At 45.9% G+C, this 136,841-nt stretch overlaps 3 protein-coding genes, 1 long non-coding RNA gene, 1 other non-coding gene and 1 pseudogene across 7 annotated transcripts in view; 1 reads left to right on the top strand and 5 right to left on the bottom strand.

The window, feature by feature from the left end:
* The first annotated feature begins 15,623 nt into the window (after positions 1–15,623).
* Ddit4 (DNA damage inducible transcript 4) lies at positions 15,624–17,717 on the top strand. Its single transcript, XM_055614439.1, has 3 exons — positions 15,624–15,754; positions 15,880–16,132; positions 16,396–17,717. Exons 2-3 carry the CDS (start codon positions 15,940–15,942, stop codon positions 16,887–16,889), a joined length of 687 nt encoding a protein of 228 aa, XP_055470414.1. The 5' UTR covers positions 15,624–15,754; positions 15,880–15,939; the 3' UTR covers positions 16,890–17,717.
* A 20,115-nt stretch (positions 17,718–37,832) lies between these two features.
* Positions 37,833–37,939, bottom strand: LOC129682887 (U6 spliceosomal RNA). The gene has a single exon (XR_008721066.1). It is a non-coding gene; the product is annotated as a U6 spliceosomal RNA (small nuclear RNA).
* A 9,266-nt stretch (positions 37,940–47,205) lies between these two features.
* Positions 47,206–48,072, bottom strand: LOC129682258 (uncharacterized). Its single transcript, XR_008720961.1, has 3 exons — positions 47,984–48,072; positions 47,528–47,617; positions 47,206–47,244 (listed from the first exon to the last, which is right to left on the bottom strand). It is a non-coding gene; the product is annotated as an uncharacterized LOC129682258 (long non-coding RNA).
* An 8,639-nt stretch (positions 48,073–56,711) lies between these two features.
* Positions 56,712–77,018, bottom strand: Dnajb12 (DnaJ heat shock protein family (Hsp40) member B12). Of its 3 annotated transcripts, none has more exons than XM_055614424.1 (9): positions 76,806–77,018; positions 66,427–66,607; positions 65,270–65,415; positions 63,512–63,697; positions 63,350–63,429; positions 61,832–61,941; positions 60,365–60,537; positions 59,559–59,704; positions 56,712–58,506 (listed from the first exon to the last, which is right to left on the bottom strand). In XM_055614424.1, exons 1-8 carry the CDS (start codon positions 76,936–76,938, stop codon positions 59,583–59,585), a joined length of 1,131 nt encoding a protein of 376 aa, XP_055470399.1. In that variant the 5' UTR covers positions 76,939–77,018; the 3' UTR covers positions 56,712–58,506; positions 59,559–59,582. The 3 variants fall into 3 exon arrangements, with proteins under 3 accessions (XP_055470399.1, XP_055470394.1, XP_055470387.1); XM_055614419.1 differs by having other exon boundaries at positions 59,607–59,704; XM_055614412.1 differs by having other exon boundaries at positions 59,553–59,704; positions 76,806–77,011.
* A 7,218-nt stretch (positions 77,019–84,236) lies between these two features.
* The window catches only part of Micu1 (mitochondrial calcium uptake 1), a 176,674-nt gene continuing 124,069 nt past the window's right edge, over positions 84,237–136,841 (bottom strand). The window contains exons 9-12 of the mRNA XM_055614402.1: positions 129,764–129,901; positions 118,198–118,306; positions 91,374–91,463; positions 84,237–89,775 (exon numbers count right to left, since the gene is read on the bottom strand). Coding sequence (XP_055470377.1) covers positions 89,618–89,775; positions 91,374–91,463; positions 118,198–118,306; positions 129,764–129,901 — 495 coding nt within the window. The 3' untranslated portion in view covers positions 84,237–89,617. The remainder of the gene's footprint in view (positions 89,776–91,373; positions 91,464–118,197; positions 118,307–129,763; positions 129,902–136,841) is intronic.
* Positions 123,683–125,349, bottom strand: LOC129682277 (phosphatidylethanolamine-binding protein 1-like; annotated as a pseudogene).

Below are 136,841 nucleotides of genomic sequence, written 5' to 3'. Positions count from 1 at the left end.
AGGAAGGAAGGAAGGAAGGAAGGAAGGAAGGAAGGAAGGAAGGAAGGGAATTAAAAAAATAAAAAGGACCTGAAGCACAAAAAGGACAGGTGGGGGGAACTGGAGAGATGGCTCAGAGGTTAAGAGCCCTGTCTGCTCTTCCAAAGGACCTGGGTTCAACACGTAGCACCCACATGGCAGCTCACAACTGTCCGTAACTTCAGTTCCAGATGGTCTGATACCCTCACACCAACACAAATAAAATAAAAATTAAATAAATTATATAAAGAGAAGGAGAGAAAGAGAAAGAAACAGAAAATAAATTGTGAAATCTAATATAGTTTGGTAGTCCATGGCTGTGAATCTAAGGTGCAGCCTGGGCTATACAGAGAGATTCCCACCTCAAAGAAGCTAAAGAGATGTGTCACTGGGTAGAAAATATGGGTCAGTGGGTAGGAAATGGGTCAGTGGTTAAGAGCATGCTCTTCTAGAACACCTGAGTCCAATTCCCAGCCTGAATATTGGTGGCTCCCAATTGCCTATAACTCCAGCTTCAGGAGATCCAGCACCCACTTCTGGTCCTTAAGGTACACTATAGACATAGTCTACACTCACATATACACACACATGAACATAAGTAAAAATATACATCTTTTTTAAAAAGTAGGTCTCCCTTCTCTAAGGGGAGAAGTAAGTGGAAGGAGGGGAGTGGAGGAGACTGTGGGGGTGGGACTGGGAGGAGAGTAGGAAGAGGGTGGGGATCAGGCTGTGAAGTGGTTAAATAAATAAATAAATGGAGTAAAAAGAAGCAGGGGGGAGAAGAAAAGGGGAAGGGAGAAAAGGAAAATAAGAAAAAAGTAGTATGTGTTCATGGTGAAAATCCAACATTGAAAAGGATGAAGAATAAGCCGCCATAGCCCCTCCCTTAGGGAGAACTCTGAACACTCTCCTACCTTCTACATGTTTGTTCAATGTGTGTAAGCATGTATGCGTGTGAGTTTCAGGCCAATCTAAATCTACATATAGTATGCCAGGCTAGCCTGGACTAGGACCTATTTTTTTAAGAGTGTGTGTGTGTATGTATGTACTTGTGCCTACATGTGTGTATAAGTGTGTGCATGCCTGCCTGCATAGTTCTTTTCCTTTAATAGTGTGCTGTGAACATCTTTCCCAAATAGACCTCCCCTTCTTGTTGTAATAGGGGTCTGAGGATGCACCCAGAGCCTTGCTCATGCTAGGTCAGCCCTCTGACAGTGAGCTACATCGCTCGATATCTCCCCTTTCTTAACATCCTCAAGGTTTCCAATCATTTGGACACACTGTACTTTATTGAACAGCTCCTCTACAACTAACATTGAGGTGAGTTTCCATTACCATACTCACAATCTAATTAGACCCACCTTAGGGGTCTCAAACACTCAATCTGCTATTCACACCAAAAAGTCCATCTCTCATCTGGTGTGTCTTTTCAAGCTGAAACATCTTCCTTGCCTCAATGTTTTATCTCCTCTTTTACCTTATACTCCTTTAGTCAGGATGTAGCCTTGGAGCTCCTGGAAAGGTACTCTACAGGCCTATCAACTCAACAGTTTTTGAGCCAGCCTTGGGGCTGCCTATACCTTAGGACATTGGTACGCCTGTGTTTGTTCTTTTCCTGCTTGTTGCTTGGGAACACTGGGCACTGGAAGATCCAGAATAAAACAGATGCAGACCCTAGCCTCCTAGAGATTGCAGTTAGATTACATACAGAAAAGTATGCAGTGGGCACTGACAGATAAATGCATTTGTGATTTTGAATGGAGTGAGCGCTTTGAGATTGGGGGCAACCAGGGAAGCAGTCTCTGAAGAGGTGGCAGCTGCAATAGAATGACTATGGGATCTGGTTCCCTGTTCTCTGTTCTTGGGACATTTCCCCTTGGTGTCTTCAAGTTTAGAAGGGAAATCCCTCTTCCAGTTTGAACTTTCTGTAACTGTTATAAATGCTATCCAAATTCAAAGGAAGCAGAATTCCCAACTGCTAGAGAGAGGTCACAGAAGAATTCTTGCTAGTGGGCTCTAGCTATATTCAGTTCTGGTTCAAATACTGACTGCACGAATATATACTGCACATATCTAACATGGACATAGGGTACTGAAGAGAATTGGGGAGCTGTTGAGGTGTTAAACATTTCAAATCTTTAAGTTCAGGCTGGAGACAGCCCCAGAAAGTGTTTGCCTAGCATCTCATCTCCAATACCACAAATATAAATAAATAAAAACCACTTTGTGGTTAAGAGCACTTGTTGCTCTTCCAGAGGACCCCAAGTTTGGTTCCCAGCATTCATGTCAAGCAGCTTACAACCACGTGGAACTTCAGGAAACCTAACACACTTTTCTGCCCTTCACAGGCACCTCACAAGTACACACACATAAAATTTTTTAATTAAATATATAAGCTCTGAAGAAGTTAACACTGGCTCTGACCTAGGGCAGGGTCATCTCAGTATAAGCTGCAGACTAAGCTCTGGCCTCCAAGGCAAACAAGCCTGCCCCACCTTCTGCATTTCACTCCCCAGTATAGGGATATGAAGGAGTATGAATCTGTCTGAGAAAGGCATCCTGCAAGTACCCCTGGTTCAAGACAAGCTGAGTGGAAGCTATTCCATAGAAAGGACCTCTGGAAAAAAACACAATAACTCCTTGGTACCCATGGGGGAAATGTAGATTTCTCATTTCGCCCCTACCAAAATCCACTGACACTCAACTCTCTGGTGATTATAAAATTGTACTTGCACGTATATCTCATGCCTAGTCTCTGACACGTTTCATCTCTTTGATTACTCCCTCAAACACTTGGTTATAGCGGGTTGACTTTAGCTGATGGGAAAGGAAGAGCAGGTTGGAAAAGAATTGAGAACACAGAATGGATGCCATTTCACCAGGCACAGGAGATCCTGACAAAGTCACTTATAACACCATTGAACTAAAAATCCAACTGAAGGTCCAGCAGGATGGCTCAATGGGTAAAGATGCACGCTGTACAAACCTCAAGACCTGAGTTTGATGTTCAGAATTCACATAAAGGTGAAGGGGAGAGAATCAACTCCACAATGTTGTCATCTGACCTCCAAAGGTACACTGTGACATGCAACACACGCACTGAAAGAGGAGAGGAGAAAACGGAGTAAAAAAAAGGACAATGGTTACATATAATCCCCCACTCTCTACACTCTTCTCAGGGACCAAAGATTTCATGGGGCTTGGGGAGGAAACAGATGAGAGAAGACAAAAGCCTGCTGTTACTTGGTGTTTGCTTTATGATCCACCTTAGTGGCTGTATATATTTTTTGAGCATCCACATTACTGTGCAAAGCTGTGTGCACCAAGCCATGCATACTGTACTTTATGGAAAATTTAAGAGCATTTCAGAGGTAATTGGAACCATATGTGCTTTTTTCCCCTCCTGGGCTCTGGGAGGGAGATGAATCTGAAATAGACAAGGGTTTGCCCTGGAGGTTTGCTAGGCTAAGGTAAGGAGCCAGACTTATTCTCAAGACAAGCTATTAAAAGGTTTGGAGAAGGAGGCCTTAGTGAGCCCAAACAAAGATAAAACAGAGTTGCAGGGGAATGAGGGTGCACAGCCACACTTAAAGCAATAAATCCTAAACCAGTTTTACTCACAACTCATCTCTGGGCCTCACGTCCTCTTCTATAAAGAAAAGCCACAGTTCAGGGCTGCAGGAATCATAGGGTCACCCTGCCAAGGAACCAGACCCAGGGCTTTAGGTTGGCAGAGGTAATAAATACCCAGTGACACTGCTTGTCCGGTCTGAGCCTGGTTCTCTGCCTGCAGGGCTGGTATACCAAGGCTGGGAAAGAGCTTGGGGAAGCTTCTTCAGACATGTAGATGCCCTTCTTTCCTGACACTCTTAAAACTTCCTGGGCCAGTGAGACTGTGCCTCGTGCCTCATTGTGCAGCCTTCAGCCAACACCACAGCCCCATGGAGTCCTACAGAAAAGCTCCCATAATAACCAGGCAATAATAAAAAGATAAAGAGGCAAATAGGTATGTAGGTCAGCTCAAAAATAGCCACCCACCCACTTAGCCTGGGTAACCATTGGAGACAGGTGGGTCAAAGAGCTGACTTACTGTCTCTGCTCTGCTTTTCTCAAGGTCACCTGAAAAATTTAAAGTCCCTGTCTGCATTACTGGGGTTGGTAAGGTGGTGGCAGACTGGAGGCCCCAGCTCCCTCTCTGCACCCTATCTCTCTCCCATCACCCCATCACCAATTAAATCCTAAGTCAGAAAGCACAGAGATTGGCCTCTCTGAGCTAAATTATTGGGGCTAAGTGAGGGTTTAGGGTGATGACTCACACAAATCTCCACCCCACCCCCACCACCCTTTAAGTTGTGCATGCCTGCAAGGCTGCCCAAACATCACCCTCCACCTTTACAGAGCCCACTTTGTTAGCACGACCCCACCCTAACAGCCTCAGTGTTTTGCAGGCCTCTTTGGCCTTTCCCTCGACCCTCTTCAGAAAAGTGCAGGCCGTAGTGGTCCGCCCCAAACCCTAGCGAAGGCAAAGTGCTGAGTTCACCTTAGCAGGGGCCGCCTATGCGGTGGGCGGAGCCTGAGAGGCCCCACCCTTCTCCTCCTCTTGGCTCACAACTTTAACCCCACCCCCAGGCACGTTCCCTGAGTCACGTCCTTGCTTTTCCCTTTGCACGGGGTCGGTGGGGAAAGAGCCCCCAACTCCAAGTCAGCTGCTCTGCATCTGTCACCTTGGTATCCTGGCTCCCTGGGAGCAAGCACCTCATCTGTAGAAAGAGGGAGAGTGAACAGGTAGTAACCCGCCTCCCCCTGCCCCGACGTCTGGCCTCTGACCCCCCACCGCACACTTTTGGGAAGGTGTGTGTCTGTGTGTGTGTGCTCGCCAATTTGCAGAGCAGAACTTGTAAGTCTTCCTGTTTCTCTGCATTTCTTACTTTTTTTTTTTTTTTTAACTTTTTTTGAGACAGTAGCTCACGCTGACCTGGAACTCTGTAGCACTCACTGCAGCTGAAGATGATTTTAAACTTCTTTCTGCCTCTTCTGTCACCTGCCAGTTGCCGAGATTATAGGCATGTGCCTGCCATCTTGCCTGGTTCATGCAGTGCTGAGTTTTGAACTCAGGGCTTCCTGCACGTTGTGCAAGCTCTCTACTAAGTGAGCTATAGCCCCAGCCCTGAGACTGCTTTTTAAATGAAAATTCAGCTGTGGTTCTTGGGGGTCTGTGTCAAAGTCTGTCCCTTTGTGGGTTACAGATAAGACAAGAGCCAGGAAGACCCCCTGAAATGATGATGTGCACAGATATTATATGAAAGAGGTTTATTGGATGGAGATGGAGACAGAGAGGGAAGGAGAGAGAGACATGGTAGGGGGAGGGGGGATGCCCAGACAGAGAAAGGGGAGAGAGCAAGAGAGGGGAAGAGAGCACAAGAGCAAGAGAGGAAGAACACAAAAGAGAGTCAAAGTGGCAGGTTGGTCCTTTTATAGCTTCTATGCAACTGAACCATGCCTGGTCTACCTGGCAGGGGACACATGATGACATCATAGATTACTAGGCAACCAGAAGCAGGCTGCCTTAATACTAACACCCACCTTCTCACACACCATTTCTAGGGGAACAGCAGAACCTTGGGTGGGATGGAAGGTGGAAGTGTACCCCAAAGAGGGGCCGTGGGGACAGAGTCACCTATCACTTCTGACACTCAGGATGTCATGAGAAGGGAAACCCCATGGGGGAACATCCTGCTTTTCTCACCATTTTTGTCAAGACACCAGTGTGATGGTCCTGCTGAAGTCTGAAGGAGGAAGAACCTGATCAGCTAGCACAGAGAAGGTGTCTTATGTCAGCAACTCCATAGTTTGCAGTTGGTCACTCCAGCTGTTCTGCCGCCCCACCCCCGGTCCCTGTGGTGCCCTGTCCCTCCAGTCTTTATATGCCCCTTAGGCTCATAAGGGCATTTGGGGCCTAGCATCTAGGACTTGTCTAAAATCATGGTCCCAGTCTGCTGACTATACAACCTTAGGCTAGTCACTCCACCTAGCTGAACTCCCATTTTCTAAGCCCAAACCCTACTTAAATATGATACCCAAATAATGATGTGTGCACATGCTTGTGTATGTAAGGATCAAAGGTCAACCTCTATTATAATTTCTCAGAATCTTGTTCACCTTGTCTTTTTGGGAAGGGGGTGTCCCTTGATAACCTGGAACTTGCCAATTAGTCTGGACTTGCTTGTTAGAACCCTGGGGATACTCCTGCCTCTACCTTCTCAGTGCTGGGATTACAAGCTCATGCCACCATGCCTGGCTTTTTATGTAGATGCTGGAGGTTGAACTCAGGTCACACAGCTTGTGAACCAAGTATTCTTTTGACCAAGCCATCTTCCCAGCCCTGTATTGATGACTTTATTTGACAGATATATAAACACCCACTGTTGGCTATCAAGGCCATTGGAGATAAAGATAGATGTTTTTGAGCTGGGCCTGGTGGTGCACCCTGTAACTCAATACTTAAAGCAGAGGCAGGAGGATTATTATAGTTTGAGGCCAGCCTGATCTATATAACAAATTGCAGACCAGCCAAGGATACAATAGTAAATTCTATCTCAAAAATAAAAAAATAAAGATGCTATAGAGATGGCCCAGCAGTTAGGAGTACTTGATGTTTCTCCAGGGTCTTGAGTTCAGCTTCTGACATCCATGAGCCTCCTGCCCCCAACCCCTTGTGTACTCTCACATTTGGGAATCCAAAACAGCCAGTGCTGGCTTCCTGCCTTTTCAGGCAGTTGGGTTTTTGTTTTTATTTTTTAAGACAGGGTTTCTTTCTCTGTGTAACCCTGGCTATCCTGGAACTCATTCTGTAAACCAAGTTGGCCTTGAACCCAGAGACATACCTGCCACTGTCTCCTGAGCTTTGGTATTAAGGACATACACCACCACCACTACCCAGCAACACACATTATTGTTAAAATAAATAAAATCAACCTTTTTAAAAAGAAAAGGGGGTTGAAGAGATGGCTTAGTGGCTAAGAGCACTAGCTGCTCTGCCAGAGAACCCAGGTTCAATTCCCGGCACCCACATGGCAGGTCACGACTGTCTGTAACTCCAATTCCAGGGGATCCAAAACACAATACACATAAGATAAAAAATAAATAAAAATAAATCATTTTTTTAAAAAGGAAGGAGGGAGCTAGAGAGATGGCTCAGAGGTTAAGAGCACTGGCTCTTCTTCCAAAGGTCCTAAATTGAATTCCCAGCAACTTCATGGTGGCTCACAACCATCTATAATGAGATCTTGTGACCTCTTCTGGCATACAGTTATACATGCAGACAGAATAATGTATAAATAATAAATAAATAAATTTTTTTAAAAAGGAAGGAAGAAAAAAAAATGAACTTGCTCAGATGTCCAGGCAGGTGATCTTTAATTCTTTAATTCTGATCTCCAGCATGATCAGCCTTGTTATTTCCTGTTCACGGTCTCTAGTGTGAGGAACACAACCTACCCTGTCCCCGATCCTCTCTTTGATAGCTGATAAGTGGCACTACTCAAAAGGAAGAAAACAAAAACAAAAATAGATGGGATGTGACTGGTGTCTGTGGCTGCTATGGCTGTGGCTGGTAGGTCCCCTCTACAAGCCAGGCCTGGGACTGTCTTCTTTTTTAGGCCTGGGAGTTTAAGGAAAGCAGCTCCTAGGAAACTGTCATTCCACCCCACCCCAACTCCCACAATCCTTGTGAGATTGAAAACGCTACTGAGAGCCTCTACTTCTGAGTTTTTAGAACAGGCCTATGAAAATGTCACTCACATAAAGCAACAGAAAAACACAGGGTGTCTTTGTTTTATATCTTTCATTCTTTACTTTTATTTATTTGTGTGTTGGGGGGGTGTGTGGGGGTGATTTGCCTTTGTGCACATATGTACCTGTCTACACACCATGTACCTGCTTTAGATCTCCTGGAACTGGAGCTGTAGACAATTATGAGCTGCCATATAAGTGCTGGGAATTAGATCTGGGTCCTCTGGAAGAGCACCAATGCTGAGACCTTGTGCTTTTTGTTGTTATTTGTTTGTTTGTTTTGATTTGTTTTTCAAGACAGGGTTTCTCTGTGTAGCCATGGCTGTCTTGGACTTTGTAGACCAGGCTGGCCTCAAACTCATAGAGATCCACCTGCCTCTGCCTCACCAAGTACTGGGATTACAGGCGTGTGCCACTTCACCCAGCCATCAGGCCTCTTTTTAGCCATAGGTGTCTCTATTTTAATTAAAGGATTTTTTTTTTTTTTAAGTTGAGCATGGTGGCACACACCAGTAATCCTTTAACTTGGGTGGGAGAAGCAAAAAGGTCATGAGTTCAAAATCATCCTTATCTACACGGAGAGTTCAAGGCAAGCCTGAGCTATGTAAGAAAAAATAAAAATTAAAAAAAAATGGACTAATAAAATAGCTTAGTGGGTAAAGATGCTTACTATCAAGCCTGCTGACCTGAGTTTGATTCTAGGGGTCCACATGATGGAAGGAAAAAACCAACCTCAGAAAGTTGTCCTTTGGCTTCTACAAACTAACACACATACACACAAGATTTAAGCAGAGCTTAAATAATGTAGTTAGTAAATTTTATTACTTGTATTAACATAGGTCAATTATATAACAGAATTCAATGTTGTATCATTTATAATAAACTCATATGCCTCCTGGGATCTGTACCAGGAGGATAGTCAAGAATAACACCCATCATCTTTAGCAGCCAAATAGCCTTGAAACCAGGGTAGCTGGACTCCTGGTCCATTACTCCACAGGCCCTCCACTGCAAGAAATAGAGAGCTATTTAGCCTGTCTTTAGGGACTAACTAGGGAAGGGGCTGCCTGGCACTCCCCAACTCATTTTCTTTCTGCATCAGTGTTCAGACCCAAGATGGGAAAGAAGTTCTATAAAACTGGAAGAAGGTTGGGTGATGAGAGCCATCCGGATGGGCAGGTGAGGGAGAAAAGAGACAGAGTCCTGAAGTTCCAAGTCTAGCAGGATTCCTAAAGTGAACCCTAGGAACACTCCAGCTTGGTGGGAAATGAAAAGATACTCATCAAGGCCACACCCAGGCTAGCAGGCTGTCTGGGGCTTTGCTTCTGTTAGAATAGTTTGGCAGAACCCTGACCCTGCCCTCTGAGTACTCAAGATCTCTTTGGCCCTCAACAGGAGCAGTTTATCAAACCAGCCCTTTGTGGGGTTCCCATCGCCGCTGCCCTGTCCCCAGAGGAAATGACATCTTGTGACACTCAGGACCCTGATAGAACTGGCCATTTGTGAGCTCACTGTTTTCACATGTAGGCCTTGTCTTTGCAGCTGTATGCCCTCACTCACAGCACCCTGCCCCCACAGGGAGGCTTGGATTGGCTGAGAAGCCAGCCTAGCTTCCATCCTTGGCCCTGTCCTTCTTCCTGAGAAGTCAGCAGATCTGTAGAGATGAGCACAAAATTTTGTGAACTCACTCATACAAAAGTACCCCAAGTGGACCCACCCCCATCTAAACAGGATTTGGGGAGAGGAGCACCTATATGTTACAAGTTCCCTCCCTGGAAAATAATCTCTTCTGTTGTTTTTGTGTATGGTGCTGGGATTGAGCCCAGAACTTCATGCATGCTGAACACTTGCTATATCTCTGAGTACACCTGGAAGCCCCCAATACCAATATTTAATCAGATTCAAAAGCCCCATGGGGATGGAAGGATTGATGGGCTCTCTGGGCTTGGGGCTTTTTCTTCAGGTGTCCTTTTCAGATAAGATTTTTAAAACCTGCTCTGAAAGCTGAACTACGTTGTGTTGTCAGTATTTCCATTTCAAAAAGCAGCTTCATTTGCAAAAAGCCTCCCACTGGGTTTTTAACTCTGCTTTAGAACAATCAAAACCCCACTTGAAGTCTTGTGTTGTGAGCTGTCAACAGCTTTTCACAACCTTTCAGCGGGCCAGGTGCGTCTACAATCTTGCTATTCTGACCAAGCTGTTGTTGTTTTAAGTAAAGGAGGCAGAGAAATCCTAGGAACACATTTGCCCTCCTCCTGTTCCTGCTCCACCCTTTCTCCCATCACTGGGGTGAAATGTATTCTCTAGTGACCTCCAAGTTGGCATCACCCTGAAGTTTCCAGTGGGCTGAGAAAGCCATGGCTAGCACAGAAGTATACACAACCTCGCTGGTCTTCAGGGATTTTCGTCTTGAATTCTGGGGTTCCCAGATTCATACCCCCACCCCCAAGACCTGGTTTAACTTCCCAAACCTGACTGGGGTGACTTGCCAGGCTGAGAGAGGCCCTGGCTACTGGTGCTCAGGACAGGCACTGCCTGCAGTGGGAGGGGCAGGTGGCCAGGAGTCAGTGCTCAGGGACTTTAAATTGCAGGTTCTGGTGGGTCCCACAGGAGTGGAGCACAACCAAGGGTGAGGCATCTATTCTGCATGGTCAGGGCTCTGGCCACAGAGACTGGGGTATGAGGCCCGATTGCCTAGAGGTACGAGTCACCCAAGATGTGACATTAACCCAATACCAATTGGAAGTCAGCCAGCTGTCCAGTAACTAGGGTCCTCTCTATGTAGGGTGCATGTTGCACAATGAATGCATGTGAGAACTGTCCCCTGGAGCAGGACCCCTCCATGACACATGCAAAAGGAATACTGATGGGAATGACACTTGCATGGCTGAACAAAGAGGCCACCCTGCTTGCTCTCACCTGACAAGGATCATAGCCCTGAAGGTGTTTTGAAGGGAGTGATGGATCCTACCTTTTTTCCTTTTGGGACCATAGAGATGTTTTGAAAGAAGTGGAGGAGGTAGTTGCAGCATTTTGAACATACTATTTGTTTACCTTGAAATGACTAATTTTCAATTAAAATCTCACCTCCACTTTAAAAACATTTTACTTTGGAGGTGTATGTTAATGGGAAGAGCGCTTGCCTAGCATATGTGAGGCCGTGGGATCCATTTCCAACATAAAGAAACAAAATACTGTCAGTATTTTGAGGTAATTAAAGGAAAAAACACTGTTTTTCAAGATTCCCTAGATGGGCCGAGTGCAGTGGCACACACCTGTGATCCCAGCACTCAGGGAGGCAGAGGCAGACAGACCTTCTGTGAGTTCAAGGCCAGCATGGTCTACAAATCGAGTCCAGGACAGTCAAGGCTACCCAGAGAAACCCTGTCTCAGATAGATAGATAGATAGATAGATAGATAGATAGATAGATAGATAGATAGATAGATAGATAGATAAAAGATTCCCTAAATGGTCTCTGTGCACAGGGGTGATTGCTTGCCTGTTGCCTATAGATGTTACACTCCAGATGAAAGAACTGGGCTGTCCTTGAGTGGTGCTCCCAGCCCCCACGTGAGGAAGGAGAATATTCAGATTTGTGCCTAGTACAAAGGGGCTAGAAGGGTGGCATGGAAGTCCTCTGAGGAGCCAGTTTGCACTCCTAGCCAGTTATTCATCTGTGTAGTTCTGGGAATGCTGTCTTTTTGTTTCATGTAGCTGTCTACTGTTCCATCCAAACATTTAGGCAAGGGGAACTTTCTGAGACTCTCCTGTGGAGCTAGCACAGTGCTGGCTAAGGATAGTAAGATGGGCAGAACACTGTCCTTAAGCTTTGGGGAGGAAAAATGAAGGGGGAGGAAGGGACATAAGGGTTGGGCTGGGGCCTCAGGGAAAGCATGTCCAGGCAAGCCCACCTTGCTAAGGGTACTAGGGGGTGAATAATAAATGCAAAGTTATGGCCTCTGAGGGGTCCTATTTCAAAGGCCAGCAGACAGAGCAGTCCCTTCACACAGGGGAGAGGTCACTCCAGTTGCTCAAAGATGCCAATGGTCAGCAACACACACACATATACCCATTTCTAGGTCCAAATGTTCTCTTAGCAAGTAAAGATAGGTCTTGGTTCCTGTCATATCAAGTAGGTATCACACAATAAGCCAAGGCCTTCACTCCAGGCCTCTGTCAGGACTCCTTGTAGGACACTCTTTTATCCACCCTCTCCTACTCCGAAAAAACATCACCAGGGCTAGGTTCCTAATCCTTGTTTCATCACTTAAAAGAGAGAGAGAGAGAGAGAGAGAGAGAGACTTATGGTTTAATGCAAGAGCCCTTGCCTAGCATGTGTGAGGCCCTGGGTTCAGTGCCTAGTGCAAAACAAAAACAAATGCTGAACAAAACCCCCAACAAAAACCCAGATGGATATTTTGGGGCTGTTGAGATGACTCTGTGGGCAAAAATGCTAGCTGCCAAGCCCAAGAACCCTAGTTCTATATCTGGAACACACATAGTGGAGGAAGATGACTGACTCTCAGATGTTGTCCTTTGACATCCACACAGGCCCCCTCACACATACAGACACACATGCACCATGAATATAAACATGTAAAAGGACAGTTGGAAAACAATTAAAATGTACTTTTATTATTTTAAATATATGCACAATGATCAGATTGTTCTTGAGCTGCCCAGATGGGTACTGGGACAAAGCTTGGGTCCCCAGGAAACCAGGTAGTACTCTTCACAGCTAAGTCATTTCTTTTCTTTTTTTTTTTTTTTTTTTTTTTTTTTAAGGACAAGGTTTTTTTTTTTTTTTTTTTTTTTTTTTTTTTTTTTTTTAAGGACAAGGTCTTGCCTTCTTTGTGTACTGCTGGGAATACATGTATGCCATACATCTGATCTGTGTGGGAATGGAACCCAGGGCTTCATGGTGCTGGGGTGGCACTCTCTCAACCCATATTCTAGCCCCTGGATAGATTTCAAAGAAACCTCCCTTTCCCGTCCTCCCTCTCCTTTTACCTTTTTGATAGAAAAAAAAAAAAATGAATTACTTTAGAAAAATATGACATACTGCCCCCCCCAAACAAAAGAGTTTTTCTTTAAGTGAATGTTAATAAGCAAAAGAATCCCTGACCAGTTTGAAAAGGCATTTATTAGAATTCACCCATTCATCTGACAGACATCATTATAGGCTATTTTAGCACTTTTTTTGGGGGGAGTATCTCTTTATTTTTTTGAGACAGGGTCCCGTGTGTTTGCAAATGCTGGGATTACAGGCATGCATTGTGAAGCCTGGCTTGTGCTGTACTGAGTCAGGTTGACCCCAGTATTTTGTGCATACCCTAGCTGAGCAGCATCCTCACTCAATCAGTGAGCCTTTCGGTTAATAAAACAGCTTCCCTCGAGGATCTCTTAGTTCAAGACCAGCCTTCTCTGCAGAGCAATTCCAGAACAGTCAATGCTACACAAAGAAACCCTGTCTCAAAAAAACAAAAAATAAAATAATAACAAAGCCCCCAGCTTCCCTCAAATGGGAAAGGGTTGTGTTCATAGGCACTGGATAATTTTGAAATTTTGAGGGGTTTTCTTCCCTCCACCCGGAAAGAAATCTATCCAGGGGCTAAAATATGGGTTGAGAGAGTACCACCCCAGCACCATGAAGCCCTGGGGTCCATCCCCACACAGATCGGATGTGTGGCATGCTTGTACTCCCAGCAGTACACAAAGAATGCAAGACCTTGTCCGGAAGGAAGGAAGGAAGGAAGGAAGGAAGGAAGGAAGGAAGGAAGGAAGGGACAAAAAGAAAGAAAGAAAGAAAGAAAGAAAGAAAGAAAGAAAGAAAGAAAGAAAGAAAGAAAGAAAGAAAGAAAGAAAGAAAAAGAAAAGAAAACTGGGCTCCAGAAATGACTTACTGGGAGAGCTGTGTCTAGCATTCCCAGCGAGGAAAAATAAATGATAACAGAAAAGCAGCCATGGTCTATGTCCATGTGGTCAGCCTAGTAGGAACTGGTGCCCTACTGGTCAGTTTATTTCTTTCTCCTGTCTCCCTGGCAGCGGCGAGATTCACTCACAGGAGCCCCCAACACTCTCCACCTCTTTGAAAGGCATTACAAGATGATGTCACCCTCTTGTGCGGAAGCATTTCACCTGACCACCCTATCGGATGTCTTCTAGCAAGTGGCAAGTCAGGAAAGAAGGTTAAGAAAGGGTATCCATAAATGTGTTTTAAGGAATGGTTCTCCCACCTGTAAAATGAGAGCGAGTGTGGGAGACTTTGGATTCTGGTCCTTTTGCAGTTCTAAGACCCAGCTGTTCTAAAAGTCAGGCTTTTAATTTTAATTTTTAAAATATCGGTGATAGGAGCTACGTTGCATGGCTTATATCTTTAATCCTAATAGTAGAAAGGCAAAGGCAGGCTGTGAGTTCAAGACCAACCTATTCTATACAATGAGGTCCAGGAGGGCCAGCCACAGACTGTCGAAAAGATGAAATTGGGGAGTGCAGAGGGGTGGGGCAAGAAAGGACCGTGGCCTGACTTCTCCGGCAAGTATCAGGTGTCACAAGCAAACCTGCCGTGTAGTGATGCTGTGCTTGCCTGTCTGAACTGGTTTTGGATCCTGCCCGCCGGGCCAGAGTGTCTGATGCAAGTTTGGTTTTTTCTTCCATCAGGGTCCAGGACCAGTGTCTTACACTGATAAAGCCTAAAAATAAATAATAAAAAAAGAAAAGAAAGGAAGAAAGAAAGTTCGTCTGACTCTGCGCCTACCCGAGGCAATCGCTATCAGCCCTCGAACATCGCTTTCACGCTCTATTTCCTGTTGCCTCCCCTGAATGATGAAACCCCTGATGATTATTGCATTCTGGCTTTTCCAAAGACCTCGGTGGTGGGTTCCACTGAATTACCCTGGTCTTTTTTTAACCCAAAGCCTGAGAGGAGTTCTAGGACCCGGTGGACGCCAGGGCCTCTGCCGCAGCGGCTGGGGTAGAAACTAGCCCTGCAATATTCTGTCAGGGTCAGTGTGTTTCATTGTGGGTCCTTGTTCCCTGGACCAGACTCTATGACTCGGGGGCCCGTGAATTCTAGCCCCTACCTAAACCCTCTGCTTGGGGACAACCTCGCATGGGAGATCACTGATGTCCTCATGAACCCACCCACTCGGGGCTGTAGATTAACAGGAAGACTGATTGTGGGACGTGGGAGCCATCCGGCTCTGGGTTCTCTTGTCTTTGGACCTATAACCAAATGTGCACCGCCTGTCGCCAGCAGAGAAAGCGTGGGATTGATGCTCGCGGGACAGCGAGGTAACGTCTGTCGCCGCGCCACAGTCCCACGGGCTTCCACTTGTGCGTCCAGTAAGTGCCCTTGGCCCTCCCTCCTAGACGCTGGGGGTACTTGTCTTCCTCTGCTTGCTGATCGCCACTCCTGGTCCCTCAACTCTTCGTCTCAGTACAATCAGGGGCTATCCCCTCCCCCAGCAACATGACCCTATAATAAACAAGTCTTTCCTTGAACCTCCCCAGCCGCGAGCGCCCTCAGGGACCTTGGCAGCTGCTGAAAGCCGCCTAGGAACCCTGCCAGAAAGGGGGTGTGGCCGCGGCTAAGGGGCGGCGGGGGGAGGAGGACGGGGGTTTGGCCTGGAGCGTTCTGGGGCCTCGTGGGGGCGGGGCCAGGCCGCTGTCACCAGGCAGGAGAGAACGTTGCGAACGTGCGCCCAGAGCCCATTGGCTGAGGTGGGCCACACTCCCGGGTCTCAATTGGGCCGCTACTTGGAGGGGGCGTGGCCTCCCCGAAAGAGCCCTTATAGGCTGCTGCTGCTGGTGCTAGGGATCCCAGCAGGCAGGGGGAGGTGCGAGAGGGTTCGGAGGACAGGCCCGGGCAGCGATCGGGGATTTGGCTCAACCTTCGAGAGGCAGGGCGCGGTTGTCCACAGTCCTCGCTGACCACACAAGTTGGTGAGTGTCCCTCCTGGGTGTGCACATCTTGAAGGGGAGTGATCTCGGCTGTTGGGGCCCCAGTGCCCTCAGTCCTGTGCAACGCCGACACTGAAGCCGGATCCTTGTCCCTTCTTGTCTTTCAGCGTCTTCTGTGCTCCATCACCCGAAGCTCAGTAGCCAAAGCCCTGGCGTCTGACCTCGCCATGCCTAGCCTTTGGGATCGTTTCTCGTCCTCCTCCTCGTCGTCCTCGTCCCGAACTCCAGCCGCTGAGCGGCCGCCGCGCTCCGCCTGGGGGTCTGCGGCCAGAGAAGAGGGCCTTGACCGCTGCGCGAGCCTGGAGAGCTCGGACTGCGAGTCTCTGGACAGCAGCAATAGTGGCTTCGGGCCGGAAGAAGGTGAGCAGTAAGCCGGTGCCCAATAGGATTTGAGAGGATTGGGAGGTGGGGACAAACCGAGCTGAACAAGATCAAAACCACCTTGGCTTCTCACCCCAGCATGAAAACCAGATTACTCCGGGGTTGGAAGGCACGAGTGTGGGGCGGAAACTGAGGCACAGAGTGGGAAGGAATGCTCTGTTCTTAGCAAAACTGCACTTCCCCCGCCCGTACTGCTCCTGTGGGAGCCGCTCTAATACCCTTCCCTGTGTTCTCTCTTCCAGACTCCTCATACCTGGATGGGGTGTCCCTGCCCGACTTTGAGCTGCTCAGTGACCCCGAGGATGAGCACCTGTGTGCCAGCCTGATGCAGCTGCTGCAGGAGAGCCTGTCTCAGGCGCGATTGGGCTCCCGGCGCCCTGCGCGTTTACTGATGCCGAGCCAGCTGGTCAGCCAGGTGGGCAAGGAACTCCTGCGCCTGGCTTACAGTGAGCCGTGCGGCCTGCGGGGGGCGCTGCTGGACGTCTGTGTGGAGCAAGGCAAGAACTGCCACAGTGTGGCTCAGCTGGCCCTCGACCCCAGCCTAGTGCCCACCTTTCAGTTGACCCTAGTGCTGCGTCTGGACTCTCGCCTCTGGCCCAAGATTCAGAGCCTGTTGAGTTCTGCCAACTCTTCCTTGGTCCCGGGCTACAGCCAGTCCCTGACGCTGAGCACCGGCTTCAGGGTCATCAAGAAGAAACTCTACAGCTCCGAACAGCTGCTCATTGAAGAGTGTTGAACTTGGTCCTGTGAGCCACACTGCCCCCAAAGTGGAGACAAGGAACTTTTGTGGTGGAGACCAGCAGGCAAGGGCTGAAGGACTGACTGATGCTTGTGTTAGAAAACTGACAATAGCCACCTGCAGGGTGCAGGGCCAGGTGGGAGAAGGAAGTGTTGTCAAGAAAGGTCTCTAGATTGTGTGCAGGTGGCTTACTGTTGGGGCACATGTGCCTCAGTACTGTAGCATGAAACAAAGGCTTAGGGGCCTCACAGGCTTCTGGCTGGATGTGTATGTAGCATGTACTTTATTATTTTTTGTATACTGACAGTTACAACAGTAGTGTGACAGAGCCAAAAGGGGCAGCTGGTCTGCACTAGCCTCTGTCAGGGGTGTGTGCTAAGGAAGGGTTGGGGGATGTCTCCAAGATAGTTTGTGTATCTCATGGTCTGCAAGGACCAAATGTGTTTGTTTTGTATCTTTTGTTTTCGGGGATCGGAGCTTCACTACTGATCTGTTCCAGGCAGCTATCTTACAGACGCATGAATGTAAGAGTAGGAAGGGGTTGGGTGTTAGGATCATTTGAGATCTTTGACACTTGAAAAAAATAACACCTGGGAGCTGCTGTGTCCAGCCCATCCCCTGCTGTGTACTGGAGGATTGAACTGTGAGGGGATGGGGCTGAGGGGGGTGAGGGGCTGGAACCCCTTCCCCAGAGGAGTGCCACCTGGGTCTTCCATCTAGAACTGTTTACATGAAGATATTCACGGTTCATGAATACACTTGATGTTCAAGTATTAAGACCTATGCAATATTTTTACTTTTCTAATAAACATGTTTGTTAAAACATTTGAATCTCCGGGAATAAAAAGGAGAGGACTGGTGATGCTGGTGAAGACAAGTTTCATCAGATTCTAGGGGCCACTTGTGTGTTCCTTGACCCCTTTCTGGACTACCTGGCAGCCTGGTGACAATGTGGCAGACTGTGCCATCAGGGCCAAGAACCCAGGTTCCTTTAGCTCTGCTGGCTGGGCTTCTAGGGGAATGTGCTGGAAAACACACCAAGGTGAAGGACGAGTCAGACCTCCCTGGAAGGCAGAGTTTCCATAAAGAGGGTTACCTTCACCAGGTAAGGAGGCCCAGACACATCCTCCTTAGCCTAAGGCCTGAACTCTGAGGAAAGTCTAAGCTGATCTGGTGTACACTTGAGTATGATTTTATCTCTGGGTATAAAAAGGTTAAGAGAAGCTTGAAAAGGACAACTCAGCTCAAACCTCACTAAACAAGGAACCTAGGCTCCGGAGATGTGGCCCAGGCAGGCACAATGGTAGAGGGCTCAGCCAGACAATGGACTGGATTTGAGTTCTTTATCAGAAGTGTTGGAGTTGAGACAAGAAAACTAAGGCCTTTCTCACTTTCTAAATGACTCCAGGGTCCACCCACCCAAACGACCTTTGGAGAGTTACTGCCTCCTTTGTTTCTCTTTGTGATCATTGATGAGCCTTGTATACCCTGGACTGTAAAGTGGTTCTTTACTTTGCATCCTTTTGGGGGTCTTAGTTAAAACTGATACCTCAGGCTGGGGATATAAAACCTAGCATGTAAAAGGCCCTGGACTTGATCTCCACATATCCCACAAACCACAAAATAAATCCCTTCAGTGAGTTTAAGGCAGGGATGGGGGTGCGAGGGTAGAATCTGTGTTTTCCTCAGGGATTCTATCCAGGGCCTGAGACACACATCCCTTTTGTAGAACCCTCAGAACTTATTCCCCTGAAATGAATGAACCTGAATTGGAAGCCAGATGTAACAGTCAGTGTACAACTGGAATCTCAGTATTTGGGAGGCAAAGGCAGGGGGATGAATTAAAGGCCAGTCTGTGCTGCAGAGTGAATTCTAGACTTTCCTGGGCCACATAATGACTCTGAGACCAGCTTTAGCAATACAGGTTTTACTTTTCTTTCAAAAAATACAGTAAAATAAAATAAAGCAAGGAAAGAGATTAGACATAGCCTCAGGAAAGTCGTCAATTATCTTAGTGCACCTCTTAGTAGCTATCCTGAGCAGGGTGGATAGGGCACTGGTGTTCTGGAATGTCTTACGTACAGAGAATGGCCATCTCCTTGGACAAAGACTGACCCATGCTCACTCAGCCTGAGGAAACAGCCCAGCCCTCCCTCTTAGCTGACAGGCACTGGTCAAGAAACTGAGACTATGCCATTGCTTGTTCCTCTCTGTTCCTGGTCAGGAGCAGAAGCAAAGAAAGCCATGGCCAGGCCCTCCCCAGCCTTGTTATCGCCAGGGCTGAGTGAGATAGTTCAGTAGGCCCTTCCTTTTTAAAGCTGGTCAGGTGGAGGCAGGAGGAAGGGCTGGTTCTGTAGAACCAGTGTGACCAAAATGGCTTTTTCTAAAAGCCTGCTCAGTCCCAGGCTTTGGTCTTTCTTGTTGCCTCTGCAAGGGACATGGCTGCCTTTCCCTTAAAGCCCAGAAAAAAGTACAGTCCTTTCAAGGCTGTCCTCTGTCTCCCCCACCCCCATCTTTCACAATGACCATGATGAAATCTTGGCAGTCCTAGATGTCATTGTATCTGCTTGTTCTGTACCCCACTGGCCCTGTGGGGTGCTCTTAGATTCTTCCGGTGTGTAGTGTCAGAGTCTTTAGCTACCCACTCCCTCTAGACTCAGAGAACACTAATTTCTTCCAACATCAGCCTTGTGAAGAGATGTTGTAGAGTCATTTAATTGTTCAGTATGCCTACTAGCTAGCTTAGAAAATTATTACAAGTTAAAGTCTTTTGTGCTGAGAATTGAAATACAGAGCCATATACACGCTAGACAACTGCTTTAGCTGAGCCGAATTCCCAGACACTTAAAGGCTTGAGGTCTTGGAGAAGGTATGTCTTTTGTGGCTAGGGCCATGTGATTTAGGACTGATGAGATTTTGGTTCAGACCCTGACTCAGACATTTTGTAGCAGATAAACTAGAACAAGTCACTTTATCTTTGTGATCTGTAAAGAGGTGATAATATTGGGAAATTAAAGAGGATATCACTGGGGTCCACCATGGGCAGAGGCAAAGCCAGCTCTGGGTTTGAGCAGTACTGGCTTGATGATCCAGGGAAAGGCAAAGCCAACAACAGTACAGACACCAGAATTGTACAATAGATCATTATAGGATGTGGTAATAATCCCCAAGTGAGGGATTTTTTTATGAAGGATTCACAGATTAGACAGCAGGACCACTCTATATTGGGGACTGGATAAGAAGTCTTCATCTTCACGCCAATCAGGGCAGCTCATGAAGATTTCTGGGGCAGCCTTGTGGCCACATGATGGTGGCTATAAAGATAAAAGCTGCTGGGAATGTTGTTTCATTACAGACCTCACCTATTCAACCTGTGTAGAAATATTGAATGGATCTGTGGGAACTTCAAGAGAAAGACAAATGGAGTAAGACTCCTTAATAGATTACACCATAGACTTAAACCCTGTTCTCCAACCCCTCTTCTTTCATGCATATGCAATTATAGGCAAAATGAGACGTAGGACACAAGAAGATAAAATGGTACACCCTGAACTCTCTATGCCTAAGTGCCTAAGCAAAAACATTCCAAAAGTATGTTTATAAGTGATCAAAAGTTTATAAACCTGGACTGGAGAGAAGGCTCAGAGGTTAGTAATCTGCACTGCTCTTGCAGAAGACCCAATTCAGTTCCCAGCACCCACATAGGCCAGCTCATGACTGACTATAACTCCAGCTACAGGGGGGTCCCAAGACTTTGACTTCTTCAAGCACCTGCACTTACGCACATGTCCATACTGAGACACACATATATAATTTTTAAAAAAATAAAAATTAAATTCTTTTTATTTCTTAAGTATATAAACTTTATTTGAGCACTCGGAACAGAAAGGTAGGAGAATCAGGAGTTCAAGGAAGCCATCATGGGTGACAAAACCAAGGATACCTGAGAACTTGTTTTAAACAAAACAAACAGCAACAACAAACAAACAAAAAAAAAGCCAAGCAAAAAAAAAAAAAAAAAAAAAAAAAAAAACAGGACATCCAGGGATACACACACACACAGAGAAACCAAAAAACCAAAAAACAAAACCAAGCCTGGCGCAGTGGCACCTGCCTGTAGTGAGGCAGAGGCAGAGGCAGAGGCAGAGGCAGAAGAAGAGGCACATTTCTGTGATTTCAAGGCCAGCCTGGTCTATAAAAACCAAAATCAACATTTTAATTCAAAGTATTCTATAGGCCTAAAGAGAAGAGCTAACTGTATAAAACTCTTAGGAGAAAAGAGAGACAGATTGTCCTCTCTTGTGTGGACAGATATTGCATGGATGGTATTTTTGCCTTTTAAAAAAGTGAGGGAGTGGTCACTTACCTATATGTGTGTGCACCAAAATCGAAAGACAAATCAGACTTTGCCACAGGCTAAATGGCAGCTACTTGAATTTAGCATGATGACACATGCCTCTATCCCTATACTTGGAAAGCAGAGGCAGAAGGATTTCAAATTCAAAGCCACCCTGAATTACATAGCCCTAGGCCCAGCCTTCAAAAAACCAAGAGCTGGGGGTCTAACTAAATGGTAAAGCATTTACCTGGCACATGTGCACAAGCCCAAGGCTCTTATTCCCAGCACCACAAAATAAAAATAGACATTTAAAAAATGCAGCTACAGGTGGGTGTGGTAGTGCACACCTCTATTCCCAGGAGGCAGGAGGCAGAGGAAAGCAGATAGAGCTCTGTGAATTTGATTCTATCCTTGTCTACGTAGTGAGTTCCAGGCCTGCCAGAGATACACAGTGAGACCCTGTCTAAAACAACATCAACAACAAAATGCCAGCTACTTAGAAGGCTGAGGCAGGAGGATAGCTTGAGCCCAGGGGAATCAAGGTCAGCCTAGGCAGCACACATTTCAAAACAATTACAAGAGATGTACTAGAGACACAGTCTACAGTGAGCTGGGGGACAGGCTCCATGGAGGCCTAGATTGAGAACTGGGCATTCTGCCAGCCCTGGAGTGACAAAGCAAGCTCAGCTTGCAGAGGCTAGGTCACTCATATTTGCCAGCCACTTTATAGTCAAATTACATCATCAGCCCTACAAGGCTGTTGCTGCAACTGTTATCTCGATTTTACAGGTGAACAAAACCAAGAAACATGGCAACAAAAGGAGCCTGGGCCAGCAGAGGAGTGACCTGCGGCTTGTGTGATTTCATCACTGTCCCCTGTTTCATCATTTCTGAATGTAGAGGATGGATGACATCTCAAAGTAATTTTTTCTTTTCTCTACCTCCCCTCCGGTCACCCGCCCTGCCTCTTTTGGACCCCAGTCTGGGGTGGAGGGAGAGAGGAAGAGCCACCTCACAGGTCACGGGGTAAATGCTTGACTGCTTTCTGGGGTGAGTCCAAGTCTAAAATGAGTTCCCAAAGAAGAAATTTCCATGGCCCTTCCCCCAAGGAGGGATTTTCCACTCTGCCTAGGCAGACATGCCTCTCAGGGTCCCCAGAGTTTGGGGGAGGCAAACTCTTGTTGAATAGCTTAGTCCAGAGCTGGAGGTGGTGGAGGAGAAGGGTGAGATTGTTAGAGAAAGAGGAAAAGGGGTGGGGGAAGGTTACCCTGATGCTGTAGAGCAAAATAGTCTTTTAGAAGAATCCCAGCCAGAGACCAACATGGATAGCAAGCATCAGGCTGAACTTCCTAGAAGAGGGTGGGAAGCAAGGGAGCAAGAGAGATCAGGTGGGCAGCTGGAAGTGAAGAATAGATGAGAAGGGGGACATCATGGAGCTGTTTGACAGTTTTCATGAAGGGGGGGGGGGGGACGGACCATGCAGTGGCCAGTATTACTGGATGCAAAGAAAGAAAACTATGATGAAGCTGGATGCAAGATTCAAGGGCATACAAGATCTGAGCCTAAATGCTCACCTTCTAGGCAAGTTTCATCCAATCGAAATATAATGCAAGCCATATATGTAATTAAATTTGTTTTCCACTGCCCACATTAAAGTGTACAATCAAGTGAAATTAATTTGTTTGCTTGATATAGGGTCTCACTCTGTTGCCCAAATTTATGGCAAACCTCCTACCTTTGCCTCCAATGTACTGCAATTATAGGTAGGAGCCACTATATCTGGCTCAGGTAAAATTAACTTTAATGATATGGTTTACTTAATCTGACATATAAACTAGTATCATGTCACCAGAGGTCAATAAAACTATTAATGGGGCCAGGCAGTGGTGGTACACGCCTTTAATTCCAGCACTCAGGAGGCATAGCCAGGAGGATCTCTGTGAGTTCAAGGCCCGCCTGGTCTACCAGCAAGTCCAGGACAGCCAGGGCTACACAGAGAAATCCTGTGAAAAACAAAAAACAAAACACAAAATATTAATGAGATCATTTAAATTTTCTTAGATTAATTAAGCCTTTTTAGTCTGGTGCCTATTTCATACTTAACAACACTTGATAACGTTTCATAAAAAGATAATCTGAAATTAGGCCCACTTATAATCCCAGTGCCCAGGAAGCCAAGGCAGGAGGATATTGAATTTCAGGCCAGGCCTAGCTACATAACAAAAACACTATCTAGAAATATAAACAAGCAAAATAAATAAATAAATAAATCAGAGTTTATATTTAGAGTTTTTTATATTATAGTTTAAAAAAATAGATTCAGTGGTGATAGAACATGCATTTAATCCCAACACTCAGGAACCGGAGGCAGGCAGATCTCCAAGTTTGAGACCAGCCTGGTCTACAGAGTGAGTTTCAGGACAGCCAGGACTACACAGAAAAAAAACTAGGAATGGTGGCATGCACCTGTCATCTCAGCAAGAGGTAGAGACAAGAGGATCATGAGTTTGAGGCTAGCCTGGACTACTTGAGACCTTGTCTCAAACAAAAATCATAAAAATGAGGGATCTGGAGACACTGCTCAGTGGTTAAGAACATTTCTTGCCTTTTGGAGTTCAGTTCCCAGCACCCACGTTGGGGGCTTCATAACCATAACTACTAGTAGCTAGCTCCAAGGGATCCAGTGCACTTTTCTGGCCTCTGAGTTTACTACATTCACATGGTAGACACACAAACATACATGTACACATAAATAAAAACAAGTATTTAAAAAAAGGAAAAAGAAAAAAGTTATATGCCTAGGTTTGTCTAAATACAATAAAAGTTTTCCAACAACTGAATTACATATCACTTTTTTAATTTGTTCACTTTTTTGAGAAGGAGTCTCATGATGTAGCTCTGGCTGGTTTGGAACTCACTATACAGACTAAGAAATTGCAGCAATCCTCCCTCCTGAGACTGAAAGCATGTGCCACCATGCCTAGCTGCATAGCATTTTTACAACTTACATGCAAATTAATTTAAACTAAATTAAATGTAGAATTCAGAGTCTCTGCCAATTCTCATTTCAAGTGCTCTGCGATTGTGGGTGTGTGGGTGGCACAGAACTACAGTTTTACCTGGCAGAAAGGCTGCTTAGTAGAAGATGGAGACTGGCATGCAGGAAGAAGAAAGGATGGGTGTGTGTGGGCGCGTGTGTGCATGGGGGGGGGGCGGGGTCCTGACAGAGCAAGGACCAGTTGTGGAAGTAAGGATGTGAAAAGAGAAAGACAGAATCCCAGTGGACAGCACAGGTATGGTCCTTATCAGGGAAGCCTTCTGGCTTTCCCCATACCTTAAGGTCCTGTCTACTAAGGAAATGACAACCCTGAGCCTCTTGTGTAGAACAAATAGTAGCTGTTCCTAAATGTGAGCCCTGTCCAAGGCACACAAAGCATAGGAGCAGGGGTACAGGCTAGATCTGAATAAGCATGGGTGGGCAGGAAGTCCTTCCTCTCCTCTTCCTGACCTAAGATTTAGGTGTATAGTACTCATTAAATAATTCTGGAGTTAGGTCTCCCTGGATCCAGTCCCTCTTCTGTCAACTTCTCGCCATGTGTCCTTGAAGAAGACAAGTTTGAGTGGTGGGTATAATTCAGGAGGGCTTGCTTTTTGCACATTTTCAGTACTTAAAAAATGTTTTTTTTTTTTTTAAATCCTTTCTTTAAAAGGTTAGTTTTCTCTTGTGAAAAGTGAAAAAAAGAAAGGAGTGTTGTGAGGTCTGTGAAATGATGGGTAAGGACCTGCTGTCCTCTCCAGGTCAGGCCCTTTTTCTATTAGAAATGGGGCGTGTCAGGATTGCTACTGAGCTGTCAGGGTGAATTCATCTAAGCAGTTAGAGTCTCCTGCATGACATCGAGCTGGTTGGACAGAGGAAGTCATTATGGGGACATGACATCCCCAGATGCCAGTGCAGGAAGCAAGGTGACTCAAGTGAATCAAGATCAGGCGAGGTCACCGTGGTCCCTGAGGTTACTCAGAGTGACACTGGGACACACCTGGCAGGAGTAATGGGTGGACTGGGCTCCAGGAAAGTGGGTGGGGCTGAAAAGCACCTAGGACAAGGAAACTGCAGACAGGCAGGATACTGAGAGCATCACCCAGAGCCAGAAAGTCACCTGGATTGATGAAGCAGTTTGGAGGGTCAGCAGTTCTGACTTCTTTGAGTCAGCATTGTGCTTAGAGCCAGGCACAGTGCACCAAGGTCAGGGACCCAGGCTTCCTCATTTCCATTCCCTACTCAGTCCTTCACTATGCTGGATCCTCCACTGTGGGAGCCAAGGCAGCCTCCTGCTCTGCACCACCAATTCTGCTGACTCTAGTCGCTTTGCCCATCTACACCACTGGTTCTCAACCTGTGGGTGGTAACCCCTTTCACAGAGCTCACCTAGGAGCATCAGAAACCACAGATATTTACATCACGACTCATAGCAGTAGCAAAATTACAGTTATGAAGTGGCAATGAAAATAATTTTATGGCTGAAGATTACCAGAGCATAAGGAAGTGTATGTATCAGAGGGGCACAGCATTGGGAAGGTTGAGAACCACTGCTCTAAACTTTCCTCCCTATGTGTCTCTTCCTCACTGCTAGCACACTAGTCCTAGAGGGAGGACAGACCTCTCTTGGTCACTGCTCTAACTCTGAGGTTCATTTTAGCTTATGGCATACAGTGAGAGCTTAGTAGATTCTGTGTGGGGTGATGGATGAGTCCCAGCTATTCAAGCAGGATGATTATTTGAGTCTAGGGGTTTGAGACTAGCAAGAGCAACATAGCAGGGTTCTATCTCAAAAATAAAATAAAATAAAATCAGACAAGGCATAGTGGCAGAAGGCTCGTGGGTTGAGGTTAGCTTGGATTGCACAGATCTGATCTCAAAGAGGGCGAGTAATGGTTTAATATTAACATCTCAGTGGATAATACCTGGGTTTGGTGCCTGGAACCAGCTTCCCAAAAGTTGTCCTCAGTCATAGCATGTGTGTGACATCTTCCCACCAAAAAATTAATGTAATTTAATAAAAAAATTAAAATTGAATTTGTTGGGTGTTGGCTCATAACTGTAAATATAGCATTTGGGAGGTGAAAGCAGGAGGGTCAAGGATTCAAGGTCATCCTTAGCTTTATAGTGAGTTAAACACTAGCTTGGGATACATGAGACCTTGCCACAGAAAGAAGAAAATATAATAAAAACACCTGGATGTGTGTCCTCTCCTCCTCAAATGTGTGGTATGAATGCAAGCATATGTATGTGATTGCACATGTGTATGCCTGTGTGTGCAGGTCCAAAGTAGATGCCAGGTATCTCTATGGGTCACTTTTCTACTTTATCAATAAAGACAGCATCTCTCAATGAACCCAAAGCTCACCAGCTCCAGCTACTCTAGACAGCTAGATGGCCTCAGAGATCCCCTGTTCTATCTGCTAAGTTGTGGGTGGCCACCACACCTGCCCAGATTTTATATGGGTTCTGGGGATCTGAAACCCTCATCCTCTTGCTTTCATGGGATGGAGCCATCCCACCAGCCGCTGAGTGAGTCCTTGATGTATTTCTAATGCTTGGCTGTAGGCAAGCTCTTGAGCCTTGTCTCTGCCTCTGCAAACTGGGAAACACACTTGAGGTGAAGGTCCAGGAAGTACCCTGTGAGAAATATGGGAGGGTGGGCATTTAACTGACCCTAAGACATTTTCCACAGATAAGCTTCAGGTACAGCTTGGTGACAGGTCAATTCCCAGAGAAGGAGACTGGGACTCAGGAAAGCCTTTTGAGATATCCTGGGAGACTTTTCAAGCACTTAACTTCCTCCTTAGTCTGCACTGTTATCAAATGCTTAGGGGGTTTCCAGGCACAGATCCTAAAGTTGGCTGGCTTGTCCCTTTCCTGCTGGGGTGGCTTGGTTTTTGGTGGAGGAAAAGAGCCAGGAGACTGCAAGTGTGGCTGCTTCTTGTGCTTCAGGCTGGAGTCAAAGAAGTAGAGGCTCTGTGTGTGTTTGTGAGTGGCACTTGTGTCTGAGTGTACACACACCAACTCAGAAGGACCTACCAGGCTCTCTATGCATCTCCAGTTAGGGGTCTCCAGCCTCATGGTGAGAGGCTCACCTCTGAAGCCTGGATTGGAATTGGCCTTAGTTGACCTTGAGTCAGTCTTTCCCACCCTCCTATGGGAAAAATGAAAGGCTTTAAACAGCTGTAGACTCAGCACTCTGCACAGGTACCACCCTCAGACACTCAAAAACAGAAACAGGGGCTGGGGTGGTGATCCCAGAGCCTTACATAGTCCAGACAATTGCTCTGCCATGGAACTACACTCCCAGTTTGTTTGTTTAGGTACTGTCGGCTTTCTGGAGGGGGAGGGGGGAATATTTGTTTTGGTCTCCCTAGGTTTTACCCTCAGTGGGTTCTCAGTGGCTAAATTAGTAAATGGAAGGAAGGTGAAAGAAGAGAAGATTGGAAGCAGAGACAAGAGGAAGGAAGGTGAAAGTCTGTTCCAGGAACTCCCAGCTTCGACTCCATCATGCTGGCCCTGTCCCCAGGATCCACTGAGCTGACTCTAGTGTCTGGTCAGACTGAGTTGATCAGAGCTGGGAATGCTGGGGTGAAATCCTGAAGCTGTCACTCACCAGCCATCCTCCTCTGTAGAGTGGGGTGGTCCTAGCAGCCACCTGCATGAGCGGAAGGAGGTACAGATGTCCTTGCTTATGGGGGTGCACTAAAGAGTAATCAGTGCTGTGTATAGTCAATATATGAAACAGTGACAGACTGGGTAGGAACTGGAACCGTACTGCCTGCCCTCTTGTCACTGCTCTGTGCTTGCAGACCTTTGGCAAGCTCCCTAACCTCCCCAGCCTCAGTTTCCTGCTCTGTAAGACAGGAAAAATAAAAGTATCTGTCTCAAAGCTGTGAGAATTAAATGAAGTGATAATGAGGAGCTTTTGAGGGCTAGTGACAGTGTGTGCACTTGCACACACACTCACACTCATGGGGGGCTGGAATAAATGTAGGATGCATAGTGAAACAGTAAACAGCGTTCATAACAAAGCTTGCACTCAAGAAGTCTGTAATGTGTTTGACACTGAAGTGTCAAAGAATAAAATTCACTATTCTAGCTAGGCACGTAGGGGACTAAGTCAAGGGGACACTTCAGGTTCAAGACTAGCCAGACCTACATAATTTGTTTAGAGGCCAGCCTAGACTATATAGAAAGAATAAATCTGCTATATTATCTTAGGGACACTTGAATCTGACCTGTCTAATGACAGAATTTTCAGAAATAAAGGCATATAAGGGACTTCCTAAGCATCCTGGAGAATCACAGTAGCTGGCTACTGTAGAATTTCTGTTTGCTGCCGAGAGACTACAGAGAGAAAAAGGAAAGCAGATTGAGTTGCAGAATATTTGGCTTTATGCTTGGAAGCTAGGAAGTGGCTGTCTGCCAGGGGAGTTCTGGCTAACTGTGGGAGGGCCTCTCAAGGCCTCTAGGCAATAGCTAAAATCAGATCCTGACAGCCCGGATATCTTCCAGGCAACAAGAGGAGCTGCAGGGAGGTGGGGACTGTTGTGGGAACAGAAAGAAGCAGCTGAGCTTTGCCCTCAGGGGCTTGGTGCCAGGCCAGCTTCCATTAAGGACAAGGTGAGCCAGGGTATGGTGCTGGCCATACCCCGATTAAATCAGCAGCCGGGCTCCAGCCTGACAAACCGAGTCTGTTTAGAATTTAAGGAAGTTCTGTTACATTTTTCTGTTTCTCCCAGCTGAGAAAGTGCTAGAGTTCTCTTCTTCCTTGAGCCTGTTGAGTCAGGCTTTCTGACTTTCGCATCACATTTTGCTGCAGCTGATAAACTGACTTAACTTCTCTGAACCGAAGCCTCTTAGTCTGCAAAATGGGCGTGTCCAGGGCTTTCTTTTTTTCCCCCTGGAGAAATGAATGGCTATTTGGGACAGTCAAAAGGTTATTCAGAACCCAGCGGTAAGCCTTCTAGCCTGAGGAATGGTGAGGCCTCCTTATTCAGTAAGTACTGGCCCCCAGAAGTGAGGCCCAAAGACTTTTGGGTAGAAGCTTCTTTGGCTTTGCTGGGGTCCAGGTAAGTGTCCTGTCTGACCCTTAATCATCACAAGCCACACCAAGAATTCTGTGTGTGTGTGTGTGTGTGTGTGTGTGTGTGTGTGTGTGTGTGGTCATGATGATGGTAATGATTGAGACAGGGTATTTTTGTTTTTGTTTTTTTGAAATAAGGTTTCTTTGTGTAGCTCTGGCTGTCCTGGAATTCATCTTCATAATCCTACCTTTTTCCTGTTTTGTGAGACAGACTTACTCTATATTTCTAACTGTCCTGGAACTTGCTGTGTAGACCAGGCTGGACTTAAACTTGTGGCACTCCTTCTTCTGCCTCCCAAGTGTTGGGATTACAAACATGAGCTACACATGTCCCACAAATAATCAACCTTATTTTACAGCTAAGGAAAGCAAGGCTCACAGATAGGTCCTGTCCAAAGTCAAGTCCAGGGCTCACCACAAGCAGAGGTGTATGGGCCAACCTCTCCCATGGAGCATATGTGTGGGCTCAAGGATATGGGGAAGTTATACTCTCCTTTCTTCTCAGGAATGGCTTTAACTTTACCCAGAAAGCTGAGTATCCAGAAAGTACGCTTTTTGATCTTTCTCATAGCCAAGGCTGAGCAACAGTTCCTGTCGGTTAACCCCCCAGGGAGAGTCTGACGCAGTTTGACTAAAGGAAACCACCAGTCTTGGCACTAATCACCTGCCTGGGCAGGCTGCCTGAAGTCGGGGAGAGGGGACTGGGAATGGCATTGTTTGCTTCCCCCAGATACCCACCAACTACTGCCTGGGCACAGGGTTTGCCATGAGCCTCAGTGTCTTTGTCAATACAAAGGGGTGAAGGTAGCACCCCTCTACTGCTGGGTCATGTTGAGGAAGTGAAAAACATTCTTAGAGTGAGGAGGTGGTGGCTCATGCCTTTAATCCCAGCACTCTGGGGGCAGAGGCAGGATTTGTGCATTTGAGGCCTGGTCTACAGAGTGAGTTGCAGGACAGACAGGGCTACACAAAGAAACCATGTCTTGAAAACAAACAAACAAACAAACAAACAAAAAACCCACAACAACAAAGAAACATTCTTAGGATGTTCAACTCAAAGGTTAAAATAAGGTAACAGGTGTTGACTCCTCCTTCACCTCTGGGAACCACAGAGAGGCAAGGTGCTGTTAAAGTCACACAGCAGCAAGGGCATAAAGATTTGAACCAGTCATCTGAGCTAGTGAGACTCTCACCACCTTCCTGTATGTCTCCCTCCTCTTCTGGCCCAGAGCTATCTAACCTTGCAGCTGCAACCTCATTCATCCACATGGGTTGCTGAGAAGAAATTCAGCCTTCTACCAGCTCCCCTGAACCCAGCTTTCTGCATCCTGCTCAGTGAGGGAATGTCCTCCAAGATGCCACCCCTGAGCTCCAGGACCCCACTCACAGACACATTATAGCTAGTTTGTGGGTGCAGACCCAGCTGGGTATTACGTGTAGTCTGTTTTTGGTTGGTTCCTTCTGATGGCAGAGATGGGGTGTCAACTTTAGTAGTCAATGAGAAAGCTCTCAGGAAGATGTGGTTACTATAGCAACAAAGAGCTAATTGGTTTCTCTCACTGGGCACAGAGCCTTCTCTTCCAGGACCAGCCACACAGTGGTCACATTCTCTAAGGTAGAATGGATTGGGAGGCAGAAGCTAGGGGATTACTAAAAACCAAGCCCTTGACAATTGCCAACTGTGGATGAGCCAGTACTGCCAGGAGGAGGCACTCAGCTTTCCAGGCCTTTCTCATGGATCAGGTGAGGAAATTGTGTACTACTGGCTCCCAGGACCTGAATGGGAAGGGTTCTCTGCCTGCTGATCTTGGGGCTCCGTGGTTCTGGCATCCTCAGCTGAGCCTTCTGAAAACAAGGTAAAGATGCTTGCTACCAAACCTAACAAACTGAGTTCTATTTCAGGAAGAACAAACTTCCACAAGTTGTCCTCTGACTTTTATAAGCATGCTTGGCAGCCTGCTCCCCCCCCCCCCATCAGTAGAAAATTTTTCTATTTTATTTATTTATTTAGGAATGAACCAGGGCTGGAGAGATAGCTTCATAGTTAAGAACACTTGTTCTTGCTGAGTGTGGTGGCACACACCTTCAATTCTAGCATCTGAGAGGCAGAGAGGTGGATCTCTGTGAGTTCAAGGCCAGCCTGGTCTACATGTTGAGCTTGAGGACAGCCAGGACTACATAGAGAGACCTTGTCTCAATGTTCTTTGGGAGGAACCCTGGTTTGGTTTCCAGCACCCACATGTGTAGTTCAGTCACCTATAACTCCAGTTCTAGGATATCCAACTTTCTCTTTTGATCTCTGAGCCCTGGGCACACATGTGGTACACATGTGTTCAGGCAAAACACCGTCACACATAAAAATAAATAAAATAAAAATATATTTAAAATGGACCAAGAAGCCTGTTGCGGAGCAATAGAGTGGACAGACCCACACAGGCCAACACAAGCAGCCATCTCACTAAAGCAGCTGCTTAGCAGGCAGATCAGGAAGTGTCAGCCAAAACCCACCCAATGCAGGGTGGGGACAAGATGAGCACCAAGGCCTTACACTACTCTCAGTCTTGTGCCAGGAAGAGAGGACCAGGTGTCAGTAAGGCCCTTGCCTCAGGCATCTTGCACTAGCCTTACATAGAGACATGTCCGGTGCTGGGCATTCATTAACCTCCCCCTCTTCCTAGGACAAAGGAAGGTTACCAGGTTCATTGTTCTCATCTCACAGATGAGGAACGTTGACTGGAGAAGTGGCTCATCCTTGAGCCCTGGGGCTTGGCATTTGGCCTGGCAGGGTTGTGCATCCCTGTAATTCCTTCTTGTAAAGGGAAGCTCTGAACCTGGTCCTTGCTGAGGATGCTGGAACTTCTAAGTCCTGTGGTCAGGGAGGTAGAGACCCCTGCCTCTGCTGGCCTGGGGCCCCAGGAGTTCTTCATTTTCTACTATTCCGGTGGAAGGGCCTGGTTGGTCCTAAGAGACTAAGGACTCCCAGGCAGAGTAAGTTATTTTCCCCAAGCCCTCTCTGGGTTTTGGAGTAGCTCTGTTAAAGCAGGAATGGAGCAGGACAGTGGTGGAACACACCTTTGATCCCAGCACTCAGGAGACAGAGGCAGGGGGATCTCTCTAAGTCTGAAGTCATCTTGGTCTACAGAGTGAGTTCCAGGTCAGCCAGAACTACACAGAGACACACTGTCTTGAAAAAAATAAATAAATAAATAAATAAAATAAATCAGGGCAGGCTGTGACACACAGAATGTGTGTGTCCCTGAAGGGCTTGGCTTCTTTCACTCTCATTGTGTCCCTGCCTCCCATCTAGGACCTGGCACACAAGGGCGCAGGTACCTTTGTCTCTGCAGGGCCTCTTTGTCTACTCCCAAACTGAGAGTAGCAGAGGAAATCTGTTTAAGAAGCTGTGAGTGTCTGTCACTGGCTATCAAGTTACCCCTGAGTAACACTGCAGATGGATCCAAGGCAGGGGTGGAGTTATCTACTTGCCTCTAGCATAAGAAAGGAGGCTTCAGCCTCCTAGGCCACGAATAGGAACAGGATGCTTGGCCCTGCTAAGCTGGAAATCTTACAACTGCCAAGCTCTGGAGGGAACAGGAGGAGAAGACAGATTGTTCTAGAAATCAGAGAGGATCACATTTGTGGGTTGGATACCCTCTACTCTGTTCTTTACATTTTCCTGATGCTACCCTCCTCAAAGATGTCATCTCTCATTCTCCAACTGGGTTGTTCTCCTCTAGTGAGCATTTTCTCAAACACCTCTCTGATTTCTGCCAGAGACAAATGCTGCTCTGGGATTGATCTATTTCAACTTGGTCTTATGCAGTTCAGGCTGGTCTCAAACTAGATACATAGCCAAGCATGACCTTGAGCTCCTGCCCCCCCCCCCCCCCCCCCCCCGCCCAGTGCTATGATTACTATGCCTACTTTATACAGTGCTGGAAGGGTTTCATGCATGCTGGGCAAGAACTATTAACTGAGCTACGTCACCAGCCCTCTACTTATGTTTTCTTAAAAACAATGCTAAGTTTTGTTGTAAGTTGACCTGGTTATAAGAAATATATAGAAGTATATATATATATATATATATATATATATATATATATATATATATACACATATATATGGAAATATACATTTACAGAAATGTATATACATACATACATACATATATATATATGTATATATTTGTTTTTGAGGTAGGGTTTCTGTGTGTAGCCCTATCTCTCCTGGAACTCACTCTGTAGACAAGGCTGGCCTTAAATTCACAGAGATACACCTGCCTCTGCTCCCTGAGTGCTAGGACTAAAGGCATGCACTGCCATTGCCCTGTAAGCAATGATAATTTTGAAACCTGGAATTGATGCTTGGTTTTATTTTTTTTTCCTAAATGCATTACATTTTAATTTAAGGGCTGGAGAGATGGTTCAGAGGAGCTTGATTTGACTCCCAGTACCCACATGACAGCTTACAACCATCAGGGAATTCAATGCCCTCTCTAATCTCTAAGAAACCAGGCAGACACATGGTACATATATACATGCCAGCAAAACACTCTTACATACAAAATTTTTTAATTGATTTGTAGTGTGTGTGTAGTACACACATGCACACGCACACACACTCATTCAAACACCACTGCATGTTGTTCATGCAGAGGTCAGAGGACAACCTTTGGGAGCTGGTTCTTTCCTTCTACCATGTAGGTCCTCAGGATGGAACTCAGGTCATTATTGAGTGGCACCCATTCTCATTCCCTAAACTGTCTCATCAACCCTGTTTTTTATTGTTTAAAATTATTTCAGCTAACCATGGTGGTACATGCCTTTGATGTCAGTACTCCAGAGGCAGAGGCAGGCAGATCTCTGAGTTTGAGGCTAGCCTGGTCTACAGAACTAGTTTCAGGACAGCCAGGGCTACAAAGAGAAACCTTGCCTTGAAGAAAACAAAAATCAATAAAATAAAAATTTTTATGTTCTGTTGCATTGGAAATGGTCATAAAGAATAGCATAGCCAGGAGATCTGGTTAACATTTATTAATAATAACAGGAGGGATATCAAGATAGTTTAGGGGTTAAGAGCACTGGCTGCTCTTGCAGAGGACCTGAGTTTGGTTCCCAACACCCACATGGTGGCTCCCAACCATCTGTAACCCCAGTTCCAGGGAATTAGATTTCTCTTCCAACTTCTGTGGGCTCCTGCATGAATATGTTACATATTCGTACACTCAGACTCACACCTACACATAAAATTAAATATTTAAAAAACAATGACAAGGGGCAGCTGGAGTATTGCTCAGTGGCAGAGGGCTTGCCTATTGTGTGCACCTCGAGTTTCATCTCCAGCATTGCAAGCTGATAATAATGAGAACCTTCCCATGGTGCCATGCTTTATGTCTCTCTACACATAGGATCCTGTTTCTTACCTTCTGAGCATTGCTGGCCTCATTTTACAGAGATGAAAACTGAGGGTGAAAACTGAAGCGTGACTGCAACTTATACCATAGTAAGGACTTTGACTGTGTCACTGGTGGTTCCTGACCCATAAAAAGAAGGAAAACAGCCTTCAAACAGATCAACAAGACTACAGTGTAGAAGCTCATCCCATGAGGAGTTTGGATTAGACATGAGGAAGGACTTCCTGACAAGAAATGTTTAGACATCAGAATGAGTGTTCAAAGAAGGGTGTGGAGTGGCTTGCCCAGCTGGGCTCATTCCAGTACTGCCTGAAGGCAGGGGAATGGACTAAATGACCTCTGAGGCCCCTTCAGCTCCAAAGATTAGTATAACCTGCTATCACGATAACTACCCTTGCCACTTACCCCAAAGCAGCTATTAAGCAAGGAAGGCATGTGAAGACTCCAACTTAAGGGGACTAAGAAAACCTTGTCTTGGCCTTTGGCCACAGGAGGGAGTGGCTAAAGACAGCCTCTTAAGAAGATGGCTGCTGGGGAAAGCAAGGTGTGTGTGTGTGTGTGTGTGTGTGTGTGCGCGCGCGCGCGCGCCTGCCTCCTCCTCTGCTCAGTCATCTGTCCCACATCCAACAGGGGTGGGGGAGGGGGGATTGTCCAGGACCTGGCTTCTTGATACAGCACATCACTTAGGGCTGCCCAGCCCATGGGACTGTGGTATCTGTACTTCTTACACATTCTCCAGGGAAGGTCTCATACATAATTGCTGAGTCACAAAGGTAAAAACAGGCTGACTTCAATTGTCTCTCTGGGTCCAAAATATTGTTTTTTGTTTGTTTTGTTTTTTGTTGCTGTTTTGTTTTGTTTTTCAAGGCAGGGTTTCTCTGTGTCACCCTTCTTGTACTGGAACTCACTACATCCACCTGCCTCTGCCTCTCTCTCTCTCTCTCTCTTTTCTTTTTGTTGTTGTTTTTGGTTTTTGAGGGTTTCTCTGTGTAGCCTTGGGTATCCTGGGATCGCTTTGTGTGTGTGTGTGTGTGTGTGTGTATACTTAAAATTTTTTGTTTTACTTTATGTGCACTGGTTAGCCTACATGTATATCTGTATGAGGGTGTCAGCTCTTGGAGTTACTGACAGGTGTGGGTGCTGGGAATTGAACCCAGGTCCTCTGGAAGAGCCATCAGTACTCTTAACTGCTAAGCCATGTCTCCCGCCCATGTTTTTTCAAGACCAAGTTTCTCTGTATAGCAGAGTTTCTCTGTATAGCTGTCCTGGAACTCTGTAGACTAGGCTGGCCTCAAACTGAAAACGACCCATCTGCCTCTGCCTCCCACGTGCTGGGATTAAAGGGATGGGCCACCACTGCATCCCTACCACCCTGCTTTTTTTTTTTTTAAGTCAAAGCAGGGTGTGATGGTGTATGCCTATAATCCCAGCATTCAAGAGGAGAGGCCGAAGGACTGGCATGTGTTCAAGGCCACCTTGAGCTGCAGAGTGAGACATCTCAAAAAATGAACCAAAATAAAGGAGCCACAAAAGTCATTCTTCTGAGCTGAGACTGTGAGTCTGAGGTAGAGTACTTGCCTAACTTGTGTGAGGCAGAGTTCTTGTGCACCACAATAATAAATAAGCATGTGCTGAAGGCCCAGCTCTTGGAAGGCTGAGGCAGGAGGATTTAGATTTAGATTTTGACTCCAGCCTAAGCTATAAGCCAAGATCATGCCTTAAACAAACAGCCAGGCAGGCAGTGGTGGCACATGCCTTTAATCCCAGCACTTGGGATGGAGAAGTAAGAGGATCGCTGTGAGTTTGAGGCTAGTCTAGTCTACAGAGTGAATCCAGGACAGCCAAGGATGCACAAAGAAACCCTGTCTCAAAAAACAGAAAACAAAACAACAACAACAAAACCCAACCCCCACAAACAGACTGGGTATTAGGGTGATGCTTGTAATGTAGTTGGATGAAGAGGATGAGGTGTTTGAGGACAAGGTGCTTAAAGAGTACAGCTATATGCTTGAGTTAGGGACCAGCCTGGGAAACTTAAGACCTTGTCTCAAAAACAACCTCAAGTCCCTCAAACAAATAAGCAGGCCCCCCAAACAAACAAACAATCCAACCAACTAGTAAACAAAGGTCACAGAGGTAGCAAGTACTGTGTAGGGTGGGGCAAGTGGGCTGTTGAAGTACAAAGGCTGATGGTGGCTCTTTTGAGGTGTATGAGGGAACAGGGCCTGGCCCATGACAGGATCTCAGTGAGAGAGGCAAGGGTTGTGTCTTCATCACACTGCCAGTGATCAGTCAGTAAGGTAAAGATAGTGAGACTCATCCTCCTGTCATACCTGTGAAGGGGGGTGGAAGCTTCAGGGTCCTCACTTTCTGTCTCAGCCCACAGGTGCCAAACAAGGATCGCCTTTGGGGTTTTGTTCTCTTGTGCTATTTATTGCTGGGGATGGAACCTAAGGTCTCAAGCACAAAGGGCAGGCAGCCGCACTGCTATGTTAGCCCTCGGTCACCAAACTAGAGTGTCCGCTGGCACCAGACTTCAGCCATGCACCCACAGCCTCCTCTTGGGGGACACAGGCACTGGTTTCAAAAGGACCCTGAATTAATGGGCATACGGTGACTTGTCTGCTTCTGTATGTTAATGTCTCTTCCTTTCCAAATGAGGCCTGACAACTCATTGATATGACCTTATCACATGCTAATTCAGGCCTCTGTGCACCAGAATGGGAAGATATTTTATTTATTGTAATGGTGTGTGTGTGTGCATGTGTCTGTGGGCTGGTATTACCCATGCCCGCCACCATACCCAGCATTTTTCATGGGGTTTGAACTTGTGTCCTTACATTTGCATGCCCAGCATTTGACTTACACAGCTATCCCCCCAGCACTGAGCTGGAGGACAGATGAGAACACTCCCTGGGACTTTTCCTGCAGTCTTCCTCCCCACTGTGTCCAGTGCCCTGCAGAAGTTCTTTTTTTTATTAATTTATTTTTATTAATTACAGTTTATTCACTTTATATCCCCCCATAAGGCCCTTCCTCCTCCCCTCCCGGTCCCATCCAAAAATATGGAACACTTCATGAATTTGCGTGTCATCCTTGCGCAGGGGCCATGCTAATCTTCTCTGTATCATTCCAATTTTAGTATATGTGCTGTCGAAGCGAGCACCATGCAGAAGTTCTTTAGGCATCTGCAAGGTGAGGTTTGTGCATGGAGTCTAACAGTAGAAGCTCTGGGGGCTCATTCTGAGGTCCTTCTAGGACAGCCTGGAGGGCTTCCAGGAGGAGATAAGAAACAAAGGAGACTTGGAGATGGAGCAGAGTTCAACTACCTAAGGGCAAACTACTGAAGGAGTTTCTGGGACAATAATGAGATGAGGTAGAACCCCAGATGTCTCTCCGGGTACAGATGTCCTTTCAGGCTATCCCTGTGCCAAATGCGGGGTTCGGTTTACAATCACGAGTCTCTCTGGGCTTGGGGCTTCAGCATCTTCCAAGAAAATGACTTTTGAGGAATCCTCAAACCTGGTAGGCATGACGTATTTGCCCTGGTTCCAGCTGCTTATGGAACGTGCAGCTAACACCCCTGGAAGAACACTGTCTTCCTGACATAGTGTCCCCACTCCTGTTTTCATGTTTACAGGAGTCAGGTGCTTGGCACAGGGAGCCACACCCAGCTGAGAAAACAACCTGCCAGAACTTCCAGTCCCTCTGTCACTCCTCCTGGCTGTCACCACCACCCTGACACGCCCCCACTGGCCAGAGCACTGCTGGCTTCTCTTTTGTCTCTGCTCCTGCCACTTGCTTGCTCAAACTGTTGTTTATCAACACCAAGCAGAACACTCTGCCAGCAGAAACACAAATGGCAATAGTGGCACCGCCCCTACTCTGCCATCAACACTCTCCCACGCGCTGTTTGCCACTGTCTAAGCTGGGTGCGCACACAACTTGCACTTGCCAGCCAACACAGCTGGGCCTCCAGCTCATGCAAGCACAAGCTCCCTAGTTTTGCCAGAGTACTCCTGAGTTCATGGGTACAAGAACACCACATGATCTTCCCTCGGACCTGGGCAGGCCATCCATCTTTTGCTGCTGCGAGATCTCAGACAATCAGTTTAACCTTTCTGAGCGCCAGATGCTTCATTGTAGACTAGGAATAATAATTACTTCCAGAAGGTGAACATATGTGGCTTTCATGAGGGCATTATGGCCTCTGTGAGGGCTTTTCCCATAGGCTCCAAGGCTTAGGAGGGAACAAACCCTCAGCCGGGGCTGTGGGGACTGACACATCCACTCTGGAATCTGGTCATGGGGTTTCCTGTCCCACCCTCCTGCTGTTAGCCTAACAGACCTTATCTGCTGAGGTTTAAGCCAGGCACCATCACCTTCCCATAATCCTTCTCAGGAAAAAGGGCATAAAGACTGTGGACTGCTGTGACATGAGGACCCAGGACTTGGGAATTCTGTCCGCAGATGCAAGGGGTTGTGGGGGGAAAAGCAGAAGCAGAATTTAAGCATTGGCCATTTCCTGTCCCCTTTTCTTGGACCCTGTGAGCCCAAGTCCATGTTTCCATTCCATCTGCTGGAGACCTGCATTTTGACTCAGGGGCCACATCTGGGGGCCTCACTCCAGCTGGTCATCTGCCTTGGGATCATCTCTTGCTCCAGACTTCCCCTCTCTCTGTCTCAGCCCTCAGGACCCTTCCTGGCCATAGCTGCTTTTGTTGTTGTTTGCTTGCTTGTTTTGTTGTTACTGTTTTTGCTAAAGGCAGAGTCTTAGCTGAGAGCTGGTGGCACATGCCTTTAATTCCAGCACTCAGGAAGCAGAGGCTGGCAAATCTGTGAGTTCAAGGCCAGCCTGGTCTGCAGAGAGTAAATTCCAGGAGACCCAGGACCACACAGAGAAATCCTGACCTGAAAAACAAACAAATAAAGAAACAAAGAAACAAACCAAAAGGCCCTCTAAGTCTTATGTATCCCAGACTGGTCATAGTGGAACAAAGGATGCCCTGGAGTAGCTGAGCCCAGGAGGCTGCTTTTATTGTCCTAGTGCTGTGACAATAGGTGTGTGCTACCACACCCAGTTTATGAGGTGCCAAAGATTGAAGCCAGGGCAAGATATACACAAGGAACCACACTCCTAACTTGGTTAGCTGCTTTTTTTTTTTTTTTTCCTACTGTGGTCTTCCCTTTTCTTTGGTGAGCTAATAGCTGCAGCCTTTCTATTCAAGGAAAGGGAGGTAGCTGCAGGAGGGAGGGGAACCAAATGTGATGTGAGGGCTGGAAAAGCCTGGAAAGTCTGGGCAGAGCAAGCTGGAGAACTGTGGTTGCAGAGGCAAACTTGGAGACTGGCACAGGCTCAGGTCCTTCTAGCAAACAGGATGTCAGCTCCCCCAGACTGTACTGACGCACATTAATTCCTGCATGCTGGATGGAATGTTGGGAAAGTGGTGGTGGGCAGATACAGACCTGACCTTTGCTGAGGTAGTTTTTCCCAGTTCCTACATGGAGGGATTCTCAAGCTCTGACCACCATAGAAACACCATCAGAGAGGAGTGTTGGCTCGGCAGAACCAAGGCAAAGTGACCATCCTTAATCTTCAGAAACCCAGCAAGAGTACAAATGGGGAGACTCACATGCCACCTGTCTAAATAATTGAGATTCATCTGGGTATGGTGGCACAGGCCTGTCATCACAGAGTTTAGGATATTGAGGCCATAGAACCCTAAGTTCAAGGCCAGCCTGAGAAACTTAATGAAACTGTCTCTAAAAATAAAAAGTAAAAGTAAAAGCCATGAGATGGCTCAGCTGGTGAGGAGCTTGCTATGTGTTGCATGCTTTATGACTTGGATTCCATGCCAGAGACCCACAGTGGAAGGAGAGAATGAACCCCTGACAGCTGATTTCTGATATTCACATGTATACTGTGACATGTGTGCCTTTCCTCCCACAAGAATTTAAACATATAAATTCAACTAACATTTTTACAAGGTTAAAATAGTGTATTTAATATTGTTTTCCTTTGGATTGTTTTTTCTAGTTTTTCAAATTTTTTTTTTCCGAGATAGGGTTTCTCTATGTAGCCCTGGTGGTTATATGCAATGAGTGAGTGTGTGTGTGTGTGTGTGTGTGTGTGTGTGTGTGTGTGTGTATACTGGTTTTTCAAGAGAGTTTCTCTGTGTAGCTCAAACTCACAGAGATTCACATGCCTCTCCCTCCCAGAGTGAGCACCCCCACCTCCAGCTTCCTTGGGATTTCTTTTGTCAGAGTTGTCATAAATTATTCTGAAGCTGGTGCCTCAGACAATAGACATGGGCTGGGGTTGGTAGAGTGCTTGCTTAACATACATGACGTCCCATGTTTGATCTCTAATATCATGTAAACCTGGCCTGGTGGTAATTCCAGCCCTCAGGAAGTAGATGCAGGAGGATCCAAAGTTCAGGGTCATCTTTGGCTACAATAGAGGTTTGTGGTTAGCTTGGACTACATAAGTCTCTGTCTGAAACAAAAGTAAAAACAAAACCCAGCAAGAGATGAATAAGGACTGGTTCTTCAAAAGAGCTGTGAGAGAATCCATGTCTTTAGCCTCAATCTGATAGTTTGCTGGCAATCTGTCTCATCACTTGGCATCATAGAAGCATCACCCAGAATTCTGCCTATCTCTTCACACTTGTGCTTCCCTTATGTTTCTCTGGTAGTGCACATGCATATATATGAATTTTCATATGAGATTTGGAAATTCAGCTCACAATGACCAGAGTCCACAGTGGCTACCCTGACAGCGAAAGTGAAACATAACTTGTGACTTTCAGGGTTTTTCTCTAAGTCTTCAAAAATGTGTTGTGCTCTTCCTCTTTCTTTTGTGCCAAAGGTGGAGCTCAGAACTTTGCTAGTTCCAAGCAAACACTCTGCTATTTAGTTACATCCTCAATCCTTGTTTTTTGGAGGAAGGATCTCACAAGGTAAGCCAGGCTGACCTTGAACTCATCATCCTCATCTCAGCTTCCCAAGTGCTGGCATTGCAAGTGTATGCCACCATGATGCATCCTACAGATCAGGCTGATTGATTGATTGATTGATTGATTGATTGATTTTGTTTTTTTTTTTTTGAGGACAGAGTTTCTCTGTGTAGCCCTGGCTGTCCTTAAACTTGTTCTGTAGACCAGGCTGGTCTCAAACTCATAAAGATCCCTGTGCCACTTCCTTCCCAGTGCTGGGATTAAAGGTGTGCAAATAGCGTCCCAGCTACTTACTTATTTATTTTAATTCTAAACCAATGAATTCTAAGTATTTCAATCTTTCAGTCTTCTGTCAAGCATTGGAGCTCTTGAGAATGTAGCCTAGCTAGCAGTGGAGGGAACATGCCTGTAATATCATGGTTGAGGCTGAGGCAGATACTGCTGAGTTTTCGAGGCCTAATGAGCATATAACTGAATGTTATACACTGTTTCCCTTCTTCCACAAGGTCTTTCTTGTTTAACTCATTTATCTGTTTTATTATTATTATTGCAGCATTGGGGACCCCCCCCCACACACACACAAGCTAGGCAGGTGCTGTTCCATACAGCCCAATTCCCATAGCTGTTGTTTTTCTGAACTAAAACTTAGGACACAGCTTTTTTTTTTTTTTTTTTTCCTGTTTTGGGTGGGGTGCTCCTGGGCCTTCTCTTCTGTGACAGTGTCTTTTTTCTAGAAGTACTGGGCAGGAAGCCTTGTTAAGACTGGCCTAGGACCTCCTAGACTTACCTACCTCTCTGTAGCAGTTGCTAGAGGCAGCAACAGGACGGGGAAGGCAGGATTGCTCTTTACTGAGAAGCTCTTTACTTTGAAGCTGGTCCTATCTACCTTGGTATAGCTTGTCTGCTGTCATGGTCATGAGCCCTTTCTGCAGCGTTCCAGACTACTGCACCACTGCCCCAAGACTGTCCCAGCCTGCAGAAACCAGCGAGTCCACAAAAACAGGAGGAGTGTGTGGGTGCATTAACCTGGGTAAAGGGGAGGTGCTCTTTCCCTCCCTTCTCTCCAGGCCCTAGGCTCAGCCTGAAGCCTTAGGTTTTAAAAACCGAAACAAGAAACAAGAGCATTAACTAGTAAAAAGGGGGAAGTATATGCAGCCAGTGACCCAAACTGTTTTCCTTCTCCAGCCCCAGGCTTGCTCCCGCTTGCCAATAAGTTCCAGCCAATGTATTTCTGGCTGGGATGGAAGCCAGGGGTCAGATAAAGTCCCAACGTATTTTGCAGCACTGTTGACATTTTGCCCAGTGCCTTTGCTGGTGACAGTTGCCAGAAGAGTTGTTGGGAAAGACTACCTAGAAGTTGCTCTAGATGAGTTAGAGGCAGCTAGAGAACTCAGCACCATGAACTCCCATAAAGTCAGAGCTGTGGGGACCCAGGATATCTATGCATCATTATGCTAGTACCTCAGAACCTTTAGGGTCAAGGTCCAGATGTACCCCTACCTTATTTTCTGCAAGACAACTAACCATAACATACAGCCAACTATGTTAGGGCATTGAACCCCATCAGATCTGCAGGAGGGGGTTTGTTATTCTGGCCACAGGGTTAGTAGCCAGAACATACAGAATACAGACACCATGTATCAATGGGCTCTAATCTCTTCCAATGCACTGTCTCATTTACTGAGGAAACTGAGGCACAGAGGGGCAGGGTCACATGACACCACTGGCAACGAGGTGACTTCAGAACTGAGTATCACTCTTCACTTCCCAGATGGGCTAAACAGATTCTGAGATGGGTTGGAGAGAGACTGGGATGAGGTGAGTGACTGCTCTAGCAGGCCATGCGATGAGAATGCACCGTGAAGCTTGCTGCCCTGTGTGCTAACTTTGAGCCTGTTTGTTTGAAACAGGGGTCTCATGTCACCCAAGCTGGCTTTTGAATTCACTGTGCAGCCAGGGATGCCCTTGAACTTCTGATCCTCCTGCATCTACCTCCCAAGAGCTAGGATCAGGCATGTTCCACCATGCCCAGTTCATTCAGTGCCAGGGATCAAACCCAGCGCTCTGTGGATGCGAACTAGTAACTGATTTACTTCCCTAGCCCTCAAATGCTAACTAAACAGCAGCAGGCTCGAGGCTTTCACTCCTCTGCCTCTGAACCAACAGCAAGCACTGCACCCAAGGGAAGAGAAGCCCAGATAGCTGACCTCGAGCCCTGACAGCCTTTATTTCGTGGCCCACTTGGTCTAAACCAGTTGTTCCATGTCTCCTGGGAGCCATGTGGGACAGACAGCTGGTGAGCATGCAAGCCCAGGCTTTGTCCACAGCCCAGGTGTGAGCCGGCTGGATCCACCCTTGTGCTAGGCCAGCTTCTGTCCCCTGGGGGCTCAGGTGATAGTTCATAGTGGCAGCCATCACTTCACTGTTGGCTGTGTGCTTTCATCCACACTGGGTGAAGACTCTGGTGACACAGTCACTTTGCTGGGAAGCAGCTCCTGGGCCAGAAGAAACTCACTAAGGGACAGTCCTTAAGGGAGGTTTCCTGCACACAACAGGCTTCGACAACATCTGTAACTGTCCTCTTAGGGTTACCATGCTTGCTGTTTGTTGCTAAAATTCCTTCCCAGAGGCAGATAGGCAACATCTATCCCTCCCTTTAAGGTTCCAAGACAAACTGAGGTACAATTCCACCAATTCACTCTGGGGAGCCAATGAGAGTTTATTTGGCTTCCTTACAGAGCATAGGTGAGGGTTCCTTACAGAGGTGTGGGTGCTCCTCCTATAAGGCCACACTCAGAAAGCCTTACCCATGACATGAAAGGTTTCCATACCCACCCCCACCCCCAGTCTTCCTCTGGCCCTTCTCTCAGGGTTCATGCAATGAAGATAAAGTTGCATACAGCAGGTGGTAGAGAGCATGAACATTCAGGTGAGAGGCCACTGGTCCTCTCCATTCTTCTGTGGTGTATATGTAAAGCATTGACAAGTACTGCTGGGATAATCTTTTGCAAGGGGGTACAGCTGAATGCCCCCAGGTGGCAGTTGCTTGCTTGGAGGACAGTCACTTATGAAACTGTCCTTTCTCTATTCCCTTGTCTCGCTCTGTAGTCCAGGCTGGTCTTGAGCTCACAGAGGTCTGACAGCCTTACTTCTGGAGTACTGAGATTATAGATATGCCCTGCTATGCCAGGCTTTTTTCTTTCTTTGGTACCAGGGTAAGCACCTAGGGTCTGGGGCATGCTAGGCAAATTTCTACCACAGTGGATTGTTTAGGTTAATGTGTACTGTCTTATTTTAAAGCATATTGCTTTAAAATCTACTTTTATTATTTATTGTATTTTACAAGAAGGCAAATGCTCTAAACCCTGAGGTATAGCTTTTGACTTTTGGACAGCAAGTCCTTTGACTTATGTTTAAGACACATGCAAGCCAGGCATGGTGGTATAGACCTGTGCAATCCTTGGAGACCAGAGAAGCAGGAGGACTTAAAAGCTAGCTCTGGCTAACTAAAAAATTCCAGGACAGCACAATCTACATGAAACCTTGTAAAAAAAAAAAAAAAAGATTCAGTTGGTAAAATGTCCACGAGAATGGGTGTTGGATGGAAGAACTCACATAAAAAAAACAAAAAACAAAAAACAAAAACAAAAAAAAAAAACAGTTGATGTGTGTGTAGGCCTGCTGCTAGAAAGGCAGGGTGAGCTAAAGCCCTGGAGCTCCCTGCCAGCCAGAGGAGGTCCTAATCGCCTAATCGCTGAGCCTCAGGTCCTAGTGAGAAACCTCGTCTCGAAGAAGGTGAAGAGTGACTGAGGAAGACTCTTGTCAACCTCTGGCCTCTACACACACACACACACACACACACACACACACACACACCCCACCATGTGGTGCTCCTCACCATATGGACACATGAACACACGGACACACACATACACACAAATAAATACAAGCAGAGAAAGTTTGTTGTTGTTTTGCTTGTTTTTTAGAGATTGACTGGTTGCTCGTTTGCAGTGCATGCCAGCCACGTAAGAGCTGCATCCCAGCCCCTTTAACGTCATTATGACACTCGATACTGGTGGCCAGCTGCAACTGATTTACATCAGCCAGTCACGGATCTCTTCTTTCCATGGTGTTCACTGAGCTCTTACTGCATCCCAGACACATTGAGGAGGACATAGTAGACAGAAAAAAAACCACCTTGACTTTCCAGTGGCAAGATGGCGGTTCTGGAGGGAAAGAGCAGGAAGCTTTGAGTGGGAACCAGGACCCCTGCTTGAATCCAGTTTTTTTGAAACGTCCTCTTTGCAATGGTGACATTAAAAAGGAAATCTCTGGGTTGGAAAGATGGCTCAGAGGTTAAGAGCACCTGAATTCAATTCCCAGCACCTACATGGTGACTTACAATCACCTATAATGGGATCTGGTGCCCTCTTCTGGTGTGTAGGCACAGGTGTGGGCAGAACACTATATATATGTGTGTATATATACATATATATATGTATATGTATATGTATATGTATATATACATATATATATATATATATATTTAAAAGCAGTCTCTATGAGAAGCCAGTTGCATGAGGCATGTAGGGAAAAGCACTCTGGGCAAAGGGAACAGCATGAGCGAAGGCATAAGGAAGCCTGAGACTATTTAGAACTGCAAGAGTGCAGGTGGTGGTGAGGCTAGGCAGACAAAGAGGCGGTGAATCCTTGGATTGGACTCTCTAAGAGATGCAGAGGTGCTCCTGTCAGTCTTTCAGCCACAGCTCGAGGCTAAAGACAGACATTCCAGAGCCCATGCCTAGCATGTAAGAGGGCCTAGATTTAATAATCCCCAGCACTGTGCTTTGGGGCAGGCCCTAGTGTGAACTTACAGAAATGCTGCCCAGAGAGGTCAAGAGATCTGCCCAAGCAAAACAGCAAATCTACAGCAAAGGTAAGATCTCAAACCAAATGTTAGCCTTTGAGCCCTAAATTTAGCCGCCCGATACTGTTTGGAGAAGTTTGAGGACACCCATTCGAACAAGAATTTGTGTAGCTCCTCAGCTCATGTCCCGCTTCCCCCCACCCCACCCCACCGCCGTCCTCCCCACGTGCCTGGCCCTGGCCCTGGGAGGCAGGAAGACCTGGCAGGAGGCTACACCCAGATAAGGTGGGGTGCCCCATCTCCTTAGCTTTAGAAATCCCCGCAGGAGTCACGTCCCCTTTCACCTTGCCCCTCAAAGCTGCTGAAAAACACAAAGGGTCGTTGTTTCCTGCCTGGCTGCCGGCTTACTCCATTTTCCTCATTTGTCTGCTGGGCAGCAGGAGCAAAGGGCAGCAGCTATCAGAGGCGTCTGGTAGAAGGCGCTGGCCGCCTGGTTAATGGGCCGCTGGGGACTCAGGCTGAGAAGGACGATGAGGGACCCGGGACAACCCGACAACTCACGCTGTGTGCAATGTGCAGAAGGGCTAGGAACAGACTTGGCTGATGGGGCAATCGCAAGCAAACCTGCTGCCGGGTGTCTGCAAGCTCCTGGGAGTGGGAGAATGGGAGTAGGTGCATGGATGGGGGTAGGTGCAGCGGCTGTCAGTCCCCTACCCTGGGTTTCCAAGGTCTGCTAGGGAATGCCCAGAACCTTTAGCACACTGGGTGAGTTTGGGGGATACGTGCTCACACATGTCTGAAGCCCCCCTTCCGCGGAGTTCAGGCCTTCTGACGGTTCCCCAGGCAACCGTTGTTCTGTTCAGCTCCTGTCCCTCCACCCCCACAAGCACTGACAGACACAACGGGACTGGGTGCCAAGCCACAGACACACCTGGGTAGCCCCACGTGGGTGCGCACGTGCTAGGGCACTTGTTTGGAGAGCAGTTCTAAGCCCCTTCTTGATTTTCTTGTTGTCTCAAGCCTGTTGGAACAAAGACTAGGCTGTGTGTCCTTACATAAATTACTTAACCTTTCTGAGCCTCAGATGACTAAATATGCTGAGTAGGGATGATGGAAGCATTACTGGGTTGTTGTAGGGATTTAAATAAGACAGTGGAGAGACGGCTCAGCAGTTAAGAACACCGGAGGATCTTCCGGAGACCCACAGTTCAATTCCCAGCACCCACATGGCAGCTCACAATGGCCTGTAACTCTAGTTCCAGGGATCTGACGCCCTCTTCTGGCCTCTGCAGACATCAATCCATGAAGACAAAATACATAATCATAAATAATCAAAATTTTAAAAAGTGTGGCTAAAGCGTCAAGCTCATTAGTCACTAAGACTTACCCGATACATGATGGGATAGCATCTGTGAACTGTGAGGATCCCGGCTGCCCATTTTGTCACTGAGGCAAGGCTAGGCATCTCAATTTTCTCTTTTGGATTTATACTCATGCTTTCTGAACGAAAATGAGGACGCTATTGCTCCTAGGTATGGTTGAGAGAGTACAGAGGCATTCGGAAGAATCCAGACTAAACTGGGTCATGAGGTAGGTGAGAGAGAGAAGGGGAGAGGGAGAGAGAGACAGAGAAGAGAGGAGGGGAAGGGAGGGGAAGCAGACCAAGAGAGGAACCAAGGACAAAGAGGTCAAAAGAGAACCAAAAGAATGCCTGGTCAATGGGAACAGAAAGCTTGGGGGAACAGAAGCCAGCTCAGTCTCTGGTCTGGAGAGGTTTAGGGTAGGGAGCAGGGCGTGAAGTGTGAGAGCAGCCATAGGTGAGGCTTGTTCCCCCTTTCTTTCGGACCTGACATTTTCTGCATCTCCCCAATCTGCAGATCCAGGGCTTGAAGCTAACTGGCTAGCCTGCGTGCCTTCCTTCTTTTCTTTCATCCTTCCTTCCTTATAGATTTCCTGTGAGGCATTAAGACTGCTCAGCTGCAGTGGCAGCCTGGGGATTATCCCCCAGTTCCCTTGGTTGTACCTGTGACCTGTCTGCCTGGGTGGCTGCCAGCCACCCAATGGCCCCTGACTCATTGCAGTAAGCCCCTTCCTGCCTGTCTCTGCATCTATGCAACAGGGACCGGAAGTCTGCTCTCTCCTGTCTCCTGGGACTGTTGGGGATGAGTCAGATATCGGGAGGGGAAAGCCAGAGAAGCAGAAAGAGGCTTCTAGCAGAGCAGACTGGCTAGCTGATGGAAGGTTTGGGTTTTTCCATGGAACCTAGTGCGTGCAAACGGGGATGGTTCCCAGCAGATGCCAGAATCCCTATTCCCAACAGGCTTCCTGTGGCAAGGACTGTGATTGCCAGGGCTCACTTGGGCTGCTACCCTTAGTTCTGTGCCTGGAAGTATGCCCATGACTACTTAGTTCTGCCCACCTCTGTTGGGAGGGGCCATGGTTTCCCAGGTTAGGATGTTGCCTGAAAAATGAGGTGGTGGATCTTGGTCCTGGGTGTTTCCCAGAGCTGGTGCAGTGAAGGAGGGAGGTGGTCAGAAAAAGGGCAGCCTCCTAAACAGAGGGCCTATTCCACAGTCCTCAGGCATTGAGGTCGGTGGAACAAATGCAGAAAGAGTCAGAGATTAGTGCCCTCTCAGACGACTTTAGACATAACAGACCTCTTCCTGGACCCTGTAATGCAGAGGGAGCTGTTCTCAGATGTGACCCAAGTCTGAATCCTGTTACCAGTTCATGTCTTGGGCCTGTGTTCCACGTGTAGAGTAAAAACAGCAACACCTATTGAGAAGGCAGAAGGGAGGGAGGGAGGGAGGGAGGGAGGGAGGGAGGGAGGACCCACAATCCCAGTGATTGCTGAGTGAAAACTGAGACAAGAAGATCATGAGTTCAAGGCCAGCCTGAGCTATACAGCAGTTGCTATTGTAAAACAGCTCCTTCAGCACCCTTCACTCCCTCACCCTGTCCTCAGACAAGCTCTTGAAGGGGTCAGTGAGCCCTCACATCTTTAGGACTTTATATCTGATGCCAAGGTTTCCAGCTCCTCACATGTGCTTTCTGGGAATTGCAGCATTTGGAGAGTCAGTGTATATGAGTGAGCTGCTGTGGATGGCAAATGGAGGCAGGGAGAGAGGGAACAATTTGTCAAAGGTCACATGGACAGGATTTGAACCCAGATCCTCTGAGTCAGATGGTTTACCCCACAGGGTCTGGGAGCCTTTGCTTCTCTCCTGTGCAAATGGTCCTAAGCATAACTTCCATGGCTTCCAGAGTGTGGCTCAAGTAGGGATAGGGAGCCCACTGCTGATCTCCGTCTCAGTCCTGACTGGGAAATGGAGGTCCACTTAGAGGAGGACGGGTCTTCTGAGGAGGGACAATGACTCAAGCAGGCGATGAGATGAGGACTGAATCTGTGTGTTCATGTGGGTGGGTGGGTGGGAGGGGAAGAGGTGCTGCCAAGGAGCTTCGGGATGGAAGCCCCTTTCTGCCAGCGTTGGTGGGGCAGAGCGCTAGAAAGCACACCTCCAGCCTCGAAGTTCTGCCTGCTTCAAGCTCCTCTCTTTTCCATCCTGTGTCTTCTTCTCAAGGCCTCATGCCCAGCCCACATGAAGCCAGAAGGATAGGGGTCTGGGCGGGTGGGTGGACACAGCTGGTGTCAGTGCCACCAGAAGCTCGAACTTGCCCAGGAAACTCTTTGGCCATCTTCCTCTTACTTAGTCTGGGGCCTGGCTATTTTTAAATGTCTTCCCTCTCACCCCTCCCCTCCTTCCTCTGCCAGCTGAGGGAGGAAATGACTCACCTCAAACCCAGACAGGTAGTTGCAACCCTCATGGGCCCCCAGCAGGCTCTGGCTGCTGCAGCCATAGGGTGCCCTGCCCAGCATCTCAGCCAGAAAGCAAAGTTGTACTGTGATGGAGGCCAGGGACCAAACAGGCCCTTTTCTGGGCTCCCTTTGCCATTTATTTTCCAGGACCTAGGACAGGACTGGTTTAAACCAGTGAAGGGCAGGGTGGGCCTGTTTGCAGGGCTGGATGGAAGGATTCCAGAAGCTTCAGCTGGGGCTGTAGAGGGTCTTTGTTGGTGGGGGGAGAGGCAGGGGATAGCAAGACCTGATGACAAGCTTGTGCCAGGCTAGCTGGATCCTAGGGGAACTGCTTTCTGGTGTCTCAGTGCTGTGCCAGGAATTGGGGAGAGGAGTATCCAGGATTGAGCTTCTCTCTTTGGACCCCAAGGCTCCTGACTCAGGAGGCCCTCTGGAATCCCTCTGCTGGGGACTTGTGGCTCTGGTGTGGGCTTTATGGGAATAACTCACCTCTTTGTCTTTGTCACTTACAAGGTGACAAAGCTCTTTCTCCTTAGTCCAGAGCTGGGTGACCCAGACAGTGACTCTTACACACCTGAGCCAGGTGATCCTGGCAACTCCCTTCTCAGGGTTTGTTTCCTCACTGGCAAATGTGAGGTGAGGTCAGGTCTTTGCTGTTTTATTTTTGAGCTAGAGTCTCACTATCTGTTGCTGGCCTGAAATTTTTGTTTTGTTTTGGGGACATGGTTTCTCTGTGTAGTCCTGGCTGTCCTGGACTCGCTTTGTAGACCAGGCTGGCCTTGAACTCACAGAGATCCTCCTGCTTCTGCCTCCCTGAGTGCTAGGATCAAAGATATGTGCCACCACTGCCTGGCTTGAAGCTTTTTATATAGGTAGACAAGGCTGGCTTTGAACTTGTGTCAATTCTCCTCTCTCAGCCTCTCAAGTGCTGGGGTTATTCTGTTTGTTTTTTTTGTTTGTTTGTTTGTTTGTTTGTTTTTGAGACAGAGTTTCTCTGGGTAATCCTGGAAGTTTTGAAACTTGCTCTGTAGACCAAGCTGACCTCTAACTCAGAGATCCACCTGCCTCTGCCTCCCAAGTGCTGGTTTAAATGTTTATTTTAATCAGTGGACTCTTTTATACAGAGCTCTAATTGTACTAAGGACAGGCAGGGAAGAGGAGTGTCACCAAGTCTGAAGCTCCAGGTTGTCCCACTCCACAAAGCCCTTGAGAGGAACGGAGAACCCCTCTCCACAGAATCTGCTGCTTTTAGGACTCTGTTGCATATGCCTGAAAAGTAAGGATATGGTCTTTCTCTCCATTTCGGGAAGGTTCCAGGGTTTCTGGAACCTTCTACCCACGGATGAGATCTTCCGGTTCTAAAACCTCAGCTCTTACTAAGCAGATGTCCCATCAGCCTCCTGTGTTCCTCAGTGAATCTCCAGGACCAAAACTATCAATAAGGCAACAAAAATCTGTGGCATCTTCAAGAGCCACATCTGGCAGCTCAAGAGAAGGACTCCAGGGTTCTGCCCCCTAGGTGCTGAGCTGGGAAACTTGTCCCTGGTACCCTCTTGGTGGGGAACAGTCTGGGGCACCTGGCCCAGCTCAGGTTTTCCTTGTTTGTCCCTGGGGTGATGGCACTTGCAAGTACCTATCATGTAAAGTCAGGATAGGAAGGGATGGCAGGGAAAGAAAGGAGGGACACTGTACTCCTAGTGATGAGGAGGCTTATCACTTAGGCTTATCACAGCTTGACACATGCCAAGTAGCAGGGCTGGAGCAGTAGGGGAGGCCTGGTATCAGATCAGACACACTGCACAGGTCACCCAGGGTCCCAGAGGCCTGGGTACATGCACTGTACCCAGGAGTAACAACAGCACCCTGGAGTAACATCTGATCTTCAGGCCATCCTCCTGGGTGCTCAGGACACAAAATGAGAAGCTGTAAGAGGCCAAAGGGTCCCCTCCCCCCTCCCCTATTATCCCTACCCCAACCCCACTGCCCCAACCTTTCCCATGCCCCCCCACCCTCCCCCTAGCAGCCTGGTTAGAAGCAAAGCCAAGGCCATAGTCCCTCGAATTGTTTCAGCGTTGGCTGCTTTGGCCCAGGCTGCCAGGCTCTGGCACTATTCATAATGGCAGATGTAGGGCATGCAATTTGATCCTTTGGGCTGTGATCTTAGCCGGCTTCAGCAGTGAGTGAGTGAGGTGGTGCAGGCTGGGTTCAGGGTCCTGAAAACTGACTTCTGGGCTTTGGGATCCTGGACTGATGACCCTGAGGACCCAAGTCAGACTTTGCGCCCAGGAACTTGAACACCTGCAGACTTGGCGGCTGACAGAGGGTGGTAGTCTAGACGATAAATGGGGAGGCCCATGGGAGGGTGAGGGTAATTATGACAAAATTTTACAAACACTACCAGTGACAGGTGCTTTCTGATCCTGCTGGTACTGGACCTTGACATCGAATCCATGTGGACTTTTACACATTGCTTCAGATCTGAAAAGGTGCCTGGCAGAGACAGGTCCACTGTGCTTTGGAGACAGGCCCCCCTATAGAACATAACTGCCCCCTGCGTGGTGCTTGCAGTGCTGGTGGTAGCCCTCTGTTGTGGCTAGTAACAAACACTGAGGTCCAGAGTGTCATCATTAGAGCACGGGACATGGGCATGGTAGCCAGCAGGTAGTAATGATGCCAGAGATAACCAGGAGACAGGTGTCCAGGCTAGCACTGGGGAAGCCAAGAACACAACTATTTTTTATTCCAGACAAAGGTGCCTGGCATAGGCTCAGTGCAGGTGCCAGTGGCCGCTCCCTGGTTATTGCTCTTCCAAGGTTGGCTCCTGGTCCTGAAGATCTCTCAGGAAGAGGAAATTTGGGGCACTTTCAGTAGGATCCTGCTTCCTCAGCAGGCGAGGCAAGGGAGAAAAATCTCTGTGCTTGGTATGAGGTTTACCATCCAGTGGGCCATTTGCTTTAGAGAGACACACCTTGGTCCGAGTCTGTGGCTGCAAAGTGGCCCACAGTTGCTCTTGGCAAAGAAGATGGGGAGGCACAAGTACTAGCAGACAGCTGTCTCTGTGCCCAGGTACCTTTTCCTCCAGCCTTGTTTCTTCCTCAGCCTTCTTCCGGGGACCCCACTGTGTAGTCACACAGCCGATGGTGTAGTAACAGAAGGGCTGACGCACAATCTGCCATTCTAGGTGAGGAAGATGCTGCTGTGGAAGTATGCAGACACTCCTGGGTCAATCCCTCAAGCTGATGGCTGGGGCCTAAGCACTGAAGAATGAGAGAAGCATCTGGGTATTCAGCATGAGCTGCAGGTGAAGGGGCAGCACCAAGGTGCACACAGAGGGAGGTGGGCAAGAGGATGGGAAGGCTGCAGAGGTTTCAGTGTGCAAGCCAAGGCAGGTAGGCTATGTGGAGCTTGGGAGAATATCACAAGGAGTGACATGGTTGGGGCAATTAGATGATGTCAGTAATGGGGGGAATAAGGCCTGGCTGACACCCTCAGTATCCCTGTTGGTTCAGGTACCTGTCCCTTGTGTTTTTTCACCCATGCCCAACAGAAAGGTGAACAATTATATAAGATACTGGTGCTGAGAACCCTACTGAGTACCCAAAGGCCCAAAGCCTGGCTCTTGTCCCTCTCAGTGATAACTCCACTGGGGCACCTCTCCCAAGGAAAGCCTACCCAGTGTCTGAACTACCACAGCCAGTCCTGTCTTTCTTTGGGACCTCATTTAGACCAACTCAGATTAGACAGAAGGACAGGGTGGGCAGGGTGTGGCACCAGACACCCCTTTCCATAAACAAAACCTTAACTTTGGGCCCTTGGCAGGGTTTCCTGGCTGAGTCTACACAGCTGTCTTCTGCCTCTGACTGGCCTGTGTGCTGGGCCTTTGTTTCCTGCTCAACTGGCTGTGGAAGTGAAAAGAGATCTGGGCCCCGTCCTTGGGGGACATCCTATTACTGCATTTAGGGGAAGCAGTATCCTAGTCCCACCCTCCCTTCCATAGGTTTCTCTTTTGCCTTACAGAATCACCCCCAGACTCTGGCTTGGAAGGGTACCAAGAATGAGCAAGAATGCTCAGGGACTTTTATTTATTGAAGTCCTTTTCCCGTCTGTCCAAGACTACTGTGAATGGCCAGTGTGATAATTACAGAACTACAGATTGGGGCTCTGGTCTACATACTGTTCCCTAGCCATGTTTCTTGCTTGGTCCCTGATCATCTTCAGGCCTCTGTCACATCCCTCTGTCTGGGATCTCTCCACTGTGAAAGTACCAACCATCTTATCCCAGAGGCCCCAGACAGAGGCCTGTATCCCTGCCAGACACACTTCTGCTTCCCTCATTTCCTCAAGAGCAGTGTTCCTCTGTCACCTCTGCAGTTTCAGTGTCTAGAATAGGACTTGACATCAGTGTCAGGTAATCTTTGTTGACAGGACAAATAGTGCTTGGATGGAGCCTGCTGTGACCAGACACTGTGTGAAGTGCTGCTCATGAGCCAACTTACTCCATACAACAGCCCCATAGGCACGGTGTCCAGACCCCTCTCGTGTAGCATGCCCAAGCCAAGGAAGCTTGAGCATGAGTCCACACTGACACTAATGACCATTTTTAAAATGCTGCTTCTGGGGCTGATGCCAACTAAGGGACACAGGTGGAGCAAGTGGACAACCATGCCATTTTGAGGAGAGAACTGCTTCAATGCTAATCCCACTGATGTCCATTCTCCCAGCAAGGCTTTTTTTTTTTTACCTTGTCCTAAACTTACATGCCAGCAACACTGCACTTGAAAGGCTGGGTTTGGCCTGGAGTTGTGGTTTATGCCTAATCCTAGCACTCTGGATGTACAGGCAGGAGGATCAGTTCAAGGCCAGCCTTTGGTATATAACAAGTTTGAAGCCAGCCCGGCCTCCATAAAACCCTGTCTCAAAAAGAAAGAAGAAACTCAAAATCCTTAGAAGATGCCAGATACCTGGTTTCTACCTGTAATTTCTGGCACTTGTGAGGCAGAAACAGGAGGCTCACTACTGAAAACTGAAGACCACTTGGTCATAATGATCTCCAGGCCAGGGTTATATAGTGAGGCTATCCCACAAAACCCCAAACCAATTGGTGCTGTAGAATGGTTAAGAGCACTGTGTACTATTCCAGAGGTTCCGAGTTCAATTCCCAGCAACCACATGGTGGCTCACAACCATCTATACTGGGATCTGATGCCCTTTTCTGGCATGCATGTGATCCGTAGAGTACTCATATAAATCTTAAAAAAAGCAAAAACCCCAAACCAAACCCACATGATTATGTCAAACACAGTAAATTTGATTTCAGTAACTGTAGACTGTTTGCTAGACTCCAAACATGCAAACACACAGCTTCCGGAAGACCGTTGGGTCACTGGACTTTTGGCAAGTTTGTTTCCAGCTCTGGGAAATGGGCAATGTGGTGTGAGGTCTGATAGGGAATTCTGAGCTGAATCTGAACCAGTATCAAATGTTGGCACTATGCACACCTACCCCAGCCAGCCAGCCAGGTGACGTGACTGTCTAGCAAAAATCGGGCCAAGTGTATGTTCCTGGTTCCATGGAGCCCCTCCTACTCCGGACCAGAGCAGGGCGGGTCAAGGAGATAGCAGCAGGTCCCAGACTTTTCTTGCCACCTGACAGTGGGAGGAGCATACTGCTCCAAACTTCTTTTGCTGCAGATGGATGGTGTCCCACCCTTTCTGGCCACAGAACTGTTTGGTTAGGGAGGGTGGGGGCCAGGAAGCTGGCTACCCCTCTGCCAAGTGCAGCTAACAAGTGGCAGCTTGCAGGCCAGGGGCAGGCTGTGGTGATCCTTCTGGGGACAGCCAATGAGCTCCTGGGCTGCGGTGGCACCACCAGGCGCCTGCCTTTGGCTGGCTTGTTGGTGGGAGGGAACTGGGCTTGCCACTCTTGCTGTTGGCCCTGTCTCAGGGAGGCCAGGCAGATCTAGTGCTTGCTTACCCAGAGCCCCAGGCTGCCTCAGTGTTAGCTTTCTCCATCTCTCAGGGAGAGGAGGTTGTAGGTCAGAGATGGCAAGACCCATTTGGGAATTCTCCCAATGTTCCAGTTCAGGAGTGGGCTCCAGCCTAGTCCAGTGACAGGGAAAACAGAATGTGTCAAGGGGCAGTGGGCAGGTGGACACCACATTCTGCGGCCCAGCTATTTGACCCTTTGTCAAGAGGGTCAGGCCTGAGAGCTCCTGAGACACAGGCTTGGATGGTGTCAACAGCAAGTGGTGGGTGCTCCCTGCCCCATCCCCTGCTCAATGTAGACCCACCACTGCCAATCACATAATAAACATATATTTATAGATGTACAATATCAGAATTCTAATTCAAGAAATACAGCTTGTCAGGGGATCCTTCAGGATCTATGTTCTTATTGCACATGGCTCAGCCCCTCTAGGGACAGCTTCCAGGACCAGGCAGTTGGGGTGGTGGGAGGCAGAGCACCAGGGCCACTGTGGGTGGGGTACTCGGGATTTTGTCCAGTTCTTATTGTTTCTTTAGGCCAAGGTGGCCACTTCATTGCAGGGTGGAACTTTGTTAAAAACACAAAAACAAAACAAAAAACAACCAGATTTGACAATTCCTAACCAAACTTTTCCCAGCAAGAATTCTATTTGTCAGGGGGTTGTATTTTTAAAAAGAGAGAGAGAGAAAACAAAACACCGTGGAGGCACAGTTACCACCTCTAGGTTGGCAGCTTGGGGAAGTAAGGCTTTGGAAGTTGGCAGGTACAATGACACACCCGCCACCATAGGAAAACCAGGGGAAATGGCAATTCCCAAAGGCCCATTATAAACGTGGGAGGAGATTAAACCTCCCTCCTTCCCCTGGCAGCAATGGCCTGTTTTGAGAAAAATCCTCATCTGGAGGAGAAAGCCATTCTGGTTGTGGTGGATTATTCATCCAATAAGCAGAGGCCTGGTGGAGTCCACTGCAGAGGTGAAGCCAGGCACCCACACCACTGGTTCCTCTTCACAAGCTGGGCTGCATTCAGGTCCTGGGTCAACTTTTGGAGGAAGAGCCTTCTGGAGTCCTTGGTGGACAACTTAGAGAAAACCTGCTGGCAATGGTGGAGCTGTGCCCGATGGCACCTGTAAGGCAAACCCACCTGGGGACTTGGGTGGGGAAGAGGTATGGGCAAGGGACTGGATGCAGGGCTCCTGGGTGTTAGGGCAGAGAGCCCACCTGAGGCTGGCCAAGGAGGAGGCAGCGTGAGGAGCTGGCCTCATCCAAGTAGGCCCTGTCTGGGGTCTCTATGGCTCAGTACTGAGCAGCTATCTTCAGGGGCACCTTTCCCTACCCACACCTTGCTTCCCCTACCTTAACCATAAGCAAGCCTGGAGACCTTTGGAAGTTTTCTATGGATTTTTACCACCATGATTACTGCTGTCATCAAAGTCAGGCTGGGGCTAAGGATGACACTAAGAGCATCCAACTTGACTTTCTGAAATGGCTACTGTCTAGGTTTTGAAAATCAGGTTGCCTTCCCAAACAAGTGTCATTTTCTAAAATATAGAAGAAATAAGTTGAATATCTCAACCCAATCCCTGCATAGCTTAAAAAGACTTTATATATATATCTTCATATATGTCTATTTACATATAAATAGATATATATACATACGTATGAATTTCTAAATTATGTTCTCTGGAATTCTCTCCTCTCTGTTCCTGGGCCCATGCCTCTGCCTGGCTTCTCCAGTGAAGTGACTGGTGGGCTCCTGGGGGGGGGGGGAAGAGAGACAGTGGGGTGTCCCCTCCCCCAGTTCTTCCCCACAGACATTTGCTGGAAGTTTTACATTCTACTTTCGTTGCCATGGTTTCTTTCGGTATCCTAGGAGCCGGTGATGTGGAGCTTCTTGCCAGCCCTGGGAGGGGAGGAAGCAGCTCCGTGGCAGGCTTTCTGTCTGTCCTAAGAGCTTTCTGCATTCACTGGCTGAGAGGGCAAGTTGTGCAGTGTTCGGCCTCCAGTTCCATTTTAATTTTTTCTGTGTATGCCTTTCCTTAAATATACAGTCCATCACCATGGTTGGCTCAGTGGGTGTCACCAAAAATTTTCCAGGGATTTCATAGTCTGGAGAGGAGAGGGACACAGTTAGGTGGCAGTTGTAGCAGGTACCTCTGGCTCAGCCCCACAGTCCTGGCCCTGCCAACCCCGCTACAGTGCCCCAGTGCTGACACTAGCTAGCGCTAGCGAGTGGCCTTGGAACAGTCTGTGGCTGGCTCTGTGACAGGGGACAGGCAAAGGAGGGGGTGGGTAGGGTACCAATGCAAAGAGCTTCTGTCCTACCCACACTCCTTTGGGCTTGAGCCAGGCTACCAGCTCTAAGCACTGGGAACTGAGCCTGTGACCCACATGCTGGGGAAGGGCCTGTGACTAGCACTTTCACTTTCCCTCACCCCTCCTGTGCTCAGTGGCTGTTTTTGATCCTGAACTTGTGATCTTTTGTTCCCCTCCCCAAGACCACAGGAGAGACGCCTGGGTGGGGCCGGATGCCTGTGGCTTCCAGACTCCCAGGTGCAGAGCACTGGATCGTGGGCCTCACAGCCACCAGAGGGAGTGGTCAGGCCCAAAGGCCTCTCCTGCCCACTGGTTCATCTTGCTCCATTTCCTCCTGCCTGGAAGGACTGAGGGGGATGGACTCCTGCCCACTTATTCCCCATGAATTTTCCTGACTCCAGTGGGGTACTGTATATAAGGGGCTATTTGGATCCAGTAATATGTAAATACACAGGCAACAAAAGCCAAGCTTGGGAAAGGGCTGAGGTGGCTTGTTTATTGGAGTGGGTCAAGGAACCACAGGTCCCTACTCAGTCTGGCTTTTGGGTACAACCCTCCCCTCCCCTGGCCCTAGAGAGGGGAAGGAAGAACAGGGTCACTAGGGCAGGGTGACTGGAGGAATGCCATCGGCCTCAGTTTTCCAAGGTGCCCAGAGCTGCCTCATCTCTGGAGGATGTTGGAAGTGTCAGGACGGTGAAGGGCGTTTCTGCCATCATTACCAGGCTTTCTTCCTTCCTCCATCACACCCTCCCACCTTCCCATTCTCCTTCCTTCTCTTCCTCCCTCCTCTGCTTAAGACCAAGGCCAAGGCTGCCAGGAGTTGCAGTCCTGGCTCATACTTGGACCTGGGTGGTGTGGCTGGCCCAGAACTATCCATGCAGGGAAGCCTGCACCTCTGACAGACGACTGCAGCTTGGGGTGCCCATCTTCTGTGCTCTGTGGTACATGTCTGTGTCACCAAAGTATCGGGCCCGGTACAGCAAGCCTTCCTCTGCAAAGAAACAGGGCAAGGTCAGGGCCCCAGAACTGCACGGAGTTTATCTGCCTAAGTCCATGGGGAAATAAGAAGGCAGGACAGGAGCAGGAGAAGGAGCAGGGGAAGAACTGTCTTCCTAGAACAGGAAGACAGGACCAGGGGTTGGGGAATAACTGGCTTCCCAGGAGGGAACAGGAAGACAGGACCAGGGGTTAGTGCAGAGTTGACTTCCCAGGAGGGGACAGAACGACAGGACCAGGGTCTCACAGATAGACTGGATACATGATCAGTGGGTAGCCAGGGGTTTCTAATCTGTTTCTTATATATTCACCTCTAACAACTACAATGATAGGCACCAGTGACTCATGAGGATCTTAATAAAATCATCAGATGGCCCTGGGTTTGTAGCCCCAGAGGAATCCAGGAATGGAGTTCAGATCTTGGTAGGGAGGTGGTTGGCACAGGGCAGTGCCAGCTGTTGGGTCCACAAAACACTAGAGAAGGGTTTTTCTATTCTCAAACATGGTTTCTGGTTACCCCTCTCCAAATACTACTACTGGCCATACCCTCTCATGCTCATGAACACACATGTGTATCCACAGGTACACATACATTATTAGTGCACACATAAGCATACACACGCACAAGTAAATGTACAGACACACGTGCACTCACTCTGTTGCTTTTCTTTCCAGCAGTTGTTTCGGAGGTTGGCAATATAATCATCTTCCACATTGCGTTCAACTGTTTTGAGGCTGGAGCCTGTGTACTCTTCAGAGAAGGTGTCTGACACGTAGTACACGACACTCAGGTGGTCAGTAACTCGTTTGTGGACATGGCCCACTGACCTGACCAAAAATACACCAGGTTCAAAGTGGGTGGCTGGAAGGGTGATGGCCCAGTGGTGGGAGGTACCACACAGGCCATAGGAACAGCAACCCCCCCCCCACACCACAACAGGAACTCACTGGCTCCCCAAAATGAAGGTCTGTGGCAAAGGCAGAGCATCCTGCCACACAAATGCCCAGCCTATGTCAACCCCTTCCTTAGGCGTTCCACTGAGAACGGGGCATGTGGGGAGAGAAGCCCATTCTGAGGACAGACCCTGGTCTGGAAAGCTGGTCTCTGCCTTCTATGCCTCTACGCTCATAGATTCCTAGGGCCACAAGTCTTGGGTCAAAATGAGAGGTCAGAGCTGTGTCTCTAACAGAATGTATGTCAGCATGAGTTAGGAGTTCATTCCCAACCACACAGGGAAAAAAGAACCAAAAGGAACAGAATGTCAGGAAAAATGTATAGTCACAGGGACTTGCAGGCAGCAGCAGAAGCTCCAACAGTCAGGAGTCACTGCTCCAGAGAGGGCAGCCCCAGCATACTGCTTTCTTTATCTCTCTAGCTGTTGGAGAGGAGTCACATCTGGCTCCAGACAAGTGGGGTTGCTGTAGGAGCAGAGGCCAGCTCTGTCCCCTGCTGGCTGAGGAAGCCTGCTGGGTCTGCAGGCAGTAGCAGGATGAAGCGGAAGCTGAGAACCCACTGTTCCAGGCACTCGGAAAGAGAGGCACTGTGTGACGCCCTAGAGGGCCAACTACCTTACCCTGCTAACCACTGGTAGCTGAGAAGGTATCTACTCAACAAACACTTCTGAGAATTTCCAATGAGCTGGACATCTTACACACGTCACTCAATTCTTACAAGGAGGTAGATGCTATTGTTCCCATTTTACAAAGGAGGAAACCAAGGTTACATAACACATCTGGAGTCATAGCTCTCAATGCAGAAGCTAGGATGCAAAGCCACCTTCTTCTGACTGACTAAACTCTGTTCTTTCTCAGGGCATCAAACAGATTTTAAGAGCAGAGGACATCTCAGGGTGGGGATGCTGCTGGGGAGTCACATTTCTGAAATCACGCAGGACACGTATATGTGTTGTTGCCTCAACAAAATACCTGGAGCTTATCTTCTGAGGGGCCTCCAATCCTCAAACATCTAAGGTGCTCGGCTCAGGGACAGTATGCTTTTTTTCTACCTAAGTCAGCTTTCTGTAGTATGGTTGGGCATTTGCTAGATGAGGATGGGAAGGCAGAGCTCTGGTGGGGACTGAGGCTCCCTATCGTGGGGCCTGTCCAGGGGGGTTGTACTCACGGTCTCAGGCTCAGACTGTACGGTGGACTGGACACCATGAGCTGGCTGAGTGCTGACACGAGGATGAGGATGAGGATGGGCATCAGCTGGACAAATACTCCTAGGCCACCCTGAAGGGAAGAGAGCCAATGATCAGAGTTTCCTAGCATAATGGCACTTAGGTGGCCTCCCTTTCCTCCCAAAGGTATCCCCTAGGGCAGAAGCTCCTCCATTTGACAGCTTTTCCTGAAAAATGACAAAGCAACCATTGGGAGCATATGGTACCTGCAGATCTGCAAGAGAGCAGCAAGGAAGGAGTAGAGGTAGAGTCTCCAGGAGAACACAGGCAGGCCTGGGTGACGGGCTTTCACAATACACTGCTTTTAGAATTCTGAGTCACACAAATATATTGTTGATAAGAAAAGCATTTAATTAAAGGGTTGGGATGTAGTCTGTGGTATGGAGCTTTCCTAGTACCCACAAAACTTTGGGTGTGATTATTAGAACAAAAACAAGACAACCAGAAATAAATTCATTATCCAAAAATCTGTGATTTAAAACTCTGCTGTATGCTGTCTGTGGCAATAACTCTTCTGTATGTTAGATGTAAATAGATGGAGGCAGGGGCAGGAGAATGGTTGACAGTTGGTGTTCCAGATCAGCCAGGGTTATACTGTCTCAACAAAAAAACAGTGCTGGGTATGGTGACACACACCTTTAGTTCTAGCACTCAGGAGCAAGCAGATTCCCAAGTTCCAGACCAGTCTACAGAGCAAATTCTAGAGCTACACAGTGAGACTCTGTCTCAAAAACAAAAACCAAAACCAAGCCAAAACCAAGACCACTCCAATGAAATGGATAGCATGGTGACTCAAGTTTAACTCCAGTATTTAGAAGGTGGAAACAGGGACAGCAGGAACTCAAGGTTTTTTTCAACTGCATGGTAAGTCCAAGGAGAGAGAGGAAGGAGGGAAGAAATGGAGAGAGGGACAGGAGGAGAGAGAAATGAAGGGAGTAAAACAACAGGAGAGAGGGGGAGGGAGAGCAAGCTCAAGTGTGTATCCCTCTGTTAAATGCTCTGCCCTAGCTGTTGGCAGTGTTCAGGTCCTAGCCATATGGCTGTGTTGATCCATGTGTCCCAAATGTGTCTGAAGGACTGCTTGGTAATAAAGCTTTTACTCACTGTTCTAGAAAACTGAATACCCACGCAGGCCTTTTAAAATCTCTCACGATGTTTTAATTCTCCATTGTTCAGAAAATGTTACCTCAGTGTTAAGAACAAATGGGCTCCATAAGAGCTATTGCACTAGAGCTGCTGGGAGCTGGAGAAGTTTGTGTTGTACACTCCCCAACTGAAGCAAAAGTATTATGCAACCTGGGAGTGTGGCTCCCTCTGGCGTCCCTAGGCAGAATGGCACTGGGAAGGAGCAAAGATGGCTCCTAGGCTAAGAATGTTGAGGATATACGTGGATCATGACTTCCTCCTTCAGGGTTCATCCCCTGGAGGACCTAGTGTGCTGCTCAGCCCTTGTAACTCACGTCACCCTGGTTTTCCCTGCGGTCCTGCCTTTGCTGGTAGGTGTATCGCATTCGGCCATTACTGTAGACGTGGACGTTACCTGAAATATGGAAGCACTGAGTTAGGGGCTGTAGCGTTCAAACCTCATTATCACCACCAGAGAGAGATGATTGTGGACTTACTGGAAGGGAAGCCACCACCAAAGAACATGTTAAAAAGGTCTTCAGGGGAGATGTCTGCTTCAAAGCCTCTGTGGAAGTCCCCGTGGCTGTGGCCGTGCCGGGTAGCCTGGCTCTTGTCATCACCAAACTGATCGTACTGCTTCCTTTTCTCTGGGTTGCTCAGTACCGCATATGCTGTGCCGATGGCTGGAAGGGGAGAAGAGATCAGGCCTTAAGAACGAGTTTGCTTCTTTCAGGTCTCAGGGAAAGAGGGACTTAAGGGCAAAGGCAATCACCTGTTGGGCAAGTGTCAGAGAGCAGGTAATCAAGAGCAAGGCCCCTAAGCAAGGCCTCAGTCTGGGCTGTAAGAAGAGGCTTTTTAAAATTTAATTTAATTTTTGATTAGGGTCCCTGTTATATCACCTAAACTGCCAGAACAGTACAGGAACTTGCTAAGTAGCCCAGGTTGCCCTCCAATTTTTAATCTTTCTGTCTCTAAGGTGGGGTTGTAGGCGTGATCCTACACACTTGCTTCAGATGTGTTCTGTTGCAGTTCTTTCACTGATATTACAGAAATGCCCCTTGCACATTTTCATCTCGTGGGGAGACAGGGTAATATAATCCTGAAGTCATAGTGCAACTAAAAATAACAGACACACGAAGCCCTTGTGAACGGGACAGCAGCAGACACTGCTTCTGGTGGCGACTCCCCGCTCTGGTGTGTGGCTTGGAAGAGTCTGCTGTCTCCAGGGCCCAGCCTCCAGCTGCTGTTTTCTATCTGGCACTGGGGCCTCCTCACCAGAGTGCCCAGGGCAGAAAGCTAGTGCCTCCCAGGGCCTGCCTCGCTTTTTACCCCTCACTCACAGCAGTGGGCTGTAGGCTTGTTTTTTAGCACTGGTAGCCCCTGGGAGGGAGGATGAAACCCTCCTTTCACATCTGACAAGGCTGTACCATTCTGTCACAAGTTCCTACTCAATCCAGTACTGCATAACAAGGCACCCAGTCACCCACAGAATCCCCCAAAGGGAACAATACCTAGGGACCAAGAAAATGCAAGGCTTGGAACACAGGGCTGGCATGAAAGCAGTGCACATCAGTGCCAAATAGAGGAAAGATGAAAATCTAAATGCTTATGATTTTAGCCAGAGGTTGACACACCCACTCCACAAATCAATAGGCTGTGAGATCAGAAGATGCTTTGTCCCTAGCGGAGGGCTGGGACAGGCTGTGGGAAGCTGGAAAAGCTGGCCGCTTATCCTGAAGAAGCCCTCCGAGTAAGGGGTTCCCTGTCCCGCAGTACAGGGACTGTTGCCAGATGGTCAAGGTAGGAGTCTGCTCCTGTGCCAGGTTGACCCTGCAGAAGCCACTAGAATCCTCTGGCACCTCTATTGTAACCCTGAAAATGAAGAGGCGGCAGAGTGGGCATTGCTAGTCCATATGGCTAGAGGTGGCTACTGGAACCTTCTCAGGGAACAGTTCTGTACAATTACAGTTGAGACCACATTCTTCTGTCCCAACTTCCTGGGAAAGCCACCTTGGCCCTGTATTCTAAGACAGGAGATAAATGCACCAAAATGACTGGGTGGTTCACACCTTTAATCTCACACAAAAGAACTGGTGGTTCTTGGTGGTTCACACCTTTAATCTCAGCTTGACAGAGGCAGAGGCAAAGGCCAGAGGGTAGAGGCACCTTCTTGAGTTCTAGTCAAGCCCAATCTACACAGGTAACAAGCAAGCAAACTAACACACAAAACCCCAAACACCCCAGTGCTGGCCTGCCTTTGAAAGCTTCGGTGGCACCAGGCGCGTGGTTCTTGTCTGGATGGAACCTGAGAGCCAGTTTGCGGTAGGCCTTCTTCAGGTCCTCATCGGAGGCACTTCTGCTTACCCCCAGGATCTCATAGTAATCTTTACACTGCTTGACCCTGGAACAGAGAGAAGAGTGTGACAGCGTGTCTGAGGTGAGGTGAGAGAACAAGCAGTATGAGGCACTCCGCTCATGGCAGAAGTGGGGACCAGACTTGGGTCAGCTGCCTGACTTGAGGGGCAAGGGAACCACAGGGAGCTCCTTGGCTTGGAGAGCTGGGCAGGGCCTGCTGGAAACACCATGAACATACTTAGGACTTGAGAGAGGTGGCTGCTGTCTTTGGCTAGCATCTGCTCCTCTCTACCGCCTCCTTCACTGGAAGCTGACTTGGAAGTACTGTGTCTTTTAACTGGAGAAGAGGTGTCCTGCTGATGGCAATGGCAGGTGTCTGCTCACTCAAACCACAGGACCCTAAAGAAAGGCTGTTTCTGTTGTAATTGACCTCCCTTTCTGGGCCTTGGAGGACTCACATTCATGGGGGTGCTCTAGGACTTCTCTTCCCTTCAAGTCTGCTTCTATCACCATAGCTATTAGGTGTGTATGGTTGAAACTGTGTCTGGTTATGACAAACTACTTGGTCACATTTGGTCATAGTCATCTTGCTTGCCAGGAGGTGTTAGCTTGGCCTCAGAAGGATTCTGAGGCTAAATGGTGGAAGAGAAGATGGCTGGGAGAGTTTAGTCCTGAGTGATCCTGGCTAGTGGTATCAGGCCTGGGAGAGCTTCACTCTGCTGGGCTGTTCCACCTAGGTGGCAAAGCTCTGTCTCTTGCCCACAGGCTCTGGTCTAAAAAGGTCTTTGTTGGTGTTGGGGGTAGGGGCAAGATTGTGGTGTCTTTGTGCGACAGAGCTGTGGGAGGCTTAGGGCTGCTGGCCAAGGGCAGAGGAAGGCATGGGTTGGCAATGTCTTTGGTCTGTCAACAGTAGGGGGTGGGCAGTGAGGCCCTGGCTCCCACCCTGTGGGAAACAAAGCTGGACTTCCTCCATCTTCCAAGACCTTCCCAGGCCACTGGATGAAGTAAGAGAGGCTTCCCCGGCCCTCTTCAGTTCCCACCACCCCATGGCCTCTACCTTTTCACAGCTGCCACCTGCTCTGAGGTATAGCCCTTGGTGCTCTCTCCTCCTCCTGCCTCGCCGTTGGCTGAGGGGCTTTCGGTCCCACCTGCCTTCCTGTGGGTGGTGTGGCTTGTGTCTGTGGGTTGGGGTTGATCACCAGCAGACTGTGGTTTCTGGTTGAGGGACTCGATCAGAGCTGTGAGGAAAAAGAAGCCACTGAGGGGTCACTTGGCAGGTCACTTCCAGCAAGACCACTGCTCTCCTAACTTGGACCTGTTCTTTTAGGAGCCCCAGATCTCAGGAGTACGAAGATTATAGCTTTTAAAATATTAGCAATATTAATCTTATTACCAAATCCATGTGATTCATATAAAGTAACCGCCTTCCTTATTTTCAGGTATTGTTTATTTATGCATTCATTTTCTTTAATAAGTTATACAAACACTTGTCAGTTGGGGTAGTGTTTGCTAACATGCTCAAAGACCAGCACTACTACCTAAAACTGTCACAGTGACACACACGTTAACCCCTGATCTTAAAATCTCCACTCTCAGGTTGCCCTCTACTACACTGGGAGTCTAAGGCCAGCCTAGGTGTGTGAGAGTTCCTGCCTCAACAAACAAACAAACAAACAAACAAACAAACAACAAAAGAGGAGCTGGGTGTGCTGGTGTATACCTTTAATTCAAGCGCCTGGGAGGCAAAGGAAGAGTTTCAGGCCAGCCTGGTGAGCATGGTAAGTTCTAGAACAGACAGGCCTACAGGTGTGAGAATGCATTTAACAGCCTCCCCGACCCCCACCAAAAACAACAGAAGAAGCCTGGTGAGATTGGTTCAGCTTTCCGGAAATGAGTTTGTAGCCATGCCTAAGGACCAGAGTTTGATCCCCAGACTCTAAATGGTAGAAGAGAAAGGAAGGAAGAAGAGAAGGAAAGGGGAAGGGAGGAGAGCAAGTACACACAGCAGGGCACGGTGGCACATGCCTTTAATCCCGGTACTCTAGGAGTATCAGATCAGCCAGGGATACACAGTAAGACCATGCCACAAACAAACAAACAAACAAACAAACAGAGGCTTGAGTTTGGCTAATGAACCTAGCAGTATCTGATCTAGATTCAGTTACTTTTACTTTTGTTATTATTTTTTAATTTGTTACAATTTATTCACTTTGTATCCCGGCTGTAGGCCCCCATCCCCTCCTAGTCCTGTCCTCCCTCTTTTCCCATGTCCCTTTCCCAGTCCACTGATAGGGGGAGGTCCTCCTCCCTCTTTTGTTGTTTTTATTGTTGTTGTTTTTGGAACAGGATCTTGCTTATGCAGCCCAGGCTGGTCTCAAAATCACCATCCTCCTGCTTCAGCTTCCCAAGTGCTGGATTATAGGTATGTACCACCATGCCAGGCTTAATGTTACCTTGGTATTTCTTTCAGTGTGCTTGCTTGCTTACTAGGGTCTTTGCTCTTTTATGAATCATTTTTGTCTACTGGCCCAACTCAGATCTTCTCTCAGTACTGCAGCACACTATCTGGAACACTTAGGTCCTCAGCACTGCTTCCTGTTGTGCTTTCTATTTTTATGCTGGTTCTTTAAAATGCTTTATTATTAAATAAATATTATTAGTGTAAAACTAAGTCAAAGTTAACGTTAATTTTAATGGTTCCTAGTTTAAATACTTGCTTATTAATACAGTACATCAGAATTATAAACTGTTCAATGTTCCTAGTTTAGATTTAATAGTATTATATCCTTTTACTTGAAAACACAATAGTTTTTTCCTCACTGTGGTAACAACATAAAACATGCCATCTTAACCCTTTTTTGTGTGTATGCCAGAGGCTGACGAGGGGCGCCTTCCCCAGTTTCTCCCCATACTAGGTATCTCACTTACCGTGGGGCTTGCTGATTTGGCTAACTGGCTGGCCAAAAACCATCTTCCTGTCTTTGTCCAGTGTTTGTATACAACCCAGCCTGGGCTTTGCTGGCTGCTGGGGATCTGAATTCAGGTCTTCATTCTTTACATGTGTAGCCCAATCTGACCTTGAACTTGTGACCCTGCCTCTGCCTTCTTGAGCAAGTCCCCCCCCCCCCCCACACACCCTGTGAGTTTCTCTGTGTAGTCCTGACTGTCTGGAACTAGCTCTGTAGACAAGGCTGGCCGCAAGATCAGAGATCCACCTGCCTCTGCCTCCCCAGTGCTGGGATTAAATGCAATGTGCCACCACTGTTTAGCCTCCTTGAGCAAAGTTTATTCACGTGTGCCACCACAAGTGGCCAGGTCCTCATTCTTGTGGTCAGCACTTTCCAGACTTAGCAGTTATACCCCAGCTTCCAATTTTAACCCTTTAAATGTGTAATTCTAGGCAACTGGTGATTTTATTTTTTGAACATTCTCATGCAGCTCCGGCTAGCTTTGACCTTCCTATATAGCCTTGAACACCCTGATCTTTCTGCTTCTGCCTACAAAGTGCCAAGGCTGCAAGCACAAGCTACCTTACCAGGATCCATCTTAAATTTTATTCTTTGCAATACTGGGGACCAACATGGGCCTCATGCATGCTGAGCAAGTACTCTACCATAAAACAAGGCCTTGGCCCACATCCTCTGCTGGTAGAGAGGGCACAATCCTCTATGGTGGAGCCACTAGCAGCCGGTCTGATTCAGGGGGATTGGTGGAAGGCTGATTCCTTTGCTTAGCAGTGATGAGGAATTGGGGAAGTAAGTCTGTCCCAGAAGACCCAAAAAGATCTCTGGGTGCTCATTTCTACGGCTTGGTTTTTCTTTGTGGTACTAGAAATTGAACACAGGACCTTGACCACGCAAGGCAAGTGCTCTACCATGGAGCTAGTCCCTCAGCTCTACTGTTACATTTTATTTATTTAGACAGGGTCTAATGTAGGCCAGGCTAGCCTCCAATTCTCTACATAGCTCAGGATAAACTTCCTGCTTCCATTTCCTGAGTGCTGGGATTACAGGTATGTACCACCAAATCCCAATTATTATTGCTTATACATATTTATTTTATTTCATGTGTACAGGTGTTTTATCTGTACATATGTCTGTGCACCATGTGGATTCCTAGTGTCCACAGATACCCTGGGACTAGACTTGGGTCCTCTGCTGAGCCATCTCTCCAACGCTATTGTTCTATTTTTTTTTTTTTTAAAACAGCTGGCCATGTCAAATGATCTATGTCATTGGGGTATATATGAGAGGTTTACTGTCACCCTAAAATGGGATCATGGTGATTTAAATCCAAGCTTTTGGTTCTTCTTGATTCAGCATCCACAAACTCTAGCAAATGCAGTCATGCGAGGCTGCAGGGTCCTGGCTGGTAAATTCCAAAGCTGTTGACAGGTCCCCTTGTTGGGACCCAGGATACCTGTGGGCCAAGGACAAATATTGGCACCACTCAGACCAGATCCAGCTTCTTTCTCAATTGTCACAGCACTGTACGGAGCTCCAGACACCTTCTACCACCATATACCTGTGCCATAGCTAGGGACCACTGCAGTGTAGAAAACTTGTACCATCTTCCTGGGATTGGACAACTCAGACAGAGGAGCTGACAGCAGTTTGAGGCACACAGGGAGTGGGGCTTTGGTTTGCGGAAGGAGTACTTGGAGAAGCATTAGTAGTTGGCATAGCAGTGCACACCTGTGATCCTAGAACTTCCTCCCAACCCCCCACCCCTCCAGTTTCTCTGTGTAGCCCTGACTGTCCTGGAACTCGCTCTGTAGACCAGGCTGTCCTTGAACGCAGAATCCACCTGCCTCTGCCTCCTGAGTACTGGGAGGAGTGCTAAGCACTATCACTACCTGGCCATGATCCTAGATTTTGGGATGCTGAGGCAGGGGGATTTTGAACTGGAGGCCAGCCTGGGCTACAAAGAGAGCTTGGGCCACAGGACATGACACTATCTTAAACAAAAAAAGATTAGTAGCAATCAGCTTTTTTTCTTGTTTTACTATGGGGTCAAGGCTGGCCTCCAAATTATGATCCTCTCAAGTGCTGAGATCACAGGGGTGTGCCAATACGGCTAACTTGTAATGGCCATTTCTGTTACTGAGCATTCAATGTGTGTCAGGCAGTCACCATCACAATGCTTTGTAAAAATTAGCTCAATCATCACAACAATCTTAGAAGGGAAGTGGCATCACCCACTGGCCTGCCCCTCAGGGAGAATGCACTGTGGTAGCACTGCTGTGGCAGAGGGGAACTCCAGATGTTATGTTCACAGAGGCCAGATCCCCTTTGCAACTCTGCCACTTACTAGCATAGCAGTATGACTCTGGCTGATGTATGACACTTGTTGGCACCTCAGTTTCCTCAGATTGCTGGCATGAGGATGAAATAAGATAACACATGCAGGTGGTCTGGAGACTGGCAAAGCATCAGGTTCAAAATAGAACAACCTGGGTGACCAACGAGACAGAGGAGCAACTGGTTGTGGAGGGGAGAGAAGCTATGGGTTGGGGTCAGGGGTGCCTACAGTGGTTCAGGCCAATGCAGATGTAGCCAGATCTCAGCCTTGAGCAATGCCACGAGACACCAGGCAGCAGTGGAGGCAAAGGAAGAAACCAACAGATGAAGAGGGGCTGGTACTGAAAACAGAGGAAGGACTGGGTCCCCGTGGTTTTGAACCAAGCTGCCTGTTTTTGATCTTTTTGGAAGTAGTCTGTGTTCCTGGCCCTGCCTATGGTGCATGTCCCAAGGGCAACACCACCAGTGATCCAATCAACACAGCTGCATAGGTCAGAGGGCAGAGGCCTACACATGTACTCCTCTGCAAAGATTCTGGCAGCTTTTAAGGCAGTTCCACTGGAAGTTCCACATTATAACTTCCATGTGCTGCAGAATCAAAAGAGGAGTGGATATATAGACTCAGCATCATCCAGATAGTTTGGGTTGAGTTGAAAACAGGAGACTTCTGGTTGCTGGCAAGCAAGTCTCCCCAGCAGTCTGGATGTCCCTAACAGGCCTGTAGCATGTGATGGTATCATCCTGACTCATCATGACATTCCCTGTGACACAGTGGCTGACAGACAATGTGCAGTGACACAAAAGAGTTAGGTAACAGGCAGGCTTAATGTTAACCTCGGTGTTGGCTGTGCCAAGCAGATAGACCAGTGGACCATGGAGGTGCAAACCATGGTCTCTTCTACTTAGGATGTGAGGCATGAAGACTGCTGAAGTCCAGGGGTTTGAGGCCAGCCTGGGCACCACAGTGAAATGCTGTTGTTTCACTAAATTTTTTTTAAAGATTTATTTATTTAATCTGTATATATGAGTGTTCTGTTTTCATGCACACCAGAAGACGGAATCAGATTCTATTACAGATGATTGTGAGCCACCATGTGGTTGCTAGGAATTGAACTCAGGATCTCTGGAAGAACAGCCAGTGCTCTTACCCACTGAGCCACCTTTCCAGCCCCAACACTAATTTATTTAAAGAAAGAAAATGGTTCAAAACCAATCATAGAGCCTGGTAATGGTGGCTCACACCTTTAATCTTAGCACTTGGGAGGCAGAGGCAGGCATATCTTTCTGAGTTTTAGAACAGCCTAGCAAGTTCTAGGATAGCCAGGGCTACATAGATCCTGTCTCAAAACAAACAAAAAGGTGGGAAATCCGTAGGAGAAGGCCACAAGGTAGCTGAGGAGTTAGTGGAGGATTGATAGCTCCAAGACCTCTTGGCCTTCCTCACGCCATGTGGAGCCAGACCTGAACTGCCTCAGGCTCAGCCAAGGCCACTTGCTAGCAGGGTCTTACTGGATAAATTAACCTAGTGTCTCTGAGCATTTTCCTCCTAAGGGCAGTATGAGAAGATATGCAGGTATATACAGAGCTTAGCACATGGGTAGCAATTGTCATGAATGACCTGTTCCTGACACTTTTTTTCTTAGGTCAGTGGCCTCAGAGTGAGGAAAGAGCCTAGGTCAGAGACAGACAAGACTGGGGCCTTTGGCATTCAGCAGTGTGTACTTGCCACCATAGCTAATTCCTCAGTGTAGGCTTGACCCTGCCCCTGGCTGCTTGGAGAAGTAATTAAGATAAAATGAAAAAATAAAGACTAGAAGGAGCTAAGTGGACAACTCTGTGCTGTACCTTGTTGGTCCTACAATTCTCTTTTTCACTGACCCTGAAGGCCCAAATCCATTCTCCTTTTCTCCCAAGGCCTTGTCTGACTTTGCCCAGACTGAACAGTAAGCCACTTTATAGATGCTTGGGTAACATGAACTGCAGGTACCTCATCCAGGCACCTCTCTCTTTGTGAGGGAAATGGAGGCCTACTTGTATTCTGAGGGCCTGAGTGCAAAACTGCTATCTTCTATTTTCTTTGAAACAGATTCCCACTATATAGTCCAAACTGCCCTGGAATGGTAAGACATTCTTGTCTCCTGTCTGGCCCCTGTGATTACCATGTCCTTACCATATCCAGTTCTTTTCTTTTTTGGTTTGTTTTTCCAGAAAGGGATTCTCTGTGTGTAGCCTTGGGTATCCTGGTGTAGACCAGGTTGGCCTTGAATTCACAGAGATCCACCTGCCTCTGCTTCCCAGAGTGCTAGGATTACAGGCATGTGTCACCACATCTGGCTCCATGTCCCATCCTTTTAATCACTTCACTAAATATCAGGTGAAGCCAGTAACCAACAGATGCAGATAGAACATTCCAGAAAAATGTTAGACATGGTGGCGCATGCCTGTAATCTCAGCACTTGGGAGGCTGAGGCAGCCAGACCTCTTTGAGTTCCAGCTGGTCTAAAAAGTGAGATTCAGGCCAGCCAGGGTTGCAGAATGAGTTCTTTAAGAAAAAGGTCCCAGAAAAGGACATGGACAGTATCATTTCTGCTGTGTCCTCCCAGCAGCCTTATTCCTGTCCCACAATGCAGTTGCCCAGTTGTGGTATTCCTCTGTCCTGTTCCCCCTTTCAAGGACCCCTCCTTTTCTTTTCATGGAGAAAGCTATGGTCTTCAGTTCCTGTTTGAGCCACTTTCCTGACATCTCCCCCACCCTCCTTTACTTCTCAAAGACCAACAACGGCTCTAATTCTGGCTCTCCATCCTTTCCCTTCCCCTCCTGGCCTCTGCACACCTGTCATCTCCATGACTACAGCCTTTGTCCTCTCCCAGGACTATGCTCCTGTTGCTGCTGTCTTACTCCCACTGGCTAAGGGCAGGCATGATGCATGGCTGTCCACCAGCTTCTCTATGCTTCCCACTTTCCCAGTGACCTCAGCTGTAACCATTTCCAAAGAGTGTCAACAAGCTGGTGACAACAGTTTCTCATCTGGAACCTGCTGCTTCCTCATGTGTTCTAGGCAGGTGACTCTCTAGGAATGTCCCACTGGCACTTTCTATCCTGTCCACCTCTGCCCGTTTAGTTTCTCAGCTTTGGCCTTTTTAGGTCAGAAAGGTTGACCCCAATTCCCCAGTACCCATCTAAGTCACATCATCATTACACAATGGTTCTTTACCTTTGCATCCCTCCTTATGCCATCATGTCCTAACCTATTTGGGCCATTGTCCCTCTCATCAACCTTTTCAGGCCTGTCTTTCCCAGTCTCACTATGATATAGTCCAAGCTGGCATCAAACAATCTACTGCCTTGGCCTCCTCACTGCTGGTATTATTGGCATGCACCATCATACCTGGCCTTGTGCTGTTTTCTTCTAAGAAAATGTATCCCTTACCCCTTCTTGGTCTCTTCCAGCCCAGGCTTTGAACTCAAACTGGCTACATGGCTTCATTATGCCGAGTACTCTAACTTCTAAGTGGACTTGGCAGGTCTGAAAGACAACCTCAACTCCCAATAAACCAAACCTCTCTAGTTTCTTTTATGCAGAACAAAGTGAAACCATCTTGTCTGACAGGAAAGGAGTTCTACAATCTGGCCCCATTTCACTTTCTAACTTGAACCCTTTCTATATCCTACTTCACTTGCATCTAAATCTCCTTCTACACAATCCCTACCCAAACCCTTTTAAACTTCCGGCTTCCATGTCTTCTCCCAGCATGCCTTTCCCATCTCTTCCAAAGTGATGTTTGACTGTTGCCTCATTTCTTAGAGCCTGAAGCCCTTCCCTCTGTGAGAAAATATTATTTGTGTGCCCTCATTACACAGTGCTTCCCAACAGCTTATAATATGGCCAGGAGATTATCCTCCACTCCCTCCCATCTCTCAAGATTGTGAACTCACAGGTGCTAAGGACTAGATTTTTTTTTTATAACTACCCTTAAGACCTCAGTATCTAAACAACTGTGCCCATTTTTTTTTTTTGTTAGTTTACTGTTATCACCTGCTTTGCAATCTTCTTTGTAAGTCTGTTTCCTTGCAGATCTTGCCAATCCTGCTATACCGCTTGGCATCAACCAGTAAACTTTGCAGGCAAAACAAAATAGAGTCTCAATATCAGCTTCTTTTTTTTTTTTTTTTTGGTAAATAAAGTTATGAAGTCCAATTGACCTCAAACTTGAGGCAACCCTCTTTCCTTACCTCCTGAGCTCAGAGATCACAGGCATAGGCCACCATACCTGCAACAATGTGTTGTACTGGGATGAATGCCTATCCAAACATTCAGTGTAGACAGCCACCTACTACTTTTAAACCAAGATTTCCCTATCACCTTTTCCTTACAATTTTGTCTGTTCAGGTTACTGCTTATGCACGAGGCACATATTTTATCCAGCAAGGACCTAACAAATATCCAACAGGTAGGCCTTTGAGATGGCTTAGACAGTGAGGGTAGGGTGCTTACTGCTGAGCCTGAGAGTTCGATCCCTGGGACCCACAAGATGGAAGGACAAAACTGACTCTGCCAAGTTATTCTCTGACTGCCATATGAAGAGCACGCTCACGAACGATGCACACGCACACACACACACATACACGCACCAATCCCTGGAAGGACACCTGTCCAAGTTCCTGAACTAGCACAGGTGACTCCTGCAATGCCCTACAGGCCCTTATTTCATCAGATTTCTTAGCAGCTCCTCAGCAACCAGTAGTAATTAGATGGAATTCTGACAGTCTGCACCCCACCATGCTCCCTATTTATAAAGTGAATTATCTCATGGAGGGGAGGCACCTTGAGCAAGTTACCAGAGTAGTCCTGGTAAATACAGAGTGCAACTCTCTCCTAGAGGAGGCAAACAGGTCAAAGATCAACTGGCAGAGTCAGCAGAGAAGAAAGTTCAGGAATCCAGCTGCCTCTTAGGTCAGCACTCCTCTTTCTCCATTTCCAGATGTGGGCAGGGAAGGTGAGCAGCAGGTGGCTGCTCTTCATTTCATTTCAATAAGTATTTATGGAGTCCCAGGGCTTTCCAATTTCTAGCTATGTCAGGATAAGTCCCTTACTGTCTCATCTACAGAAGATATAATGGTGGTTGCTGTCTTCCTGACAGTACAGGATCAGGTAACAAAACCGATGAGAAAGTACTTTCTACACTGAAAAGCTCTATGGGTATTCTTGTTATATACCTTATCTGCTCCAACTCCTTAAACTTCCAGATGAGGAAATGTCACAAGGGAACGGTCATGATGAGACGTGGGTCTCTTAATTCTCAAAGTCTGTTACGCGGAACAAAGTTTACTAGCCCACAGGCACAAATCCTGTGTCTTTCTCCTTTCCGGATGATATCGAAATTTTCTTTGGGAACTTAGGTTACAAACGCAAAATGAAGGGTAAAGCGCGGGGACGGGTAGCAGAGACAAGTCATGGGAGATCTTAGCCCTAGTCTACTCAGCTACCTGGTACTCAGCAACCGTACCAGGCCATAACACCCGCCACCTAGGCCTGCTTGTGGGCGAAGGTGGGATAAGGTGGCCGAAACTGAGTTCTGCAACAATCATATCCACCCCGAAACTCGGCGTTCAAGAGACTGCAGGAAGGACTGTGAGTTGGAGTGGCTTATGTCTCAAAGGGTTCTCTGATTCGAGCAAATGAAGATCTGAGGTGCCTTTCTAGGAATTCCTTCCCTCTCTAGAACCCATTCTCTCTTAGAATAGTTATGTTTATTTTCCTGAACTATAATATTTCCCAGGCCGGCCACTGGCCCTGGGCCACCGAACAGCCCTTTGGGAAACGTAGTTCGCTTTTGCTTCCACTTGAGTTCTCTTCGCCTGGTCTCCCAGCGCGTCTCCTTCCCAGAAACTTCATATTTTAGAAGGTTCCACAAGCACTGGAAAGGGTTGAGAGCCAGGCCTTCGAGAGTCTTCGGGGGTCCAGCAACCCACAAAATGCGAGACACCGGGACTACGTATCCCAGCAGCGCCCGGGCGCACCAATGCGCAGGCGTAGCCGCGCCTCGCCACCCCTCCCCCTCCGCCAACTGCTCCCGTCGGTCCGTTCCCGTGTTCCCCCCATCCGTGCTAATGCCCCCTTGGTGCCTCCACTCACCGCTGACTCGTGGCGTCGGGTACAGCCGCTGCGCCTTCTCCAGAAAGCGTAGCGCCCGCTCGGGCTGGTTGCTTTGGATGGCCTTGAGAGCGATGCTGATACAGCGCTCGGCTTCATCCTTGTTGGATTCCATGGCGGAACCCGAGCGCGGAACCAAGGAGGGGGAGGCCGGGCGAGCGAAGGGCTGCGCCAGCCGGCGTCGCGTCGCGGGGCAGACCGGCGCGGAAAGATGACATAACTCTCCGCCCCTCCTTCCCGATTTGAGCGAGGGTTGAACCCGGCGGAAGCCCTACCGTATGTCTCCTAAAAGGGGGACGTTCGGTAAGGAGGCGCTAGAACGCGCGGGAACTCTAGAGCGCAAATACTGTAGTTGAGAGTGCGTGCACGTTCTTGGAGGTAGCTTTTGCGTTCCAGTCAGACTGTTAATTGTACAGATGTTTACCGAATACGCACTTTTGTCAGACGCTGCTGTTTGATGTGGCAGTGGTGTCAAAACAAAACCCTGTCCTTACAGAGCTTTTCTGGGTGGGGAGAAGTCCAGTAAACGGAAACATTCAGGTAAGTTAAGGCAAAAAGCGAAAAGTAGGGCATGGAGGGGAAGGGTTACTATTTAAGTTAGCTTACTATATCAGAAGCATCTGAATTCTGGAGAAACAAGAACATGGGACTCTCTGGAGGAAGAGTGGTTCAAGTGGAATAAACAATATAAAGGCTCGAAATGGTGATTTTCGCGTCGAGTTATTGGGGGATTTACGGAGAGTTAAGAGTCCCAACAGAGTGAGGCCAATCAGGATGCAGCTTAGGGCTGCACCTCCCACTTCAGTGACAGCAACTTCGTGAAAGTTGCCAATGACTTCCACTTGGCCAAATCCACCGGCAATTTTTTTCGCTCTTGCCTTATGGTCTTTCACAAGAAACTACAACAGTAAGCCCAAATGAAAGTTAAAGAACGCTATGCGGTGGTGGCACACACCCTTAATCTAAGAACTTGGGAGGCAGAGGCAGACAGATCTCTGTGAGTTCGAGGTCAGCCTGGTCTGCAGAGTGAGTTTCAGGACAGCCAGGGTTGCAGAATGAGACCTTTTTTAAAAAAGAAACTCCTCCACCAAAACAAGACAAAAGCAAACAAAGAAACACTAAAACCAAGAAACTGTCCGGGCAGGTGGGAACACACTTTTGATCCCAGCACTTGGGAGGCAGAGAGGGGTTCTCTGTGAGCTCAAGGCCAGCTTGGTCTACAAATGGAGTCCAGGACAGCCAGGGCTCCGTTACACAGAGAAACCCTATCTCAAAAAACCAAACCCAAACTAAAACAAGCCCCAAAAGATGGAGCTGGAAACCTAATTTTGGAAATTATTAATGGACATGAGTGCTTTTTGCTTTGCTTTGTTTTGTTTTTCAAGACAGGGATTCTACTGTCCTGGAACTCATTCTGTAGATCAGGCTGGCCTTGAACTCACAGAGATTCGCCTACCTCTGTTGGGATTAAAGGCTCGGGCCACCACCACTCTGTGACGTGATTGCTTTTTAAAGCAAGCTATGGGACTAGCTACAGCAAATGTAAGTGCCAAGCAGAGAGGACTGGATTACAGAGCCCTCCATTGCTCCGTATTTAGAAGGCTGCAGGAAAAGGAGACTCTGAAGTGTGTTGTAAGGTAAGAAAATGAGTTAGTTGGGGGCCAAGTGAAGTGGATGTTTCTAAGGGAGGAAGGAAGGGTTTAAACTTTGAGACATATGTTGAGAAATGATGGCCTTATGGAAGGCTATGATCACTGTGATGCAATTGTTTCAAGTGTGTTCCCAAAAGGTTCTGTGTGGTCTTTTTTGTTTGTTTTTCGAGACAGGGTTTCTCTGTGTAGTCTTGGTTGTCCTGGAACCCACTCTTGTAGACTAGGCTGGTCTCGAACTTATAGAGATCTGCCTGCCTCTGTGGTCTTAAGATAGCATTTTGTAATAGAAATTTTGATGATGCAAATAAGAGAGGGAACAATTAGACATAAGATTTGGGATCTGGGGACACAGGGACAGTTGGCCTTGGACAGGCACATGGACTCATTACTTTTAGGAGAGGCAGCCTAGCATGTATGGAGGCAGAGGCACTGGGAACCTTCAGTTATTTTCTCATTTCTCTAAGGAGCAAGGCTGCGTGTCCCTGTGTCCCTGTGTCCCTGTGCTCCTCCTCTGCATGCACACTCTCAGTAATGAAGAAATCATGTCCCTTTCACAAGACATCCCTCTGTTTGACTAGATTAGTAAGTTCCTAATGTGTTAATGGTTAAATGTTGTGTTGCAAGATATTTAATCCCATTGTGAACCCTGAGATTGTGAACTGTAAAAACCTGTCTTTTGTTTGGTGTGGTTCAGCCATAACACACAGCTTTAAGCCAAGAACTTTCTGTTTATTGAAAACAGGTGATTATGGTGTGGCTCAGCCCTAGCATACACCTTTAATCCAAGAGCTTTTCTGTACACAGGATTTAATAAAGTTAACCCTAGGTCAAGAGGCAGAGCAAGTTAACCAGCTGACAGGGACTAACAGAAAAGGGGGACTTTGAGTTAAGGGTATTTAAGAGAGCGTGGAGAAGAACAGGGGACTTTTTGGTTCTTTAGCTCTTTGGCTTTAAGATTTGGCATTCTCCTCCTGGGCTAGCAGGTCTTTTCCTCCTGGTGAGCTGCGTAGGAAGGCCAGTTGAGTGCTTTCTATGCCTCTCTGAGCTAACAAGTTTCCACCCTAATATCTGGCTTGAGTCTTCATTGGTAAAATTGAATGATCTGGGATTTTCATTCTTTATAACAATATTGGACAAGAGAGCTTTCAAAAGGCCCTCCCTAAGGATTGTTGACCTAGAACTATAATGCCCATCTTTCATCTCCTTCTAAGTGTCTGAGTTCTCTTTCATTTTCTGAGAGTCAGGAGTCCCCTCTTTTGGTGACCATGGGTGCTTCCATGAAAAGGGTACTTAATGGGGTTGGGGCTGTTTTATCAGTGTGCTAATGACCTGGATTGTGGTTGTTCTGTTAGCACCTGGCAAGCCCTCCCACTTCTCCTGCATATAAAATGGCAAAGTCTCTCTCTTGCTCTTTCTTTTGGTTTTTCAAGATAGGGTTTCTCTGTGTAGTCTTGGCTGTCTTGAACTTGCTTTGTAGACTACGCTGACCTGGAACTCATAGAGATCTGCTTGCGCTACCTCCCTGAGTGCTGGGATTAAAGTTGTGTGCCACTGTACCTGGCTTGGCAAAGTCTTATTTAAAATTTTAATTAAGAGTCTGTCTGGCTCCTTGAGAAGTTGGCAGGTGTCTTAGTCATTGTTGCATTGTTCTGAAGAGACACAGTGGCACAAGCCTGTAATCCCAGCACTCAGGAAGGCAGATCTCTGTGAGATCGAGGCCAGGCAGTCTATAGAGCGAGTCCAGGACAACCAAGACTACATAGACAAATCCTGTTTCAAAAAAACCTTAGAAAGGAAGTCAGGTGTGGTGGCGTATGCCTATAATCCTAGCATTCTGGGAGGCAGAGGCAGGCCTTGAACTCTTTGAGTTTGAGGTCATCCTGGTCTACAAAGAAAGCCCACTGAAAAACCCTGTCTTAAAAACAAAACAAAAAACAAAGAAATAAAGAAACAAAGAAAGTTTAATTGGGGCTTGCTTACAGTTTCAGGGGCTGAGTCAATTATCATCATGCAGGGATCATGGCATGGTGACAGTCAAGGCAGATTGAGTGCTGAAGGTAGTTGAGAACTACATCCTGACCCTTAAGGAGAAAGAAAGGGTGTGGGGCTGGCATAGGTTTTTGCAGTCTCAAAGCCCACCTCCAGTAACACACTGCCCCCAATAAGGCCACACCTCCTAAGCCTTCTCAAATAGTGCTCCTCCCTGATTACTAAGCATTCACACATATTTGAGCCAGTGGGGGCTATTCTTATCAAATCACAGCAGGTCCTAATCAGTAAGGATGTGGAGAGGTGGCTGAGCATTCCTGTGGTAGACGTGAGAACTGTTTGTGCCTCAGTTTCCTATCTTTCCCTCTGCTGCTGGGCTGGCCTCCCGTCCTCCTCCTACCTCTCCTCCCTTTTCCCCTTCATCCCCTTCCTTCCTCTTTCTTTAACTCCCTCGCTCCCTCCCTTTTGTGGTACTGGGAACCAGGGGTATCGTGTGTAGGGCACAGAGCAGGCAGAACTGCTTCTGGCCTGAATAGCGGAAAAATGACCTGAGCCTGAGGAGTAGTCGAAATGGCCTCTATGTTGTCATCCCTACTTTAAATTCTCAGTCAGAAGCCCGCAAAGATAGTCACATTCCCCAGTTCATGCTAAGCATCTTGGTTTTTAGATGTAGGTTTTAAATGTAGGACTGGGTATGGAGGCTTATACTTTTTTTTTGTAGTTCTTTTTTTTAAAGATTATATTTTATGTATGAGTGTTCTATCTGCATGTATACCTGCATGCTAGAAGAGGACATCAGATTCCAGTAGAGATGGTTGTGAGCTACAATATGGTTGCTGGGAATTGAACTCAGGATGTCTGGAAGAGCAGATAGTGCTTTTATCCACTGAGTCATCACTCCAGGCCACTCATATGTGTTTTTGTCTTGTTTGTTTTATGGGGCATGATTCTTAACTTTGTGTAGCTTTGGCGGTCCTATATCAGGCCAATCTTGAACTCAGAGTCCTGCCTCTGCCTACTGAGCACTGGGATTAAAGGCATGTGCTACCACCACCCCAATTTATACTTGTAATCCTATTACTTGGGAGGCTGAGGCAGGAGGACTGCTGTAAGTTAAGGCTAGCCGGATCTACACAGTAAGTTACAGGCCAGCCTAGGCTACAGAGTGAAATCCTGTCTCCAAGACAGAACAGTCCTGTGCCAGGAATGAACTGCAGTTACACTTCTTTCTCCTTTGAATGCATGTGCTCTCCCTGTAGAGCAGGGAAGCCTTAGCTTGCTGTGACCCTCCTGCTTCAACTTCCCCAGTGCTGGAGTTAAGGCCTGTATACCAGGGTGAGAATGTCACAGTTTTGTTCTGAGAGAAAACCTGAAAATTTCTTTCCTGACCAGCTGGACTGCTAGAGTTTAAACACAAAGCTCTCTGGTGGTCTCCTCTGAATACCCAGAGGTCAATGCAAAAGCCTCACCTGGCTCTGCCACTGTACCTGAGCTCACCCACATTTGACTGTCGTCCCCTATTCTCTTCCCACATCTAATACTTCTATCTACCTGCACATTTTTCAATTTTCTTTCCAATCTGTCCAATTATCACTCATTCTTTAGGTCTTGTTGGGAAGCTCATCATTTCTGTGAACTGACAAATTTAATTTAGTAGTCATGTGTCTGTTCTGGAAGCCAGAGCTTTAGGGATCCTGAGATGCACCATGAAGGACAGAAGCTGACCTCAGGAAGCCCAGGCTGGAGAGGGGAGGAAGGGAATGCTGTGGCACCCTGTAGGCTCCAGATGCTGGAACCATCAGCAGCTCCAACCCTGTTAGGGCTGGAAGGGGTCTCCTCAGAGACTGACACCTGAGCCAGGGTCTGAAGCTGAGAAAGTGCCTTCTTCCTCCTAGAACCCTCTCTGCTTTGAATCATTTAAGCTTGGATCCCATAGAGCTGTCACCCTCTTCTTGCCTTGCACAGTGGCCTTCTCAGTTTGTGAGTCCTGCATTTAGCCAAAGCAAGGCCAAGAACTTAATCTCATTTAACCCTGGCCTGAGCACAGGGCCTACCAGATTTGTTTTGGCTCCTGGCTTCTGTCCAGAGTTGGCTTGCTCCATTGTTGTGGGCCTGTGGTGAGGAAGGCCATCATGACAGCGGTATAGTGAACACTTCACTTCATGATATCCAGGAAGAAGAGGGAGGGAAAGAGGGATGGAAAGACAGACTGCCCTCAGTGATCTGTTTTTTTCAAATAGTACCCACTTCCTAATAGCTCATTCAGGAGGAACTTATCAGTGGTGGTACCCATTGCTGTTTTTCTGTCATGATGCTCAGTGACACCACCTGGTGACCAGGTCTGTTAGAGGACACTGTATTCAAACATTTCCTTTCATAAAGCTTTGAGGCTCAAAATCTTGCTTTCAACATTCTGCCTAAAGTATAGTGTATATCAGTGGAAAGGCAGGCAAGGTAGGGAAGGAGACTGATAATGGGTACATAGATCTGAGTTCCACACCTACCTGATGTTCAGTCTAACTCTACCCTGCCAACAGTGATTCCTGGGCCTGATACAGAGTGGCAGTATGGGTCAGAGGACAACCCATTGCCTAGTGTGAGACCTCAAGGTCAATCCCTCACATCATTAAAGAAGAAAAAGAAAGCAAACCTAAACTTCACATTGCAGAGGATGAATGTAATTCATCCAAGAGCAAGAATGGCTGCTAGGTAATTGGATTTTCACTTTGGGCTTCAACACATTTGCTTTTGTTTTCTTTTTTTCTCTTTGTTTCTTGAGACAGGGTTTCCTTGTGTAGCCCTGGCTATCCTGGAACTTACTCTGTAGACCAGGCTGGCTCCAGCCTTCCAAGTGCTAGAATTGACTTAAAGGTTTGTGCCACCACCATGGGCTTCCCTCTCTGGCCCCGTAAAATACAGGGTCTCTCTATGCAGCCCTTGTTGTTCTGGTACTATGTAGACAAGGCTATCCTCAAACTTGGAGATCTGTCTACCTCTACCTCTGCTAGGATTAAGTTTTTAATTTCTTTGTTTTTTTTTTTTTTTTTTTTTTTTTTTTTTTTTTTTTTTTTTTTTTTTGTGTGTGTGTGTGTGTGTACATGAGAGTGGGGTGACACTCATGCCACAGAGCATGTGTGAAAGTCAGAAAACAGTTTTTGAAATTTAGTTTTCCCATGTGGGCCCCAGGGATCAAACTGATGTCCTCAGTTTGGAGTGCTAAAAGTAAAACTCGCTGAGCTGTCTCTATGGCCCCAGTAAAGTATTAAAATAAACATAATGGGCTTGGGGCATAGCTGGAGAGATGGCTTAGAATGTGCTTGCAATGAAAGCATGAGTACCAAAGCCTTGTCTTCAGCACCTACATAATAAGCTTGGCACAGTGATCTCAGCAGTGGAGAGGTAGAGTCGGGATCTCTGAACTGTGCTGGCCAGTGAGCCTAGTCAAATGATAAGCCACAAATCTGGTGAGAGAGACCCTGTATCCAAAAAAAAAAAAAAAAAAAGGTGGAATGTGGGGAGGCAGCTCAGCAGCAAAGCGTGCACACTGACCAGAGTTCAGTTTCCAGTACCCATGTTAGGTGGCTCACAATTACCTATAACTTTAGCTGCAAGAGATCCATTGTCCTTTTCTGGCCTCTGTGGGCACCTGCAGTCACACGCACATATCACCACACAGGGACACATGTAACACAATTCTAAATTATGGTGGAATGCCAAAGAAGACACCTGCTGTTGTCCTCTGGCTTTTATGTATACAGATAGACACACACACTGGAAAAACAGAAAAACTTTATTTTTAGAGGCTATGAAGTCTAGGCTGGCCTCAGATTTGTGGTGATCCTCCTGCCTTACTCTGGCAGGGTGCTGAGATTATAGGCATGGACTACCTCACAGGCAAATCAGTTCTTTGTAGACTCACAAATATATCCTCTGGCACATCTTGAGCTCCGCACTGGTCTCTGGATGCTAGAGAGACAGGCACATAGCAGTCACACTTCTACCAAAGTTGGCCTGTCTCCTGGCTAGTTCATCATAAGTAATTATTTTTAAATTTAAAGTCCTTTTGTTTCAACCTTTATCCCAGTTTCCCTTGAGAGAGATGTGGAGCAGCTATCAGTACTTTACAGTTGGAAGCCAACCCCAGAGAGCTCATGTGCTAATGGGTTGGTGGCTGGCCTTGAAATTGGGAGTATAACTTGGGGAGACTTCCATTGTTGATCATCTTTCCTGGGTTTGTACCCTTACAATGGCCTACCTACAGGATACTTCTCTCAATGCCTTGCAGGCACCTCTACATTCTTTTTTAAATATTTATGTTGTGTGCATGTTTTGCCTGCATATATGTGTGTACCACAGGCACGCCTGGTATCCTTGGCTATTTAAAGAGGGAGGGCTTCAGATGCCCTAGAACTGTAGTCCTAGACAGCTGCCATGTAGTTGCTGTGAACTGAATCTGGATTCTCTTCAAGAACAAATGTTCTTAACTGCTCAGCCACCTCTGAAGCTCCAACCTGCACATTCCGAAGAATGGCTCATCTTCTGGTAGATCCTGGCTCTTCTCTCAGCTTTGCAGGGCCACAAAGAGCAACCATATAACACTGTTACCCAATCACAAGTCTGCTTTTATCACAAATGACTGACAACCTAGCTAGCCTCCATGTTTCACACCTCATGCTTGCCCCTTCTCCAGTCACATAACTCTGTGACCTCACCTACTCCTAAACCTGTTCACTTCCTTCCAGCTTTGCAGCCTGATAGAAGTTTCTAGGGCAGTGGTTCCAAACCTGTGGGTCACAATCCCTTTTGGGGGGGGGTCAAACAACCCTTCATAAGACCATCAGAAAACAGACATCTCAATCACGATTCAGAACAGCAGTAAAATTACAGTTATGAAGTAGCAATAAAAGAAATTTTATGGTTGGGCATCACCACACCCTGAGGAACTGTATTAAAGGGTCATAGCACTAGGAGGGTTGAGAATCACTGTTCTAGTGGGGCTTAAGACTCATTGTGGATTTCACTGAAACCCTAATGCATTTCAAGAAAACGGACTTCAAAAATGCAGGACTGGTCTTGGGAGTGCAGCCCAGCACAAGGTGGTGGGTTCCAACCTCAGCACTAGGAAACCTAAGTATATTACAGCATTCTCCCACTTGAGAGCCCTCAGTGGCTCCTAGTTAATATGGCTATCCCAACTTTTTACTGGGGATTACAGGGTCCCATAGTTGCATTTCTCCGTGTTTGGCATTTTTGTGATAATTTTTTATGGATTACATTTATTGTGATTAGGCTACTTGGATTTTTCTCTTTATGTCTATCTGGTAAAGATATCTTCTAGGAAACAGTAATTTCAAATTTATTGGCACAGAGTTGCTCACAGTATTTTTTTTTTTTTCCAAGACAGGGTTTCTCTGTGTAGCCTTGGCTGTCCTGGAACTCACTCTGTAGACCAGGCTGTCCTGGAATTCAAAGATGTATCTGCCTCTGCCTCCCAGGTGCTGGGATTAAAGGCGTGTGCCGCCATCACCCAATCTTTCCCCCACCTCCCAATACTACTTTTTATGCTATTATTGGTAATTTTATGCATTTAAAAATTCCTAACATTGGACATGTAGCTCAGTTGGTAGAGTGCTTGCCTAGCATGCACGAAGCTATGGGTTCAGTCCCCAGCACTATTCACAACTGCCTATGGTGGCACATGCCTGTAACCCCAAGTTTATTTACACTTATGTTACTTTCTCTTCGTTACCATATGTGTTCAGGCACACATACTCCAGTGCATGTATGTGGAGGTCAAAAGATAATTTTGGGTGCCAGCCCTTACCTGCCATCTTGAGATAGGGTTCACTGCTGCATATGCTAAGAGAACTAGTCCCTGAGCTTTGCAGCATTCTTCTGTCTTTACCTTCCAGCCCACAGGAGAGGCTCAGCTGAAATTAGAGTCTCTTCTGTTACTGAGTTTGGAGGATCCAAACCTAAATTCATGCTGTCAGGCCTGTGTGGCAAGTGCTTATTTGCTAAGACATCTCCCTAGTCCTGTAACTCTCTCTCCATCTCCCTACAGCCTGTTGAGGCAGGTACTCAGCATATTGTCAGACTATCTTTTGCAAGTAAGAATCAAAGATTATAGTTATTTATCCATCCATCCATTTATTTAAGACAGGGTCTCTAAATAGCCCTGGCTGTCCTAAAACTTACTCTGTAGACAGGTTGGCCTTGAACTCACAGAAATCCTCCTGCTTCTGCCTCTGGATACAAGGCATGTGCCTCCTGAGTGCTGGGATTAAAGGTGTGTGCTACCACTGCCCCGCTAGAAATGACTTAATTTCCCTTTATGTCCTTTTTTTATGGTGCTAGGATCCAAACCCAGGACACCGTGCATACTGAGTTCATGTTGTCAGTGAGCTTCTCACTGCCTCCATAAATGGCACAACCATTATTATGTCCAGTTCTGAGCACTGGGTAATACTCGTGGTTGCACTCAGGGCCTCTGGCGTGCTGACACAAACTCTACCACTGAGCTATACCCTCAGTCTCAAATGTTCACCACGATTGTTCCTGACTTACTTTTTATGACCATTATCTTCATTTCCCCCCTTTGCTTGAGACAGTTTCACTATCTAGTGCAGGTTGGCTCTGATCTCAAAATGCCTATGCCACCCCCACCCCCCATTTCTGGGATTACAGACATGTGCTACCATACTTGCCACACTTGGCTATCATAATTAAAAAACACTCTCTAATCCATGCTAGCAATTCTGCACTCATTTCCAAGATGGACTTGGCTTTTGGACCTTTGCATGCTCAGCTTCTGCATGGCCCTCCTGCCTCTCTGTCTTTGGAGCGCCTACTCAACTCACAGGTCTATTTAATACAACAAACAGACTCCAAACACCTCAAATCCCACTTCTGCAGGCCTGCTGTGAACAAGCAGGTGGGGATCAGATGGCAGGCTGGTTCTCTATACTGAGGAACTCTCCCTGTTTTCCTCTCTAGGATGCATGCTCCTGGAAGACCTTGGTCAAAGCCTGGTCCACAGCAGCTGGCAGCTAGAACAGCATGAAGAACACACGTTTACTAATTTAACACTGGTACTCTAAAGCCAGAAGCCAGTACTTTAATATTATCCCCCTCTTTCAACTGCAGTTAGATCCTTTCTTCATAGTTCCTTCTGCCATGCTGCAAGCCACCCAGCATGACAGCTACTCTCTCTGAACTGAGCTGTTCTGCCAGCAGGTGGCGATGGAAGCCCACAGCTAAGCCAGCTTCAGTCTGACTTTCTGAGGCTTCTCATGGCCCCTGTGGGTTTGGTCTGTCTGTGTAAGCCTTGCAGAGGGTGCACAGCCACAGCAACAGGGTCACCGGCCCATAATGTCCCTTCTTCACTGTGTGGCAGCAGCTACTGTCCATGTCTCTCCTTTAGCTTCTAGAGTGTCATAGCTAGGTAGGGGGAAGCAACTGAAATTATTGAAAACAAAACAGAACCTATGGCACATTCTTAAGTTCCCTTTGCTTAGCAACAGTCTCTAGGATTCCTCCTCTTGTCTCCTTGGATCACACTGAACCTCAGGCTAAGAAAGCCCAGCTGTTCCCTGAAGAACTCTGCTTGTGGAGAGAAGTGAATGTCCCACCCAGGCCAAGGATGGACTTCTGGAGAAGGGGAACAGGGGAGAGAGCATGCATGGGTTCTGGGACAAATTTGGAACCACTTATACTGCGCTGATGCCTCAGGTTTAGAGCAGCCAGCAAGCCAAGCTTACACTTAGAGGCCAGGCAGAGTGGAGAAGACAGTGAGTCTAAGGAGCAGGAAGCAGCTGACTCAGTGAGAGGCAAGCGTTCTCAGAAGTGGAAGGGAGGAGGTCCTGGAGGAAGTGCTGGCTTTTGCCTTCCTGTGCAGGTATGGGCAGAGGTCCTAGCTCTTGCTGCCTAGTAAAACCTGGCTGTGTTCTGGGTTAGGGTGGAATGCCAAGCTGAGGCAGAACCCAGAGGTTCTGGAGAGCTGAAACAGAGGCTCATGGGAAGGAACTTAGGGTGCCTTTAGCTCAACTTGCCACTTAATAGCTGAGGGAACAGATGGGGAACAGATGACTAGCTCAGCAGCACACTGAGTGAGTGGCAGAGCTGAGTCCACCAGACACTGTTGCTATTGATCTGAAAATGCAGGTCCACCATGCTGGATGCTTATAGTCTATCCACAAGTAAATTTCTTGTCAGGGACCATGTACTATAATCCTCAAGAAAATTTCACTCCAACTGAGATGGGACATGGTCACCCTAATGTCCAAGCACCTTTACTTTTTGTCCCTGCCTCAAGTTACTTGTGATGAGAAAGTTGCAGCTTCTGGCTAGAAAAACATGGTCTATTGCTACAAACACAAAATGAAATGAGCCCAGAGAAAAGGCCTAAAAAGAAAGGACACAAGAGCCCTTGGGGATATTTACTGCAAACTGTTATAGTTAAAGTGATATTTTAGACATGGGGCAAATAGACTCTGAGCTGGGTCTGGGCTCCGTAGAGAGGGAAGGTGATACAAGGAGGTTAGGTGAGGCAGGGTCCCAGAGACATCTCAGGGCCTGAGAGCATAGAGAACCATGAAACAGCTACTTTGAATCTGGAATTCTGCTGGGAACACAAGGCTTCCTGGAGTCACCACGTCTAGATACGTCTTCTGGCCAGGCTTCCTGCCAGCTCAGGGTGACAGGGTCATCTTCATTATCATTCATCACAGATTTCCTTTTGTCTGCCAGAGTATTTTCAAACTTGCAGCTAAAAAAAAAAAAAAAAAAAAAGGAGGAGGAGGAAGAGCAGGTAATGTTCTCATTAATATAAATCCACATCGAGAAAGGCTGGAGGGTGAGATGCCTCTCAGGGCTGGCAGGTATTGGGAAGGGCCCATGCATTCATTCTTTCCCCACAGGGCACTTGTTAAAGGAGCTAAGGTCTCCACTTTTAAGACTTGTTCAAGGTTTTTCAGAACCTTTGAACTGACTGCAGACTCGGAGCCTAGCAAAAGGGTGTAGAGGGAAGCCAGATTAGCCCAGAAGTCACTCCCAGAAAAAGATGGGGGTCAGGGCTACTACTCCCAGAAGCAGCAGCAGCATGAAGGGCTATTCCAGGGGGTCCAGGGTGCTAAGGGCGTGGGAGGTGGGATACTATTTGGGCAGAGCAAAGTCCCAGGCAGTTTCTTGGGCACATTTCCACATAGCCTGCATGAGACGGGTGAAGCCCATGTCCTTGGGCTTCTCCAGGCCTCTCATCAGCCGCTGCTTCATGATGGAAACAAACTCTTTATTGCTCAGCTCCCCATTGCCTGGAGAATGAAGAAACAGAGGTGTAAGGAGAAACTCTGGGACAAAGCCACTGAGAAAATACCACTCCTCATACCCTCTCTGTAGACAAGCACATACTCAGCCAAGTTCAGCTCCCTTGGCTTAGGATGAGCTACTCTGCTCCTTCCTTGATGTTTCCAAATGCAGCCCACTGATACTCTAAGACTAGAGGACATGTCAGGTCCTATACTGGAAGAGCGATGCATGAACTTTTTGCATCAGTCCTTGAGATACTTCCAGGTTTCAGGAGAGACATGTGACATCAACTGTGAGGCAAGTACCATCATGAGGCAAGCAAAGGGTGCTGTGGCACAGTTGGGGAGCAGTGTGGCTGCTGGAACACTCCAAGGAGCAAGGTATTGGAGCAAGGTATTGGATGTGGGGACTCATGCTCCACCTGCTTCCCTATCTGGAAAGTATCCCTGCTGCCCTTCACCTGTCCATCCTGTTCATCCTTACCCTTGGCCCTGGAACCTTGACTGATCTGGGCTTATAGATCCCCCAAGCTGGATGGGACTCTATCTCTCCTTTCCTTTTAACTTTTAAAACTGTGCACATGAGTGCTTGCCTGCATATATACACATCACAGGCGTGCCTGATGTCTGAGGAGGTCAGAAGGGCATGGATCTCCTGGAACTGGAACTACAGATGGTTGGGATCTGCTGTAGGGGAGCTGGGAACTGAACCCTCCTCCATGCTGAGACTAGCCCCTTCTCTCTCTCTCTCTACTGCTTGATATAGGCCCTGGCAGCCCTCATGTTCTGTAAGGTCAGAGTTGTGCCATCTTCTTTCTAGAGATGTTAAAACTGTGCCTCTCATCTCCTAGCAGTAGATTGTGTATGCGTGTATATGGGGAGGGCTGCTAATATTTTTTTTTCCTTTATTTTCCAGAGATAATTACATTTCTTTGGGGATCATCAGAATTGCAATTTGGGAAAACACAGCTTCAAGCCATCTTACAACAGGAATCATCCTGTTGTCATTTTGAAACTCTTGTGGTCACTAATTTAAACCCACAGGCACGGTGGAATTACAGGAAATGAGAAAAACGTGCTGGGTATGGCAGTGCACTCCTTTAATGCCAGCACTCGGGAGAGAGGCAGAAGCAGATGGATCACTATGAGTCTGAGACCAGCCTGGTCTATATAGTGAGTTGTAGGATTACATAGTGACACCCTCCAACTCAACAAAACACAATTAAAACACACACACACACGCACACACACACAAATGGAAGTGGAAAACACAAACTGGGGCCCAGGGTGGTAACTCAAGTTTACAATCTTTTGAGGGCCAGGCTGCTGGTCAATGTCACCATATAAAACCGCCTCACTATAACCCCAGGTTGTGGTACAGCACTCCTGTAATCTCAGCACTCAGGAAGGCAGAGGCAGGTGGATCCCTGTGAGTTTGAGGCTAGCCTGGTCTACAAAGAGAGCCCAGGACAGCCAAAGCTACACAGAGAAAACCTGTCTTTAAAAAACCCAACCCAAACCTAAACAACCACCCCACTATAAATAGGGTCTAGAAATATAGGGAGGCCCACCGTTCCCTCTACGCTCCACAGGACCCCACTCACCGTCACAGTCAAAGAGTGCAAACACCACGTCACACACATGATCTGAGAGTTCTACTTTCGCTACCGTCCTGGCCACTTGCTGCATGGTCACTGAAAGAAGGAAATGCAGGGTCAGTGTTGCGACCTCCAGTCTCCTTTCTCTGAATGGGACATAAACCACTCAAAACTGTACAGGAAGTGGCACACTTCAGTGAGGGATAAGAATAAAAAACTCAAGGGCAGCAGGGGCCACATGGTGAGAAAAAAAGCTAAAATCAAAGTTCAGGGCCACAGTGGGGGGACTGAGACAGTCTCCAACAATCAAAAGGGGCCATGCATGCAGTCAGTGATAGAGCACCAGGCCTGCACCAGGTCAACAATGAAGGATTAAAAAAAAAAAAAAAAGGAAGAAAGAAAGAAAAAATTAGATTTTAATTTTTATCTATGATTCCCTCTCCTTATACCTCATGGTCTTTTCTATTTTTGTTTGTTTTTTATTTTTTTTGAGACAGGGTTTCTCTGTGTAGCCCTGTCTATCTTTCCTAGATTCACTTTTTTCCAGGCTGGCCTCAGAACTCAGAGATCCACCTGCCGGGATTAAAGGCATGTGCTGCCACCACCTGGTCTTCAGGGTCTGTTCTCTATTGCTGCTATACATTAAGAGGCATGAAGTAAATGAAGGACCCCTGACACTGAGTGGAGCATAATGGCACATAATCCCAGCCCTCAGGAGCTGAGGCAGAGGAAACAAGAATTCAAGGCTAATGAAGCTATGCAAGGACAGTCTCAAAAAATAAAAATAAAAAGGAATGTCTGGTATGAAATGCATAGAGACAGAAAGTAGATGACCTACCTATACAGTCTGGGGCATTAGAGTTTAATGGGCATAGATTTTTCTATTTACATGTGGAAGGCCAGAAGTCATTGCTCACCACCCTAATTTTTGAGTCAAGCCCTCTCTCTGAACCTGGAGCTCACTGACTAGGCCGGCCTCACTGCCAGTAAGCTTCTGGGATCCCGCTTCTATCCCCTATGCTAAAGTTACAGATGGGCACTGCTATGTCTTGTTTTTTATTTTTATTTTTTTCTAATTTTTTGAAACAGAGTCACTGTATAGCCCTGGCTGGTCGGAACTTGCTATGTAGACCAGGCTGACCTCAAACTCACAGATTTGCTTGCCTCCTGAGAACTGAGGTTAAAGATGTATGCCACCATGCCCCACGTATCCTACTTTTTATGGGATCAGAACTTAGGTTCCACGATCTGAACTCAGGCTTGTACAGCAGGCACTTTACCATCTTGCCAGCACCAGGCAACTTCATTAATACATTTCTACCAGAAGACTTCCTTCAAAACAAAACCAATAAAGCACTGCAGCAGGGTGATGAATATCAAGGAAGCAATCAGGTGGCGGGGGTGGGGTGGGGTGGGGCACTTGACAGAAGGCTTGAGTGCCTTAGTGGTGTCCCTGCTACAGTCTGAGCTCTGCAAGGTACAATCTGCTGCTTTAGCCACCTCCTTCCCCAGGATCTGCTCCAGCCACTTCTTTTACCTGTACTCCTGGAAAAGCAGGGCACCCTGTTTCACTAGACCGCCACACAGCTTTTATTTATTTTAATTTTTCTCTGGCCTCAATAGAAAAGCTCTCCTCTCTTGCCATTTTCTTCCCCTGACATTTAGTATGAAATACTAGCAATGATGTGGAATTGGTTTTCTGTGAAACACAAGCCTGGAAGAACTAGGCAACTTCCGCTGTCTTGTCTCTCATTTATCCTCACACCTGGCGTGAGGATATATTTATACTTATGCCTATAAATTATGTTACTGCCTACAGATCATCCCCAAAGTGAAGAAAAATGTACAGGAAGGAAAAGGAGCTAGGGAGATATCTCAGTGGTTAGAGCACTTAGTGCTCTTACAGAGGCCCCGGGGTTTGAGTCTCAGCACCCACATGATGGTTCACGACCATCATAACTCTAGTCCCAGGGGATCTGAAGTCCTCTTCTGACTTCCTCTGGCACCAGACACACACATGGCATACACACACATTTGCAGGTAAAGCATTCATATGCATAAAATAAATATAAGAGAGAAAGGAGTGAGTTCTGTTTATGGACTAGTTTGTGCAACTGTTAGCTTGGACGCCACAGAAGCGCGGTGGACCAGCAGTGGCATCAGTGTGCCTCTGCCAGTTCATTCTTTAACATCAGCTCCTCTTGCCAGTTTGTCTTGTCATTTGCTTCTGTGTGTCTTTTCTCACTTTGCATCTGTTGCCTCCATACATATAGTCAGCACACTGTCTCTGAGGCAGAACTGTGGAGCCCCTGGGACTCCAACCTGACAGCTGCTTGATGGCTTAAGTAACTGTTCTCATACTCAAATCAGGATGCCACACTGTGGCTGTTGAGGTTGCTTGGCACACCAAGGAGTTCATGGTGTTTATTTTAGAGTGTGAGGGTACTGATAAGGTGAAGTATCTGGAAATAGCTGAGGCTCTTGTATGGTTGTGTCTTAGTAATCAAAGCCTCTAGCTTGACTCGGACAAGGCTGCTGAGGAAGGTGGGAAGAGCCAGTTTCTCCTTGCAGTCTTTGCCACTGTTCAGATCCCTTCATTCCCAGCCTACAACTTATAGTAAAGGAGAGACCAATGGGTTTTGGAACAAAAAGATTTAGGCAGAATGAACTGTGGTAAGTTTTCATGTGCCATGTACTGAAGATGGACAAAGCTCGGGCACCAAGCTTGAGAAACTGAGTCTCACAGGAGGAAGTAACTGCTGCTAACTCCACTCTGTGGAGGACAAGGATGGCACAAGGAGAACAGGGACTGCCAGGGGAGCTCCAATGACAAAAGCTGCCCTTTACGCTTTGTAGGGGGGACAGGTCCTAAGCAGCTGACTTTGAGAGATCACTTGGACAGAACAGAATGAGTGGAGAGAAGTGGGTGTTTTCAAACACTGCTAACCTCTGCGCTTCCTCCCACTGCCATAGAGGAGTCCCGGGAAGGAACTGTGTGTGTGTGCTAGAGTGTACTTTCTGCTGACCATACCATTTTCTGCAGGTCACATCAATCTCATGTTTTAACTGCTCTAACAACTGCCTTCCTGTTCTCTCCTGAGACTCCCATTCTCTCAGGGTAGAATGCCTGGCCAATCTTCTTTCTATTCTCAGATTCATCTTTCTCCCTTTGCAGACAGCACTCTACTCCAATAAACCAATAAGCAATATCCAAGTGTGTCAGTGAGAGCTCTTGGCAATTTCCACTGAGAAGCTCATTAGGCTGGTATTAAGTGCTTGTAGAATAGGGATTCCTGGAGTCTGTAGTAAGAACATTCATTACAAATGCCACCCCTCACAGGACAGGGAGAGTGCCCTATTCCACCTGGAGGGGGCCCTGGTGGCCTGTGTACCACCAGGGCTGCTAAGTCACTGTGCCTCCTGGGATGGGAACAGTCTGGCTGGGGTAGCCTTTTCACAGCACAAGGTGTTTGGAGAGGCCCCCAGGGTATGAATAAGAACAGGACAGAACAGATCAACAAACTGCTGGGCTGTCAAGTCGGGAACTCTTGGGATGAGTGGAGTAACAGATTACAAACCAAGGGCTTGACAGATGCTCCCGAGAGTCCGCTCATTCACATGGTTTGCAACGTCTGAATCGCTAAGCTATAGTTAGACCACAGCGAAGAGAACTCCCCTAACCTACCCTCCCTGACCTCAACTTTTCTGTGCAGACCTGTTGTTGGTCCTGCAATTTTGACCTCCCCTATTTGCTGACTATTATGGTGCTGTGCAAGCAATACAACTGGCCTGCCCCCAGGGGACTTTGGGGTCCTGAAAACTCCTAGGTCACCACCTGCATCCTATGTCATCATCTGGGCCAGGGGCTCCAGATATAACCCATCTGCCACTCCCACCTATTCTCTCTCTCTGTCTCAGTTTCTCTCCCCTTCTCTGTTCTCTCTTTCTCAGCCCTCCCCCTGCACCATGTTCTTTCTCTTTTCCTACGCTCTCCCACTGTCTCTGTCTCTTTCTGACACTTTCTCATGGCCCACTCAGGCCCTAACTCTTCTCCCTTTTCCTTCCCCCAAATAAATCTCTTCTTATTAGATCTGCTGAGTGTGTGGCTTTTTTTTTTTTTTTTTTTTTTATAAATCCTAACAGTGACTGTGATTCTGAAACACATACTTGGTCTTTTGAGATGGCACAGAGGATGGTGCTATGCTGCTGGCCCTTCTTCTCTGTTCTTACTCTCTTGATGCAAAGTCTCTCACTGAGCCTGGAGCTTGGCTAGTAGACAGCAAACCCCAGCAACCCTGTCTCTGGCCTCACAGTCCTAGGGCTGCAGGCATATACCCGGCCATGCCCAACCAAATTAAAATTAAAATCCTTGTGCTTGCACAGCAGGTGACATTACTCACTGGCCATCTCCGCAGCTTCTTATGTCTCTCTTGATGGATTTGTCACAGATGAGACAATAATACAGTCTTTCAAGTTTTTTTTTTTTTTCCACATAAAAGTCCTACTATCCTTGCAATTGCCAAGGAGGCGTATCTTTCTGTGTTAGTGCAATGACTGGTGCCAATAGCACAGGTAGTTTCCAGATGGACTATGATCACAGGAAAAGCCAAGTCTTGTCGGGATTTTCTAGCTCTTTCCTCTAACCCATTGAGTTGGTTACAAATGACCAATGAGTCACTCAGTCATGGCTGTGTAATGAAGCACCCTAAGATCTTCAGAGCACAAGGCTTGGAGCGCTTCCAGACTGCTGGCACCTGGAGGTTCTGGTGATGGTGTGCCTTGGAAGGGTACAGAACTTCTGTGTTCCTTCCCAATTTCTCCCCATGCATCTGTAGCCTTTGAAATAAACCAATAAACCCAAATGCTTGCCTGAGTCCTTCTCTCACAAATCAACTGAGTCCAGTCACATTAGGGGCTGGCTGAGCAGAATCACAGATAAGACAACCTGGAGCTGTGACTAGAGTCTGAGGGCCAGTGTCAGTCTTAGAGGATGGACACCTCAACCAGTGGGACCTGACACTAGCTCCAGGGAGACACATCAAAATGAAGGAGAAAGATCAGACTGGGTGTCCAGGTAGAACTGATTGCTTACATGCTGCTGGAGAAATCCTACACCTTTTAAGTTTTATTCATTTGTTTTTCCAGTTAGGGTTTCACTGTGTAACCCTGGCTACACAGTGGCCAGAAACTTGCTCTAGACCAGGCTAGCCAGACTCACTGAGATCCTTCTGCCTATTCCTCCTGAGTGCTGGGATTAAAGGTGTGTGTCACTAGGCTAGGTCCCTACATCTTTTCAGGTCACAGATATCTTTTGTGTTTGTTACTCTGGTGGTAGAACAGAGAAGAAAAATCCCCCTCCCCCCATGGGATATTGCTGAGGTGGCTGGGATTTCAGATTTTCAACTGAAATATATCTATGTGGAAATGAAGGCTCCAGGAAAATGAAGGCTTAGGTTCCCAACGATGACATTTCTACTAATCTTCCCAGGGGCCGGTGTCCACTTAAGATTGGGCTGGGGTAGAATCAGTAGAATTCTGCCACTCACCAATCTGGTACCCGGGCGGTGGCGGCAGGGAGGGGGGAATCCAAGATGGCGGTGACCAGCATGCACTGTGTCTGAGGGGCAAAGGATCTGAAACTCCAAAATTGGTACACCAACGCACACTCTCAAACCAGTGAACCCCTCTCATCTTCCTGAAGAATACTCCAGACACCAGAGAAAGACAGACCCAGTCTCAAGTATAGACTCCAGGAACAGAGAAGATTACGGATAAGTGGATGACCAGAGGTTGGTGTAAGAACAGAAACTATGAAAGTCAGAAGGGCCTGGGAAGATGTCAGGCAGACTTTAAGGGACCACAGATGCCAACCCAGACTACTATACTCAAGCAAAGCTCTCAATCAACATAGATGGAGAAAACAAAATATTCCATGACAAAACTAAACTTAAACAATATCTACAAAGCAACCCAGTCCTACAGAAGATACTAGAAAAAACTCCAATCCAATGAAAACAACTACACCCAAGAAAACAAGGGATATAGATAACTTCACAACAAAAAATTAAAAGAAAACAAGCAATGAAACACAGTAACACCACCAACTCCACAATAAAAGAAACTAACATACATTGGACACTATTATCTACCAACATCAATGGACTCAACTCTCCAATAAAAAGACACAGACTAACAGAATGGTTGTAGAAACAGGATCCAACATTCTACTTCATCCAAGAAACACACCTCTGCAACAAAGATAAACACTACCTCAGAGTAAAGGGCTGGAAAATGTTTTTCAAGCAAACGGACCCAGAAAACAAGCTGGAGTAGCTATCCTAATATCTAATAAAATAGACTTGCAACCAAAATTAATAAAAAAAGGTGAGGAGGGGCACTTCATTCTCATCAAAGGAAAAATCCACCAGGAGGACATCACAATTCTGAACACCTATGCCCCAAATACAAGAGTGCCTACATTTGTAAATGAAACATTATTAAACCTGAAATCACACATCGATCCCAACACCTTAATAGTGGGAAACTTCACCACTCCACTCTCACCAAGGGACAGATCATCTAGCCAGAAGCTAAACAGAGAAATAAAAGCACTTTCAGAGGTCCTAAATCAAATGGACCTAATAGATGCCTACAGAACTTTTCAACCAAATTTAGCACCTCATGGAACTGTCTCCAAAAGAGACCATAGACAAAGCAAGCCTCAACAGATACAAGAAGACTGAAATAATCCCTTGTATTCTATCTGACCACCATGGCCTAAAGCTGGACCTCAACAAAAACAGAAATAGCAAAAAGCCTACACACACATGGAAACTAAACAACTTGCTACTCAATGACAGCTGAGTCAGGGAAGACACAAAAGAAATTAAAGACTTCCTAGAAACCAATGAAAATGAAGGCACAACATACCCAAACTGATGGGACACAATGAAAGTGCTAAGAGGAAAACTCATAGCACAAAAATGCCTTCAAGAAGAAATTTGAAACATCTCATACAAGCAACTTAATGACTTACCTGAAAGCCCTAGAAAAAAAAGGAAGCAGACACACCCAAGAGGAGTAGACAGCTGGAAATAATCAAACTCAGGGTGAAGAGCTTAAGTGAGCTTAGGTGACTCTATTTTGAGATGAGAAGCCATTTTGTGCACACCTGTGACCAAGGACTGAACTCAGGTTCCAGGAAAACCCACAAAGTATAGACTTGGCAGAAACCAGAGTTAATTCTCCTAGCAACAGCTTCCAGAAAACATCACAGAATAAACACTTGGTAGAAAATAGAGATAATCCCCCTGGCAACAGCCAATCAGAATTGGGTAGAAAAATTCTCCCCAATGTTCTAGATGTAGTTCAGAAAAATAGCAATTGTAATTAAGCTTCAGCTAAAGGGTTACCTTGCCCCTATGACTTTTACCCAATCCTTTAATGCCAAGGCATGGAACCCCCCCCCAGCTTGGGGTTTTTTCCTTTAAAAACACTGTTCCCCTAGATCTCGGGGATTCTTCTCCTGCTTCCACAGGAAATCTGTGACCCGTGTTCAAACACGTACAATGAACCCTCATGTATTTACAGTGGAGTCGGATTCCTGATAATCTTTGGGGGGTCTCACAAACTGGGCATAACCAGGGCTGAAATCGATAAATTAGAAACAAATAATTCAAAGAATCAATGCAACCAAGAGCTGGTTCTTTGAGAAAATCAATAAGATAGACAAACCCTTAGCCAAACTAACTAAAAGGCAGAGAGAAACTATCCAAATCAGCAAAATCAGAAATGAAAAGGGGAACATAAACAGACACTGAGGAACTCCAAACAATCATTAGGTCTTATTTCGAAAGCCTATACGCCACAAAATTTGAAAATCTAAATGAAATGGACAATTTTCTTGATAGATTCCATTAACCAAATTAAATCAAGATCAGGTAAATAGACTGAATAGTCCTATATCCCCCAAGGAAATAGAAGCAGTCATTAAAAAAAAAAAAAAAAAAAAAAGCCCAGGGTCAGATGGTTTCAGCCCAGAATTCTACCAGACCTTCAAAGAAGAGCTAACTCCATTTCTTTTCAAACTATTCTACAAAATAGAAACAGAAAGAGCATTACCAAACTCATTTTATGAACCACACAAAGACCCAACAAAAAGAGAACTTCAGACCTATCTCTCTTATGAACATTGATGTAAAAATACTCAATAAAATACTTTCAAACCAAATCCAAGAACACATAAAAGATACTATCCACCATGACCAAGTAGACTTTATCCCAGGCAAACAGGGGTGGTTCAATACACAGAAATCCATCAATGTAACCACCATATAAACAAACTGAAGGAGAAAAACATGATCATCTCCTTAGATACTGAAAAAGCATTCGACAAAATCCAACACCCATTCATGTTTAAAGTCTTGGAGATATCAGGGATACAAGGCACATACCTAAGTATAGTAAAGACAATATACAGCAAGCCTATAGTCAACATCAAACTAAACAAATCAATCCCACTGAAATCAGGGACAAGGCAAGGCTGCCCACTCTTTCCATATCTCTTCAACATAATACTTGAAGTCCTAGCTAGAGCAATAAAACAACTAAAGGAGATCAAACAACTAAAGGGATACAAATCAGAAAGGAAGAAGTCAAAGTATCACTGTTTGCAGATGATATGATAGTATACATTAGTGACCCCAAAAATTCAACCAGAGAACTCCTTCAGCTGATAAAAATCTTCAGCAAAGTGGCTGGATAAAAAATTAACCCAAAAAAATCAGAAGCCCTTCTATATACCAAAGACAAAAGGACTGAGAAAGAAATTTAGGGAAACAACACCCTTCACAATAGCCACTATTAATAAAGTACCTTGGTGTGACTCTAATCAAGCAAGTGAAAGACCTGTTCAAAAAAAAAAAAACCACAAAAAAACTTCAAGTCTTTGAAGAAAAAAATTGAAAAAGATATCAGAAGATGGAAAGATCTCCCATGCTCATGGATTGGTAGGATTAACATAGTAAAAATGGCCATCCTGCCAAAAGCAATCTATAGATTCAAGGCAATTCCCATCAAAATGCCAAGACAATTCTTTACAGAACTTGAAGGAAAAAATTCTCAACTTCATATGGAAACAACAATAACAACAACCCAGAATTTCGCCAAAACAATCCTGTACAACAACAAATCATCTGGCAGGTATCTCCATCCCTGATCTCAAGCTGTACTACAGAGCAATAGTAATAAAAACTGCATGGTAAACAGAATGGTGGATCAATGGAATCAAATAGAAGACCCAGAAATAAACTCACACACCTACGGATACTTGATTTTTGACAAAGAAGCCAAAACCATACAAAGGAAAAAAGACAGCATCTTCAACAAATGGTGCTGGTCCAACTGGATGTCTACATGTAGAAAAATGCAAATAGATCCATATTTATCACCCCACGCAAAACTAAAGTCCAAGTGGATCAAAGACCTCAACATAGAACCAGACACACTAAACTGAATAAAAAGTGGGGAAGAGCCTAGAACTCATTGGCACAGGAGACAACTTCCTGAACAGAACACCAACTGCACAGGCTCTAAGAGCAACAATCAATAAATGGGACTTTATGAAATTGAAAAGCTTCTGTAAAACAAAGGACACTGTCGTCAGAACAAAATGACAGCCTAAAGACTGGGAAAGGATCTTCACCAACCCTATGTCTGACAGAGGTCTAATATCCAGAAATACATAAAGAACTAAAGAAGTTAAAAAGCAAGAAGTCAAGTAATCCAATTAAAAAATGGGGTACGGAGCTAAGCAGAGAATTCTCTGTAGAGGAACATAGAATGGCAGAGAAACATTTAAAGAAATGCTCAACATCCTTAGTCATCAAAAAATGCATATCAAAACGACCCTGAGATTTCACCTTACACCCATCAGAATGGCTAAGATCAAAAAACTCAAGTGACAATGCATGCTGGAAAGGATGTGGAGAAAGAGGAATCCTCCTCCATTGCTGGTGGGAATGTAAACTTGTACAACCACTTTGGAAATCAATCTGGTGCTTTCTCAGACAATTACGAATAGTGCTTCTTCAAGATCCAGCTATACCACTCCTAAGCATATATCCAAAAGATACTCAAGTACACAACAACGACATTTGCTCAACCATGTTCATAGCAGCTTTATTCATAATAGCCAGAACCTGGAAACAACCCAGATGCCTCTCAACGGAGGAAAGGATAAGGACATTGTGGTACATTTACACAATAGAATACTACTCATCAATTAAAAACAAGTCAACCATGAAATTTGCAGGTAAATGGTGGGATCTAGAAAAGATCATCCTGAGTGAGGTATACCAAAAGCAGAAAGAGATGTGTGGTATATACTCACTTATAAGTAGATATTTGACATATAGGATAAACATACTAAAATCTGTACACCTAAAGAAGCTAAGCAAGAAGGAGGACCGTGGGTAAGACAATCAATCCTCACTCAGAAAGACAAACATTGGAAGGAGAAAACAGGAAACAGGACAGACGCCTACCACAGAGGGCCTCTGAAATACTCTAGGCAGCAGTGTATCAAAGCAGATGCTGAGACTCATAACCAAACCTTGGGCAGAGTGCAGGGAATCTTATGAAAGAAGGGGGAGATAGTAAGATCTGGAGAGGACAGGAGCTCCACAAGGAAAGCAACAGAACCAAAAAATCTGGGCACAGGGGTCTTTTCCGAGATTGATTCTCCAACCAAGGACCATTCATGGATATTACCTAGACTCCCTGCTTAGATGTAGCCCATGGCAGCTCAGTCTCTAAATGAGTTCCCTAGTAAGGGGAACAGGCTGTCTCTGACATGAACTCAGTTGCTGGCTCTTTGATCACCTCCCCCTGTGGGGGTGGCAGCCTTACCAGGCCACAGAGGAAGACAATGCAGCCAATCCTGATCAGATCTGATAAGCTAGGGCCAGATGGAAGGGGAGCAGGACCTCCTCTATCAGTGACTTGGAGAGGGGCATGGGAGGAGTGAGGGAAAGAAGGTGGGATTTGGAGGGAATGAGGGAGGGGGGCTACTGCTGGGATACAAAATGAATAAGCTGTAATTAAGACATAAAAAAATAAAAATTTAATTAAAAAAATTGGGTGCCATTTGCTCTAACAACCCTGGGTGGAACCTGAGCTGGGTCAGGTATTTATTGGCATCTGCTGTGGTTCATGACTGGACAACTCATTGGTGGAAAGAATCCTATATTCAGTTCAGTGTGCTATAATAATATGTCAGAAAATAGGTTGCATATAACTAATCACACAACGACCACACAGGAGAGCTCGAGAGTGATGAAACTCACATGTCCACATAGAGCCAGAGATTCTTGGAGCCAGAAGAGACAGAGACAGAAGTGATGAGAGACCCAGTGACTTGCCAGTGTCACAAAGCTAGTGGCCGCTGGGTTTGCAATATCCGTACATATACCTGCTCTTTCCCTATACACACCTGACCTTTTATATGGACAGTACCAGTTCCTTCCCAACTCTGTCATCCTAAAGAGACAGAGTTTAGATAAAAGAAAAGCCAAGTTTGGGCATCCTCAGTGCTTTTGTCAGGGATGAGTGACAGCCAGGACTGGGAGGAGGTAGTGTTTCAACCAGACCACAAATCTGACTGTGCTATGGAGTGAGGGTCATTAGTCATGCCTTTGGAATATGTTGACAACTGAAGGGACAATGAAAAGGTGTATGAAACAATAACCTCATGGAAAGCACAAGTCACAATGGTGGCCAAGGTCAGGTAGATGCTGTTCTCTATGGTGGCCTTTCAGTGTGAGACCAGTTAGAGCTACTTGCTTGTCTCTTCCTCTTGCAACAGTGTGTGGAAAGGTGACCCCACAGGTTATGATGATGTCCTAAGCTATTCTGTTATGTGATTAGTCATGCCCTACTAGACTGCAGGGGATAAAATTAAAAAACTGACTTGTGGTTGCCAAGGTTAAGTGGGGGGAGGGGAATGCTGCTTCAGCCCTGGGAAGGCTTGCTTCTACACAGAGAGGATTATGTGCCCCTTTCTGGTTTTCTTTTTGGTAACTTCTTCCAAGGCACTCTGGCAGCTGTAATACCCACATTCCAACACAATTTTGGGGTGAGCTGTGGGGAAAGGACAGCATTTTAGAAGTGCTAACAATGGAAAGAACACAGACCAATGCAGCATCTTAGCAATAAGAGGACAGCTCCTTGCTCTGCATGGTACTTCTAGCACAGACTGCTGACATCTCAGTGTGATTGGGCTGCCTGACTGTCAGAGGGGGCACAGTTGGTCCTGGCCACTACCTAACAGTGTGTGCTACCAAGAACAACCCCAGTTCAGGTAACTGCCTCAATGGGCTCCTTGCTTAAACTGTCTCTTACTAAGTTGTAAGGTTTATTGCATTGTCCAGTACCGTGTTTGGCTTCACTGAAAATCGTATCGCAGCTTGTCTAAAAATGGCAATACTTTTTTGTTTGTTTGTTTAAAGATGTGTTCTTGGGTGGTCTCAAACTGCGGGGCCCATGAGCTGCCTACCTTAGCCTTCCAAGTCCTGTGACTACAGGAATGTTCCACCCTGCCTGGCCCCTAAGGAGCACCATTAGGCAATCAATGTGTTCAGATGAAACACTAGAGGACAGATACACTAGAGGACAGACATACTAGAAGACAGTCCCAATTTAGAAGGGGCAGCACGTGCACTACTAAGGAGAGAATACTGACGAGAATAACCCTCATGGAACATAATTAACGCTATGTTTAGGAGGAGGTATCTGAACTCTCAATGAGTGCTGAGGCAGTGTGGGATCGAGGGTGATGCAGGGCAGGGATGGAGACCTCAGTGTGACTGAAGTGTGGAAAACAGGAGGGGACAAAGGCCTGACTCAGAAGCTGGGACTTACGGTGCAGAGGGGGCAGACATACTAGGTGGGATTTCAATAGTAGCCACTCAAGTGGTCTTAGTCTGAGACCAACATAGTCCTCTAACCCCCAACACACACTGAGAAGAGATCTAGCCAGGCTAACCTCAAATTCCTGGATCCTCCCGCCTCAGCCTCCTCCTCCACCTTCTTTTTCCTCTTTTTCAAGACAGTTTCTCTGAGTTGTGTAGTCTTGACTGTCCTGGAATTAGCTCTGTAGACTAGACTGGCCTTGAACTGACAGAAACCCACTGGCTGAGTGCTGGGATTAAAGGTGTGGGCCTGGTTTGCCTCAGCCTTCTGAGTCCTGGCATTAGAGGTGTGAGCCACTATGCCTGGTTAGAAAGTTATTTCCGATTAGGTAATTCATTCATCTATTTTAGAATTCAAATAGCGGGGGAGTGGAGTCTCCCTCTCAGCTCTGTGCATCTCTTTAATGCTGAGAGGCAACCAGAAGCACCTCTCTTAGACATATGTGCATAAAAGATTTGCTCTTCCTCTTTCCCCCTTTCCATGAAAGGGCAACATAGCAAAAGGTGCTGTGATTGGCTCACTCAGCACCATGACTGAGAAATAATTCCATCCCAGAAGGCAAACAGCATCCTGTAATGGTTGTAGAGTGAGCATTCCACTGACAAGATGGCTGTGATTGCTGAATGAGTTCCTCCCTTATTCTATCTGCAGAAGGCTCCTTCTTTATAAAAGTGTATCCCTGAAAGACTGTGATTCCTGTTTCAGTGAGGTCCAGCTCCAACAGCTGAACAGACACATTATAACTCACTGTGTGCAAATGCCCTTAACTTCATAGACTGCTCATGGTAGTAAACCTTGAAGTCTCCAGGAAGCAGTGATAGAGCCTAATCTCCATAAATGTGTGTGTGTGTGTGTGTGCGCGCGCGCGCGTGCAGGAGTGCACATGCCTTCAAAGGCCCAAGGCATCAGATCCCTTTGGAGCTGGAGTTACAGGTAATGGTGAGCCTCTGTATATGGACTCTGGGATTCAAACCCAGGTCCCGGCAAGATCTCTAAGTACTCTTAGTCACTGAGCCATCGCTCCAGCCCCTAAAACATTTGAAAAAAATAATTCATTTATTTTTATTTTATGTACATTGGTGTTTTGCCTGCATGTATGTCTGTGTGGGTGTCAGATCCCCTGGAGCAGGAGTTATAAACAGTTGTGAGTTGCCATGTGGGCGCTAGAGATTAAACCTGGGTCCTCTGAAAGAGCAGTCAATGCTCTTAACCACTAAGCCATCTCTCCAGCCCCCTAAAACATTAAAAAAAAAAAACATTTAGCTATTGTGTGTATGTGTGTGCACGCCTTAGTGTATTACAGAGGTTGAAGGACAACCTGTAGGAATTGATTCTCTCTTTCTCCCATGTGGGTCCTGGGGATTGAACTCATGTCATCAGGCTTAGCAGCATATTCCCTTTATCTGCTGTGTCTTCTTGTTGACTCACGCTTCTTGTCCCTCTTCTTTTCAGGTCTGTTCCTCAGTGGACTCTGATGTCAGCTGACTTAGCCCTCACCTCTTTGAATGCTGGCCGTCTGCATTCCTGTTCCATCCCTATGGCATCTCTCCTATAGCATCTTACAAAACCATCATACATGCACAGTCATGTAGTTAAGGCCGAATCATGCTCCAGAATGCTAAGAGACTTTTAATTTGGGACAATAAGCCAGGTCTTTGCATGGGAAATGCCTCCTAAAACAAACATTTGTTTTGGATTTTGAGCTTCCCTGCTTACACTGTGAATACTTTTACTTTAAAAATTGATGACTTTGTCATAGACAGTGGAATCCTGGCCAACATTCCCCGCCACATAATAATGTACTTTTATAGGATACAATGATGAATTGAGTGCAGGGGACTGCCTTCCACACACTGCCAGAATTCATCAACAGAAGCTCTTATAAGTTCATAATCACTTCCCCATGCATGTCTGTGACATTCCTACCTCCATGATCCATCTAGGTCATCTGGGAGATCCTTGCTTTGAATTCGATTCTCTTTCTGTTGTCATATGAAAGTGGTGAACTTCTTTTCTTTTAATTTAAAATATTGTATTATTATACATGTATGGGTGTTTTGCCTGCATGTGTGTGCACCATCTGCATGCCTGGTGCCTAAGAGACCAGAAGGTGTCAGTTTCCTTCAAACTGGAGTTACAGATGGTTGTGAATTACCACATGGGTGCTGGGAATCCAGGTCCTCTGGAAGACTCTGTGACAGTCCATACATCTGTCCTATTGCACTGGCAAATCTGAAGGGAAAACCCAATGAGATGTTTGGGGAAGTGGACTGTAGAGGCCACAGCACATCAAAGAGGGCTGGAGGGTTGAGGTGAAGAGTAGGTCTGGCAGAACTGTCACACATCTGCCCTCCAGCTCTGATGGGCTTCCACTTCTTCCAGCACTACCAGTAGGAGTTCACAGTTTTTTCCTCGCAAATGGTATTTTAGAAATTTCCTATGGAAGAGGAACTCTAGCCTGGAGTTTCTTTCTTTTCTTTTTTCTTTCTTTTTTTCTTTTTTAAGACAGGGTTTCCTCTGTGTAGTCTTGGCTGTTCTGGAACTCTTTCTGCAGACCAGGCTGGCCTCAGAGATTCACCCATCTCTGCCTCTGAGTGCTGGGACTAAAGTTGTATGTCACCACCGCCCATCCTGGAGTCTCTTTTCTAATATCCCCAGTCCTTGTGACTTACATGTACTAATGAGCATGCTGGTGTGGAGGTCTGAACCCCAGTTTCTGCTATTTTGTACCATATTAGCTGTGATTCAGGCAAGTCATCCTCCTTCATAGCGAATGATTTTATTGTAGGTTAAGAGCTATAAAGTAAGAGTTTAAACAAAACGGTTTCTAAGCTCCCTTCCAGTCCTAAAACTTTATGACTGCCATGTTGCTTTCTTTCCCTTTTTAATAATGTAATAGCTTCAGTCAGTTACAATGTCCATATCCCAGAAAGCCTTGAAAGAAGAAACTAGGAGCTGGAGAGATGGCTCAGCAGTTTTAATGTGTACTGTTCTTCCAGAGGACCCAAGTTCAATTCTAAGGGATCCAGTGCCCTCTTTTTTTTTATTTAGCATTTTAAATTAACTTTTATTAGTTACACTTTATTCACTTTATATTCCCCCATAAACCCCTCCCTCCTCCCCTCCTAACCCCACCTTCCCTTTCCCTTTTCACACATGCCCATCCCCAAGTCCACTGATAGGGGAGGTCCCCCTCTCCTTCCTTTTAATCTTAGTCTAGGCCTGGTAAGGCTGCTCCCCCCTTAGGGGGAGGTGATCAAAGAGCAGGCCAATCAGTTTATGTCAGAGGCGGTCCCTCTTCCCATTACTATGGAACCTACTTGGACACTGAACTGCCATGGGCTACATCTGTGCAGGGGTTCTAGGTTATCTCCATGTATGGTACTTGGTTGGAGTATGAGTCTCTGGAAAGACCCCTGTGTTCAAATTTTCTGGTTCTGTTGCTCTCCTTGTAGAGTTCCTCTCCTCTGCAGATCTTACTATTTCTCACTTCCTTCATAAGATTCCATGCATTCTGCCCAACAGTTGGCCATAAGTCTCAGGGCAGAGCCTTTCAGAGGCCCTCTGTGGCAGGTTCCTAACTTGTTTCTTGTTTTCTTCATTTTCTGATGTCCATCCTCTTTGCTTTTCTGGATGGGGATTGAGCATTTTAGTCAGAATCCTCCCTCTTGATTAGTTTTTTTAGATGTACAGATTTTAGTAGACCTCTGTGGGCACCTATTCACAGGCACATACCTTATGTCTTCCCGCCCCATAATTTAAAGAAAAAGAATGAAACTAAATGGGGCTAGGGGGAGGAATTTCTGCAATCGTTGGTTGGTGTGGCACCCAGAACACTGAGGTGGTTCCAACATTCCCATCTTGTAAGTGTAGGCAGGCCTTTGAATATGACATAGCATTCCTGTAACTTTACATGGTAATGGTGATGACAGTAACTATTTAGAAACAGTCACTCTCATGAGCTGACCACTTTCTTTAAGAATCTACCAAAGCAACTTCATAGGACGGGAATGGCCTTGCTATGTGTGGGTGCACGGCAAGACTTGCTATGGCCCATGAAGAATCAACAGCCAGCAGGAAAAAAAAGGATTCAGTCCCACAATGGAAATGAACTGAATTTGGCAACAACTGAAAACCTTGATTACAAGCTCTGTTAAGATCTGAGCAGAGGGGCTGGGGAGGTGGCTCGGTGGTTGAGAGTACTGGCTATTCTTCCAGAGGATCCAGTTTTAGGACCCAGGTTCGAATCCCAGAAACCCACAAAGCAGAACACAGATCACAACCATCTGTAACTAGTTCTAGGGAATTCACAGCCTCTTCTGACCTCTACATGCACCAGGCATGCATGTGGTGAGCAGACATTCATGCAGGACATACATGGAAGCAAAATACTCAAATAATGTTAAATAAAATTAAATCTAAGAAACAAAGCAAAACTACACAAAAGATCTGAGCAGAAGCCCCAGAAGGCTGTGCCCAGCATCTCGACTGCCTCAACCACTAGCTACTAATCCTGTTGCCTCTCCTTAATTACTCAGAAGTAGGAAGCAAGCAGAGCTGGCCCGTGGGTACAGTATTTATGACTGGGAATGTCCCATGCTCCTCAAATCACACTTTATATATGGCTGCCCTCAATTTTTAGGTGTGCTTTATTCCTTTATGCAATCATAGAACCAAGCTGCTGAAATGAGATTAGTAGAGGCACTAGCCGAGGTCTAATTAAGTTTTAAATTTTCTAACAAGAAAATAAAAGCTGCCACTTTTTCTTTTGGGAATCCAACAGCTTTCCTTTGACTTTAAATGTACCCAATAATTATAAGTTAGTCTGTTTTCACATGGATTCACACACAGCTCTGGGCTATAACACGATGGTTAGTCTTCACTGTCATCCCCACTGGATTTACAATCAGCTAAAACACACAGCTCTGTGTCTGTGAGAAGGTTTAACTGAGGACAAGACCCGTTCTGAACATGAGTGCCGTCATTCAACAGGCTGGGCCAGAATAAGCCATTAGAAGGAGGAAGTGATTGAGCATCGTGCTCATCTCTTCCTGCTTCTTGATGGTGGACACCATGTGACCCCCTCCCACAGCCATAGGTGGAGACCCATTGTGATGCACTGTGTCCTCAAACTTTGAGCTGAAAATAAACAACCTGTGATCCCTTCTTTCCTTAAGTTGCTATTGTCTGATATTTTGTTACAGCAAAGAGAAAGTAACTAGTATGGCCACATCACAGCCATGACTGCTCTCTTGCCTACTGCAGGCTTGATTGGAGCAGCTGCTTTACCTGCTGTCACACAATGCCCCACCATGATGAGCTGCACCTTTGAACTGTAAATTGAAATAATCTTTCCTTCAGCTGCTCTTGTCAGACTGCTGTCATAGCAGGACATGCTCTGGAACATTCTACTGTCTCTCTAGGGCCTGCCCACATCCAGAATAAATTCTTGCATCTGTTACATCTATTGTAACTGAACATCTAGTATGTGCAAGGACTTGACTAGGCCTTGGCCAGGTCATAAAGAAGTGTGAAATGTTTACATAATGATGAAACTGAGAAAAAGCTTCTGTCCTTAATAATTACAATTTTAGAACATCTAAGCTAATAAGAATGTAAAAAAATTAACTATGGCAGCCTAGAGAGATGGCTCAAAAGTTAAGAGCACTGGCTGCTCTTCCAGAGGTCCTGAGTTCAGTTCCCAGCAAACACATGGTGGCTCACAACCATCTATAAAGAGATCTGGTGCCCTCTTCTGGCATGCAGGTGTATATGCAGATAGAACACTGTATACATGATAAATGAATACATCTAAAACAACAACAACAACAACAAAACAGTTGCTGCTCTTCTAGATCACCAGGGTCTGCCTCCCAGCACCCACAGCTCACAGTCATCTGTAACACCTCCTTCTCGCCTCTCTGGGTACTGCATGCACATGGTGCACAGACACACACAAGCAAAACACCCATAAAAACAAAACAAACACAAATTTTAAAAAGTAACTATAAAGTAATTATTTCCTCAAACAAAAAACCAGGCTACATCTGATTCTAAGGTGGTCTTTTAAGATTTTTAAAAGTTATTTTCATTTTTGTGGTGTTGAGGACCAAATTCTGGGTTTCTCGTATGTTGGTGGTGGTTTACCAGTGGCATTTCTTTTAAAAAACTGAGACATATCTCCTGTCTCCAGTGGCATTTCTTTAAGGACTAGTATCTTTATGGAGCTGCCACAGTAGGGTGGGTTCTTTCTGGTCACTGGCCCCTTGATAAATGTGAGGACGAGCACAGGGACAGGTGAAGATATAACTGAGTCTAGCATGCCCATGAAGCATCATCTCTTGCCATTTACTAAGAGCCCTGGAACAAAGCTCTGTAACATCACCATTCCAAGACCAAAAGCCTAAGGTTTTAAGAACTTAGATGACTTGTTCAACATTACTAGAAGGTCAATGATGATGGGAACTAAACCCAGGGACTAGTGAAATGCTAACTACTGAGCTAAGTCCCTATTTCCACTAATGAGGAGCAAACACTCAGTGTCAGGTTTGAGCAGCAAGCAGAGTTTATGCTTAGCATGATTAACTGCATACATTTATCTTTCAGCATGTTAGATGTCAGAGCAGCACCCACAAATGCAATGAGGTGCCGTGCCAGTGAGTGGTGGTGCAGACAAACACTTAGATCCCAGGGAATGAGGGAATCTGTGTGTGGGCTGGGATGTGGCTCAGTTGATAGAGTGCTTACCTAGCACACAGGGAACCATGAGTTCTATCCCCCGAACTGCATAAAACTAGGTGTGGTGGCACACACACGTAACCCCAGCGGTTGGCCAGTCCAGGAAAGATCAGAAATTCAAGCTCATTCTTCTTGGCTACAAAACATGTTTGAGGTCAGCCTGTGCTACGTGAGACTCTGAATTAAACCCACTTCTGTGGCCTGTGTTAGATGTTGACAGTATTAGCTTAGCATGTATGTGCTTTTGGTTGTAATCTGCCAGCTCTCCCAGGGACTACCAACTTTTTCTGGGACACAACTGTAGGCTTTATGCTTTGGTTGTGATGAGGAATAATAGATGTGTCGATTAAGGTATTCCTCCATGAGAGATGAAGCTAGGTTAGACTACTCTATGACTCTACCAATGTGAGGTGAGCACTAAAGATGGTAGAGAGTAGGGGATCTGCTCCTGAACAGGGGACCTAGAGGGGGAAAGCCAAACTCCAGGCTTGGGAGAAGGACACCACTTCCCAAAAGCCACAGCAGAAGGGCTTAATTCTTACCCTAAAGGTGGCTGACTTATTTGGAAGGCTCAGGCACAAGAACTGTCATGAATGTGAGACTGGTCTGGATTGGAGAAAAAGACCTAGTTTTACCCTTGCCCCACTATGTTTGCCCAGCCAAGGCAACTAGGGAGAAATAGCCGAGAGCTTGTTTTCTGGAGGCTGCTGCGAAGCACGGCTCCCAACAGTGTACCTGCACTGTGCTCTGGGCTATAAATTAGCAAAGGTTGTAGACCCTAACTGCATCTTGACATATACTGAGAGGCAAGATGATGGGAGGAAAATACGTAGACTTGGGGATTAAGGCGATGTGAATTTAAGTCTCTATCAATGCTTAGCTGGGCAGCCAAGAGCAAGAAGCTTCCTTTTTTATTCCCATGAACCACCAAATGGGGATAATACAGTCTAGGTTTTAAGGATTAGCTAGAGTATGTACACAAAGCACTTAGCACTACAGCTGTCATGGAAGCTGCTGTGAAACGACAGCTGCTCTCAGAGCTCCTGATATGTGAAAGGGCAACACTACAGCATGCTTGGTCCAGCATGGCTGTCTAACATGTCTGCTCAGAATGTGAGGGCTGGTTGTGAATTAGAAACTGTTTACTCCACTGGTAATTTCTGACTCCCCAACAACTTAATACGGATCTAAATGGAAAAAAATTGAGGTTTTAATATTAGATTCAGAAGCTTGGTGTGATGGTGCACACCTGTAGTACCAGTACTCTCGGAGGCTGAGGCCAGGGGTCTTTGTGAGTTCAAGGCTAGCCTGGTCCATAGAGTGAGTCCAGGACAGCCAAGGCTACACAGAGAAACCATATCTCAATAACATCAACCAACTAGCCAACTAACCAACCAACCAACCAAAAAAAAACCAAACAAATTAGATTCAGAGCATTTGAAGCCACAGGGGTTCTTAGAGGTTATTTTGTGGTCAAAGTCACTTCAGAGACAAAAGAAACTGCAACCATTTGATATAAGAATGGTATTTCAAAGGTCACCTTAGGGCTGCGAAGAGCATCTTGCCATAGTTACATCATGGTCTTGATATTTATTCTCTTGTTCTACACAGTGATGGAGAAAGGCTTGGAGCAGTGGTAGTTTACACCTTTAATCCCAGCACTCAGGAGGCAGAGGCAGGTGGAGCTCTAGAGTTCAAGAACAGCCTGGTCTACAGAGCAAGTTCTAGCCCAGCCAAGGCTACACAATGAAACCCTGCCCCAAAATAGATGAAAAATAAATGAAGGATAACTTTTAAATTAGAACATTCAATCTAAGGAGATATGTGCTAGAGTGTGAGTAACAAAGGCAGCAGACATTATTTGTGATTATTTTCATGTATTGTGGTTTAGAGTACATGGTGGGGGACACACTGGACCCACATGATTATCACATCTAATATCCTAAGGTGCTTTCCAGTAGTGCTCCTGTACCTGGAAACCTTTTATTCTCCTGGAAGAAACAGACATGCTTTGAGATTTAGAGGCCATAGCTCATTCTTAAGCTCCAGCTCAAATTCAACTATTTCATCACTGGAAGGCAAGGGGGAAGGAGTGATGTTCAATTTCCCATTACCTTCCTCAGCAGATTACTTACATAATTCAGACAGCCAGTCAGAGGCAATGCATTTAACTTTATGTGTATGAATGAACAATAGAGTTGGCTGTACCCAGATGCTAAATGAGAGAGGACCTACAGAGGAAATCCAGTCTTTCCTGGAGACCTCGTGTTCAGAAAGCCAGAGTTCACCAGGTACACCCTGTTCTTATCTGAGTTGTTACCACATGGCCTACACAAATAATAATAATTACAACAACAACAATAACCTCAATGGAACTTCCAGCATTACGACTAGATCATGTTCTCTGATGATGCATCCATCCATCTGTACCTGCTGCCTGTCTAGACCTCTGGAAGTGTTCAGGGGAACTTTAATCTGTGAGGTAGAGGGTATTCTGGAGCCAATCAAGTGTGGGAACTGAACCCTCCTTTGGGGATTGGTAACAAACATTAGCATATTAAAAGCCAGCAGGCAGTGCTTAGGGAGAAGTTCTGTGCAATGCTGGCATTTCCCAAACTTCTTTATAATGGAGCACTTTTCTGTGCAAACCTAGGGAGGATTCATTACCACATCAATCCCAGCGCTGCTTGGGAAACTTCACTCAATTATGTTTCAGGGTTGGCTTGTGAACTCTAAACTAGGCCAGGAAGAAATGATGCCAGTGCGTTGGAAAGATGCCATTTTCTGAAGGTCTTGACCTTTCTAGAAAAAGAAGATGACAGCTGAGATGAAGAGCAAGTAGGAATGAGAAAAGGCTTGGCAGAGAGCTCACCTTCGACCCTGCCTTCCCCGACAGCACATCTTATAGCTCCACATCTTATGCTCATTAGCATTATCTTGCCCCAATTCCTGTGAGCTTCTTGAGGCTGGAACCTCCATGCCTAGCCCAGTGTCTGTGCTGCTGGCAGAATAAGTAAATGAGCAGCATCAAACTGTGTTCATGTTATCAACTTCAGACATGACCTTCAGTAACCACACAAGGTGACAGTGTTTTCTGTAGATATGTCCTATGACACCCTATGAGTTACGTACCTTTATCTTTACTTTCAACACATAGGAAAAGCCCAATGTTACCCAGCTAGTAAATGTCAGTACCCAACACAAACTCAGGCAGAATGATATCAGTGCCTGTGTTCTTGGGAGCTAGGGTCTCCTTCAGCCTAGGTTGTCTTCAAACTAATTATGTAGTCAAGGTTGACCTTGAAATTCTGATCCTACCTGTACTCCCAAATGCTGGGATGTCATTCATGGCCTATCATGTTGTTCTGGGGACCAAACTCAGGGCTTCATGCATCACATGCAAGACATCCCCAGCCTAGAGGTGTGTGTGTGCATTTTTTTTTTTTTTTTTTTGAAACAGGGTTTCTATGTGTAGCCCTGTCTGCCCTGGATTCACTTTGTAGACCAGGCTGGCCTCAAACTCACAGAGATCTGCCTCCCTGAGTGCTGGGATTAAAGGCATGTGCCACCACTGCCTGGCTAGAGGTATGTTCTTAAACCCCCATCATCTTTTTTTTTTTTTTTTTTTTTTTGTGGGGTTCATCTCAGTACTAAAATTTACACAGTTCTGTGGATAGAGTAGGAAAAGCCTGTAATTTATGTTGACTTCTTGCTCTAGAGATAGAGAATACAAAAGAAAGACAATAATTTAGCTGGGGTGGCAGATAGTCAGCATAGCAATGTGTAAACTCACACATAAACTCAGTGAGAGATGCTACAATGGACAATTTGATGGTGTGATGTGTGTGGGGCAAGCTGAGGATGGGTACAGTCTTCGAAGTTGAAATGGAGGACACTGAGATAACATCCTGGATTATCAGCTGGGCTCTATGACCTCATAAGACCAAGGAGGAAAAGATACATTTAGGGATTCAGTGGGGAAGGCCACATAGAGACAGGACAGAGATGGAAGCGATGCTTCCAGAGGCTGAGAAGCACCTATAGCCACCAGACCCTAGGAAGGATACTCCTGTAGAGCCCTTGGAGGGAGCATGGCCCTGTTGACAGCTTAATTTCACGACTTTAACACTCAACGGTGAGAGAACAAACCTCTGTTGCTTTAAATCAAGTTTGTGGCAATCCCCACCCTGACCAATTTCCCTGGGTAGCTCTGGCTGTCCTGGAACTCTCTCTGTAGACCAGGCTCAGAGAGCTGCCTGTCTCCACCTCCTGAGTGCTGGGGTTAAAAGAATGGACCACCACTGCCCATCTAGTGACATTTTTTTTTTTTTAAATAGCAGTCCTAGGAAATAAATGCAGGTGGTTCATTCTGGTACTTAGCATGAAGCTAAGGTCTTATCCCTTTGATATCATTCATAGATGCTCAAGGGATCCAGTGTACAACATATAAAGCAAACCAAGAAGTCAATGGCACAGCACCACAGGCCTGAAAACTAAGTGTATTCTCCATGTCGGCATGGCCCCTAGTCATCTTACTCAGGAAATGGCCCAAAGTCATTTGAAAGAAACTCCCCCGCCACCTTTTAATCACTAGGTTGCATTTCTCTTCGTTATCACTACCCCGAATCATTCTATTTTGTACACCCTATAATTAAAAATAGAGACAGTGATTCTTCTGTATAGTTTTCTTTAAGTGTTTCTGTTGGCTTTAGTTGAGGGGGAAAAACCTAGAGGCACTTATTAATTCTATTTTTGCAGCTTCTGACTTTAAATCTTATGCTTTTAGGTTTGCACATGCTATCTACTCCTGCCTTATGAGATGGCAACACATCCAAAGCTATTCTGGAATAAGGGCTTAGTAATACCTCCCCTTGACAGCCACATCATGTTTCCCCAAAAAGAGTCTATAAAGATGAGAGGAGGCATCATTGTAAGCAAACAAATGCTATCTTAAAAGCTCTATGGATAGATTAAAATAAAAGGCATCCAAATCAGAAATGGAAAAGTAAAATGAGTTCTGGCTGTAAGTAAGTGAACTCCTTTTGTTTTTCTAACTTTACTGACATACAGCTGACAAAGAATTGTATATTTAAGGGGTTCAACACCATGTTCTGATACATAATACAACATGAAGTATTACTACAATTAGGCTAGTTAGTGTTTATTCTTTTTTATACAGGGGCTTGCTATGTAGCTCAGGCTAGTCTTGAATTCATGATCCTCTGCCTCAGCGTACTACAGGTGTGGGCCACCATGCTCACCTTCCAAGTCAACATTTCTATCTCTTTACATAGTTGTGTGTGTGAGATCTAGCATCTCTCTTAGCAAATCCAAGCACAGGACACAGTATTTGCGACTACAGTCACCATAACCCTTTGACCTCTCATTCTATTTACCCCTCTCCTTGGCCCTATAGCAACCACCATTCTACTTTATTTCTATGAGTTTCATTAGTTTGTTTATATATATTATATATATATAATTATATATAATATATATAAAATTATATATAATATATATAAAATAAAAATATATATAATAAAATATATATAAATATATATATAAAATGTGAAGGAATCTACTGAAAAGTGCTGAATAAGCAAGACTGTTTCTAAAACTGCAGCTGGTACTTTGAGCAGCACCCAGCAGCTTATGTTCAGTCTAAATGTAAAGAGAGTTTATCATACTACGAACAGTGATAAAAGAACTTCCTGAGCCCAGATGAGTATCTGGATATTCAAAAGTAGATGAGAAGCACCTAACATGACAAATATGTGGGCAGACTTTATTTTCTTTCTCTCTTTCTTTTTTCTTTTCTTTTCTTTTTTTTGAGACAGGGTTTCTCTGTATAGCCTGGCTGTCTTAGAACTCTCTTTGTAGACCAGGCTGGCCTCGAAGTCACAGAGATACCCCTGCCTCTGCCTCCTGAGTGCTGGAATTAAAGGCATGCACCACCACATCCAGCTCCTTCTCAATTCTTAAAAAAAAAAAAAAAAAAAAAAAATATATATATATATATATATATATATATATATATATATATATAAACTGTTGAAAGCAAAGATACTAACCAGCTCACTCCATCAAAGACCATAACCACCAAGTGACTCTGGCTTAAAGGAGTGAGGTTCTGAAGCTCTACCTTGTTATATGTCTGCTTCCAGGCTAATCACAGTGACAGCCTGCCCTGTCTGCAGCATAGTCAAATGCATGTGCTGAGCTTGGCATCTCTGGGTGAAGTACAAGACTCATTTAAGGCCAATACAAGAGAACAAACCACCAGCTGGTGGCACACACACCTTCAGTCGTAGCACTTGTGATGCAGAGGCAAGCAGATCTCTGTTCAAGGCCAGCCTGGTCTACAGAGTGAGTTCATGATAGTCAGGGGCTACACAGAGAAATCACAACTTGAAACAAAACAAACAAACAAAAACAAACCAAAGGACTGTTGGTATAATGTTCTTGTGGAATGTATACAATTTACGCTTGTTCATTCAAATGCTGACTTCTCTACCCCACTATCTAGTTTCAATCCGGACACTGCATTGTGATGTTTATTCTAAGCATCACCTGTCTCAAGTTTGTGTAAACATGCCACCATTTGTTCTCTGTATTGTCAATACAACAACCAGCCAATGCTGAACAATGGAGAGAATAGGGTGGGACGTCCTGGTCCTGAGGGGAGGAGAAAGAAGTGAGTGGGAGGAGTCGGAGAGGAGAGATAGGGAGAGGATAGGACTTGGAACCATCAAGAGTGATGACCTGGACCAAAGATATGACTAAAAGCAAGTATAATGTGGCAAATCTGACTGCAAGAAAACAATGCGGGCTTGGAGGTTTAGGAGAGGGAGTAACTATTGCCCAGCATTGTGTGTTAATTTAATAAATCCTAGTCTTTGTGAGGTGATTTGGGTATATATAAATCCTAGTCTTTGTGTGGTGATTTGGGTATTCAGCTGGTTTAGGAATAACCACTGTTTAACTAAAAGATAAATCAATATTAAACATTATTAATCAACAACAAAGGACAATGCCAAGTACATCTGATTTTTAGGGTGAAGCATTCACCTAGGAGATACAGATTAATGTTTATAGCTTTTAAGGAAACTTTCAGGTTCATTACCTTTATCGAGAGATGCTCCAGCCATGTGGTAAAAGCTCAATGCAGTGTCCACATCATTAATGTTCTTCAGGAAAGTGAAGAAGTTCTCTACCTCCTGGAAAGTCAGGCCCTGAAAGAGGAGCAACAGCAAGATGAAGGAGAGCCTGTAGCAAATAGAGCAAAGCCAGCGTGGAAACCCAGCAGATCTTACAGATGCTGAACCAACTGGTCAAGGGACGGCAACTGCGAACAGCACAGGACAAAACTCTAGAGCAGTGGTCCTCAACCTTCTTAATGCTGTGACCCTTTGATACAGTTCATGTTGTGGTGACCCGCAGCCTTAAGATTATTTTCATTGCTAACTCATCACTGTAACTTTGCTACTTTTATGAATTGTAATGTAAATATCTGCTCCTTGATGGTCTTAGGTGACCCCTGTGAAAAGGTGGTTCCATCCCATCAGGCCGAGAACCCCTGATCCCATAGACTGAGAACCCCTGCTCTAGAGTATTCCCTAAGGACAGTGAACTGGCTAACTGTAGAATCTGACATAAAGCTGCTTGCAATGATGGCCAGGCACCCTTGATGAAAATGTTTAACCGTGTTTTCCAAGTAGCCACAATGTCTATTACACTTCCTAAGTGGGTTGTGGCCACTTTACCTGTAAGACATCTTAAGAAGTAAAATCTGAGTCAGAATTTCCATGTAACAGTCTGCTCACAGAATCACCAAAGGCAGGGACAGATGAGGAATGGGTTCAATACTTATTGAAAGCCCAGCACTGACAGGGAAAGCTGTTCATGATCTCCATTTAAAAGCTCCAGAAGATGCTGGGTGGTGGTGGTGCATGACTTTAGTCCCAGCAGAGGCAGGTGGATCTCTGTGAGTTCAAGGCCAGTCTGGTCTACAGAAGGAGTTCCAGGAAAGCCAGAGGTAAAACAGCGAAACCCTGTCTCCAAATGATGCACCATGGAAACCTAATGACATGCTCTGAATGAAGAAATTCTTTCCAGAAGCTGGTCAAAACTGTGCTCATCTTAACTCCACTCTCTATGACAACTCAAGCAAAGCAGCTATCTGCATCAGGGCCACCTGGAGCTCCCCACTTCTCACACATCAGTGTGACCACAATCAAAGCAGAAGTGGAACACAGGGAATGTCCTGTGTGTTGTAAAAGCAGCCACAGAACCCAGGAGCACAGTAAGGAGGACAGAGAGCACCTGCAGCTCTTTCTGGGCACTCTCCACAGTGGGCCAACTGGGTCCTTCCTTCCTTCCTTCCTTCCTTCCTTCCTTCCTTCCTTCCTTCCTTCCTTCCTTCCTTCCTCCCTCCCTCCCTCCCTCCTTTCTTTTTTCTTTCATCCTTCCTTCCTTTCCTTCTTCCTTCCTTTCTTTTTCTTAAAGGTGTGCTCCAATGAGTCCAGTGAACTGAATCTTATTGAATCAAACAGAGAGCTAGATCTCTGGGTGTATGATTATGTCACATGACTTTCTGTAATTTTTCTTTTGGAGAATCAAGGAATTTAAAAACTATTTTACTACACAGTATGATGACTCTAAGGGTGCATAAAATACAAACATCCAAAATTAAGAAGCTGTTATTAGCCATGCTGGGGTACATGTCTGTAATCCCAGAACTAGGAAGGCAGAGGCAGGAAAATCTGTGAGTTCGAAGCTAGCTTGGTCTACAAAGTGAGACCAGGATAGCCAAAGCTACACAAAGAAACCCTGTTTCAAAAAACTGTATGCCATTTTCTAGTCATGAGTTTCTACCACCCATATTTCCAGTAAAAATCACTACATGGATTCTTAGGGGATTCCTTTTTATTAAAACAGAAACAAAACAAACAAACAAACAAACAACAACAAAAACAGTGCCAGTGCCTTAAACAGAAACAGTTTCCGTTAGAGTATTAAGTAGTATTAAGTAGCAGAATTAAATAGTATGCATTTTGCTATATATGGCTTCTCCTTAAGGTTTGTTCCATGATATTTATCTATAGTTTATTCTTATTGTATAAAGTATTATATCATTTAACTATATCACATTTGTTATTCTTCTTAAAAGACTCCCTATGTAATTTATTAGAGTGAGTATGTGTTTGAGGGCGTGTATGGAGGCCAGAGGACAACCTATGGAATCAGTTTTCTTCTACCTTTGTATGGATTCCTGGGATCAAACTCAGGTCACCAGGCAATAAGTGCTTTTACTCGCTGAGCCATCTCTCTGGCCCTCACAAACTCTTACCTGTTACAAAAAGGGGTGACCTCCAGCTTTGGAGCACTATGAACAAAAGTGTACTTGTATTCAGTTGTTCAGTCAAATGCTCACCTATCTTTATGCATCAAGTGGCATAATTTTTGCAGACCCTAATTTCAGGACATTTTCTTGACCAGAGTTGGGGCTTACCCCTACTTAGTGTTCTGGGTGATGTAAGCATTTGCTTTGCATCCACCTTGTAGATGAGTGTATCATTAGATTAGAAGCACAGGTTCTATAGTATCACTGTATCTGCATTAGATAGACATTGACATCATCTTCCTTCTTCCACCAAAAGAACAGTGAGGATGAAAGAAATGCAAATGTCCATTGAGGGGTAAGCCAGTTAACAAAGAAACCATGTCTGCCTCACCCTCTTTCTCCAGGCCACAGTGGTGCATATCTGTAGTCCCTATACTCTGCAGGCTGAGGAAGGAGTTTTTTTTTGTTTTGTTTTGTTTTTTTTTTTTTTGAGTTTGATGTTTGCCTGAAATACATGGTGAGACCTTGTTTTGAAAACCAAAGCAACAACAACAAAGGGCTTGGGGGAAGGATTTTTTTGTTTAATCACATTTATATGAGATACTTGGGTTAGTTAAACTTATAGACAGAATGCAGGATGGCGACTGCCACAAGGAATTGGGAGTTTCTGTTTAATTGGTAAAGAGTTCCAATTTGGGAAGGTGAACAAAGTTCTGGAGATAGTGGCGATGGTTGCCCAAATGGGAATGCACTTAAAACGACTTTAATTACACAATTAAAAATGGTTAAAATGCCAACTTCTGTGTATATTGGGACACATAACAAAATGCATTAAAGCTTTATAGCTTTATAACAATTAAGAAATGGATTTCTCTGGGGGTGGGGGAAAGTGGACAGATTCCCACTCTTCTTCCTTTTCTTTTTTTTAAAATAATTTATTTAACTTTATTCATTTTGTGCATTTGTATGAAGGTGTCAGAATCTGTGGAACTGGAGTTACAGACAGTTATGAGCTGCCATGTCGGTGCTGGGAATTAAACCAGAGTCCTTTGGAAGAGTAGACAGTGCTCTTAACCACAGAACCGTCTCTCCAGCCCTCTTCTTCCTTTTCAAGAAAACTTTACAGGGCTGGAGAGATGGCTCAGAGGTTAAGAGCATGGTCAGCCTCACACTGGAAAAGGTTTTGAAGATTAAAGGCTGATTTTAAATTCCTAAAACAGAGAGGGCATTGTATAGAATATACTTTCTAGTTTGATTGAAAAGAAAAGCACTAATGTTTACTAACTACTTTTGTGTGTGTGAAACATCAGCTACTACAGAGCAAGACCAGACTTCTCATGCTGAGCTTACTGGAGGACAAAGAGAGGGAGGGAGGATAACCAGCATGAAGTGCCTATTCATTATGATTTGGACAAACAGTGGGGTACAAATCCACTGACACCATTAAATCTAATATATAGCACTCGGTCTTTATTATATAGATACAATAAAGAATATTTATTGAGTGCTTACTTGCTACTCAGCACTCTGCCAAGAACAGCAAGAAAAATAAAACTACATTGGACATAGGCCTTGATGTTATGGGCTTATAATTTACATAGGCCTCCTTAAAGAAAAAAATAATGAAACCAGCTACAAAATTCTTATTTCCCAGCAATGGCTTTACCCACGCATGCATGCAGGAATGCAGGCAGGCACAGATCAGTGAATTCCAGGTGAAGTGAGAGTCTTTGTTTCAAAAATAGGTGGAGAGTGATGGTCATGCATTCCTGTGCATGTACATGTAACATATACATACATATACACACTATACCATGAGGTTTGTGGATGTAAAGTAGAAGCTGAAGGGCTATGCTTATCATGAGCTGAGCTGTTCAGACAGGAAGACTAAAGCTCCTGTGTGATCTATTGGATGTAAAGGGAACTGGTATCACAGCAGCCAGGAGGGAGTGTCCCCTCCCCCTGAGCTTGGTGACAGTTAGAGTCTTGATATTCTATGAGGAGGTAGAAAATGGAAACTGCTCTGTAAACTAGTTAATTGGTTAAGTGTAGGGAAGATGGACTTATACAAAGGCGAGGCTGCTCAGAAAAGAAGGGAAGACTAACAGTAGCTTGTAGAAGTAGAGGAGATTTTCTAGGCACCGTAAAAATGCATCTAACAACAGAGGCTTGTTAACGAAGTGAATAGTCTTTTGAAAGTAAAAGCAATCAGTAAAATTTTAGAAGAAAAGAGTGTTGTTTTTTTTGTGTGTGTGTGTGTGCACACGAGTATGAGAAAGAGAGAGAAAGACAAGATTTCTCTGTGTAGCCTTGGCTGTCTTGGACTTGTTGTGACAGGGTTTCTCTGTGTAGCCTTGGCTGTCCTGGACTTGCTCTGTAGATTAGGCTGGCCTCAAACTCACACAGATCTGCCTGCCTCTACTACCCTGAGTGCTGGGATTACAGGAATACGCCATCTTGCCAGGCTAACAGTGAATAGTTACATGGCCAAATGAGGCATGAATTCTTACATAATGTGGCAAAGCACAATCTATACCAAAACCTAACACCAAACCAAACCAAAGTTACTGGTAAGTCAAAGCTCATCAAAACGAAGAGAAAACTGCAAATGAGAGGCTAAAAGAAAGCATTTGAAAAATCACTTTTTTTTTTGTCTGAATCCAGTACCTTTATTTTTATTTGACGATGAACAGCATTAACACACCCAGCAACTCCAGTGACTTTTGCTCATACCACTGAGAAACAACAAGCTTAGCAAGGTCCCTCTCCATGGCCATACCTCCTCACGGTAACCCTGTTCTTTAGAGCTATAGGACCTGTGCAGCCACCAGACCAAGCTGAATTGTCAGGACTTAGCTGAGACAGGAGGCTTGGGTTGTCTACTCGGGGGACAGGACCCTGAAAGACACTTCAAAAGATGCCACTGTGCCTGGTTCTGGACCGAGTCTCCCTGTTAAAGCACTTACAGACAACACTAGCCCTGGCCCTCTTCCTGTGTTCCTTCTTTTTCAGAGTTGCTCTTCTTCAATCAACACTATAATGACTCCTTAGAATACCAAACACCCCTAGATGGAGCCTAACAGAACACAGGCTGGGATGTGACTATCTAGAATCTAAGCATGGGCAGCAAGAAGACTCACCCTAAACCTCTATCCTAGCAGGCTCAGGATTCCCTGGGAGGGCTGGGAAGGAAGCGGGAGAAACATGCTTTACACAACTTGACAAAATGTGGGGTTCCCTGGGACTGCTGGCCTCTGTAGCACCCCTACTTCCCACACAGCTGCTCGGAGAGCGTGGGCACGTAAGTCATCCCACTCTGCCTGGTAACGTGCCCACCACCGGGGCACCCAGGCAGTACTTCTTGCAGAAAGCCACCACCTTGAGCTTGCTGCAGTGGTCTCCATCCAGGATTGGCTGTTCACAGTCCAGTGGTCTGTCCTGCTTTTACACCAGCCAGATATGAGGACCATGCCACTGCTGATACCATTACCCTTCATGTTGACCACCAGAAAAGGTCCTTGAATTTGGGGTCCTTCCTGTTAGGACCATCTGGGTCCATGGTGTAGAGTTTCCCTGGATCGAGGCCATCCCATGAAAGGCTGCTGGGCCTATCCTTAACCCGGTGGACTCACTTTGCCCAGCTCATCCACCTCCACCTCAGCGTAGTTGATACACAGCACATGCTGGGGCCACTCCACCCCCTGTAGGCTCAATGGCCCGGCTGATGTCAGCGAGCATGGTGACAGCAGGAACCTGAAAATTGTTCTTTTGATAAAGGACTTATACTCAGATTGTATAGAGAACTCATACAACTCAATAGTGAGAAGGCTAACAATGAAAGATTTGTTAGTGCATATGTAGCTCAGAGCATAGATAGCACTTGTTCTCTGTACACAGGCCCTAGGTTTGATCTCATCACTATAACCAACCAAATGAATAGTCAACAGACATTTTGCTAAAATAAGATACATGAACAATAAACACATTAGAAAAATACAAATTAAAACCATAATGATATCTACTAAAATGACGTCTTTTAAATTTTTAGTTTTGCTTTTTGAGACAGGGTCTCTCAACATGGCTTCTGGATGGCCTGGAACTCACACTGTACAACAAGCTAACCTGAGATTCACAGAGATCTGCCTGCCTTTCCCTTCCAGGTGCCAGGGTTAAAGCTGTGCATCACCATGACTGGCTTAGTTTGGATGTCTCTTAAAAAGTTAAACATAACTATCTAATATGACCTAGCAATCTCCTTCTTAGGAGTTTTAATAATAATAATGATGATGATGATGATGATAATGATAGGTCCAGGGGCTGGAGAGATGGCTTAGTGGTTAAGAGCACTAGGTTTTCTTCCAGAGGACCCAGTTCAATTCTTAGCATCCATATGGCAGCTCACAACCATTTATAACTCCAGTTCTAGGGGGTCTGATACACTCCTCTGGCCTCTGCACACACTAAGGCACACTCATGGTTTACAAACATACATGCAAGCATAACGCCCACAAATATAACAGCAACATCATTATATTAAAGGACAATGATACGACGACAACAACAACAGAACATAAGCCCATGTAGAAACTTGCATGTAAACACTAACAAGAACAGTATTCCTAACAGCCTAAAACAGAAGCAATTTGGTTGTGCATTTGATGGTGACTGGTGAAGAAAACATGGATGATGAAACACTATTTACTACTCAGCAATAAAAAGCAAAAAAAAAAAAAAAAAAAAAGAAAGGATTAATATGTGCATCAGCAGAGATAAATCTTCAAAGCATTATGCTAAGAAAAAGAAGGCAGAGGAGTAAGACTACACTATGACATTGCATTTGTTATGAAATGCTCAGAACAGGCAAATCATCTGGAGAGAGAGGGTTGATTTATAGGAGTAAGGCAGAGATGCACATTACCTGAAGACTAGCATGAGGGATCTTTTGGGGTGACAGGAATGTCTGCATACTGGATGACAATTATGTTGCATAACTGTACATTTACTAATAACCACTGAACTGTACACTTAAAATGGTGACTTTCATGGCTTATAAAATACACCTCAATAAGGTTGTTTAAAAAAATAAAATGCAGGACTGGTGAGAGGGCTCAGTGAATTGCTGGCAAGCCTGATGACCTGAGTGCATTCAGCAGATTGCACACAGTGGAAAGAGACCACAGGCTCCTTCAGTTGTCCTCCGACCTCCACACACATGCTGTAGAATATGTGCTCTTTTTTCCCCCAATAAGTAAATTTAAAAAGTAAAGTTTAAAATTTTTATTTTTAAATAAAGGCATGGTGGAGCACACTGGAGGCAGAAGCAGGTACATCTCTGTGTGTCTGAGGCTAGCCTAGTCTAGCTTCAGAATGAGCACCAGGACAGTCAGGGCTACATAGAGAAAGTCTATCTCTAAAACACAAACCAAATGCAGCTGGAGTTGATAAGAATGAAGGTGAGGAGAACCTGGCTTCCTTTGGAAGGTAAATACCCACACCAAGGTGAGGGGCTGTGGATATGCATAAACAACGCATCCTGGAGGCAAGGGAAATGACCTATTTCTGTGGCTTAACATTCCCATAAGCATCTAAGCTTGAAACATTGCTTTCTTCATTTCATCTTTTCCTGCTCACAAAATGTCAGTGAATTCCTGTTGTCAAGCGGACAGACTCCTAGACTTCAAGGCTAAGGACTTAAGGTCCTCCACCATCTGCCTCAGTAAACAGACCTTTTTATTTCCCTGGGAACCTTCGGCTAGAACCTGGTGACAGAGGCTTGTTGTTGCTCCCAAACCTGTGCTTATTCAGAACATAGGGAATAAACAGAGTGGCAACAAGCTGTGAGTGGTGGACATGGTTGAAATCCCAGCACTTGGGGGCTGAGGCAGGAGGATTGAGAGGTCAAGGCCAGTGCGGGCTACATAAGTTAATTCCTTGTCAAAAGCTAGGCAATTAATAGGTTCATCAACAGGAAGGTTATGGAATCTTGTTGGCTTTGGATATTGGTGTTGCCTCTTAAGACAGTGTGTGAGTTCTGGTCAAAAGCTAAGGCTCTTAAGAATACTTTTCCAGCATGCCTGTAATCCCAGCACTTGGGGAGGCAGAGGCAGGTGGCTCTCTGTGAGTTCAAGGCCAGCCTGGTCTACAAAGCAAGTCCAGGACATCCAAGGCTATACTACACAGAGAAACCCTGCCTCTAAAAACCAAAACCAAAACCAAAACCAAAACCAAAACCAAAACCTTTTCCAAGCCCAGCATGGTGGCACACATCTTTAATGCCAGCATTCTGGGAGGCAGAGGCAGGCAGATCTCTGCGTTCAGGGCCAGTCTGATCTACAGAGTTCCAGGACAGTCAGCACTATACAGAGAAACCTGTCTTTAAAAAAATTAAAAAAAAAAAAAAAAAAAGAAATACTGTTTCATGTGAGCAATGATTCTGTCTACCGAGCAAAACTGTGACAGCTGGGTGCAAGAGTACTAAATCTAGCACAGAGAAAATTGTCAGTATCATGTCCTTCCCTTGCTGTCTTCTCTCCCCTTGGACGACTCAACCCCTCCTGAAATGTAGGTCTGTTTAAAGTTCATCTCTACTTGCTCCTTGGTCAGGAGTACTTCACAGCTACCGAGTCACCCAAAATGGTGTAGACAAAGCAGAAACACTAACAGATGAGAGCCTCAGTGGCTTGGCCAACCCATGTTCCAAGCCCCATCTGCACTGAGCTGTAGCTTCCAAATCTGCATCATTTCACAGGACATCCACAACACAGCCTTGCTTGTTGGCTCTGGGCTGGGCTGTCATGGTTGGGGTGGCTGGCTCTGGGCTGGGCTGTCATTGGGACCACCTGGGAAGCCTCTGCACTGGTGATTCCAGGAACCCTTCTCTGAAGAACAGCCCTTTTCTTGGGAAATTTCAATTCTGGGCTTCACCCTCTCAGCTACCATGGGATCTCTTGTCCAGTGGTGGCTGTTCTCACCCTCCTCACCATGTGAACAAGCTGTCTCCACTTCTAATCCTCCACAGTTCTTTCTCTCAGGTCTCATCTGCTCCTTATGTGCCTTTTCCTGGACTTTCCCAGGAACTCTGGGTAAGTGATTGGCCCAGACTTTGATAAAGAAAAGACAGATGAATACTGTATTAATAAGAAAAAGAGCAGTCAGTAACTGATGAGTAGTCACTTGTAAGCTACTAGGCTCATCTCTATGGAACTAGATTTATTTTCCTTCTTTTGTCTTTTTTTCAAAGATTTATTTATTTATTTATCTACTTATTTATTTATTTATTTATTTATTTATTTAGTATACAGTGTTCTGTCTGCATATACACTTGCATACCAGAAGAGTGGGCCACCATATGGTTGCTGGGAATTGAACTCAGGACCTCTGGGAGAGCAACCAGTGCTCTTAACCTCTGAATCATCTTTCCAGCCCTAGTTTTATTTTCTTAAACCTTAAAAGGGATTCTTTCTTCTTTGTGTAGCATCTTGAGGGAAGTAAAAGGAGTAAAGGCTGGAATAAATGAAGCCAGTTTAAGAGACATACACACACCTAACTTCCTTCTGAACTCTGACTTAATTGGTTTGAAGAAGTGTCATTTTATATTTTTTAAGGTTTATTCATTCATATTTTATGGGCATGAGTGTTTGTGCATACGTATGTGTACCATGTGCATATCTAGTCCCTGTGGAAGCCAGTACAGGGCATTAGATACCCCGGAACTGGAGTTCCAGAAAGCTTCAAGCCACCATGTGGGTGCTGGGATCTGATCCTAGGCCTTTACAAGAGCAGCCAATGCCCTTAACAGCTGAACTGGTTCTCCAGCCCTTACATTTTCATACTAACAGACCCAAAATGGAATAAAGAAAGCCGTTAAAAACAGATGGAGATTTCTTCTTAATAGGAAATGGCTCTGGAAAAATGGACTGCTAACATTAGGGGTAAAGGCCATTATTAACTCTCATTTTGGCTAATTACTATGTTCACAACTATTTAATCAACACAAGAGGGCAATCAATTTTAATCTCCTAGCTAAAACAGGCTAGAAATTCTGGCCAAAAGTAATTTTGCACCCAATTTCCAATTTGAAAAAGTTTGTCCTTTCACACCAGAGCTTCCCCCCCCCCCCCCAAGGTCTTCGGTCCTAAATTAACTCTTGTACAAGCTAAAACATTCTATGACTTCAAGGAAGACATCTTCAACATCTCATTCATAACCTTCAAATATAAATTCAGGATAAAATATGAATTAGCCTATCATGATTGATAGCTAACTTAAGGTCTGCAGCAACCTTTAAAAATAAGTCTGTTCAGGCTTGGTATGTAGGTCAGTGTAGCACATCTGCCTAGCATGCACGAGGCCCCAGGCTGTATCCTTAGCACTCCAAAAACCTAACAAACAACAAACAAGAAGAATATCTCACAAAACAAAGATGAAAAGTCTGTCTAGAGAAAAGCAGGCTTCCTGTATGCAAAAGGCATGTGACCAGCGAAAAACCTCCTAAAGACATGCAACTGATGTGTTATAAATTTCCACAGATACGAGCTGGGTACTGGATAGTATACTCTCCAGGGGAAGAAATATTTCTTACTCCAGGAATGACAGGTCTACCCTTCAGCCAAGAGAACATCTGCTGTGGAAACAGGCTGGATAAGTTTCAGAAGAACCTAGGCTGGCCCAGAGGCCTTTCAGCTTTCCAACATCCAACGTGAGGCAGAAAATGTCCAGCTGAGAAGCAGTTAGAAAGCAGTGGTATTCATGAAAGATTTCTTACTCAAACAATAAGGAAACTGAACTGGGACACATGCTGCCATCTTATTTCTTTTCCAGTTATTGGCTTTTAAAAGCTATGATGGTCTCATGCCAAGCAGATAGGAAAAGTTCAATTCTCAGGGCCAGTGAGGTCAGGGATTTACCTACAATAATCATGGGAACTGCTACAGAAGCAGCTGAATCCATCTTCAGAGAAGCTTTGTCTTGATCACATCACACTACTCTGGCCATCACCCACAGGACATTTTCAGTGCCACGCTGGTGGTGATTATGGCCATGTGACTAGTGCTGTTTATTGGGAAAGATTTGGAGCCTACAGTGAGGGTCTCTGGGTAGACAGCTCTAGTTCAGGCTCTATTGTGGGTATGTGTGCCTGAAAGTTAAAGGTCTGTTCTCTCCTTCAGACTGCTCCTCCCCCACCTTTGTTTGAACAAGAAACCTGAGGTTCTCCTGTCCTTTCTCCTGTTCTTTGAGATGTATTCACTGTTGACTAGTTCATGACACATTTTCATTATTATTGGTATCTTTGCAATAACCAGACACTCCCATGGTTTCATTTCTTTCTGTATCCAAGGCAACTTACCTTCCCCTCTTTGAAGTGCTTCTTCAGCTGTCTCTGCATGGCGGTCAGCTTCTTGGACTGCACTCCACTGTAGGCCAGCAACATGCCACCAAACTGCCTCTCAGTGATTCTCCCATCTACAGGGTCATGGCGTTCAAACTGGGTAGGAAACAGACAGAGTGTTCTTGGAATTACATGGAAGGGATTTTGATGAGGACTGATCAACTGTGTTTGATGGGAGAAATGAATTTTGGTCTCAGTTTCTCACAGACAAACCAGAACTGCTTATATGTGTGTATAAAATTATCATGATGAAACTCAGACTAATGTCTGAGTTATTAATATGCATTAATAATAATAAAAAACAAACAGTAAAATCCAGAACAGACAAAGCTCCCCATATCCTCCACAGGTCAGACACATCCTTGAAAGAAGGCCAATTTTCCTGTTTTCTTTTTCTTCTGATGTCCATCCTCTTTGCCTTTCAGGATGGGGATTGAACATTTTTAGTTAGGGTCCTCTCTTTTGCTTAGTTTGTTTAGAACCTGCCACAGAGGGCCTCTGAAAGCCTCTGCCGTGCAGACTGTCAAAGCAGATGCTGAGCCTGATGGCCAACTGACGGGCAGAGTGAATGGAATTCTATGTAAGAAGTGGGAAATAGTAAGAGCTGGAGAGGACAGGAACTCCACAAGGAGAGCAACAGAACAAGATAATTTGAACACAGGGAACTTCCCAGAGACTCATACTCCAACCAAGGACTATCCGTGGAGATAACCTAGAACCCTGACAATGCAGCCACTTCTGATGAGAACTGATAGACTAAGATCAGAAAGAAGGAGAGGAGGACCTCCCCTATCAGTGGACTTGGGGAGGGGCATGCATGCAGAAAGGGGGGGAGGGTGGGACCCGGAGGGGAGGAGGGAGGGGCTTATGGGGGGATACAAAATGAATAAAGTGTAATTAATAAAAGTTAAAAAAAAGAAGGCCATTTTTAAAACTTTACAAAAATTTACAAAATTTTCTCTTTTCTTTTTAGATAGGCTCTCAGTAGTAGAACTCAGTATGTACACCAACCTGGCCTCAAACTCACAAAGGTCTGCCTGCCTCTGCTTCCTAGGTGCTGGGATTTCATACATTAGTAGTTATAACCACTCTCTAAGATCACCCATGCCCTTGCTTCCCAGTGAAGACTTAAGGATGATTATACATTTTATCAATTACGCATATAAAATATGCATAATCAAATATGCATATACACAATTAAGTATTTTATGTACTAGATCTCTAAGGATTTCAAACAAGAACAATGTATTTACAAGTTTTCTCAAAAATGGTAATTGGATGTTAGGATATCAATAGAGCTTAAGAAAAATATGCATTTAAAAAAAGATGAATACAGCAGTAGACTTGTTAACTTGTTAACTACAAAGCTACTGAAAAACCATTAAAAATATTTAAATCTGCAGATGAAAAGGCTAAGTGTAAAGAACCTCTAGCTAATCTAAGGGTTATCAGAAAATTAAGATTTCACTTAAAAACAGAGACAAGGAAGCTTCTCTTAGTCCCAGCTGCAATGTTGATTCTATGTACAACACAGTGGCTATAGGCATAGTGGCCAAGTAGGGAGCAAAATGACATGAAGATGGTAGATCTCTCCATGTTTTGTTTTTTAGCCTTTTAAAAATATTTATTTTATATATCTATCTGCATGTATACCTGCATGCTTTTTTTTGCTTTTAAAAAATATTTATTTTACATATCTATCTGCATGTATACTTGCATGCCAGAAGATGGCATCAGATCCCAGTATAAATGGTTGTGAGCCACCATGTGGGTGCTGGGAATTGAACTCAGGACCCTGGAAGAGCAGCCTACTACTCTTAACTGCTGAGCCATCTCTCCAGCCCTCCTCTCCGTGGTTTTATTGGGATATCACAGATACAAGGAGATGTTCACATTTCCATATGGCAGGGTTAGTCTGTTCTCCTGAGAAGGTAAACACAGATGTCAGATATCACTGATTAAGTTCACATCAACAATCATTTCTGAGTGTCTTCCAGTTGTTCAGCACTTATGTTAATCATTGTGTAGCATGGAAAGGAAGGAGAGAATTCTGTTGGAGTGTTTACGGACATCAAGTGGGGAGATAAGACATGTGAGACATGCAATAAAAATGAAAATACCAAGAGTGGATTCTTTCCATTCTCATTTCCTCAGTTGGCATGGCCAGTTGAAACATCTTATTTTTTCACTTATGAGCTGTGGGAATGTATAAGCCACAAGAGCTACACTGCAATAGCAACTCTTTACTGGGCATGCGCTATACCTAGGAGGCTCACCTATACGTTCTTTCATTTAATCTTTGTCAGGTCCATGGCACTTATTAGGTCCACTTTGCAGATAAGAAAACAGGCAATATGCAATTGAATGTGACCAAGCTGGGTTTGCATTTGGGTTCACAGCATTTCCTATTTTTCAGAAAGCTTCAGGACAGCACCTTGCTGTTTTAAATAAGCTAGAACAGCTAGAAAGGGGGAGTACAGAGGGGGGGCTGAGAGTCTCATTTTGGGATTCGATTTAAGTTTGATTTATGGCTCAATTTACCATCCTGAAACAAAATAGAGGACTAATAAAAATTCTGCAAGTGGGCAGTTTTCTGCACCGTTTAAAGCAGGTTTCCAGATGGGCTCAGATGGTACAGAATTCATTTACAGGCAGACTTTAAAAGCTGTGGTCCTTGTTCTCCAGGCTAGCCTGCCTTTAAGGATCTGGACATTCATGCTCCCCTTTCTGGATCCCCCATCCCAGTGGAGCAAGACAGACTTGAGGTTGAACTACTTCTTGTTTGTAAACCTGACAGCAGCTGGCTTGCTCAAGGCTCATGAAAGGCCTTCAGTTTTCACCCTCCAGAGGCACAAACATACCTCTGTTGTGTTTCTAAGGCAGTTTCCAAGGAAGATCCTCAAGTAGCAATTTTAATGCTCAAATTAGAGTTTTGTTGTTGTTTGTTTTTGTTTTGTTTTACTAGTGTTTGAAGACCCAAAACTTGGCTTTTGATAATATGTTCTATTATTTTTAAGCAATTAGAACTGAAAAGGCTTAAATACTAATATTTGCCCTTTCTGCATAGTTTGGCCCACTTTAAAACTCATTGCTTTAGCTCTGTGATTTGACTTTTGGCAGCATCTCTGTTTAGCCTACTGGGTCTTCTGAGTCAAAACTGCCCAACTGAGTTTTTTCATGTTTCAGAGGACCAGCTCCTTGTGCATGCCAGCAAGTGCTTTACATTGAGCTATAGATCCAGCCTGTTCTTTCTGGAGTCTTAAAAATGGCAGTGATGGAGAGGGGTAGGTGGGTGGTGGGTATTTCACACACATACAATTGCTAACAGACACAAACATACTGATTTAACATTTTAAAGTTGAAGACCTACTAAGTAAAGATTTACGAGTTTTGAGGATCACATTTCAGGGATTTTCACTAACTTAAAATGTCAAGGGCCAAGGACAGATGTTACATGGCTGCTGGGATCATGTGTGCAATTATGTTTTGAGATGCCTGACCCCCATCGTGTATATTGTCTTAGTTAGGGTTTTATTGCTGTGAAGAGACACCATGACCATGGCACCTCTTATAAGGAAAAACATTTAATTGGAGCTGGCTTACAGTTTCAGAGGTTTAGTTCATTATCATCATGGTGGGAAGCATGGCAGCATGCAGGCAGACATGGTGCTGGACAAGGAGCTGAGAGTTCTACATCTTGATCTGAATAAGCATATATGATCTCAAAGCCCACTTCTACAGTGACATACTTTCTCCAACAATGCCATATATACTCTAACAAGGCCATACTTCCTAATAGTGCCACTCCCTATGGAGTCAAACAGGGCCCTATCTATTCAAACCACACATACATTAAGTCTTGACAATCCTGCAGGTGTGCCCTTGGAGTGCTATAGGAATGTAAGCAATCCTCAAGGTCAAGGAAGGGCCTCAACGGAGAGACACAGGTTATTACAAGATTATCACAATGCAGAAAAGCCTCTGTGTGTCTGGAATCGGTCTGAATCAATGGCTTGCACAACTTAGCAAAAACTTGCTCCCCTGAGGTTGGGGCCCATAAGTTCTACTTCAGTGACAATTAAGGAAATCCATTCTCTTTAGTCCTGTGGAAAAGAACTTGTGTGGCCTAGCACATCACTCACCATCTGTGCTGCTTTTCTGTTTCAAAGGCAGATGAATAGCCTAGCCCTTTCCCACTGCAGCCACTGCTATGTCCTCAAATGTATGCAAGCAGTCTCCCTGTTGATCCCCACGGTGCTGGCTCCAGAGCAGCTAAGGGAGGGCCAGAAAAGAAAAGTAGCAAATGCTGGAAGATTTTTCCTGGCTTTCTAAACAGTGCACCTATTGTTCCGACCCCTGCTCCAGGAAAGCCTTTCAGGAGGACAACTGGTCTACATTTAGCTATATGAAATGATCTGAGGAAGATAAAAGGTTAGCGAAAGAATATGCTTTCTTACAAGGGCTAAAAAATAAGGTTGAAAAATAGTAGGTGGAGAAAGAAATCAGTATCTGAAAGTGGGTCATCATTTAGCAAAGGTTTTGGGGAGTTACTACACTCTGGGATGAGTAAAGCCCAATCGTGTTCTTCCATACAGTTACAACCTCTGGGACTTGTGCAGACCCCAGCGAATTCTTCCCTTACACAAACATTTCAGAACATTCTAATAGGCCTTTGCTAGCTTCTGAACTGTACAGCAAGACTACATGGTGATCTAAGGCTTTCAGTGGGACAGAATGGAGCCTCTGTGTCACTGTTATTACTGTCAGGAGTTTCATCCTATTAGGTTCATGAAAAGGAAAAAGGATTACAGGTCCCATTCTCTATGGGAACCCTCCTCTTCTAGTAATCATGACATATTTTAAAGTTTGAGTTGAAATCTGTTTCTGTAATTGGATGGGCATCTCTAAATACAAGAGAAATCATCACTGCTTCACTCATGGTTATCTTCTGGCAAGTTGAGAAAAAAGGCCTACAATCTGGAATGCAGGTAACATGACTCAGTTCTCAGCAAGGGCTAGCACAATCATTAGATTCAGACCATGAGATCACAGTGAATAAGCTAAACTGCTAGACATTTTGTCTTTTGGGGGAGCTGGGTCGTTGTGCATCCTGGGAAATAATTCTTATATCTGAGTGACATACCCAACGTAAACTACTGTATTTTTCAATTCCAAATCTTAAGACATCTTACATTTTAAAAGACTTACTGGTTCAGTTGGAGCTAGGAGTGGTGGCAAAGACCTTTAATTCCAACACTCAAGATGTGGGACTAGGCATGATGGCAGGCATTTTTAGTCCCAGCACTCAGGAGGCAGAGGCAGGCAGATTTCTGTGAGTTTGAAGCCAGCCTGGTCCACATAGTGTTCCAGGGTAAAACCTTGCTTTTTGTTATTGTTTTGCCTGGGAAAGGTGCTATGTACCTATAATTCTAGCTACTTGGGAGGCTGAGGTGGGAAGGTCATTGAGCACATGAGTTTAAGATCTGCTCCAGTGGATCAAAAGAAAGTTGGGGCTGTGATCAAATGAGCTGACTAAATCTTGAGTCCCAGTCATACAGCCAGATCAGGAAAGGGGCGGTTAGCCCCGCGTGGTGTACGGTCACACAGGCATGGGAAACTCCCATACATACAAAAATGGGGAGAACGAAATATCATTATTATAAGATAAAAATGTTTGCCCTTTCTTAATGGATGGTACTTCTTTCCCCCCCCCCCCCCCCCCCCCCCCCGGTTTAACTATCGTTTTGTTTGTTTGTTTTAAGACAGGGTTTCTCTGTGTAGCCTTGGCTGTCCTAGTACTTATTCTATAGACCAGGCTGGTCTTGAACTCACAGAAATCTGCCTGCCTCTGCCTCCTGAGTGCTGGGATTAAAGGCGTTCACCACTACCACCTGATAAACTATCTTTTGTTTAGGTGCATTTTATATATGGAAATCTTTATTATAGCTAGATATATAGATTAAAAAAAACTGGCTATGCCTAAGAACTCTTTCCTGGTAAAGTAAGAAATTAAATATTCATCTAAATATTATAAAAGATACTTAACAGTGGGGCTTAATGACAATGATTAGCTACCTGGAACTAAAGAGCAGACAAGGCTCTGATGTCGAATTTGGAACCTGAGACAAGGGGATTTAGACTTAGATTTTTCAGATAACTTTGGCTATGAAGTAAGTTCCAGGGCAGCCTGGGCTACATAAAAAGACTCTGTCCTAAAGAAAAAAACAAAACAAAATAAAACAAAAACCCCAGACACAAAAACAAGGTAGGGGTAAGAAAGGCTGGTGATGTGGCTCAGATGATAAGAGTGCTTGCCTAGCATGCATGAAGCCCTGGGCTCAGTCTCTAGTACTTCATATGTTGGATATGAGAGCATATGTGGTACCTGTTATCCCAGCACTCAGGGAGGAACAGACAAGAGGGTAAGAAGTTAAAGATTTTCCTTGGCTACACAGCATAGGTCATTTTGAGCTACATGAGATACCATCTTAAATAAATAAAAAAATATAGTAACGTAAAACAGCAGGTTACCAGCATCTGTTTTAAATTTTTCAGTCTCTGAGTCTTTACTAAGAATATCTGGGGATTTGTTTGTTTGTTTGCTTGCTTGGAGACAGGATCTCCCTGTGTAGCTCTGGCTGTCCTGGAACTCACTCTGTAGATCAGGCTGGCCTTCAACTTACAGAGATCTGCCTGTCTTTGCCTCCTGAACACTGGGATTAGAGGCATGGCCACCATGCCCGGCTAAACATCTGGGAATTTTAACTATAGTAAGGATCATATGAGCCTAATTAATCAGGCTGCCTCTGAAAAAGGAAGAGCCTTGGGTGACTTTAGGCCAGTTCACTTGCCTTCTGTTCAAATGTGCATCAGTGTGGAGTACGGAAGATCTGCTTTCAAAAAAATGGATGCCTGGAAGAGCTATGACCTTCAGAGGGAAACTCGGAGACTGCAGGAACTCAGTCTGCACACTTTCACTGTAGGCTCAGCTAAGGTTTCCTTGCCAGGTCTGTGACCTCCATACACCAACCCACAA

The sequence above is a fragment of the Psammomys obesus genome, unplaced genomic scaffold (genome assembly GCF_907164565.1).
Source record: "Psammomys obesus unplaced genomic scaffold, mPsaObe1.curated_primary_1811, whole genome shotgun sequence".
Lineage (NCBI taxonomy): Eukaryota > Metazoa > Chordata > Mammalia > Rodentia > Muridae > Psammomys > Psammomys obesus.
The sequence above is the reverse complement of the archived record's forward strand: the minus strand, read 5'-3'. Positions and strand labels throughout refer to the sequence as shown.

Bases quoted from the DNA above. Each gene is read 5' to 3' on its own strand.
- Dnajb12 (XM_055614419.1), bottom strand. From the start codon at position 76,938: ATGGAATCCAACAAGGATGAAGCCGAGCGCTGTATCAGCATCGCTCTC. The intron at 66,608-76,805 runs GTGAGTGGAGGC...TTTTCCTCACAG, and splicing joins CCCGACGCCACGAGTCAGCG to CTCTGATCGAGTCCCTCAAC. The intron at 63,698-65,269 runs GCAGGCCAGCAC...CTCCCCTTCCAG, and splicing joins TGCCACCGAAGCTTTCAAAG to CCATCGGCACAGCATATGCG.
- Ddit4 (XM_055614439.1), top strand. From the start codon at position 15,940: ATGCCTAGCCTTTGGGATCGTTTCTCGTCCTCCTCCTCGTCGTCCTCG. The intron at 16,133-16,395 runs GTGAGCAGTAAG...TCTCTCTTCCAG, and splicing joins TGGCTTCGGGCCGGAAGAAG to ACTCCTCATACCTGGATGGG.